The sequence below is a fragment of the Pteronotus mesoamericanus genome, unplaced genomic scaffold, assembly GCF_021234165.1.
Source record: "Pteronotus mesoamericanus isolate MK-2021 breed Mesoamerican mustached bat unplaced genomic scaffold, CSHL_Meso_final contig_1242, whole genome shotgun sequence".
NCBI classification, from domain to species: domain Eukaryota; kingdom Metazoa; phylum Chordata; class Mammalia; order Chiroptera; family Mormoopidae; genus Pteronotus; species Pteronotus mesoamericanus.
In genome coordinates, this window is record NW_026555053.1 from 2195095 (window position 1) to 2316031 (window position 120937).

The following is a 120937-nucleotide window of genomic DNA, read 5'->3' on the forward strand; positions in this document are numbered from 1 at the left end:
TTGCAGGTGTTTTTTGCATAAAAGCCAGAAGGGCAGATGTATCTGAAACGTGCTTCTAACCAAATGGGACATCTGCAATCCATTAGGGGTGTCCTGAGGAGAGAAAGTGAGAGAGGAGGTTCAGGCAGAAAGCCTGCTCTGCAGAAACGCAAGTGTGAGGCTGTGCGCGGACCCTTCTGTCAGGATCTGAGGACACCGAGGTTCTGAAAAAGGTTACCTTTCCAGGGGTAAACGTACAGCTCTGCCAAATACCCCAGTTCCTCTTTTTTCTTTCCTTCGGTCAAGTTATCTTTGAAATGTCAGGGCCTTCTCTTTACTCAAGTACACCTACATGTTTTACTGTTTAAGACTTGGCAGCCACCTCAGATAAAGAGAACATTCTCCTCTTTGAATGTGCGGACTTTCCTTTCCCAACACTCACGGAGAACCCTGAGTCGGCTTCTCTCTCCCGCAGAACAAAGCCAAGTTGTCACCTCGGGCCTGACTTGCAGGTCACTCGCTGGCTGTTACGCGCCCTGTTTCGGACTCCCCAGAAAACCACTCGCTTTTATGAAAGCGTGTTGCTGCAAAATACCCACAGCTGGGAAAGTAATTCAGAGGGGTGTGACCCCAGAAGGGAGACCAAGAAGGTCACCGGATTTTGTTAATACGTAGGGTCTGGGCCCAGGGCTTGCTTTCGGCCTTGCTTTGGCAGCTTAGGCTGAACTTCAGCGACCGGGCTCGAATTGAGCATAACATGGAACCATGAGGGTCCTTAACCAAGTTCCTTCTGGTCCGTTTCCTGTGTAACGTCTCTCACTTGCTTTTAACCATTAGTGCTGGGCATTTTGTTAATTGCTAAGCTGCCTGGTGACAGGCAAAACTGGCCTGTTAAAACTTGTGTTGTAATTTGAAGATGAAAAGCCACACCTCTGGAAACGTTAGTATCAAAACTGATTTGGTGTTGGGGAGAAGGTGTTAGAAGCCACCGTTTGACAAAGTGGATTTCCAAGTGCAGTTAGCAATTACATTTTTTGAAGTCTCCAATTATGCCATTTACAAGAAGGTACTTTTAAGAAGCTACAAGTCAAAAACGTGTTTTTAAATCTCTTCATTTATTCATTCGTGGGTCATGCCCATATTTATGAAATACCTACTGTGTACAGAGAAGCCTTGTGCTTACTTCAGTCAAAATCAACAGTCCCTTCCCTCCAAAAATCTCAAAAGGCAACGAAGAACATCTCTTCAAAAGTTAAAGTATGTGGTCAGTGCACTTGTGGCCATTATGCTACTTGAGATCAAGGAGAAAATCATGACTAAAGCATCAATGTGCTTTGGTTGGGAGAATCTCCGCACTCGGCCCAGGGTTTGTGGGCTGAGGGCCTGTCAGGGTCTCTCCTCATCTTTTGTCACCGGTGTCATCTAAAAGTGAGCCAAGGGTGTTAGGACGGAGGGCATGTGGCATTTCCTTTACCCTTCAACCCAGAATAATCCTCCAGGAAAACTGAACGGAGGTTTCTATATCTACGGAGACACTGTCTCTTGAAAATAACAAAAAACAAAATCTCAAACTGGTGTAAATGATAGAAGTGATTCCATCGTTTACAAATCTAACGTGGTCAAAGGCTTCGGGCCTGGTTTTCAGAGCTTCAGCTGAATCTCCCTACAGTTCTCGCAGCTCCACTCCTCCTGATGTGCCAGTTCTGTTCCCCTTCCCGCTTTCCTTTATTATTTACAAGCGGCTGCCAGCGGTTATATCTTTCCATCTTCACAACTATGGGAGAAGAACTTAACTTTTCATAACCATTGTTTTTGAGAAGCTAAACAATCAAACAAAAATCCTGAGCTTTGAGCTGATCAGAACACCCTGGAACTGATCCCTCTGGCCCCGAAAACACCTTGGTGCTGATTGGTCTGAGCACAGGCTGCCTGAGCCAATCACCGGTGGGATTGGGGCTGGTCCCCGACCCGGGAGAGGTGGCTGCTCCGTGCTCGGGAAGGACTGCACGGGAATGTGAGAAGACGGTCACAGCCCAGTGTCTGCCGTAACCCTTCTCCATGCATAAACTCCGGATTCCTAAGTCATTTTTATTCAATACCAGAGATAAGCTTTGAACGAGGACTCTATTTCCTCTGTGCCTCTAAATTTGCTAAGTCAGACAGTTAAAGATGGTTTTACTTACTCAAAAATGTAAAATGGGTAACTTTAAGTGTGTTTTCTCACAGCCCTCTTTTCTCCCAAGAATACAATGAACCCCCACCCCAGGAAATGCTTTTAAAGTTTGACACCAGTTATTAATGGAGAATGACTTAAAATTCATCCTATATCCCATTGTCCCTAACCCCTTCGTCCCACTTTCCAAAAGCAACATGATCTAACTCAGAATTACAGTAACCCAAACAGTTTCCCCCTCAACTCGGATTCATGGGTCATTAAACTTGCCGAAGACACCACGTTCCAAAGTACGAGCCTTCAAAGTTTTCTTCAGATGTGTGTTCACCCCCGTCTCCCAAATTTACCAAAGCAGAGCCTGTCCTGTCCTCACAACACGCAACTCCACACGCAAAGCACCACTCGGAGAGATTTTCAACCCCTAGGTATTTCTTCTATACTTTATTTAAAAAGATAGCTGCTTGGGTTCAGAGACGCAATTGTACTGCACGAAGTGTCCAGGTAGGCGTCCACCTGTAATCGTTTCCCCCCGCTGCCCTGGTGACGAGCGGCAGAGCTGTTAGGAAGGCAGCACACAGCCCTCGTGAGACAATCACCGCCGTTGATTGTTTACAGGCCACGCGGACAGGCTGCATGAGAAGCCAACTTCACGCACCTCAGACGTATCAAAACGAGAGCAGCCAAGCTTGCCTGCTGTCTCCAGGCACTGCCTTTGAAAGCACCATCCTAAGCTTTCAACTTGCCCACGTCGAAATACGTATTCTTTTCTGACTGCGGAGGGCACCTGCTGCTGATGCTCCCCGGTTACATCGCCGGCAGATGCATCCAGGGAAGATGTCTCAGATCGGCCCGGGTTTATTTTTGGTTGGGAATTTACAATTGTACCGACCACTCTTCCTCAGACATCCCCTCCTCGACTCGGGCGATCTTGGCCGCCAAAACCCAAAGTGCCAGGCACAGTGCGTTCCTGTCTGTGCAGCAGGCTTGGCAGGCATTTTTGTCTCTTTAAACCCTGGCTTTGCATCAGAGGTGGAAGAGTAGGAATGGTTTTCTGCCACCAAACCCTGTGCTCCCTTTGGAGTAGTGGCCTCTTCCCCTGGCTCTCAATAGGGAGCAGCCCTGGGGCTGGAGGGAAGAAGCCGGGACACCTGGGCCAGGCCCGGGGCAGGCCGGCCGGCCCCCACAGGCAGCTGTGTGTGGAGGGGGTGCAGCTTGGCCCAAATGCTGCTTAGTCAGGCTCCAATGCCTCGCTGAGCTGCAGATGTGCCCGGACCTGCCACCACCAGGTGTCTGTGTCTGGGCTGGGAGGTGACGGAGCAAATGTGACTCTTGTCTCCTGGTGTTTCCCGACATTGTCCTCGGAGGAATGTGGAGGACGCAGGCGAGGCCACCTCAGAAGGCCTCTGACAGGGCAGTGGCTCTCTACCCACCCTGTCCCATCCAAAGCCCTGCCCCGGCCCCGCAGGCTCTCACTCAGCCCTCCTGCCAACAGCGCCGGGGCAGGCTCCTCCCCAGGCCGCTGGCAGGCTCGGGGGAGAGGCAGCTGCCCACCTGCCCGGCTGTGAAACGCTGCTCCCACCATCAGCGCCCCAACCTCTGTAGCTAAAGGGGTCTTTTTCTTTTTAATACAGTGATGCCATGTTTAAAAATACCTTTAAAAAAAATTTTTTTTTTCCAAGCTCATTTGTCCACACTGGGGAAAAAAATTCTTGTGAGAGGGAGTTTCCCAAAGAGAGGCTCTTCTGTACTTAACAGAATTATTAACAACGCCAGGGAGTCTTATCAGGGTGCAAATACTGGAAAAGTTTACCAGTCCATTAGTGGACTCTGAATCTAACACAAAAAGTTTGTTACTGATTTCTGTGTGGCTTTTGAGAATTCATTTTATTTATTGTTTAATGTTTTTTATTTTTCAATTACAGTTTACATTCAGTATTATTCTGTATTAGTTTCAGACGTACAGCACAGTGGTTAGACAAGCATCTACTTAACCAAGCGTTCCCCCCACCCCGATATTTCAAGTACCCACCTGGCCGCACACATAGTTACTATGATACTATTGACTATATTCCCTGTACTATAATTTATATCTCTGTGAGTATTCTGTAAATTCACTGTAAAGCTCAAGAAGCCTATGAACCATTCTCCACCAAGAGATATTTACCCTACAAATATTTGTTGCGCACCTACTATGTACCATGAGCGCAGGTCTCAAGAAGACTTCGCTATGTATCGCAGATGGTACAAATGAACAGCACATTGGCCAGGTTCAGTTCATAAACATATTTCGTTTGACTCACACCATATTTATCAAAAATTTGAATTAGTTGCCAACATTTAAGCATCAGAATATTTCTAGCTTTTCTTGAAAACTCAGGAAACCTGGCAAAACTAAGCCCACATTCCCGGCTGATGACAAGCATAGTAACAACTGCCCACACCTCAGACAGGCACTGGCTCTCAGCTCACAGAGCACCCCCCCGCCCGGCCCCTCGGCAGATGCCGGGGCTCCGGGGCTGGGCGGTCACGGCACACCCGCCCCGGGAAGGGCCTCACTCAGGGACGCGGCCATCCGGCCAAGCCTCTCATCTCAGAAGGGCCGCTTCTTGCCTTCGTAAGAACCACTCACAGTGAATCTGATTGTGTCTTCTCAACTTTTCCCCTTTTTGATAAACTTTTTTTTTTTTAATCTTTGATATTATACAGTTAGAGAAGACATCCTGGTTTTAGTACTCACTCAAACGAGGAACTTGACACAAAAGGAACGTAGCAAGGCTGAAGTGCAGAAGCAAAAAGTGAGGGCTAGGGGGGCAGGGGGGCCTAGGGGGCCCCCCATTGGCCAGACTCAGCAGCTGAGGCCCAGGGGAGGGGAAGTCATGCCCCGGTCCCAGTACTGACCAGCAGGAGGACACACGTGAGCTCTGGATGGTCCGTACGCAGCAGGTAGCACGCTCTTTTCTACAGGCCGCGGTGGTTTCTCCGTCCCGTTTTTCGCTCACACGTGTCCAAGGAGCGACACAGAAGTCCATCGGATCTGGGAATAAACGTAAGGGCTAACTTTGGTAATATCAAGGACTAATCCTCAATGAACCTGCAGAAGATTAATTACTCATTTTCCTCTAAACTTACTGATTCCTCTATGTGGATCAAAACTGTCATGCCTGAAAAAATGTCCACCCCAATGGAGTGTGTTGGGAACGACAGCCTGTTTCCATGTTTTCAAATTACGTATTGCCGAAATCGTCCTCATGTTTGTAACCAGCAATAGAGTTAGTTAAACAGGGGGGTCCTGACATTTGTTGCTAGCGGAAAGCTTTACAGAAAAAACACAATTCGCTTGCAACAAATACAGATACTGACCAAAACCTTCATTGAGACAGATGAAAGGTACGTATGAGGACTTAGACATTTTTGGTGTATTTATAATAAGCGTATTGTGGCCATTCACTCATACTGTGACCAAAAACTCCTCTGGTAACAAATTTAAATTAATCCAAAATCGGCTTTATGCGCACCGGAAAGGAAGGGAGGACGGCAGTGTCAGCAGAACGGAGACTGTCTTATGGGGCCCCACCGACCTACTCTTGGGTCAGGGACAGAGTTTCACACCTACTCTCAAAGGCGAGGACAGTAAGGTCAAAACCCCCCGACTTCCTCAGCCAGCTTCCAATGGCTGGGAACTGGCTACACCCAGGTCACCCCAACTCCAACCCCTGAGCTTTGTCTGCTACAGCCCCGAGCACAGAAGGCACTCAGATGAGTGATGGCCAAAGAAGTTCGGATGAGGACACATCCGAACTAGGCTGGAGGATGCAAGAAGCACCGCAAGAGAGCCAGACGCAAGTGCCTGGCGGGTCGTCAGAGGGCAAAAGCACCTGGAGCGACCCAGACCGCGTGGCTCAGTTGGTTAGAGCGTCATCCGGATGCGCCAAGGTTGCAGGTTCCTTCCTGGTCGGGAAGGCAACCAGCGAATGCATGAGTGGGCGGAAATACAAATCAATGTTTCCCTTTCTCTCTCTCTCTCTCAAAAAAAATCAATAAACTTTTTTTTTTTTTTTTTAATTTACAGCACAAGGAGTGGAGAGTTGGTACGGGGTCAGGGAAGGCTTCAGGGAAGCGGTGACGTTTGAGAAAGACCTGGAAGGACGACACACTGTGATAACACAGGCCGAGAAAAGAGCAGGAGCAGAAGGGGGCTGGCGCCCGCCAAATGGAGGAGAAGCAGGTGGGGTTTGGCATTCACAAAGCCAGGCTTCAGCACTGCTTCAGCCATGTGAAAAAAATACCTCTTCCCAACACCTGGAAGGCAGGGCCGCGTCTCTCCCACGAGGCCTGCCCCATAGCCTCCGGCGCTGCAGACCCAAGACAGGCGCCTGGCCAGGATGCCCTGAGTGTGTCCCACCTGGGGAGAGACAGCGGGGGCTCTCCGGACCCCATGAAACCCCCGTGACACCCACGCTCTCCCACAGGCACCCTCTTGTCTCCTTTCCATCCTCTGCCTCTCGGAGGCCTGCACCTCCCAGAGCCAGAACCAGGCACTCTCTGCCTCTGGTTGCAACTCCCTTTTCTTCTTTCCATCGCCCATTTCCCCACAACCTCGGGGTGTATGCAGAAGGCTTTGCTTCCCCACTCAAGGAGCCCCACCAGCAGCGGGGCGGGGGGGGGGGGCGCTAAACCGGGGAGGAGGCAGCAGGAACCCCCCACCCCACTCCCCAACCCCCGCCCCAGTCCAGCCTCCAAGAGAGAAGCCCTTCAGGGAGCTGCGTCCTCCTGCGGGTCTGCGTGCGCGCCAGGGCCCTGCCAGCAGCTGCGGCCCATCTCTGTCGGCTCCCAGGGGTCAGGGAAGCCGCTTCTCGGGCAGGCCCTCCCCCGCTGTGCTCACAGGGCTCAGCTCCGGCTGCGTGTTTTAGGACATTTCAGTTCACTTCATCCTTCGCACCCCATAAGAGAGGTGCAAAGCGGATCCCATTTACAACCGAGGCGAGGGAGGTTGAGAGAGCGAGCCCCTTGTCCTGGGGACGCGGGACAGCTGGGGCTGTGCGTCCCGCGACCACAGCAGGGAAGTTTGGGTTCTTAGCAAAGGGGGCGACCCCTCGTCCACGTCAGGGACAGTCCCCGCGCGGCCCCTGGAAATAAGCTCCCGTTGGCGCGCGCCGCGGGACCCCGAGGGCGCCCCGGGGAAGGCGGGCGGCGGCCTCGCCGAGCGAGACGGGAGCCAGCGAACTTCAGAGCGTCTGGCCTCCCGGGGAGGCAGACGCGGACACGTCTGTGTCTCCCGACAAGTGCCTTCAAGCCCAGCGGGGCAGACACCTCCGCGCCGGCCGCCGGCGAGGTCTCCGCGGGCTCAGGGCGTCCGCAGGCGGCCCCGGCGGGCGGCGGGCTTCCCGGGCGGGGGACTGGCGGCCGGCGGAGGGGGAGGGGCGGGGAGGGGACAGCGCAGGAGGAGGCCCCCACCCGGGCGCAGGGGGCGGGCGTGCGGGGAGCCGCCCACTTCGCCGCGTCGCCCCGACGGCCGGAGTTTAGATGCGGCGGCGCCCGCCGAGCCGGGGCGGACGCGGGCCGGGGACACGCGCGGGGAGCCGGGCTCCGCGGCGGCCGCAGGATGGCTGAGGTAAGCGGGGCGCTCTGCGCGCGGGGCGGCCGGGGCACCGCTAGGACGTGGTCCCGTCCGTACCGGGTCGCGCCCTGGCAGCCTCCCCGGACCACCTGCGCGGTGGCGCGGGCCGAGGGGGTCCCCGCGGTCCCGGGACAGCGTCGCGCGTCGGGAGTGCGGGCCGGGCGGGCGCGCGTCAGGTCGCCTCCCGCCCTCAGCGCCGCGGCTGCGTCCGAGCGCGCCCGCCTCCCGTCCCGCCGCTTTCAGCCCGGGATCCACTCAGCCAGCAGCTCGCGTTCGGAACGGCCGCTTCTACCTGGGTTTGGTTTCTGTGGAGGACGGAGCGCGCGGTGGCCGTCGGCCCCTGTGGGAACCGCGGGGACAGGCGGGCGGCAGTGACCGGGTTCCCGGCCGCGAGCGGGGACGCATCTTTTGTGTAAAACCGCGGAGCAAGGTGCCGGCGGGCGGGGCAGGGGCGTCCGGAGCGGCGCTGACGGCGCAGGACCCGCGTGCTGTGTCGGGAACGGCGCGGCGCACGGCGTCTGCGGGGACGGAGACCCGGCCGCCGCGGGGCGCGGGAGGGGGCACGGAAAAGCCAGGCGCGCGTCTCCTGCGGCTTCACGACGGGACACCTGCAGGGACCGAGGGGACTGGGCGGTGCCTGGAAGCGCGGGGACCGCCAGCGCCGCGTCCCCGTGCCGACTCCCCTCTGGAGCGCCGCGTCGGTTCCCTGTGGCCGGCGGGCCCGGCAGCGCGGGCGGAGGGGGCCGCGGCGTGTCCCCGCGGCCCCCCGGCTTTGCCCCGAGAGGCTCGGGATTTGTCAGCCAGATGTGACAAGATCGCGGAGAGGCGAGGGAAGGAGGAGATCTGATATTAATCAGCGCATAGCTCGGAGCCAAACTTTCTCAAATGCGGTGTAGGAACATGTTCTTCTCATTTAAGGCATCTCTTTGTGGCTCTGCGGCTGCCACCGGCCCGACTTTGACAGTTCAATGGAATGCCAGCGAGCAGCCTTAATTGTGGGAGTGAAATTGTGTGTGTTGGGGCGGGGGAGGGGGGAGGATCAGACACTCTAAGGTTCCGTAATGTCCCCTGGTTTTATGGCCGCGCTCGCCGCGCTCCTCTGAAGACAGGCCCTTTAACTCGGGCCAGACGCCCGGTCGCAGCCAGGCCTCTGCTGTTAACACTTAAGGGGCCTGAAAGAGGCCCCGCTGGTGTCCTGGGAATCCCTGTCAGAGGGTGTGAGTGTGTGTGAGTGTGTGAGGGGGAAACATGTGTTACTCCAGCTCTGGGTCCACCGAGCACATCCAGCAACAATTTTTTTTTTTTTAATTGACTTCTCAGCAAAGCGACAAAGATTCTGGCTTGACCATAAGTGAATTGAAAAGCAGCGTTTGGCCCGTCGTTTCTCCCCCCCCCCTCCCCCCCGCCCCGTGCTTGCTCTCATATTCCTTGTTTATTGTTTTAAATCGCCGATGGATTTCCAGAGATCTTTTCGTGAGCTGTCTTGGGCTGTTAGTTTGCAAGTCCTTTGTACCTGTTAACATTTTGGCGCAGTGATAAGTATCCTGGCTTCTCCATGGGCTGTAATGGCGATGTTATTAAAACATCGTTAAAGCTGGATCTGTCAAAATGAAATTTTCGTCCACCGCGTAAAAGGAAATTCCTTCAGATGCCCTAAATGGCTTAGGATTTTGGTTTATGCTTTTTAAGTAAGAGCGGAAAGATGGCCCCCGGTTCTGTGATGAGGAATTTTGGTGCATACCTCGGTCCTTGTGGGCATAGCTGAAAGAAGAAGAATGTGAGTCATCATTTGATTTCTCATCCGATAAGTTTGCCAACTTTAATTTCACCAAGAACCGTATGGCCATTTCCACTGCGCTGTCGGTTGGACATGTTACTGCTCTAGGTAAATGCTGAAACGAGGCGGTGAAATCTTCACTCAGCCCAAGTGCTGCTCATGCTTAGGGAGCTCGTAAGGGTGTTCAGACACCTTAACAATTTAATTTGGCATCACCTCTGTACCTATGGATTCTTCAGAATAGAAAAGGATCCAGCAACATGCTCCTCCTTCAGTCAGGGAGAACGTGGTTGGTTTGAAGTGCGTCTTTGGCCACTGAGAGATAATAGGATGTGAAAAATGGTCTGTTTGCTCCGGTTAGAATTCACAGGAGCAATACGCGCCAACATGGAGTAATTGCCGTAGAATTGTGAGGTTTGCACGGAGGGCTGTTTTTATTTTTATTTTACATTTCTCGCATGCAGCAGTTAGTCCCGCAGCCCAGGCCCAGGCCCAGGCCCGCATTCTGTACCTTAGATTCATCAGCGTGGAAAGGAGGGTGACCCAGCCGCCTCCTGGGTGAGAAAAGCCACACAGATTCTCCTGGGGGATAACTAATGATTGTCCTGTAAGCATACACGTACCGTTTACGAATGCTTAGAGATAAATGTAAGTGGGGAAACAGTTTAAAAGTTCAGTTTGTCGGTAAAATTAAACTGCGGTGTCGGGGGTGCGGGGCCGAAGTGTCTTTTAGCTTTTGTGTACGGCTTTAGAAGTTATTTTGACAGTGGCCATTAAAGACTTGCCCCGAAGGTTCCACAAGGTAAATTACTTGCAGGAGGAGCATGTTTTACCCCAGGGTGAATTTTCACCTCTACAGATGTTATTGAGAGTGAGTTACTTTTCTCAGAAACAGCTCTGTCTGAAAAGAACTAGAAATACCCCAGCGAAGGTGAAAACTCGGCGCTGAGCCACACGCATCGCTCGGCATGCCAGGTCAGTGTTTACGGAGTCACAGGATTTTTTTAAATTACCGTATTGCAAGTGTTCTACAGATTTTCAATTCTCCTTATTTAGATACCCGGTTTCTCATGATTTATCTAAGAGATGTTAAAAAATAACTGGGTTCTTCACAGAACGGGCATCTGGAAAGGTTTTAGTTTTTTCCTCTTAAATCGGTTTCCACCTGAAAACCTTATTTCCTCTTATCTTGTCGTTGTTTTGAAGCCCTTTTTCCTAACTCTGGAAATTCCAAGATTCCAGCGTGGCCCCATATCTCTACTCAGACATAGGCCTGTTTTATCCAAAAAGGGTGGGTCTGAGGGGCAGTTTGGTATCGTGGTACCGCATAAAAAGGGTGGGTCTCAACGGAGAGCAGGCCGGGGTCACCAGGATCCAATTTGGTGCCCTCTCCGACTTCGCCGAGTGGGAAGCAAACGGGCTCTCGCCGCTGCTGTCTGCGCATGGACTCGTTACAAACCTGCCTGATGTAGCACAGGAGGCCCTTGCCTTGGGGGGGATGATACTTTCACTCAGCCAATGTGAGAGAAAAGAGCGGTGGAGAAATAAAATGTGAAGGCCAGGTCCAAGCAGCCTGTGCTGAGGGAAATGTGCTCAGGTACATTCTCCATCAGGCGGCCAGCTTGTTTTCCCTTATAGTTCTATTGATTAGTGTGCCTCCCCGTACAGATGATTTCTGTGATCTGTCAGTGCTCCCTGACGAACCCCCAAGTTACTTTCCAGCCCCTTCACCAGCGTGTAGAAGCGCCGGCCTTGTTCTGCAGCCCTCTGTGTCTTGCATCGCTCATCACGAAGGTGGCATTTTTATACCGGCAACGCTGATGTTTCATGAAACACCACGGGGAATTTTAAGACAGCAATCAGGGTGGCATCATTGACGGGCTGATTTTTCCTGTTTAAAAACTGTATTTTGAAAATCTAGGGTGTTTTTGTTTTTGTTTTTGTTTGTTTTACACTTTGTTTTTCAAATCCAGTTCTCATTAAGTCCCTAAAAGAAATGTTTGCTTGGGGTAATTGGCCACCTTTCCTAAAATTACCTTGAAGTGTAAATGTCTTTTTTTGTTTCTATTTTTGTTCCCCTCAACCCACCCCGACTGTTGTAGCCAGAAATTCCCCACACACGCACTTAACGTCCTTCTGTGTTTTCATTATCAGACGTCTCTGAAGATACCACTGAAGTCTCCCAAACTTAGGTTACAAGGGAAAACAATATTTTTGTGTCACTTAAATTCCTCTATAGTTTTCTCGTTCTTGCTCATTTTTTGAAAAAACACATAATTTAGTTTGGTTTCAAAGATAATGGTCGCATTTTTTTCTACTTTTTATATTTTTTTGTTTTTAGAACTAATAATTTTAGGAAAAAAGGCACAGCTGTTAAATTATTTTGGCACACAGTTCATACTTTGATTTATAGAGATCAAAGGATAAGTATTTTCCCCATCACCTTCTTTGAACTAAGCAGCAAGAGAACACACTGAGCGTGTCATGCATACCTCTCCTCACAGGTGGACTTGGCCCGACACCTGTCCCCCGAGTCCTGCCTCCCACCTGCCCTCACGCCACCGGACCCTTCTCCATGCTTTCAGTTGCTTGTGACTGGTCTCTTTTTTCATCCCCAGACGTGCAGCGAGAAACCAAAACCTGTCAGCTCTCCTTCCGTGTCATTTTCATGTTGCAAATGTTGCCTCCCTGGTTCCTGAGGCTTCCCACGTCCAGCCGCTGTGTCTCCCCCCCCACCCCCACCCCCCGTTCAGAACGCGGATGGCTTCATGAACCCGACAGAGAGACTCCCATTGACCCAGCCCGCGCCCCAGCCCCACCCTGTGCAGTCGGCTCTCGCTGCCCATGACCAATCTGTGCCCTGGGGCCCAGCTTCCTGGGCCTGACACACAGGTCCACGGTGAGTCTTCTTTACGCCCAGGCCCTTGGTGCTGCCCACACGCGCTGATGGGCCCACGCCTGCCGCCTCCTGCAGGACGTCTCCCGCCTCTCTGCCGTAGCATCCGTTTGTCCCTCCATGTTTGCCATCCCACGCGAAAGCAGGAAACGTTGGACGGATAGGGGATTTTGATTCAACTTTCTTTTTCACTTTTTACTATAAAGAATTTCATACAAAATCAGAATAGTTTACTGTAGCTTAGTGATGGGCGCTTGGGGATTCAACAGTGACCAACCCGGGGCCAGTCCCATCTCATCGGTATCCCTGCCTGCCCTTTCCCTTGACCATCAATAGCACTGGCGTACGTTCATGCAAATCCTGGACGTTGTAGATTTTCATGCATAAATGTTTTAATAGTAGCTTTAAAACAAAAGACTTGTAAAAAAAAGACAAAAGCGATATACCATGTAACACGTAAAAAAATGAACAACTCTAATGACATTAAATTTCAGTATTCCAATTTCCTTGATTGTCTTGTAAACTTCATATTGCCATTGGTTTGTTTAAATCAAGCCCAAATAAGGTCCGTATGTTGTCTCTCTTAATCAATAGGTTTACACTTTACTCTTTTCCTTGCAATTTACCTGTTGAAAAAGTTGGGCTGTTTGTCCTGTGGAATGCTCCCCAGTGCATTTTACTTCGCTGTGGTATCACTTAAACGTTCCTCTATCCCCTGTATTTTCTGTAAGTGGGATTTGACCGAGAGGCTTAATCTAATTCAGGTTTGAACTTTTTTGGCAAGAATACCCCATATGTAATAGTATATACCCTTCTGTCCAGAGACAAATGACCGGGTTGTCATCTTTTCAATTAGGAGGTGAGGAATATACTGACATTTTAATTCTTCATCTGGGATACGCATGTAAAGAGAACCTTGGACTCCTCAGTGATTTGGTAGCTCTAACATGCAGTCTGTATTAAAAAAAAGAATGCATGCTTGAGCCTTGCCTTTTGTTTCCCAGGGATGGGAATAATTAATTGGTTCCTTGGCCTCTTTAAAGATGGCTGATGAGTCTTGCATTTGCTTTCAGTATCTTTCAAATTGCTAGATTTGGATCAAGTTGCTAGATTTTGACACAGTGAATGAATGTCTCACACCGACGTTGGATGGACCGTCTTGCCTGTTCAGTCTGTTCAGCTGTGGACCAATCAGGTTGTGCGACTTTCCTGCCCACTCCGCCCCCGCCCCCCCCACCCCCGTTCTCCCCCGGGGCCGATGCCGGGAGCGCCTCACCTTTGTGGCCGAGTGGGCTCCTCGCGATTACCAGGGCGCAGCAGATGCCTTATAAACAAGCACACAACCACCACAAAAAACCCAATTTGTTAACTAAATCAGTATCATTTGGCTAAACTGCCAGGGGAAGAGGATGGCGCGGGTCGGGTCCCTGCAGCAGGTAAGCGCCTCACACAAAGGGACCTCCTGGGTGTCCGCTGTCTTCGTCCCAGTTGCCCTGAGACATCTGGCAAATGGTCACACTGTTTTCCGGGTCCTAGCTGTTCTTCCGTGGGTTTACATTTGTAAGAAAAACAGTAGAAACCTTAAAAAATAAAGCATGAAAGAAGCTAGAGGAAAATGAAAGGGAGGGAGGGAGGGAGGGAGCAAAAAAAAAAAAAAAATTGGTTCTAAAAAGAGACGTGAGAAGTACAAATTGTGTGAGAGAGGCAGACGAGCAGAGCGGCTGCAAAGAGCAGTTGGGTATAGACCTCGTACCCTTGAATGGTATGGTTTCCCAAACCGGAGAGGCTCGCTCTGCAGCCACAGAGGGTGGGCATAACAGCTTCATAGCAGGTGAAGAGAAACCAAGCCCTCTCCCCACGAGCTAAGGCGGACCAGCTGCTTTGGAAGATATCTTGCATTATACATTGGCAGTTTTTTTATTCCCCCAAGACTCAAAATATATTAACAGCCATTGTCTATGTTTAATATTTAAAAATACAACTTGAAAAAACCTGGAGCATTTTTATTCTAAAGCTTGGTGACTTTTAAAAAGTGATCTGTGATGTAGCAGACTGGTCCTTAGATTTCAGGTTGGGAAATTATGATTCTTAACAGCGAGAATCTGGCACGGCCTTAGAATCTCACACTTAAGAGAGGACCACACACTAAACTTGGTCTTAGTGATCTCTACTAGTTAGCCATTTTTCACCTGGTTTTTATGGGGCCCTCTCCACGGTCCCTAAGAAGATCAGTCAGTGTGTATCTTAGGAACTGCATCTGGCTGTGAGTGAAAGATACTCCTAAACCAGACACCATCCTCTCTGCTCAGCAATCCTTAATGTGTGATCTCACGGTTGCCTGGTGGTTGCAAAATGGCCTCTGAAGTCCAGCCATCACATTCTTGTTCCAGGAAGGAGGAAGGACAAAGAAGTCTCTCAGCTGAGCCACCTCCCATTTATAAGGCACTTTCTGTAAAGTTCCACCTAAGAACGTCTACTTCTATACCACTGATCAGTACTTAGTGACCTAGCCATTAAAGGAGATGCGAAAATTAAGATTCTTTTACCAAGGCAGACTAAGCAAAAGGCTGTTGGGTGGGCATCTGTAATTAGTAAGCATGGCCCAGCTCTCTCGTTGACCCATTCGTTATTTTCTTAAATAACACCAGCGAAAGGCTTCCCAAGTGTCAGGCCCGCGGTCAGCTGCTAGCTGTTGGTTTGGAGTTTCTGTTTTGTTGCCTCTGTCAGGAATGACTCATTGTGAAGCAACTTTTATGGAGGTCTCTATCATGAGTGTTTTGGGTAGCTCTGTCTGCACAGAGTCAGACCACCTGAGCCCAGAGGAGCTAAGAACGTACTTGCTGTAGGTCTGGCAGTAACAACAGTCGTACTGTGCTAATTGGTCTTTTCAACTCTCCATCTGTATTTTCTCATTAATGTGGCTAATAAGCCGCTGAGGTAGGCAAGAGCAGGTATCCAGCCCATTTTATAGTCAGAGGCTCCAAGTCATGGAGCTACCGCTTACACGGCTGAGCAGGAAGTAGGATGTAAGTTGCCCGAGGCCAGTCGCAGGTTTTACTGCCTCCCCCCAACACACGCTCAGTGTGCTGAAGGGGAAGGCGCTCAGGCTCCCCAGCTCCACATCCAGACGTGTCCTTGTAATAGGCAAATCGTAGTCGCTTTACACCTTTTTCCAAGGCTCATGGTTAGATGTGGAATACAATCCATACTCCTCGGCGCGTCCCCACAATCCTATGCAGAATAGCCTGTCACCTCCGTGACCCCCATTTCCTACCATTAACCATGCCTGCTCCACTCCAGCGATGCCGACCTGTTTTGGTGCCATAAAAACTCCTGCCTCCTTGGTGCCTTGGGGCCTTTGTGCTTGCTATGCCCGCAGCCTAAAACGTTTTTCCCTCTGCCTCCAGTTCTTCACTGGCTCCTTGCCATCCTTTGGGACTCAGGTTAGATGTCACCTCCTCAAAAGCCCTTGACAGTGACCCTCTCTACGGGGCACTTCCTCCTATCTCTCTCTATTCCTGCACGCCACCCAGTAACGTTGCTAGCAGAGATTTCTGCTTCGTTCTTTCAGAGCACTCACCTTGTTCTGAAAAGATACTGTTTGTTTACTTGTTTATTTTCCGTCTCTAGAATATACACGCCTTGAAGGCTGGGACCTCATTGGTCTGGTTCAGCACTTTAATCCTCAGAGTTTATAATGCCTGGCTTAGAACTGCTCAGGAAATATTTGGATGATAATGCCTAACTCCCAAAGTTGCTGTAGGGATTAAATAAACCCGTAAGGGTAAATGCGGTTAGCGCCAACTCTTGATATTTCAAGAAATAATCTACCCCCATATCCAAATTTGAGACCACCCTGATAGACTGTAAGTTCCTCAGTTTCCTTGTTTGTAAAATGAGGGCAGTGCTACCTGCCTCCTGGGTGGGTTTAAGAAACGGGGTAGCACACAGGCCCCATTTACTGCAGAGCTGCCTGTGATACCTGCTCAGTAAAGCTCACCGACTGCATGCCCTTGGGCATATTACAGCTCTTCCATACATTCTAGTTTCCCGAGAACAGTTTCTTCCTGGCAGCGATGTAGTGAGGATTACACGGGATCACCTAAATACGAACGCCACCATGTGGAAGGACAGATGCTGGAAGGGCAGCGAGTCTCACGGTCGGACTCAGAACCGTCCGGTCGATTTCTCGGTGACGATAGAAATGTTCTCATCTCCACTCTCCAGTATAGTAGCCACTGGCCACTGGCACGGGTAGCTGCTGAGCACTTCAAATGTGGCCGGTGTGAGCAAAGAATGGAAATTTTATTCGCTTTTAATTAATTTAAATAGCCACCTGTGAGTAAGTGGTCAGTGTATTGGACAGCGCAGGTGAAGTCGCTTGAACCCGCAGGGCTGTCTGGCTGGCACACAGTGGGTGCTGCTCCTGAGCCCGATCAAAAACAGCTCCTCTCTAGGGGCCGGTGCAATGACTCTGGAGACCCCAAAGGTCTTCTGTAATTTTTCCTCTCCCCTCTTCCATCTAGTCCCCCAAGAACACCTCCCCCAGGTTATCTTCCATGATAGGAATATATTTGCATGTCCTAAAGATGAAAACCTCTTTGAAGTAGCCAGTTTTTTTCTTTCCAGCTCAATAGTTCGCATCCGACAAAAGACATGCACTGCCCAGCAGTGGATGCCTGTGTGCCTGCCCCACTGAGGGCCTGGGCTGTGGCCACTGCTAGGAACTCAAGTCGGCATCTCCCCAAGCGCAAGGTAGCTCAGGGGTGCCTAGGAGAGGAAGTGGGACCCTCAAACCCATCGAAACACCAGCTCGTAACTTTCCGTCGCGAGAGTACAAATAACGGAATCATGCATCACATGCCGGGTGTGTTGGTAACGTCTGGATGAACAAACGAGCAAAGGGTAGTTACTGAAACAGCCAACCAGCATTTTGAATGCTGATTCGTAGCACGTCAAAGGGACTGATAACAATCCAGAAATAGCCTGATTCAGATGAGTGCACAAAAAGCGATACCCACGTCGTGAGGGGTTTGGAATGTCGTGAGCACCTGCTTTATGCTTCTGAAGGAAGGAACACCTATTAGGAGTCCAAAGGGAAGGATGTAAGTTTTAAGAGTTTTCCATTTGGATTTACATGAGCACTTTTTGTCTTGTAATGACAGTATTTTTTTTGTTTGATTTCATTTTAGAAGTTTTAATTTGTCTTTTGATAATAGTGCTATAGTTTGACTATGTTGGAGAATTCTGTGATGGGTGGAACAACCCAAGGGCCTTGTATTAGAAGTTTTCTAAGATACTGTAATTAGCCTTTTTGTTCATAAATAATTCCTCTGAGTTTAGTTCCATGGATGTCTAATGAGCTTTATTAAGCCTTATTCAAATACGTTCACGTAGAACCACATGGATGTTTCTTGTTAAGCAGCATTCAAACGTTGGAATTGTAGCTAAAACTGCCTAAAATGCTGTCCCCAACCTACAAACTGCTAAAACTAAGTAATCAGGTTAGGTCCATGGGTCCCACCTGGGGACAGTTTTGCCTCCAGGGGCACGTAGCAGTCCCTGGAGCCATTTTTGGTTTTCACACCTGGGGGAGGGAGGTGTGCCCGGGGCCTCTGGCGCCGAGAAGCTGGAGAGGCTACGGGACCCCCTCCCATGCACAGGACGGCCCCTGCCCCCACCAAGAACTCCCCGACTCGCGATGATTATAACGCTGAAGCTGAGAAACCCTGAGTCAGGAATCAAGAGATGCAGAAAGAAATGAATTTCCACCCGAGGCTGCGAAATGTGCTGGGAACGTGGTTCCCTCCTGCTGCGCTGGGCCCAGGCGGTGTCCCAGCGTGTCCCGGGGCTCTGCGTCATGGGGAGGGTCACCCGGTTTTTAGAGAGTGAGCGGCCTTTTCAGGGACATCATCCAAAGAAAGAACTTTTCTCCTTTTTAAAATGTTCTTTAAAGCCGTCATAGAGTGTAGGCAGTGAAATGTTGTTTCAGAGGCTTCGTACTGAGCGTGCTGGTAGCTCTTGTGGACATGGACGAGGTCGTCTGCAAGCCATCGTTCAGGGTCGCAGGGAAGTTTGAGAAGCTGGACACCTTAACAGGTGCACTGCCGACTAATGACAGTGCCCTTCACAATGTTTGCTTTGACAACGTGTAGGAAAAATTAAGTTGTTACCCGGTTTTATCCTTTAACTTCCAGTCAAGGTAGCTATGTAAGTTATGCATATAGGTGTATAGATGTATGAGTTCATGTATTTAACACATCAGTAAAATGTATATATAAGGAGAAACTGTATAACCACAAAGTAAAAAAAAAAAATAATTCCTGGTGTTAAAGCAGTGTTTCTCAATCTATTTTTCATTTCTCCCCACACCCCCATATCAAAGGAGACTTTAGAAGTGTTTTTTTCCTAACTGTGTTTCCTCCAGTGAAATTTTATTATACCACACACTGTATGCCTGTTGATGTATGTATACCCGCACTTTATACATAAAAAGAATATTTTTCACCCCCCATAACAAATTGCACCCCTTTGGGATGATACCACCCCCAGTGGGAATGCACGCATTATTGAGAGGAAGACAGTGTTGTGGTTATCTGGACTTCTTTATATTTTATCATAGGACTTTACAAAAAGTAAAACCGTTTCCCCCGTGTTTCCTGTCTTTTGGTAATTCAGTAGCACCGTTGCTCCCTGCCGCACGCCTCTGCGGTGAGTGGCCCTGTCCTCCACCTGAAAATCTCCTGTCTGATTGCTCTGGTCAGGCCGATTGTAATCCAGAAAGAATTGTAGGTGGCCGTTACATCGTGTAAACTTGAAGCTGTATTTAAGCAAGGCCACCAGTTTGTTTTTTTGACCTTACGTTTGTAGATTCGCAGCAACATTGAGTGTACAGACGCTTCCTGGACACCCCCTGCACGGCCCCCCGCGTTCTCAGCACCCCTCAAAGGCGGGGGGCGCATTTGTTGCAATGACGAACCTGCGCTGACTCCTTATAATGACCCACAGCCTATAGTTTACCTTAGTGTTCACACTGGGTGTTGTACATCCCATGGGTCTGGACAAATGTCTAACGACATGGATCCGTCCTTGTAGCATCACTGGGGATCTTTCCATTGCCAGAAAGTCACCTGCGGTCCGCCCGTGCGCGGCGTGGCAGCGAGGATGTGGGGAGGCCGGAACCTCATGCGTCGCTGGCGGGCGTGTGAAACGGTGCAGCCCCTTTGGACAACCGTTGGGCAGTTTCTCAGACGGTGAACGTTACTGCGTCACCCCGCGATTCCACTCCTAAGCACATTCCCCAAAGACGTGGAGACGCGTGTCCACCATAAGCTTGTACGCGGGCTCCTTTTGGGGATGATGAAAATTACACCGTGACGGTGACCGCACGACTCTGTGACTGTACTGAACACCATTCACTTGTGTGCTTTCCGTGGGTGAATTGTGTATGGGAATCATACCTCAGTGTAAAGCTGTTTTTTCTAAAGATGAAAGCACACAAAAAAGAAAACCACTCCCCCTCACCACCACCCATTAGCGGTCTCGGCCCCCTCCCCGCCGCCCCGGGGGACCCCTCCTCTGCTCACCTTGACCTTTCATGTAAGTGGAATCATACAACCTCTGACTTTTTATACTTCCTTCATTTTTGTGTACTTCCTTCCTTGCCAAATGTTTTCGAGATTCCTCCACACGGTAGCATGTATCAGGGCCTCGTTCTTTCTTATTGCCCAGTCGTGTTCCACTGTATGGATGTACCAGAGCTGGTTCATCCGTCTATCCGTCGAAGGCCATTGGGGTTGTTTCCACTTTGGAGAACGAGTTTTTGTGTGGACAGATGTTTTCCGTTGTCGTGGGCACATAACCAAGGAGGGAAATCTCTGGAGCCTAGGGCGACTCAGCCAGACTGTTGTCCAAACTGCTTGCCCCATTCACCATCCCGCCAGCAGCAGGTTTGTAAGTGAAGACTCGTTCCAGCCGCTCTTCCAGCGCGTTTCGCGAGTCCTAGGCCAGATTCTCCCCTTCCTGTCCCCACACAAGGCCACATAGTCCCTTAATGGGCAGGTGGAGGTTTAAACCCGTAATTGCGGGGTGTTTTCGTCCCCCACCCCCAAACACACACGCTGCCCGGTCTCACGGCTGCCTTGGATCCCGTGGACCCCCCCCCAGCGGCTCTCCCCGGGAGCCCTGCTGTGTCGGAGCTCTGTGGGAGCTTTTTCTCTTTAATAATAGATCACATTCTGCAGGCCTCTAGCCCCATCTGAGGAACTCATCTTAAAAATATCTGTGAAGATTTGCTGCTAATACTAGACTTTCGTTGGCACGTACATCTCTATTTTTTGTTTGTTTGTTTGTTCATTTCAGCCATATGTCCGCACTCCACACCCACGTACCGCACACAGCACTTTAACACGCAGCCGGGCACCCACGCACGGCTCGTCCAGCCTGTATCTGTCTCCCTCAGTCACACAGTCCGGTGGGCGGAGTCGGGGACCATCCTCAGGGCGCTGAAAGCTATTCTGGCGTTCAGCTTTTGCCGCATCTGCATGGGTGGCAGGCTCCGGTGTGGATGACTCTCCGCGCCGATCAACTCCCTTTCCCTTGTCTCAAGGAGGCCTCTGCATACATTTCAGCATTGCTGCTCTGCTCAGTGGAGAGATTCGTTGAAAATGTGACTCTTCACCCTTCTTAATAACAATAAGCAAGTTATTTCTTTCCAGCCCATGATCTTACGGAAAGCCCTGATGTTTGGGGCCTGCTCTCCCATGCAGAAGAACATCTGTGTTACGTGTTCTCCATCTCCAGGTCCTGGGCCAGCCGCTCCGCTTTCCGGGGTCCGGTGTGCGTGTCTGGGCGCAGCACGGAGTGGGCATGCATTGCTCAATGCGCAGGGCTGAACGGAGGTTTTGTTTTGTAAATTCAGTGTCTGTCCCACACACCGCGAACAGGCTACACATACCTGTGTTCTCTCTGGCAGGCTATTGGCTGTACCCTGAACTGCAGTTGCCAAAGTTTCAAACCAGGGAAAATAAACCACCGCCAGTGTGAGCAGTGCAGACACGGATGGGTGGCCCACGGTAACTGTATTTTTTCCCCTTCTCTTGGCTGGCAGAGCTCCCTCTAAGTAACTTAGAGCTATTCAGGAATGGATGTAATACCTAAGAAGGACAGCTAACATTTGCGAGTCATTACTGCATGCCAGGTAACAGGCTAAGAGCTTTATATGTGTTATTGCTTTGAATCTTAACGACTCCATATGATAAGTGTTTTGTTAGCCCCATTCTTTTTTTTTTTTTAAGATTTAATTTATTTATTTTTAGAAAGAGGGGAAGGGAGAGAGAAAGAGAGGGTGCGAAACATCAATGTGTGGCTGCCTCTCACACACCCCCTACTGGGGACCTGGCCTGCAACCCAGGCGTGTGCCCCGACTGGGAACTGAACCCGCGACCCTTTGGTTCGCAGGCTGGCGCTCAATCCACTGAGCCGCACCCACCAAGGCCGTCAGCCCCATTCTAAAGATGCTCAGTGCCATCATTTTCTGATGATACAATGCTCTGTGTAGCCTAATACAGTAACCCTAGCCCAGACAAAATACAGAATGCTCAGTTAAATTTGAATTTCAGGTAAACAATACATAATGTTTTAGCCCTAAGTCTATCCCACTTATGTGCCATTTATCTGAAGTTTATAGGCAGATTTAACTGGACATCCTGTACTTCTCTCTACAAAACCTGACCCTACGCTGGCCACATGTGGCTCCAAAGTACTTGACTTAGGGTTAGTATGAGTGCAGAATTGAATTTCTAATTCTTTTAAGGGTCAAGGAATTTAAATCCAAACTGAAGGGGCCATATGTGGCTGATGTCTGTTGCACCGGACAGCATAGAGTTCGGCGGCTTCGTTGGCCGAGCCTGACAAGTAGGAGGTGCCCGCCCAGGCTCAAACCCGGGCCTGCCGGCCTCCCAAGTCCAGGGTCTCCACCTGCTGCTCTGATTTTTCCATCCTCTTGACCGGGCACCTGCCACCTTTGTTTTTACCCCCGTTTTTGTGTACTTTTCCCCACGTGTGGCTCTTTTACACCTCAGGGGTGCCACAGGAAAGGGAGGAAAAAGAAAAGAGTTGTTGGGCCAGTCCTGTGATAGCTGTTAAGATAATTAATCGTTTGTATAAGCGTGTTTTCTCTGTCAGAACACATCACTGAGAGTTAGTGCTGTAGCTTATCTCCCCTGCAGTGTTTCTCTTGCAAGTAGACTCTTTAAAAAACGTTACTTCTTCCGTTTGGTTTTTCAGCTCTGAGTAAGCTGAGGGTCCCCCCTCTGTATCCAACAAGCCAGGTAGAGATTGTCCAGTCCAACGTGGTGTTTGACATTAGCAGCCTCATGCTGTACGGGACCCAGGCCATCCCCGTTCGCCTGAAAATCCTCCTGGACCGGCTCTTCAGCGTGCTGAAGCAAGACGAGGTTCTCCAGATCCTCCACGCCCTGGACTGGACCCTTCAGGACTACATCCGAGGCTACGTGCTGCAGGTAGGGCCCCCGGGACCCCCGGCCCCTCCAGTGTCTTCTCCCATCCCCGTCCGTGTGGCTGAGGTCACCTGCTTGCCCGTCCCTGTGACAGGCAGTGCAGTCACCCTGCCCTGTTCCACTTCTTCTAACGGCTGAAGCCCTGCCTCCTGTTCTGCGGGGAACCCAGTGCTTTCCTCCCGGTCCCTGTGGAAGTCAGGGTGTGGGAACGTCGCCTGCGGCTCTGACTTGGGTTTCGCTGAGCAGCTCTTCCCCATCCTGGGGGCTGCCTCTGTTTCTTTCAGTATCTGCAGACTGTGCCTGTTGACACAGGTGCTGCCTGCATCCGAGCTCACTGACGGTTTGGGGGTGAGAAGGGAACTTATCTGCAGGACCACAAGCGAACAACTGCAGCTTCTGTTCCCCAAAGCCGTCTGCTGCTGCTTTTCCTTCCTAGAATCTGTCGTCTTGGGATATCTTGGTGTTCGTGCCCTTGTGTTTTTTGCTCTCCCTCCAACTCTCTTGCAGCCTCCGCACATTTTGCCTCTGTCTCTGTAGGAAGGAGAGATGAAAGGAGCATCTCTCTGTATCTCTCACGCCTTCTCTCCCCTCCGTACATTTTACCTGTCTTTCTGTAACCAGCTAGGCCATCAAGGTGTTTTCACAAGCAAAGAATGTATTTCCTGATAGGAATGACATCATTTCCGTGACGTATGAAACAGCTAAAGCATTTTCTTGCCACTGCACTAGAAAATGTCAGCCAACTTAGGTAAAAATTTCAGCGAAATGGGGGTATGAATGTATTTCTAAGTCTAACGGACACGCCAGCTTTTCTCCAATGGGCCCTATCACGGAAATGAACACAAATAACCGTGTTTGACCTGGACCCCTCAGTCACCTTATGAAGTAGGTAGATTGTCTCCATTTTCCCGTTGAAAAATCAGAGTGCTTCTAAGTCTTGCTGAAGTCGCTCAGCTCCTCTGTGGCAGACCAGAATTTGAACCCGCGTCTTTCTGAGTCTAAAGGTCACACTCTTCCTCTGGAAACAGGTTTGCTCACCTCGAGAGCAGGACCCCCAACAGGCTAGAAACAACCTTTTATGTAGAGCAGCATTATGATCTTACATTATGACATAGATCAATATTTAATGATCCTAATAATCTTGCTTTCTAGCGTTGGGATTAAAAATATGGAATCAATTACCTTGAACCTCTAGTGCATGAAAAATTTATGATGTTACATTCTTCCTCATCTTCAAAACTCTTACGTGCACTGTGAAAAATCTCAGTAGGCCATCAAATACATGTTCTGTGATAAAATATTTATTGTAGTTTTGGGAAAAGTTAGGCCTTGCTAGAGTTTGAAAGATCTCCAACACGCCCGTGTAATTACAGCTCTGCTTTGTGAACTCGGGCCGTAGATCAATACAGGCTCATTTGTTTTCCAATGGTAGTTGCTTGGGCAGATTATTAAAATGCAGTGAATAAATACTCAGGCTATATCTAGGTCTGATTGCTCCATCTAGAGTCTTTAGAGAGGGAAGTGACTATTTTCAGAAGGCACGTATTTTAATTTTTGTGGGGAGGATTATAATGCCTCATGCAAGACGACTAATTGGTTTGAAATCAGATGGAAATGATCACCAAATTTCCGAGGCGTGAGTAATATAATTTCATGTCTCTCTTTCGGACGCCCGCTTATATTCGTGCAGCCTATATTCCGCACCGAGTTTCTGGCCTTGGAGGGGGGCGTGGGTGGGCGCTGAACCCAACGAGCCCCGTGCTCATCCAGAGGGGGCGTCATTTTCGAATGTGCACACAGGCGCCCCGGGGTGCGCGTGGGGGCCCTGACCGCAGGGCGCTTTCTGCGAGGAGAGGGTAAAGCGTGGGCAGCGAATTGTACGTTGACGTTCTGGTTTGGGTTTAGGACGCGTCGGGAAAGGTGTTGGATCACTGGAGCATCATGACCAGCGAGGAGGAGGTGGCCACGCTGCAGCAGTTCCTGCGTTTCGGGGAGACCAAGTCCATAGTGGAGCTGATGGCGATTCAGGAGAAGGAGGAGCCGTCCGTGCTCATCCCGCCCCCGACCGCGAACGTGGACATCAGGGCGTTCATCGAGAGCTGCGGCCACAGGAGCGCCAGCCTCCCCGCCGCCGGGGACAAGGGCAGCCCCCCCAGTGTGCACCCCTTTGAGAGCCTCATCAACAACATGACTTTCATGCTGCCTTTCCAGTTCTTCAACCCCATGCCTCCCGCCCTGCTAGGGTCGCTGCCCGAGCAGTATGTGCTGGAGCAGGGCCAGGACCCGAGTCCGGACCCCAGACAGGAAATCCACGGACCCTTCCCCGACAGCGGCTTCCTGACTTCAAGCTCCACACCGTTCCAGGTCGAGAAAGAGCCGTGTCTGAGCTGTCCTGATGCTGTTACTAGCAAGGAAGACAGCGCCCATTTAAGCGACTCCAGCTCCTACAACATCGTCACTAAGCTGGAAAGGACACAGTTGTCCCCCGAGGCCAAAGTGAAGCCCGAGAGGAACAGCCTCGGCACTAAGAAGGGCCGGGTGTTCTGCACGGCCTGCGAGAAGACCTTCTACGACAAAGGCACCCTCAAGATCCACTACAACGCCGTCCACCTGAAGATCAAGCACAAGTGCACCATCGAGGGGTGTAACATGGTGTTCAGCTCCCTGAGGAGCCGGAACCGCCACAGCGCCAACCCCAACCCCCGGCTGCACATGCCGATGAACAGGAACAACAGGGACAAGGACCTAAGGAACAGCCTGAGCCTGGCCACCTCTGAGAACTGCAAGCGGGCAGGGTACACGGCAACGTCTCCAGGCTGCAGGCCTCTCCCTGGCTGCCCGGGTTCAGGCGAGGATCCCAGGGGCCCAGCGGCCTTCCCGGGCGTCGGCCAGAACGGCGTGCTCTTTCCCAACCTCAAGACAGTCCAGCCGGTCCTCCCTTTCTACCGCAGTCCGGCCACTCCAGCGGAGCTGGCCAACACGCCGGGGCTGCTGCCGTCTCTCCCCCTGCTGTCTTCCTCGATCTCGGAACAGCTGGTTTCCAACGCAATGCCATTCGACGCCCTTCCCAAGAAGAAATCCCGGAAGTCCAGCATGCCTATCAAAATAGAGAAGGAAGCTGTGGAAATAGCGAACGAGAAGAGGCACGCACTCAGCTCGGATGAAGACATGCCCCTGCAGGTGGTCAGTGAGGATGAGCCGGAGGCCTGCAGTCCTCGGTCGGACAGGGCGCTGGAGGAGCAGCATGCACCGCCGGGGAGCCTAGGAAAGCCTCTCCCTGAAGGGCAGAGGCCCTGCCATCTCCCATCGGTGATCGAGCCCAGGGGGGCCGTCAGCCGAACCCCTGAGCAGGCCACGCACGACTCGGAGACGGAGCAGAAGCCAGACCTGACCGTGGTGCCAAGGGAGGCGGCGGATGGTGGCCGGGACCTCCGCCTCGCACCTGGGATGGAGCCCTGTGTCCCCTTCCCAGACTACATCAGCCTGCAGCAGCGCCTGCTGGCCGGGGGGCTGTTCAGCACTTTGTCCACCAGAGGAGTGGCCTTTCCTTGTTTCGAAGATTCTAAAGAACTGGAGCACCCGGGTCAGCACGCGGTGGCGAGGCAGAAGGAAGAGAGTCGCCACCAGTGTGACATCTGTCAGAAGACCTTCAAGAATGCTTGCGGCGTGAAAATGCACCACAAGAACATGCACGCCAAGGAAACACACGTCTGCACGGTGGAGGGCTGCACGGCCACCTTCCCCTCCCGCAGGAGCAGGGACAGGTAAGGCACCTGCTGGCGATGGCTTGTCCTAAGGTGGCGGTTCTTTATCACCTGGAGGGGTGTTGAAACGGGCTTCTGAGCCCTGCGCTTAGAACTCCTGCCTCAGGGGGGCAGCGTGGGGCCTGAGAGCTTGCATTTCTAAGGGCCCGGTGACACGATGTTGCTGGGCCGGGCACACACTGAGAAACCCTGTCCTATAGCTCCGCCCTCCTGGATGTTCAGTTCCAAAATCTAAGCCCTTTTGGCCACAGGATGTGACGTGAAATGATGGGAGACTATTTGTCGTCATTTTTTAAAATCACCTTCTGTGTGGATTTCTTGTGTCTGTTCAGGGCAGAAATATTCATGGATTTATTATGGGGGCTTTAACGTAGTATTACAGTACATGCATCATCCTGCTTTGTCTAAAGTCTGAGAAATTCTGAATTCAGAGGCACATCCGGGTCCAAGGGTGTGGCGTGAGGCACGGTGACCTCATCCTTGCAGTGGAGGAAGGAGGAAGGTGCTTTTAATCGCTGTAGCTCTCGATATTCACAGGACACTCGGGAGCTGAGCGTGCGGCCCAGAGCTTTGGTTTGTTGCTGCCGGGGCCTTTCTGTACGAGGTTCCAGTGAGTGTGTTTGTGTGTGTTTCTTGCAATCGCGTGTATGTACTGGAACCTGTATGTCAACCTTGCGTCTGATTTTCTGCTGACACATTCCTGCCCCTCCAACCCAGAACGCTGACATAATCACAGGTCAGAGCTGTAGTTAAGGAGACCTGCTGCAAAGTGGGTGATCTGGGAGCGCAATTCTGATGACGTCCGGGGAAAAAGAACGCGTAAGGGAGAGAAGTGGAATCGGAGATCTGAAGTTGGATTACACTCGCTCCCTCCTTGTGTGTCCTCGGAGATGTGGAAAAGAAAATTCAGTCCTTGTTTATTTCGGTGACGGTGTTTCTCCCAGTCTGAACCTGGTGTGCATTCTGAGGTGTCTGGAGTCACCTTCCTGTCCCCTTGAAGATCGTAGCCCTGGATACAGGCTGTGTTTGCTTGTCAGGGTAGCAGGGAATCTCTGAGCAAGGCCCCCATTGATTGACAAGTTACATCCAAATGATATTGTATGAGTCTAAGGCCTGTGTCATAATGGATACTCATTACCTGCCCCGCGGCGTAATCACCGGGTGGGAGGCTGGTGATTGGTGTGCGCTCACAGTGCTGCCTTGGCAGAACCGCTGTCTGGTATCCAGGGAAACGTGGCAAATGGGAACGGGACTTAGTGCGCGCTTCCTCTCGCACACCCTACTCTTTCCAGCCCATCAGACGTTCACACCCGCAGAACTGCTGGGGCGATGTGCGTGCAAACGCCCTCACCCCTGCTGCGCGAGCCACGCGGGAAACTTTAAGTTTCCTTGTAGCCACGGTAGAAAAAGCAGAGACGAGTGAAGTACATTTCAGTGACAGTGTGTTGCAGTCTATCCCAAACATTATCATTTCACTATGTGATGCAGCCACCCCTCAGGCACTCAGTACCGTGCAGGAGCGGCTATCGACTGGACCGTGCCGCTCGAGAAGGTACTGTCTCCGGGTGTCATTGAAATAGAGTCCTCTCTTTAGTTCCTTATGATGGGCGACCAGGTATTTCCTGGGACCCGCTGTTCCAACATCCCCGTCAAATTGGCCTAATTGAAATCGTCTAGCCATTCTCTTTAGATGAGGCCCAGGAAGTTAACGTGTCAGTTAGATAGTGGAAACAGAAGAGGAGCACACACCCCAGTCCCCAGACCCGCTGACTTCCCGGGAATGCTCATTTCTGGCGAGGGGCGAGCGTCAGCGGGCCAATGTCCACGAAACACGCATTGCACCCCACGCCCCTTTTCGTCACGCCGCACATGCCTCACGTTTTGTCTGGTCTCCGCTTCGGGTCTCCGCTCCGAACAATGACTCTGTTTTGAAAGCAGCCAGTGCAACCCGTTGCTAACCATCTTTTCACTCTTGTAGACACAGCTCAAACCTAAACCTCCACCAAAAGGCTTTGACCCAAGAGGCCGTGGAGAGCAGTGATGAGCATTTCCGGGCAGCTTACCTCCTCAAGGACGTGGCGAAGGACGCCTACCAGGATGTGGCTTTCACACAGCAAGCCTCCCAGACGTCTGTCATTTTCAAGGGAACCAGTCGGATGGGCAGCCTGGTTTACCCCCTGGCCCAAGTCCACGGCGCCGGCTTGGAGAGCTACCGCGCGGGCCCGCCCAGCGAGGGCACCGTCCTGGATCTGAGCGCTACCTCAAGCATGAAGTCGGAGAGCAGCAGCCACTCCTCGTGGGACTCGGACGGGGCCAGCGAGGAAGGCACCGTGCTCATGGAGGACAGTGACGGGACCTGCGACGGCCCGAGCCTTGGGCCCGGGGACGATGAGTTCCCCATCTGTGTCCTGATGGACAAGGCCGACCAGAGCCTCGCCGGCCTGCCTTCTGGGCTGCCCATAACGTGCCACCTCTGCCAAAAGACATACAGCAACAGAGGGACCTTCAGGGCCCACTACAAAACCGTGCACCTCCGCCAGCTGCACAAATGCAAAGTGCCGGGCTGCAACACCATGTTCTCGTCTGTTCGCAGTCGGAACAGACACAGCCAGAACCCTAACCTGCACAAGAGCCTGGTCACCTCTCCAAGTCACCTCCAGTGACGAGATCGGATGAGCCTGTATCACGTTGCAGGAGGAAGGTCATCCAAAGATACGTGTCTGACTTTGTTTGATACCATATGGGACAAGCCAAGCAAAAGGTACTGGTGCTGACTTTCTAGTCTTCCACAGCAGGATGGGCAACCAACACGCCTTGTGAGACATTGACCGTGGGGGCAGCTTTTCCAATTATTTTTCTTAACCCAAGGCATTTTTCAGTGACATGACCAAAATGTGCAGAAATGAGGCCGCCTCGCCCAGGTTTGTTTACACCCCCCCCGGGCGATGGCCAGGTCTGCGGGGCCCAGGCCTGGGGGGCAGTTTGGAGTGAGGCTGGCAGGAGGAAGGGTCAGCGGAGTGTCCCCGGGGAAGCAGGCTGTCCGCACGGGCGAGGAGCCCGTCCCAAAGGTCCCATTGTTGAGATCCTGCTTTAAGGACTCTGAAATCCAGACTTCAGTTTGGGAACGTGGCTGTTTGAGACAGTCCCCCCATTTGGAGTAGAAAATTGCTCGCGCCCCATGGGGGTCGCGTGCGGTGCCCCAGGGGGCCGTCGGAGGAAGCAGGTTGGCTTCCAACACCGTAGAAACCCGAACATCGCCAACGATGTAGTCCTCGCCCTGTAACACGCATTCAAGAAGCTGGGGCGGGGGGGCGGGGATACCGTGCACTTAAGAATAGTGGTTTTCGATTTAATTTAAAATAACTTGGGTAATATTTAATTTGTGTTTATATTATGTGAGTATTTGGGGTGAGTGCAGACAGGTCACCGTGTGACCTTCTGGGTCTTGTTCGAAAGCAGAACGAGCGACAACCTAAACTTGAAAACCGCTGCCCGTTTGCATCAGCAGTTCAGAGTCCGTCCCCCGTGGGCCCCGTGGAACGAACGCGGGTGTGACTCTGGAGGGGACCGTCTGTGTGACTCTGGCCCACGCGTGGAGAGGATGAGGTGGTTCTGACGGCTGTTGTCCACTCTCGGTATCACTGGGCCTCCCAAGTCTTCACCCTTTATCAGTGTGTAAGATGGGGGCAAGCCTCCAGATTTACTTGGTAGGAGGAAAACTAGGATGGTATTGCCGTGCCGTATGTCTTAGTATTTAACTTATTCTGAAATAGAGTCCACATAGTCGTGCACGTTTGCTGTGGTGGAAGGGAAGCCTACTCAGTCCTGTGGGAGGAGGCTGTCCCCCGAAATCTGGCATTTACAGTGCCCTGCAGGCCCGTGCTAGGGAAGAAGAAATTGATTTCATATTAAGACGTCAAGTGAACCATCTTTTAAAGTTATGGTTGGTTTAAGTAATGAAAAACATCCTTAAAGAGAATTGGGAGCCATAAGAGAGAGATTCCTATGGCTGAAAGGTGAAAGAAGCCAAGAACCTGTTACTGATTATTTCACCTTAAAAAAAAAAAAAGTGACAGCTTAAAACTTGTCTCTGCTTAAAGTGAGATGTATCATTCATCTGTTTTGTTACCCAGCTGTTCCATATCCCAGTTTTCCCCAAAGTGGAAGAAATTTGTGTACTGATGAGTTTTCCATGATTTAATAAAAGTGTATGGCATACTTTTTGTTTACGAAGGCCCACATTTTGTAAAACCGGTTTTTGTCACATGGAGTGCTTGTGGTCACACACACACAGACACACGGACAGACGCTCGCAGTGGATGGTGCAGAGCTGAAAACCCAGGGGGGCCTGGAGGGCTGAGACTGGGATCGGCGGCTGCTGTCACGGCAAGACGGGAACTGCCGCCGTCCGTCTGGCCCAAAGAAATGGAGCGGTAGCTTCCCGGGAGGAGGGACTAAGTGTCAACTTGTTACCAACATTAAGTGATTTCCAAAAACGACGATGCGTTCACAGGTAAGTCGGCCAGTGCTCACAACAGAGTGCAATGAAAGACCTCCGCCTCTTTTTTTTCACCCTTAAATATATAGTTTTTAAAAGCAGCTTTTGATAACATCTTTTAACTTTTTTAACTTCTTCACCTCTTTTTTTTTTTGTCTCCTTCCAATCTATAGATAAAGGCATGATCCCCTCCGCCCACCCAGGTCCCCTCTGAGGTGATGACCATGTGCAGTCCCTGCTCAGTGTGAAATCCAGAGACCCGCCCACAGCCTACAAGGCCCTAACCCGCCTTCCTGCCGCTGCGTCCTCTCCACCCTCTCCCCACTCGTCCTCCCTTACGATCTTCGTCAGCTTCTCTCTCGCTCCCCACGGCAAGGCAGCCTTCCCCGCCTCTGCAGGATCCCGCCAGTAGCTGCCCTCCCTTCCTGCTCTCAGAGAATTGGGTGGGAACCCCTTCAGCCTCTCCCCCGTGCCCCCCCATGCATTTGTCTGTATTCACACCCATCCCCAGGTGTCACATCTGCCTGGACCTACCTCGTGCCAGGTGGACAGTCATCGTGAGGAGGTGACCAGGAACCCCCTGCGTACCCCCCACCCGTTGTGCTGTCGCACTCAGACCCGTCACGATCTTAGTCTCAACGCCTCTCATCGAGGGGTCCGAGTTTCCCTGGCTCAGCCTTTCTGACTTTGTCCCTTGTGCCTACGGGTGGCTGTGTTAGCCTGGGTCCTCCGAGAAGACGATGCCCGTTGGACTCAGTGTGCAGGTGTTTTGAAGGGGAGAAAATGAGAAGGGAACGGGGCGGCGCCAGGGGGGTCTGACCCCCATGAAGGCCAGAAGGAGGGAAGGCTGCGTGAAATTGCCCGAGGCCGCCATGTCATCTAAGGAGGCTCCGCGAGGCCTCGGGGGAGTCCTCGAGCTCGGGTCCGCCCTCGGAGCAGCCCTGTGTCTCCGGGAGGGGTTCCCTGGGGACCGTCTCTGCCCCTCAGTCCTCGGCAGCACACGGCCCACGGAAGGGCGGCCTGTGCACAGCTGGGGCCGCGGGTCCAGAGCAGAGTCCCTGGGGTCCATGGCTAAACCTTCCTCTTCTAAAGCCCCCGCGGCCTCTTCAAAGCGGACTGAACCCCACTTCGTCACTGGGCCCTGAAGCATTCCTGTCCTTTTCAAAGGCTGGTGGTCTCGCCGCACCCCTCCAGCGGCCTAAAGGGTCACGGCACCCCTTGTCTCCTCTCCCGTTCATCATCAAACTCACCCTTTCTACTGGTTCCATCTCTCTGGCCTGTTATGCTTGTGCATCTTGCTCATCTTAATGATTAAAAGAACAAAAATTAGCTTTCTGGGCCCCTGATCCCTTGTAAGTGACTCTTCTTCCCTCCTCCTGGAACAGCCGAGGTGCTTAGAACAGTAGGTTTTGCCTGATGCCCCTCATCACTGCAGGCTTGTTTCTTCCTTCGCCCTGTTGAAGGCCCCGTCTCCCCACGGTTCCCCCTGACTCCCGGATGGCCGGGTCCAAGCGACAGGAGGTCCTTCGGTGCGCCCGGCCGCTTGTGCTCTAGGTTTTCTCATTTTGCTCCCACAGCCTTGACTGCTCCCTGTATTCTAGACTCCTCCTCCCATCTCCCTCCCAACAGGAGCACTCAGGTCCGAACCCCAGCACATTACGTACCAGAATGACGCCCTCAATCCTTCCCCTCCTTTTCACGCTCATCATCAATGTCAGTGCGACAAGCGGTCTTCTACTTCCCTTTCCTCCTCCTCTGAGATCCCTTCAGCAGCCTCCCCCCTTGTCTTTCTGTCTCACATCCATCCTCCGTGTAACGGCCTGAGGGAGCCACCCAGATCGGGCCGCAGGCCGACCCCGCTTCACGGCGCTTCACAGGTTCCACATTTCCATCCACGTCGAGGCAGAAACCTCTCCCAGCAAAAAGACGGCGACTCCCCGAAGACTCAGGTGACGGTTAGCATTTTCTTAGCAACAAAGTGTTTTTTAATTGAGGTATGTACATTGTTTTTCAGACGTAGTTATTGCATACGTAATAGACTACAGGGCAGTGTAAACAGTCTTTATATGCACTGGGAAACTGAACAAGTCGGTTTATTATGAGATTCAATGGGGTCACTTGGAACCAAACCCACAGCATCTCCCAGGTGTGCCTGCAGGTGCTTCCACTGCCCTTGGGGTAGGAGCCCCACACACAAGGCGGCCGCTGCCAGTCTGACCTGCCGCGAGTGCCCCGCAGTCCCAGGGTGGGTCGGCCCCGGTGGCCCGCATGTTGCTTTCTCATAGGCTCTGCCCTCCCAGCCTCTGACCCGGGAGCCCTTGCCGTCTTGAGATGCAACTCGGGCGCGTCACTTCCTGGTCACCGCTCCCTCCTTCCCTCTCGGCAGTGAATGGAGCAGGCAGTTCTTGGCACCTGCGTGTTAGCGAGATTTGCTCCCACGTTCACCTTGCCCCACTCCTGCGCCTCGGGCAGTGCCGACGTCAGCATTCACCCCTCACCTAGGGACTTTCCTGGTGGCCTTGGCTGTCAGTCCACAGACACATATTGAAACCCCACCTACTGTGGACCAAGCACTGCTGAGTAAACTGGTGAATTCAAGACGCACGCCCCCACTTCTGTGGAATTGAGAGACCCTCCGGGGAGATGGATAGGAAACCAATACATAAAAGTAAATTATGCCTGCTGAAATTTCCAGAAGTGAGGTCTCCAACTTCAGCTCGCTAGCGCCTGGCTAGGCCCATCTGCCTGAGGGCAGGGGTTTGTGACTTCTCGCCCTCAAAGTTGGCCACTTGCTCAGTCTCCCCTCCCAGGCACTGGTTGCAACATGGAACCTAAATGCCAGTCCCTAAACCTTCAGCCGGAAGGGTCATCCTTCTGTTTATATTCAAATTAGGCTGGGCCTCGCCCTCCCCTTTAAGAAAACTGATCTCTTGGGTGACTTTCAGCCTTTGAACGGGAGAAAAACGGGAGCCTCCCAGGTCCTGGGAGCAGCTTTCAAACCAGCAGACCTTCAACTAACAAATGAAAACTAGCTTTTTTGCCCTTGCACATAGGGATCTGATAATATCTACTTCTCTGATGACACTCTCAAAAACTGTTCACCTCCCACCCTAACCCTCAGATTTTGCCTAATTACTTAGAACCTACCTTTATTAGGAAGGTTTGTTGGGTTTTTTTTTTCTTTATTGAAATAAAGTTCACATAAAGTTTACCATTTTCACCATTTTGAAGAGTATAATGCAGTGGTATTCAGTACATTGACAAGGTTGTGCAACCTCTCTCGAGTCTGGAAACATTTTTGCCTCCCCCAGATAAACCCTGTACCCACTTAGCAGTCACTCTCCACTCTGCCCTCCCACCAGCCCCACCCCCCCAACCACACACCGACTTCCTGCCTCTATGGATTTGCTTGTTGTCACAGAAATGGAATTGTACAATACGTGGCCTTTTGCATCTGGCTTCCTTTACTTAGTGTACTGTTTTCAAGGTTCATCCATACCGTGACATATATCATTTCTTCTTAGGGCTAAATAATAGTCCATTGTACAGATATACTACTACTGCTTTATTTTGCTTTCCCACTCAGCAGTCGGACATTTGAGCGGTTTCCACTTTTTTAGCTGTTAAGGCTCCAGTGAACATTTGTGTACAAGTCTTTGTGTGGACAACATATTTTCACTTCACTTGTGTACATACCTAGGAGTGGAAATGCTGGGTGATTGGGTAACTAGACTCTTTGAGGAACCGCTAGTCCGTTTTCTGAGATCGCTGATTCTTAAACATGGTCGCAGATTCGCATTTCAGATTGTTGGTGAATGGTGCCCTCTGCTGGAATGTCTTGGTTATTGCAACTGATGTGCATTTGTCTTATGTCAGACCTAAGAAATGCGTTTGGAAATCCCCCTTGCCACCCAAGGCTAGCTAAAAAAAAAACCCAACAAAAAACATTTCTTGAGTGTTCTTAAGCCCATTCCCTGGAGGTATAATATCTCATTGTGATTTTTAGTTGCACTTCCCTGGTAATTAGGCATATTGAGCACCTTTTCATATAAGTGCTGGCCATTTGCGTATCTTCTTAGGAAAAGTAGCCCTCGACAATGTTTGACTTTACGTATATAATACATTATTTATATAAAACCAAATGTTTTCATTTTAACTTTAAACTTTATAAAATAGTCTCATGAAAAACATTTTCCATTCAAACATAAAATGTCCATTTTTTCCCCCAAGGGAAAGAATTGGTACATCTAGACAAGTGTAGACGTATATACAATAAAATTAGTTTTAAGTGTTTAGTACGGTGAAATGTTCTTCAGCCACCCTGTGCTACTGTTGGCTGGGACCTTGTTAATTCGTGCCAGAATGATGAGTTGGAATACAAAAATTGGCCTTACCTGGAAAAAATATTTTGTTACGCAAAAATGTGTTGTGTTCAAGCTGTCCGAGGAAGACCAAAGTAATTGTTCTTTCCTCTTCCCGAAGTATGTCTCCCACTCTGACCGCCAGCCTCCCAGCCCCCACTGATCGCCTTCCTGGCAACAGGGTCACCCCCAAACCTTCACGGTGTTTTGACACCGTCGCCTTTGGTTCTGGGGTCCTGGGCGGCGTTTTCAATACGCAGGGCCCGGGCCGGGATGCCTCTGGCCTGGACTGTGACTGGCACCGTCGGAAGTGTAAGACAAAAACATTTCAGCAGCAAGTAAGTTGAGCAAATGCTAGGTTGAAGCACAGTTAGGCCATCCTGCCTGGGGGGATTCTTAGAGCCTCTGCTGTGTTAGAGAACCTTACAAAAGGGGGACAGAGCGGACAAAATTCTTTCCAGCCCTTACCTCGTTTCACAGGCTAACAATCTCACACAATCTCAACTAGAAGAAGTCACAGTACATACCCTTGCCTTCTTCATAATCCTAGGAAAAATTTTCAGTGTTTCACCACTAACTATGTTTGTTGGTAGACTTTTTTGTAGATACCCTTTATTCTATTTAAGAAAATACCTCTCTCTTCCTAGTTTACTGTTTTTTTTAATTACATCAGTTTTTCTGTATTTTTTAAAGGACTATGTGATTTTTTTTCCCCTTTAATATATTAATGGTATGAATGGCATTGATTGATTTTCAAATGTTAATCAACATGCACTTTGGATGAGATTCAAATTTCTTGTGCTGTTATTCTTTTTACGTTCCCAGGATTTGGTTTGCTGGCATTTTGGTGGATTTTTTAAATTCAATGTTAGAGAGAGGTTGGCATGTGGTTTTCCTCTCTGGTGTTGCACTTGTCAGGTTTTGGTACGAAGACTGTGCTTCTCTCGCTAGCGCACGCTTGGCATGACTTCTCCCTAAAATACTTGATCTGATGCGCCAGTGAGGCATCTGGGCCTGAAATTTTCTTTGGGGGAAGATTTCAATTATAGATGAAGTTTCTTTCTTTAGTAGATTTAGGACTAGTCACATTTCTTCTTGTGTCACTTTTGGGAAGATGTGTTTTCCTACAACACTGTCAGTTTCATCTAAATTTTCAAATATAATGGCATTAAGTTGTACACAGTGCCCTTTTCGTTGCTCTAAGGATCTGCAGAACGTGACAGGCCTCTTTCAAATTCCCCCTTACCATTCCTCTTATTTGTGATCTCTGCTTTTTCTCTTTCTTTATATAGATTTTGGCTTTCTCGATCCTCTCTGTGACATATTTCTATAGCTTAATAATTTCTGCTCTTTGCTATTTCCTTCCTTCTCCTTGTCTGGATTGACCTTTCTGTTCTTTTTCTATGTCTTTGAGGTGGGATGCACGGATCTTTGCTTTCCATTCTTTTCCCCCAGTATGTATTCTTAAGACACACTAAACAGCTTTAGCTTCACCTTGCAAGTTTAAATCTGTTGTGTTCCCAATATTATCCCGTTCAAAATATAGTTTGATTTCCATTGTGATTTCTTCTTTGATGCCTGGGTTATTTAAAATTAGGCCATAAAAATATTCCCAAATATTTGGGAATTTCCTAGTTTTATGTTGTTATTGGTTTCAGAGCCTAATTCCACTGTGGTCAGAGAATGTACAGTGCCTAATTTTAGTCCTTGGGAGGCTGTTGGGACTAACTCTATAGCCAACATAGGGTCAATTTTGGTAAACATTCCATGTATATTTAAAAATACTATGTGTATTCTACAGAAATTTGGTGCTGTGTTCTAAAGATATCAATAAGATTATGTTTATTGCTTGTTCTATTCAAATCCTCTATATCCTTACTGATTTTTTTGTCTACTTGTTCTTCTAGCCCCAAAGAGAACTGTGTTGAAATCTACTGTAATTGTGAATTTGTCTCTTCTTTAGCTTTGTCAATGTTTTGCTTTATACATTGTGACGCAATGTTTTTAGTGTCCAAACATTAAGCATTTTCTTTCTTTTTGGTGAATGGACTCTTTTACATTTATGTCATGCCTGTTTACAGCAGAATTTCTGCAGCACTATCGACGTGCTGGGAGGGATCGTTCTTTGTCGGGGGTGCGGGGGTGCTGTGCTGGCCACCGCGCCGTGTTTACCGGCATCCCCGGTCTCTGCCCACTAGAGGCAGTGACGTCCCCACCCCCAGTCATGACCATCAAAAATATCCCCAGCTATTGCCAAATGTCCACTGGGGGGCAAAAGTGCTCCTGGCTGAGAGGCTCTCATCCGTAAGTAACGCTTTGTGCCTTCCACTCCGCTTTGTCTGATTTTTGGGTTATGTGCTATTTATGTCCTTTGTCATTTCCATTAGCTGAGCATTCTTTTATTAACCTTTTAGTTATTGTAGAGATCATATGTATCCTTAACTTATTAAAATGTAAGGTCAGTAGTTTTGCCACTTTATTATCTTAGGACTTGAGACCTTTTTACTCCATTTACCTCATTCTTACTTTTGTGAATTTTTATTTCTCCATTATATAACCCGAGTAATTTCTCAGTGCTTAATTTTAAACAGTCAATGGTTTTGCCCTGGCTGGTGTGGCTCAGTTGATTGTACGTCGTCCTGCAAACTGGAAAGTTGCAAGATTGATCCTTGGTTGGGCCACATGCCTGGCTTGCGGGTTTCGTCCCACTCACGGCGCCTACGGAAGGCAAGGCAACCAATCCATGTTTCTCTCCCAGATCAATGTTTCTCTCCCTCTCCCCCTCCCCTTCCCCTCTCTAAAATCAATAAGCATGTCTTTTGGGGAGGATAAAAATAATAATAAAAATAAACAAACAGCCAATGTTTTTTCAGTTCACTCAAACATTTATTTTTTCCCATTGTTCTTCGTTTCTTCCTGCATGTCCCTGCTTCCATCTGGGATCGTGTTCCTTCAGTGTCTCATATAGCGCAGGCCTACTGTAGGCGAATTCCACATTAGGTTTATGTTTAACAATTGTCTTCCTTTTTCTCTCTTATTTGAAAGATAGTTTGCTTGGTTTAGAATTTTAGGTGGCTGATTATTTTCTTCCTGTTGGTACATCAGTTGTCAGTCTTTTTGCTGCACCTTTGACAATAATGACAATAATGTGTTTCTGCCTTTGTCTTGTCTTTGTCTATGAGTTTCAACATTTTTACTATAATGTGCTTTTCTTTAAGTTTTTAATTTTGATACATTCCAACTCATCTATTTTTTTTTTTGTTGCCTGTGCTTTTTTTTAATTGATTTTTTTTTTTTTTAAGAGAGAGAGGGAGCCAGAGCAAGAGAGAAACATTGATTTGTTGTTCCACTTATTGACGCACTCATTGGTTGATTCTTGTATGTGCTCTGACCTGGCATCAAACCCTCAACCTTGGTAGGACAACATTCTAATTAACTGAACACCCAGCCAGTGCTGGCTTTTCTTTTTTATCATGACCGGGATTCAAAATACTTTTTAATCCATGCCTTGAGAGAGTTCATCGATTTTAGTCATCAGTTGAGACTCCAGGTTAGACTTTTCATTGTACCTCATGGGCAGAAAATACCTTACAAATACTAACAGAAAGCAGGTGTGTTTATACTAGGTTCCTTTCTGGTTTTGCCTTCCTTTTCTGTCTCTGGGTGTCAGTCTGAACATTTTTTCTTTTGGTCCATCTTCCAGATCAGTAGCCCTCGTTGGCTGTTTCGCATCTGCTGTTAAACCCTACTGCAGTTATCTGTTGCTACATAACAACCCACCCTAAAATTCTGTGGCTTAAAACAACTGCCACCATTTAACTTGCACATGGTTCCGCGATTTCGGCAAGTCTCAGTGGGGACAGTATGTCATGCCGTGTTGGTTTCACTGGGGTTGGAGGATCCAACGTGACGTCACTGACACATCTAGCACCTCAGCTAGGGGGTTCGGAAATGCTGGGGAGTGGGGGGTCCTCGCTCTCTTTCTCTCAAGTCTTTCATTCTCTAGGGCCTGTCTCCCCATGCACCAGTGCCCCCGCCTCCCAGCAGGGCGTTTAACGTTATTTCCATGGTGGGTCAGGACTCACAGGAGGAGGAAACAGAAGCTGGTGTGCGTCTTAACGCCCGGGCCCAGGGCTAGCAAGGCGTCCTGTCTCCCACGTCCTTCACGGAGGAGCCCTGCGAGGGCTGACGTTTGATCCCCCCGCCTCCCGGGATGCCTGCAGCACGACACTGTCCAGCATGGCTTTGGTTCCCTCTCCATCTCCACAGCTCCTAGACCTAGGACAATGACAGATGCCTAAAAATGCTCAACAAATTTTTGTTGAAAATGAAGGACAGACAGAATGCCACCTGTTCAATGCAAAGCTCCCTTCAGCGGCATACACACTAATGCTGGAAGAGTACTAACAAATATGGTGGCCAAATTTGCCAATCCTTCAAGCTTTTAATATCTCTACATCTTGGATCACCTCCCCGCAAACAGCTGGGACCTCATTACAGTTCTCCAGTTTGCTGCTTGGCCTGGGATCGGACAGGGAAGGGGTGAGAACATGAACGATCTCAACGGAATTGGCCTTTGGACTCTGATTTTCAGGTAGAATTCCCAAGACCTGAAACAATCCCCCTTTTCCTCCCAAATAAGATCCCTGGGGGCTCACGTAACACCTTCGGAGACCATGAACGCGCTCCTGAGGTCCCTGTTCGGGTGCCTTCTGCCTCTCTGGTTGGCGGCCTGAGCACCGTTGCTGCTACCCCGCCCCTCACCGCAGCCATGCCGGCTCCAGCCTTTGCACCCTGCCCTGTCCGCCGTGGTGCGTGTTGACTGCCCAGCACCTTCTGCCAACCTGGAACAGTCCCGGTGCCCGCGCGGAGGTGGGACTTCTCTCTCATCACAAGTAGTATATTAGAGTTCTTTTATTCGAGTTTCAAGAGGGTGCCAATAGCTTATAGCCCTTTCTCTTTCAAGGAATGGGAGTCCACGTAGCCCGGGACTGGGTCAAAGGATATTTGAGAGACACGTCTAGCGGCAACGGTAGTGGGAATGAGCTCCAAGGCAAAGTCGAGGGAGCTCCCTCTGACGTGCTCTGTGTGTGTGTGTGTGTGTGTGTGAGATTAAGACCAAATTTTCCTGATTCCCTTTCCACAACTCTTTTCATTGCACCATGTGAACACCACCAACAAAGATACTACTACCAACTGACATTTAATGAGGACCTACTATGTGCCAGGCACTGTTGTAGGTGTTTTTTGTGTCCTACATAATTTGGGGTGAAGGAATAGATGTCGGGCACTCAACGCGCCATGGAATGGGCGAACTGTCGGGGCGGGGGGTTCTCAGGGCCTGTTAGTGTTTTATTAAGAAGCTGCGTGAAGATGATATGAAAGGGGAAGGGGAGAAGAGAACAGGGTCAACAAAGCATGTGGGTGTATGTGGATGGGACGAAGACTGGCCAAAAATAGATCAGACAGCCCAGGGAGACAGACGTAATAGCCTGGAGGGATTTGAGGACGTGGAAATCAAAGGTGATCAAAGGAAGTTGAAATTATCTCCGTTTGTGAATGGTGTTCCTTCCAAGTTTCAGAAGTAAAATCAATGTGTTCTATTTTGACACAGCAAGGAGACCAGCTCTTGGGGGCATGGTGACTAAAATGAAATACATCAGACTCTCAACGGGCTTCGGGCTTCGCGGTATCTCTAACGGGTTACTTGTTATTTGTTAAATATTTGAATAGACCATTGTTGTGGAATAGCCACAGGAATAGTCCTTTGCATAAAAGCAGGGGAGCCAATCTGGAAGCTCAGTCTGCCCTGAAGGCCGCAGGGCAACGCTCCGTCCCTGGCCAAACTGTGTCATCAAGGTGGCCTGGCGCTGCGGGACAGATGGTCTCATACCACACAGATTAGGTTCCCTCGGACCTAATGACCAGCCAGAGGGAGCCTAATAAGAGGATCCTCTGTGTGTGTGCACAGAAGTCAGACTTGCTAGGGCACGAGAGGCAGGCAAACGATGTGTGCTGAGCAGTCAGACCAGGCTCAACCGAAAACCTCTGCACCAAAGCCTAGGCTGCGAGAAACCTCCCCGTACCCAAAATAACCAAACCCCATCAGCGATCCCCTTTGGGCCTCTATCTTCAATCGCTCTACTGGCTCCTTCTCCTCATTGCAAGCTCATATTTCTCCGATCTTTAACAACCACCTAAACCATCGAACCACTCTTCCTTCGTGCTTTCGTGCTGCTCCTTCTCCACCGCTGGGAGTGAGCTGTCCACCCCTCCTGCCTCCACATTTTCACCTCTCGGTCACGACTCTGGCTCTTCCCGACACCATTTCAGTACACTGGTTCCAACAGAGCCACCGATGACTTCTCAGCCGCCAGCTTCGGTGGGCCCATCTTCTCCCTTATCTTACTTGACCTCTCTGTGGCATCTATCTGGGCACATCCCTCCTCCTGGAAATTCTTTAATCCTTGGTTCCTACAGAAGGAGGACGACATTCTTTCTTTTTCTGCCTGACCCTTAAATGTTGGTGTTACCTGGTTCTGTCCTCAGCAACTTCTTTTCTCATTCTGCAGTCTCCCGGGAACTTCCCTCCTGGGTTCAGCCACCACTTATGTATACAGATGTCACTCAGATCTCTACATTCTGTCTTCACCACTTTCTCCAAGCTCTATGTTCAACTGTCCACGAAATACCTCTCTGGGTGCTCCGTGGAAATCTTAACATGCAAAACCATGCATGATCTCATCCCCAAGTTGCCCATTCTTCGTGGCTTCCTCACCTAGGTGTGGGTCAAGAGGAACCATCCAGCTGCGTAAGCCAGAAACCAGGGAATGGGTTTTGACTCTTCCTTTTTCCTACCCACGTGCCACCAAGGGAGTGGGCAAGCCCCATGCAAGCCCTTGTCATCTGGCGAGAGCTGCCGACGTGAGCCCCAGCCTCGCCCTCAAATCCACCTCCACGCTGGCTGCCAGAGTAATCTGTCTAGAACAGGTCATGATTGCGTCCCTCCCCTGCTTAAAGCCGTTCCAGGGCTTCCAGTCAGGAGGCCAGACCACAGGGGACAAGCTACCAACAGCTAGGACTTTGGCAGCTAGTCAGCGAGGCATTTGGGTGTGATGTAAGAGGATGTAGGGACCATTCACAGGTACATGGGCAGGTCCTGCAAGTAGGAGACACAGTAGCAGACCGCTCAGACTGAATGTTTGTGTTCTCCGAAAATTCGTATGTTCAACTCTAATGCCCAATGTATTTGGAAATGGGGACCTTAGGAGTTGATTCATGAGGACTGGGCCCCCATGAGTGGAATTAATGTCCTCGTAAAAGAGACCCCAGAGTTTCCAGGCCCTCCCCCCTCCACCCCACTGTGGGAAACTACTGCTGAAAAGACGGTCATCTATGAACCAGGAAGCCAACCCATGTCAGGTAACAGAATCGCCTGTGCCTTGTTCTTGGACCTCCGAGCCTCCAGAACTGTGAGAAATAAAGTTCCATTGTTTACATGTCACCCAGTCTCTGGTGTTTCATTATAGCAACCTGAAGGGACTGGTAAAAAAGAGAAAATAGGCCCAAAATGCAGTCGCATGTGCTAAGCTATGTCACCAAACTGAGACTTAGAACATCTAACGTAATTACAGTTGCAGCTGCTCCCAGGAGTGAAATCTTAGGCCGGTCGACCTAGAATTACCTGGTTAGCACTAGGGAGGCCATCTGCCGGACAGACCCCTGAGGTTGCCCAAAGAAACCCGACCTTGCCTGAAACAATCTACTCTTGTCTATGAACTTCCTGTCCTGCCCCCTTCTACTTCGAGGTCTTTCATTGAGTATAGCTCCTTTCTCTTTGATGGGATGCTGCCCATTCACCAATCGATGGGAAAAAAGCCAATAAGATCTTTAAAATTTACTCAGTTGCATTTTGTTGTCTATCAGGACTAAGGCACGAGCTATTCCAACTGAGGCAGAAGGACCTAGGACCACTCTTCCACGGTGAGGAAAGAAGGAACGGGGAACCTGTAGGATTGGTGAGAAGCATAAATGCTTACAAAGGAAAATCACCAGATCAAGCAATAAGGAAATGCACCAGGAGGTCATGTCAAGCCCTATTCACAAAGCAAACAGTCCACAGGAAGTCTAGGGACTTTAAAGTCCCATTCCTGGGAGTCCGGCATCAAGGCACAGGAAGCAGGGTTACACACGTACACAACAGTACAGGGCAAGCGAGGAAGGCAGGTGCTGGCACAAACGTCTACAAAGGGAGAGAGGGCAGGCGAGCCTAGAGGAGGGAACAGACACGAAGGAGCACAGTCCCAGTAGCGAGATGAAGGCCACAAAGTCAGATACACTGAGCTGCGCCAGCGGCCCTTTTCAAGGTGGGCTCCGGGATGATGAAAGAGGCAGCATGCATTCATTGGACAGATCCAAACACATCTTGTCCAAAAGGTTGCCAGGATTGGAAACAAGTGACCTGCCAGAGGAAGTCCCTTTCGCAAAACGACCGGCTTCTAAGCCCCAGAAATAAGGACGCACAAGCACTAACGGGCTTTGGAGCCCCAGGGATCCAAGTTCCAATCCCGACTGCCCCCTGGGTGGGTCACACTGCCTCGTCAAGGGCAGACCTGGGGCGAGAGCCCAACAAGGTCGCCGCCGAGTCGCGAGCGGTGGCCTCTCCAGCGGCCTGACGATTCCCGGGCCTGCGGGGCCTCTGTTGCCTGTCCGCGGGGAGCCGGGCGGGGGTCGTGGGGCTGGGGGCGCCCCGCGGGGCGCGGACGCGAGGAGGGGTGGCCGGGTGGTGATTGGCTGGGCCGTGCGGGCAGCTCGGGGCCGAGAACAAAAGAGCGCGGCGGCGGGCGGCCCCGGAGTCGGCGCTCCCGCCCGCCCGGCGCGGGCTCGGTGCTGGGGAGGACGCGCCCACCGCCTGCCCGTTCTCCGCGCAGCGGCCGGCGCGCTCCGTTTCTGGGCGGAAGCCGGCCGTGCACCTAGGAATTAAGCGGCCGGCGCGGGAAGGGGGTGGGGGCTGAGCGTGCGAGAACAATAATCGGATCGCGGCTGCGGTTGCTGCCCGAGGAGGGGTTCGGGGGAGGCGCGAGGCCCGGCCCGCCGCGCCCGGAACCGGGAGAGAGGCCGGCAGCGGCATGAGGCAGGCTGCGCGGCGTCCGTGAGCGCGCGGCGGGCCGAGCCGAGGCCGGGCGCCCCTCCCCGCCGCCGGGCCGTGATTTGCAGGCCCGCTGCGCCCCCCGCCCACCCCGCGCCCCCGCCGCCGTTCGCCGCTTCCCCTCGTCGGAGCGGTCGCCCGTCCGTCCGAGGCCGCGGGGAGCGCGGCACAGTCCGTCGGCCCGTGGCGGGGCGGCCTGCCGGCGTCTTCGCGGCGACCAAGGACGACCGGGAAGGGGAGCGGCCGGGATGGCGCGTCCGCGGCCCCGCGAGTACAAGGCGGGCGACCTGGTGTTCGCCAAGATGAAGGGCTACCCGCACTGGCCGGCCCGGGTGAGTACGGCGGCCGCGCGCGGGCCCGCCCGCCCACCATTTTCCCTTCATGATGGCGCGCCCGCCCCCTTCCCTTCGCCTCACCGGCCCCGCAGGCCGCCGCCGCCGCCCCGGGAGCTCTGCGCTGACGGAACTCGCGGCCTGGGGCGGCGGCGGCGGCCGGGCAGGGTCGTCGGGGCGCGCGCTGCAAATGGCCGTCCGCGAGCGGGCGGGCGGCGGCGGCGCATCCTGGCAAGGCCGGGTGGTGTCACTGAGAGGCCAGCAGGAGCCCGCTGGCACTCGTTCATCCATCGCTCGGAGCATCCTCCGCCATCCAGACTTGTTGAGTCTTCCCTGAGCGCGATTCCGGGGCCCCCGCCTGCCCATCCTTGTCCCGGGTACGTGCCTCCCTGTTCGCCTCGTTCCCGTGAACCGACGCCCGAGAGAGCGGGCTGGTGGCACCGGGACGCCCCTCGTGCCTCTTCACCTCCATGTTTGTTTTAGGTCGATCCCAGACCTACCTGATCCTTGGCCTCCGCTCCAGCCCACAAGGGCTCTCCCGTCCTCGGGAGCATCAGCCTGTCACACCGACATGGCATTGACATCTTTGTAGGAAGCCCTTTGAGTGAGGAGGAGCCGCAACACGACCGTGTGCGCTTTGTGTTTTAAACTAAAATCCCTTTTAATTTCATAATAGTTGGCAGTTCGTGGCTTGAAATAAGACGCGGAGTGGAAAGGAGGGTGCGGGCACCCCGGAGGCCGTGTCGGTGCCCTTGAGGAGCAGAGCTGGGCATGGGGACTGTTGGCATACATGGGACGGGGCGCCCCGAAACCTTGTCTTGTAGTCGAAGGATGAGAGCAAAACAAAACAAAACCAAAAAAAAAAAACAACAAAAAAAAAAAACCCAACCAAAAAAAAAAAAAAGACACCCATTCAAAAAAGGAAGTGACATCATGGGTGACCAGACTGCCGTTTAGTGAAGTCGAAGTCATGGATGGACATAGTCACATTTTGGGGGGCGGGGGGGTTGGGTTTTTTGTTTGTTTGTTTGTTTTTGTACTTAGTTTGGTCTGATGGTAAAACGGAAAGGGCACTGGGGCGGGACTTGGAAGACCTGGTGGCCTCTGATCTGGGCTCCTCATCTCGACTGTCTGAATGCCCGTTTCCGCACAGAGAGAAGCATCACCTCTAGGATCCCGTGCGCCTCGAACAGCCTCGGATTTCAAGTGCGAAAATGTCTTATTCCCGGTCCGTTAGGCTGTGCCAGTAACTTTTCTCCGCATCCGAACTGTAGGTTGTGCTTAAATAAGGCACAGTCTTTAGGGTGGACTAACTCGTTATTTGCATACTATACAGCCATACTGCTTAAAGGTCCAGCTTTGGGACTTGAGGCGTTTTTTTTAGGGAATCCCTGAATATATCTGTCACGTAAGACATAAACAGCTCGCAGGGTGCCTGTGTTTATAAATAGTCAAAAGTGAATTCGAGGTTATCAGAAGTTGGTCATTTCCGTGTAACACAATGGCTTTTCTTTAATCTTAGAGAAATATTCTCAAGAGTCAACAAAGAAAATAGTCTTAAAATTTCATTAACGGGTTGCTTGCATAGCTTGACCACTTGTAGTAAGTTTGAAACAAAAAAGTGCAACCGAAGGGGTCCTCGTTGTATATCTAACCGAACGTACAATTGCCAGAAGTTGTAATTCCAAACCAAGACAAACTGGAAAAGAAAATGAGGAAATCGATTAGGTTGTTAGATAAGATGCAATAAATACAGGAAAGAAAAACCAGTATCTGTACACATCTAACAAGAGCCCCTCAAAGGAGAAGAGCAAAGTTTTCCTGCAGTGTATTATTTTAGAGTGAGTGGCATGTTGCAATTTCCAAGGAAAGGTCAAGTTTAGAAAGAGAAAATGGCATTGGAGTCCCTCCTCTTAGTTAGTTACAGTGCTGTGTGCTTTTCATACATGGTCTGATTTTCTTTTCATCCCAACCCTATGAGACATTTCCCTGTTTCACACCTAGCTATAGCTTTGTAGACAATGTTATAAAATACTCACGTGGTGGCGGGGGGTCGGGGGGACCTGTTCGTTCAAATTTCAAATGCTATCACTTGTTACGAAGGCCAGTCATGTAGGGATTCTCTGTGGCCCCAAGAAGTCAAACCTGGGAGGGAAACCCCGGGCCCGGTGCTGCTCTCTCTGCGGGAGTGGAGACGGGACTTCCCTGCCGCGGGGAAGGCGTTCGGTCCTCGGCGGCCCCTTAGGCTGGACTCAGCTTTTAGCTGGACTTCGGGCTCCGTGGCCTCAGGCGTGGTGTGTAATCCTGCTGAGTTTCTGTTTACTCTCAAATGGGGATCATTCTTACCTCACAGACTTATTAGTGGATGTAAAAGCAGCAAGCAGGACTTGAGTGTTCCTACCTTATTTCCTTCTGAGTTTCTAACTTACCTCCTATATCCCTGGACTTTTTACACTTTTTAAAATTTTCAGTTCTTTTTTTTTTAATAGCTTATTTTTTATTGTAGTTTTTCTCATTACCATTTATATACCTTCGGCTAGCTCCACTCATAAAGTTTTCAGCTCTTGAGTAGGTTTATTTTTTTTCTAACATCGTATCATGAGACATTTCAAACATATAGAAAAGTTAACTGTACAGTGAACACCCATATATCTGCCACCTAGATTCTGTGATCAATGTTGTATTTTACTTGCTCTGTCACATCTGTCCCTCTATCCATGTAGCAGTCCATCAGTGCATTTCAAAGTAAGTTGCAGACATCACTGTAACTGATTCCTAGACATTTCAGAACGTATACTGTTAACTAATGGTCAGTATTTTTATAGGTCCTTTTTTTTCCCCCCTTTGGGAGGTCGGATTTACAGAGACTGAAACACACCTTAAATGTACCATCCACTGAGCTTAACAAATGTGTACACCCGGGACGGTAAGCCCCTGCCGGAAATCCCCTCATGCCTCTTCCCCGCGGGTCCCTCTGCTCCTCTCTAGTCACACGTTCTCGTTTTAACATTGAGTAGCAGCTAGCTATTTTGAGTAGAGTATACTTTATTGTGTATGACTTTAAAAATTAGAAGTTCATGGATGCGTAAGGACTGCCTAGCTAAGTAGTTATGCTAAAACAAGAGTCTGAACCCTCTTGATGGTACGTCCTGTTGCCAAAAAAAAAAAAAAGCATGCATCCCAAATATGCGTAATGTTACTTTAAAATTACATATACTGGTATTTGGTACTGTTATATGCACTATAAAATACTGCAAGGGATGACATGGTACAAATAATATTTAATGTTTTAAAATTCTTACTGGCAAACTATCATGAATGTAATAGATTAAGTCCATATTTCTGAAAGTATTGATTTTTGGAATATTTTTTGCCTGCTTCCTGTGAGACCTGACGGGCATGGTCACAGTTTTTCTTTCCCAAAGAGATTTTCTGCGCTAGAACTGTCAGCGTGGCCATTTCCTTGTTTGCTTGTGCTCACGTGGTCAGAGTTACATGGGTAGGACTCCTTTTAGCCACTTGCTCATTTGGTGAGAGTTCAGTGGGAGTAAAAGTCCCTAATTCTGTTCAACAGCCACACACAGAATGGCAGTAAATCACAGTAGGCCCCAAGTGAATAAATATAACCGTCTGAATAAGGACAGGAGTGTCAGTTTATGCTGTAAATGTTAGTAAAATTTACTTTTTAGGCAAAAGAAGAAGCAGCTAACACAGAAGCTGTACTGTTCTCTTCTGTCTTGTGTACCCATGAGGTGGGAGGCTCTGCTTTTATTACCCCCACTTTAAAAGATGGAAAAGCCAAAGTCTCAGAACCCTGGTGTTTTCAGCTGAAGAGCTTTTTTAAATTTAAAAACTTTTATGAGAATCCTCAGAATGATACAGTCACTTTAGAAAAATGGCCCAGTCTACTGTAGTTAAACCCATGCCTACTTTGTGGCTTAAACCCAGGCCACCCTAAGCCTATACCCGTGAGAAGGGAGTGCTGTTATCCGCTCAAAGGCGTGCACAAGGATGCGTATACGTAGCAGCTTCCTCTGTAATAAGTGACTGAGAGCAACCCAGATGTCTGCCAGAGGAGCAGATACACGCATTTGAAGTATATTAATGCAATGGCATGTTACTCAGTAATAAAAAGGATCAACCACATAAGGTGGAGTGAAAAAAGCCAGACACAAAACAGTACATTCTGTATGATTCCATGACATTCAGAAACAGGCCCAACGGGTCGGGGGTGACCAGGGCGTGGGAGGCGGCTGAGGGACGGGGTCCCGACGGGGCACCGAGGGCGAAGGGCACCAGGCGTGTTCTGTGTCTTGATCTGGGTGGCGATTACATAGATGTGTGAATATGTGAAAATGTATCAAGCTGCACATTTAAGACTTGTGTGCTGCACTGTATTGAGTTCAAGTGCGAAAATGTAACTTAGTGCCTTAATTTTAAAAACACACTCTGTATGAGGTGGGGGAGAAGAAGAATCGAATACCCCAAGCTTCTTCACGTATCGAATTTCACCGTCCTTAGCTTTCGGCGAGATTTTTTTTTTTTCTTTAAGGCCTCAGTCCTGCGAGGTTGCTGCTCATATGTTTATTTATTTTAGAAAGCAGGAAGACAGGGGCTGAGAAACATCAATTGGTTGCCTTCGAGGAATCGAACCTGCAACCTTTTGATGTACAGGATGATGCTCCAGCCAGCTGAGCCACCCGGCCAGGGCTCACCCTGGTTTTGATCCCGCTTCACCCTCTCACTGGGTAAAACAAGAATAAAGCATTTAGCTTCCTATTCTGTGACAGCTGAAGAGCTGAACTCTTACTGGACTTTCATTGAGCACCTACTGTGTGTTAGGCACTGTGCTAGGTATAGTGTTTCATGTTCTACCAACTTTAAATTTCAGCACTTCTAAATGACATGATTAAAGTGTTTTCATATCCTTTATTAATATAAATACTAGTTGGGAATCCTCAAGTTATGATCCTTAGCACTATGACTTTATTTTATTTTTTTTGCATTTGATAATAAACTACTAGACTGTGAGACTTTGTTTCTGGAAATCAGGCTACATATTCCCGGGAAATCGCTTGGGACTTAAATTCTTTATAATCTTAACATAAAGTAAGATGTTTGTACTCTTCATTACTTTGGCCTGAGTCCAGGGAAGTCCGTCCGCGGTTCATTCCTCAGGTAGAGTGACAGAGGCTCACTCAGCCTGTGCCCCAGGGACTACGAATTTAGTCACGTTGCCAAGGAACTGGCAGAGTGTCTCATTTTCTTCTGCTTAATCCTGGGAGCAAACAGGCAGCGTAAGCTCTTCATGCCAGTGGTACTTCCTCCATGGCTCCCGTGTCAGCCGGAGGAATCTGCGGTCTGGTGCTCCCCGCCCCCCCGGGGGCCCGAATGATGACTGTTTCCCTGGGGTGTGGAAAATAAAGAGTTCTCTGAAGTCAGGTGTCTGCTTTATGAGACTTTGATTGTTTTGGAAAATGACTGATGGTTTAAAATTATATGTGACTTTATTGAAAATGTCTTACAAGCCTTAGAAAACCATCATTATAAACTAGTAGGCCTAGTAAATATAATAAGGGAAGAACCCAAATATTACTATTTGTTGGAGAAAGTTGTCTTCTATTGCAGAAGAGTCTCCAGATGTTAGGTCAGAATCTAGCCCGCTTGATGCAGTGATTAGTCCACTGCAAAAAGGCTTTTTTAATTATCATTTCAAGCAGTGCTCCTGACAGCCAGGTTTGTGGGTGACTGTTATCTGTTAGTGACAGGACAGGTACAAAAATTGAGAAGAGTTTAGACTTTTTTTTCCAGCAATTTGGTAGAGTAGCTTTATGTTTGTGAGCCTAATAATTTTTTTAAAAATGAGGCTTGAATTTTGTATGTCTTTTTAGTTTTCTAATAATTCATCTTTAATATATTTTTTAAATGGCAGTCTATAACAAATTAGAGATTTCTAAATAAAAACCGGACCTAACCCTGGCTGGTGTGGTTCAGTGGGTTGGGCGCTGGCCTGTGAACCAGAGGGTCGCCGGTTTGATTCCTAGTCAGGACACAGGCCTGGGTTACAGGCCAGGTCCCCAGTGGGGGGCACTCGAGAGGCAACCACACATTGATGTTTCTCTCCGTCTCTAAAAATAAATAAGTAAAATCTTTAAAAAACAAACAAACAATCCAAAAAAACCCAGTCCTTTGCCACAGGGAAGTTCTGAGGTCAGTAGTGGTCCTTGCACTTAGAAGTCATTTGCTTATACTGAAAGGTACTTAAACTATCTTTATTTAAGAGAAAATGGAATGATCTTCATGTTGTAAATATTAATTTTCACCTGTGTTAAAAATTTATTATACAAATAATAATGTTCTTTGTTGAAAGATTAATATCCCTAAACCTAGTTCTTAGCATCATGAATATGTACCTACATATGCAGGTACATAATTTTTGTAGTATATACAATTTTGCATCATTCTCTCCCCAATTAAACACTATCTTAGATGTCTCACTATCAGTGAATATATTGCTTTGACATTATTTGTAATAACCATCTGGTAATTTATGATATAGACCTATTATAAATAATAACCACTTCCTGTTATAGGACACTTAGGTTATTTCCAATTTTTTCTATAAAATAGTACTCTGAAAAATATTTATTTTAGCTAAATCAGCGATTTTCAGCTCATGTGCCACAAGAATTTTTTAAACATACAGTACCCGACCCTGTAGTCAGGGGAACTGACCTCTTCTTTCTTAGATTGTCAAATAAAAAAATGACAGCAACCAACACAACAATAGCTGTGCCATGTGAATGAATGAAAAATTGTACCTTTTTTTTTTTTTGTCAGATTGGTAAAAAATGTATTTTTTGGTGTGCTGTAGAATTTAAGTAATTAGTTTATGTGTGCCATGAGATGAAAAAGTTTGAAGATCACTGGGCTGAATCATTAATTAATTGTTTCCTTAAGACAAATCCCTGGAAATTACATTTTTGAGTCAGGAGGTATGCATATATTTTGAAGCTTTGGATTTATATTGTTACCATAGTCCTCCAGAAAAGTTTTGACTTTTAAAAAGAAAATTTTGTTTATTGATTATTTTTTCTTTAGAGAAAGAGACATCGATTTTTTTTTATTCCACTTATTTGTGCCTTCATTGGTTGCTTCTTGTATGTGCCCTGACCAGAGATTGAACCCGCAACCTTGGCGTACCGGGATGATGCTCAATCAACTGAGCTACCCAGCCAAGGAAAGTTTTGACTGTCTTTACCCATTAGCAGAAAAAGAAAATGTCTGTTTTCTTACATGTTCATTAAAAAAAGGTGATTGAATTTTAAAAAGTCTTTGTCATTTTAATAAACAAATAATTAATGTTTTACTTACAAGTTAGGCTGAGTATGTATCATATAGGATATATAAAAAATCAAATTACTATATGTCTTGATTACAGGTTTGAATATATATAGCAGTACTGTGAGGTATACCTATCCCCATAAGAGAACCAAGATGTAGCTTAAGACCTTCACCTAAGGTCACACTTAATCAGTGTCTTAATCCCCGACTATTAAAAACGCCGCAAGAACATATGAAATGCGGTATTGGATTAAGTGAAAGGGCTGGAAAAGCATTTGGCAGCGGTGTGCAAGTAACATCTCTCTACACAGGCACACTTTGCGAGTGGCTGTGAATCTAGCCATCTTATTTCTCCAGTGTCTATCTCTTTGAAAGCTCCTTGACACAAGGCAATTTCACAATGAATAAGTTACGCATAGAGAGAAAGCAGAGGCCAGTCTGGATGAATAGCGTGCTGCTGACCAGAAACAGGCAGCCGAAACCTCTGGTGAGAGAGCACGGGCTGGGAACGGCAGTCAGTGGGGACGGGGATGGCTGGGTCAGCAGAGCCAGGGATTCGGTAGCTTTTCACCAGTTCGCTGCATTCTCAGTTCCTGTAGCAGCATTTTCCTGTGTTATTTCAGTGCCGCTCACATACATAATCTCCTGGCTGATTAAAACAGATAGAAGTAGTGACTGAATTTTTGTTCTATATTATTCTTACCTAGATGAGGATTTGCTGCTGTTAGTCAGGTGGGTGACCGTTCATGTGATCCCAGAGAGCCACGGAGAGGCAAGGAGAATGAAGTGGAGTGACGACAAGGAGCCCAAGCCTTCAGAGGGGCGCTCTCCAGGTTTCCGCCCCCTGTGCCCCGCGCTGCAGGGAGAGGCAGCTGGCTGGACAGGGGCTGAGACTCAGCCTCTCATTCCGCCGCTGCCTTGGTTTGTTAAGGGCTGAGCTTTTGTTTCTAGTACAGCCTCTGTAAAATAAGGAGGAGGAGGATCATTCTTATTTTCTTTTTCTTTTTCCCTAAGAGGTACATGAAAGAAGTGTTTGCTAATTGAGTACCTAATAATTGCCTCCCAGGAACACCAAGCTCCTTATTATAAAATGCTAAGAAACATATAACGTCTCAGTAAATGCATCTGTGGTTTGGCTGCTCTGCCTCCAGCTGCTTCCTGTGGCTTCATAGTGGTGAGCTGGCCTTAGAGTCCGGGAGTTGTGGGGACTTCCTGTTGTGACCCCTCGGAAATGAGTCGTCGTTGCCGATGGACGGATTCTAATACGATCTGGATTCGTGGCTTCCAGACTTTTTTTGACTTAAATCCCCAGTGAGAAATAAATATTAATTTCAGATGCACGCACCAGAAAAGTCTTTTCACGAAATCATAGGTGATTCCTTCTTATATGTTTATGTTGCATTTTGCATAAAATCAGGTTGCCACCGACTACAGTTTCACGACCTAAGGCTGAAACGCACTGGCTGCTCGGTTAGGCCAGAGGGGAGCTGTGTATGCGTTAGACCCATTAGCACAGAACAGGCGTTGGTGTGGGGGTGAACTGACAGTCCTGAGCTTACTCTGCTGTCGTCACGGTCTTACGTGAGATCACAGGAACCTGAAAAGACGAAAACTGCACGATGTGAGGTCATTTAACCATCCACGTCGGTGTTTCTCTTGAGCTCAAAAGGCTCGGTATACAGAGCAAGTCTTTCTGCTCTCATCTTCCTTTTCATCTTTGAGCTGCAAATGTATCTCCAGCTTTGTTTGTATAAAATTGTAGTTTTTTACATATGGCTTTGGAAGGGCGATGGCCCCATGCATTCAGTAACTAACTGCTGCACTGCCGACTACGCCGCGCTCCCTGGCCGACAGCACCGAGGCGCGGGGTTCCCCCCGTGTGCGAGGCCAGAGGTTAAGGGGTCTGCGTGATGGGGGTGCGGGGCTTTTCACCCCGGGGGGGGCAGGCTCCTGGTGCCCTCGGACGTGGTGTCCGCTCACGGGCCTAACACATTTCTTCTGATGGTTGTGTGTTTCCTTTTAAATCACTTTTTGTCCAACCAAAAAGAGGTTTCTGGGAGAAAAATACAATAAAGATTAAATTTTAAAAAAAAGAAAAAAAATTAAAACAGAGATTTCCTTGCTATTATTAGAAGCAGTGATCTCAGTAGAGAGAACCTAATACTGATGATAGTAAGGGATTCTTCAGTTTCTGAAAAAGATACATTTCTGAAAAGCTATACTAAGCACAATTTTATATCTCACATCTGGCTGATTGACTCACACAAAGTAAGTACACTCGTATTAGAAAATAACCTCATTATACTAACCTGAAATGCCTGGGAACAAAGGGATAATAATATTAGATTAACCTCAGTGTAATGCTAGGTATTCAAGACCTCTGGCTGGCCTGCAGCCCGGGCGTTTGTTCGCCAGCCCTGGCCTGTGTTTGCAGGTGGTGGGGGCAGGACAAAGCATGTGGTAGAGCTATGAAACGCAGTGGCCTCCATTGCTCATTTTTAATAAGCTCCTTGTCTGGGGCAAAGCAAGAACACGTGTGTCCCTTGTTTTTGTATTGCTGTAGAAGCAAATTACGGAAAGAGAGCAGTTCGACAGGAGCGGGCAGCCGGCGAAGTGTGTTGGCGTGAAATGGAGATTGCGGTCGCTGCAGACCCCCTTCGCCCCACTGAAGCGGCCTCCCCTCGGCGGTCGCGGCAGACCCCCTTCGCCACACTGAGCAGGCCCGTGGCCGCCTTGCTGCTTCCCTTGGCACCCCCGCCCCACTGCTTCCTTGCCCAGCTAGGCCCGTGAGCGCGCTTGAAACGCTCTCCTAGTCTCCTTTTCAGTTTGATACGTTCATCCCACAAACCCCTTCCTGGGTCATCCTTATACTCTGTATTCTCTGCCCCAGCAGCTGGTCTACTGAGACCCGCTGGACGGAGTCCCCGAGACACGCAGCCTGGGCGCTGCCCCAGGCCTTCCTCCTGCCCTGGGTCGGCCCCTGCCAGGGCTCCTCCGGTGTTAACACATGCTTCCACTCCTCCCTTCCTACTCATTTTCTCTGTCGTATTCAGAAAATTGTTTTGCCTTCATATTTCATTGATTTCGTTTGAAGATGTAGTGGAGGAGCAAGAGCTTGTGGGCAGAGCAGGCCACGTCCGCACAGAGCCTGTGGCCTCACGGTCAGGGGCACGAAACGGCCTCCCCTGCGTGGGGCTGGCGCCGGGCTGAGCGGCAGGAGCGTGGGGCCCCGGGCGAAGCGGGAGAGCGAGGTGTGTGTGGAGAGCGACAGCGAGATCCTCCTGTCAGTGAGGCAGCTGGACGGGTGGAACCGGCAGTAACTGACGTGGGCCGCCCGGGAGGGGCAGGATGGCCGCACAACGACGTGCACGCTCTTGGTTCTCCCGCACTGGGCTCGTAGACGTGCCTGGACAGTCGGTGTTGTGTTGTGTGTCTTTGACCTCAAGCAAAAAAGGAAAAAAACTTACAATGAGCACGTGAGTCGCTCATCCCAAGAGCAGTTTAGGCCCTCTTCTTACCTGAGCTTTAACGTCTCCAAATTAAATCGGGACGCCTGTCTGATAGGCCGAGGGGTTAGCGGGAGCTCCGAGTCTCCGTTCCCTGCGCCCTCGTCCCGCGGAGGGGAGCAGGCCGGGCGCGGGGTTCAGTGTGGCTCCTTCTGATTTGCTCTCTGATGCTGAAGGCCACATGGTCAAAAAATCCGTGCATTTTAGTTTTCTCATCCATGTGCCCAAAATAATACCAGCACTGGACTTTATGTTACAGTCTCGGGTGGTACTGCCGTTTAACTTCCCTCAAAGGTCTCAGGATTGTCTGTGGGGAGGGAAGAGACAGTGGCATCCTGCTCAGAATGGCTCGCGATTTAAAACTTCTCCGTTGTCTCTTTCTGGAGTCTCACAATGTAATATTTTTGGACTGAGGTTCACTGCAGGGAACTGAAAGCGCGCAAAGCAAAACCGCGGATAGAGAGGGACTGCAGTATATGCCCAGAGGTGGAATTGCTGGACCATGTAATTGTGTTTTTAATTTTCTGAGGAAACGCTGTACTGTTTCTTATAAGGACTGCACCATTTTACATTCCCACCAACTGTGCGCAAGAGTTCCAGTTTCTCTATATCATTTTCAGTAGTCATTATTTTCTGGATTTTGTTTTTTTTTTTCATTTTTGCTTTTGTTTTTTAATATATAATAGCCATCCTAATGGGTGTGGTTTTGATCTGCATTTCCCTAATGATTAGTGATGTTGAGCATCTTTTCTGTGCTTATTAGCCATTTGTATATCTTTGGAGAAATATCTGTTCAAGTCCTTTGTCCATTTTTAAATTGGATTGTTGGTTTTTTGTTATTGAGTTGTAAGAGTTTTTGACATATTATGGATATTAACTCATCTTCAGATACATGATTTGCAAATATTTTCTCCTGTTGTATGGGTTGCTTTTTCACTCTGTTGATTGTTGTGCTCCTTATAATTATTTAAATAAGCAAAGAACGGGACACCAAAGAGGTATCCTGGGACAGTCGGTTTTTATGGAAGTCCATCGGCAGCGTATGTGGGGAGGGCAAGAACAAGGAAACAGCGCGCCCTGAGGGGTCTTTGCCATGTTATCAAATACCTGGAGTAGCTCCAGAGAGGAAGCTGCTGAACGATGACACGGTGAGACTGAGGACAAACCTCATGGGTTTGCCTGGGCCTGGCCCGCCGGCAGCTGGGCAGCGCTGGGGACGCGGGGACGGGGCCACTTCGGGGGCGGCGTGAGTTTTGCACAGACAAGGCAGCCGGTGTGGTTTGGCTAAGCTACCGGCTTTATCTGTCAAAAGTAGGCCTCGTTTAAGACTAAATATGGTTTAATTTTGTTTTATGTCTAGAATTATTCAAATGTTCATGTGATGTATTGCATCCTTGAGACAAACAGAATAAAGCAATCTCTGAGAAAATTATCCAAAAGGGGGATGCGTTTGCTGGGTGCTGTTGATTGTGCCAGGACGCAAGTCCTGTGCCCTGCTGGCGGGCTGCTGCAGCCAGCGCGCTGCGCTTTGCTTTTTTCTTACTGTATTGACAACGACATTGAAACAGCGAAAGTTAACATTAGTTCCCCCGTCGGAATAATCGCCATTGTCTGCTCTCTTAACTGTGGCACACGTTGGTGTTTTCTTCCTACCCTCGACTTTCTATTTTTAAATATTTGTTTAGTAATCCTGTCAGGAACACAAGTTTTTTGGTTTTGTTCTTTTCTTTTTTATCTTCAAATTGTTGCTTTGGGCAGAAAGACAAAGCTATCACCACATCTTTATCCTTAAAAAGAGACACATACAATAGGCTGCGTTCAGCAGATGGTTATAGCGCTGCTGTGAGTTACACTTTGAGGCATTTGAAGTGCGGCCGCGCTAGCACTTGGAGTCGGCGCTCTTCGCCTGGGCCTAGGTCCCTCTGTCAGCGGCCTGGGTCAGCGCTGCTGTCCTCAGTGTGAGCTGCCGCCGGCCGGCCATGTCTCCCTCCCCCGCTGGCTGGCACAGAACTAGCTGGGACTGCGGGGGGAGAGAGGCAGGTGGCGAGTTCAAGGAGCGAGACAAAATTCATACCATTCAGGGTCTTACATGAATGAGTTCAAGATTTGTAAAACTGTGGAAAGTCATTGGAGAGCTTTGATGAGAAGGGTAGGATCTGCCCTGTATTCAGGGTCTGAAGAATTGGTCGTTGGGGGGCGGGAGGCCAGCGAGGGGGTGCCAAGGACCCAGTCAGGAGGCTTTTGTAGAAGTTGGGGCATGAGGTGATGGCAGAGTAGACCAGAGGGGAAGGCGGTGGGGGGAGAAAGAACTGGTTAGCTGATGTTTGGGAGCATAACTGAGAGGGCTTAGTGCTAGGACTCCGTGTCCTGGAACTCGAGAGGAGCATGTTCTGGTGGACATGCTGTGTAATGGAGAGAGAGACACGCAATGGAAATTACAGGCACCAGGTTAATATATTACAAACGAAAAGTAAAAAGAGAGAACCCTGTAGAGAAATGCAAAAATGATATGAATAGGCAGTTCCCTTACGGGCGAATCCTAATGGCCAATAAACCTATGAAAAGATGTTTAATCTCATCATTAATCAGGGAAATGCAAATCTGGAAGAGCAGTAACGCCGAATGCTGTCAAAGATCCGAACAGAGGTCGTTTTCATACCTTGGTGGAAATGCAAATTATTATAGGCTTTTTGAAAGCAGCCTGGCAATATCTGTTAAAATGAAAAACACCTCTGATCTATGATCCAACAGTCTCACCCCGGGAAATCTATCTTGTGGAAATAGAAGCTCTCCAGTATATAAAAATCTAAATATGTTTCCTATAGCCTTTTTAAGGGGCAAAAACACTAAAAGTAAGGTAAATATCCATGCCTCAGGGAAATAAACTATAGGTTATCAAATCACTGGATTATTATGCATCCATTAAAAGTTAATGAGTTAGATCTATGCCAATGGACTTTAAGGACTCTTCATAGTGCACAGAATTTGATAAAATATGATTTATTTTGTGTGTATATATAAAATATAAGTCCCGTCCCCCCCCCAAAGCACTTCTGCCTGTGTGTAAAACATTTCCCTCTGCGTGATTATGTATATGAACGGGGAGAAGCGCTTCGTTACCGATACCGATTGCCTGGGGATAAGTGAGTCTGAGGGAGGTTGCGGAGGTGAACCTCCACTCAGCGGCTCCCTCGGTAACTGCCTCCCCAAGAAAAATGGTCTCCATGATAAAGCAGTGCCTGTGCCTTATCCCATATACGTAAAATGTGCACATATAGAGATATATATAAAGTATAATTTGTTTTTAAAAATAAAATGCTAGGCAGGGTATGCATGTCACATATTTGTTATCTCACGATTTCTGTGGGCCAGGAACCCAGGTGTGGCTTACCTGGACCTCTGCCTCTGGGTCTCTCCCGGGACCATCTTAAGGGTGTGGATTTGCTTCCAGGCTCACTCCGGTTGCTGTTGGCAGGATTTGCTTCCTCGTGGGTTACTGGCGTAAAGGCCTCGCTTGTCCATGAGCCGTGGGTCAGAGCCCTTCCTGGGTTCCTAGCCACGGGCCTTCTCTGGGGGCAGCTCGTACACAGAAGCGGGCGAGAGCCAGCGAGAGGGTGACGCCCCTCCCCCTTTGCCGTGTTCCAGTCCCTAGAACTGAGTAGATAGACAGGCCCACAGTCAGGAAGAGGGGAGGATACAGGCAGCGGGCACCGTTGGGCACCATTTTAACAGCAGCCCAACCCTGCCCCAGTGTTCCTGGGTTTATCTCGTTTTCGCTTGTCTTGATCAAGGCTAATGAACCTTTCTTGAATAGTCACCTAAAACGGCATCCTCCCTGAACATCTCAGGGTACATTGCCACCCAGTTTTCTGCTGTGGTCTGCTTACCTCCGGGTGGCCTTCTATGACAGATTTTAAGACAGCCCTATACTATCTGTAGCTAATGGTTCAGGGAAGGCCTGCATCTTTACCATGGAAGCTCTGGGGGTGCAAGCCAGCCCCAGGCAGCGCCCCCTTCACAGCCATCGGAGCAGCTTACCAGAAAGTCCTGTGTTCTTTCTCGGGATTCCTCAGGCTGGAGTCAGACTCCGGGTGTCTGACCACGTTCTTTGCAAGTCAGACATGATGGTCACCGCCTCCTTTCGGCACGGCATGTCTCCTCCTGCCCCTTTGGAGGCGTCTGCCCTGGGTCGTGTTAATCCAAACAGCAAAGCACAGTAGAGGAAAGATAGGGAAGGTGAATGAGGCAGAGAGGGGGGGAGCACCAAACCCCTTTTGTTTCAGGTTAGAATAGGTTAGTACTGTCTTAAGGTTATCACCCAAATGCTCTTTGAATAGTGTTCTTGAAATATTTGAAGTACTTGTACAATTAAAAATGGGGTATTTGAGTTATAATTCACAGAATAAAGGAAAGCACGAAGAGGGGAAAAGCAGGTAAAAAGAGACAGGCAGGGTATTACAAACATAAACGGCCTCCATTTGGACTGATAATATCCAACAGCAGGATGTTTATAACAGACCAACCGAACAGAAAGGAGAGGCAGAAATCACCCCTGAGCTGGAAATACCTGTTTATCACACTTGAGTAAAACAAACAGAGAGATGGCAGTGATTTAGATCAGACACAATAGAATTTAAGGGGGGAAAGTAGATGTTACATATCATTTTATGCTGACAACATAAAACCAATGAAACTGACATTAAAAATTAAGAGAGATGCCTAAGTTGACACAAGTCTTATGAATTGGTTTCACAAATATCTGAATTTAGTTTTACATGATTATCTTTCTTTAAAGTTTGTTGGTGTGGGAGGCAGAGTTTGAAAGATCTGAGTAAAGCAGTGAAAGCTTCCCCACAATTAAGATAGGAAACAAAAGAGTCAAAGGAGAGATCAGTTCAGTTTTAGACAAGCCTCGGAATTCCAGGACCTGAAGGAAGCCCAGAGGTTACCTGGTATGGCCAGCTCCTTTTACAGATGTAAAAGTCAAGGCCCCAAGAGATTAAGTGACTAAGTGATACCTCTGGTATCACGATGCCGATCCGAAGCAGGCTGTAACTGCAAATTTCTGGGCTCAGAGGCCGCGTGTTCTCAGCACACCCAGGCATCCGTCCTGGGGCCTGGGGCCCCTCCAGTGCAGAGACGCGCGTGGGGTGGCAAGTGCGCCGCAAGTGGGTGCTGCGTGTGAGCGAGCGAGGCCACAGGTGTCTTCAGGAGACTGGTCCCCACGGCGAGTGCGGGCCTCTTCCCCAGTGTCAGCTGCCCCTAGGAGCGGCATGGGGACACGGTTTATAGAGATCTGTGATTTCGTGCCTGGAACCCAGATGAAAGGTGGGAGCCACAGATGGAGATTTGGGAGTCAAGGACCATTTCTTGAAATATTCTAAGGTATAATACATATATATAACTAGATAACATTCTAAGGAATTTGGACTGAATCCTATCGAGGTTCTCAGCCTCAGCTGCATGTAGGAGTTGGTAGGTTTGGGGAAAGGCTGGAGTATTTTGGTTTTTCAGAGCTTCACAGGTTTTAGGTGTCCAGCTAGGGATGCTGTCCTCAGTGAGGAGCTGTGGACGAGTTGAAGCAAGACCTGGCATAATCAGATGTGCGTTTTCAAAGGTCACTTGAGCTGACCTAGGTGGGGAGAGACTGCAGACGCAAGAGGTAGTATCTTTCAGTGTCTGCATACTACTTCATCCAGTGCGTTTTCTGTACCTCTCCTGTCTTGCAACAATTACATTTGTAGGGGTGTGTGTAAATTTGCTATTATCCCCCCAAAATGCCTCCTTGGGGGGGAGTTGGAGCTGGTGGCGGTTTTAGCTACTTCACTGGGATGGAGTCCCAGGAGTAGCGCTACTGAGGGGAAGGGAGCGAGGTGCTGCCGCTGCGGCTGAGGGCGGCGCGTTTCCGTGACGGCTGCGATCGGCTCACTCGCCCTGCGTGGGCTGCGCGGGCTGCGCACGGCATTCAGAATCGTCTTGCAAGGTTCAAGAGAAGAAAAACTATCGGGATTTTGATTAGAGTAATTTTATTTTGAAATTAGCAATACATTCTCATAACAATGTTTGTATTGCATTTATGGTATTTTACATGACTTAACTGCATGTCGACTAACTTCACTTTGTCTCTGGCAGATCGATGAACTCCCAGAGGGAGCAGTGAAGCCGCCGGCAAACAAGTACCCTATCTTCTTTTTTGGCACCCACGAAACGTAAGTCAGCAAAGCAACCTCAGGTTCCAAATGCTCTGATTTGACGCTGCTAGACTACATTGTTATGGACGATCTATAGCATTTTATACCTTGTGGAAATCATTACAATCAATTATGTAAAGCTACCAACCTTAATCATATATCCTTTCTTAAGGTAAAGATGTTCAGTTACTTTGCTTTTGCGTGTCCCCTTTGTTTCTGCTTTAATGTTGGGCATCACCCAGAATTCCCCGTGGGCACTTCGGTCCCAGGGTGGCCCCTCCACCACTCCCGGTGAGTTCCTTTGTCGCTCTCTCGCATTTTCCTTCCAGAGGAATTTCTTTCCATTCATACTTCACGTTGTAAATTGAGCCTGTCGTCTCAGGCTTCCCCAATTTGTTGGATCCAGAAGCAAACATACCACAAACTTTTTAAGGTTTTCTAATTGTATGGTTAGAGTACAGGCTAAACAGTTGAATAATGGAATCTGAAGAGACAGGTATTTCCAATGGTATAGACGTTTACATCTGTCTTTTGAAACAACCCAGAGACAGGCAGAGAGAACAAGATGGGTAGAAAGCTTTGTTCTAGGGATCCGGGTTCCTTTGTTATGCATCCTGCCATTCTCTGGGGTGTCGACCTTGTCTGCTTATTTCTTAAAAAAAAAAAAAGTTTTAATCAAAAAAAATTGGCTAAGCAGCACCCATGCATTTTGTAGGTAAAGGGACGGGGGAAAGAGAAGAGGTGAAGAACAAATAACTTCTTGTACAGGAACGACCGGGTGGCCGGGACTTGGCTGTGTGGCCCAGCTGTGAGGGAAGCTGGAAAACGGGCTCCAGGCGGGGCGGATGGGCAGGGTGGCCCGTGCGCTGAGGAAAGGAGAAGGGAAGGGACACTAGGGGACACTCAGAGAATGTCTGGTTAATTGTCGCACACAAATGGAAAATAGGAGTTACAAACGTGAGGGAAGCCCAAACTACCACAAAACCTTACACGTCTTCAAATGCAGGGCCATCCCCGGGTCCCCCTGAGTGTTAGGGGAACCAGGCGCACCTGGGCCTCGGCCCGCGGCCCCGGTCCTGGACATCGCCCTCATTCTCGCTGGGAAGGCGAGCTCGCCAGGGAAGGGCCCCGAAGCCGTCTTTCTGTTCTTCATAGGCAAGAGAGTTGTGTTTCTTTCTGGAAGTTAGTTTTATTTTGCTTTGTCCAGTAGACATTGTGGACTTTGCAACTTACATTTTCCTAGAGAGGCTGCCAGAAAGTAGAACAGGGTCGCCGGCTTGTATGCCCAGCTGTCCACGTTTTCTGCCTTGGAACACGTGTGTAAAACTTCTTGTGATACGTGCCGAACTCAAGATTTCTACTTATTTTTAATTTGTTTACCAAAATATGCTCTGGCATCTTAGTAGATATTGCTGTTAAAAATACCCTACATTTGAAGGTCCGAATATCCATTCTATTTCTAATATGTCTCCGCAGCGCATTTCTAGGTCCCAAAGACCTTTTCCCCTATAAGGAATACAAAGACAAGTTTGGGAAGTCAAACAAACGGAAAGGATTTAATGAAGGACTGTGGGAAATAGAAAATAACCCAGGAGTAAAGTTCACTGGATACCAGGTAACGGTTTACTTCATTGTCACTTGCCATAGCTCGTTTCTTCGGTTTTAACTCCTCTTTGGATCTTCCTGATATGCCCTTTGTACTAGTAGTTGCCCTCCCTCCATGTGAAGCCAGGATGCTCTTGGGCTCTGGTAGCATTTTGGATGAAGTTGTAATTCTGTTACCCAAGCAGGTGCAAGTGAAGTGGTCACGGGAAAATTGAGGTTGACAGCCCTTTATTTTGAGACTCTTAAGAGTAAACTGAACCCTTTCAAAATAAAACAGAATAAACAGAATGCTTTTCACAGTCTACATTCTATGCTGCTTTTCAGAAATGTCATAGGCTAATATTTTATTTCTTAGGCAATTCAGCAGCAGAGCTCCTCAGAAACGGAGGGAGAGGGTGGCAATACCGCAGATGCGAGCAGCGAGGAGGAAGGGGACAGAGTTGAAGAGGACGGAAAAGGCAAAAGGAAGAATGAGAAAGCCGGCTCGAAGCGGAAAAAGTCCTACACCTCGAAGGTTGCTGAGACCCTGTGCCCCCTGCCGTGACGTTGTGTGCATGTTCAGGGAAGGCTTTCGGTCGTTTGTGATTCATTCGGTGGGCACTTAGGGACGCAGTAGCTCTGTGGAGCCTCTTCCCTAGCTCGGTATAGCCGAGGGGGGTCAGACAGGTAGCCTCTGGTAAGGGGGGACTGGCTGCTGCTGACTGTGGGGCTGATTCAGCCCCCAAATAACTGCTGTGTCCGCCAGCGGAGGACTGTCCCCTTAGTCAAGGGTGCGAGACAGGTGTGCGTGCTGCGGTCACCTCCAGGTGAGTGTACGCAAGAGTTCGGAGCGTGGGAGGCTCAGTGCGGTGCCGGGCCATCTCAGCGCGCCCTAGGCGTAAACGTAAAGCTGTGTTCTTACTTGCCTTCCTGCTTCGAAGGATGTGCTGTAGCTCTTTTTTGTTCAGTTCTCCTATTTCCTGGTCACGGATTCTGTGTCCAGCACTTGCACCACGCGTCCCGTGGTGAGCCAATCCAGTTCCTTCCCTGCCCTCGTGTGACTAGGGACTCAGTGGAATAGAGAGGGGACAGAGTAAACAAGCAAGTAATATATAAACTATGAAGGGAAGGAATGAGAGCAGGGAGTGACGGAGAACCTACTGTAGACGGGAGGGCCAGGCCTTTGTGAGAAGGTGAGGGGGTGCTGAGGCGGGGGGAGGTGAGAGGAGGGGCCCCGCGCCCGGAGCGGTGGGCGCTGGCGGGGGCTGAACTGAAAGAGGGCGGGTGGCTGGGGCGTGGCGGGGGGAGGGACAGGCAGAGGCTAAGCCAGGGAGGGCTGTTTGTCCCATTAACGACTTTGGATTTTATTCCAGATGTAACAGTAATTTATTGAAAGCTTTAAACGGGTGAAGTGATTCTACATTTACGAATTGAAAGTGTAGGTTTTTCATATAGTGATTCAGAGATGTAATTGAAAAAACCATGAGATTGTGAAAACTGTTCACCTTTTAGAAACTGAAGGCAAGATAAATGGACCTTTGAAGACCAAAGACTGGTCCAGGTTTTACTGCAATTGGTCTGTCGCACGAGTGAATACTTGGATAAATTACTTCCATTTAGATTCTGGTGTTTAGTGTCTGGAAATACTTAAGGAAACCCCTTAAAACAAGTGCCAAGAGTTTATCAGACTATAAACACTTTATTTTATGGTCGGTAAAGTCTCCCAAACTTGCGTACAGGTAAAATTGTATAAAAACATACTACTTCCCCTGCACCTCCTGAAAACCATGATATTTGCTTTGGGTGGAGATAAAGTTTGCAAATAACAAAATGATTAGAATTGCCCCCATCAAACTTATTTTCCATTGCAGTGATTTTTTTTTAGCCGAGTATCCTTTAGTTTTTTGGACATCACTTAAATATCCAATTGAGTTGATTTTTTTAAATCTGTGATTACCTGCTGAGCTGCTGTGTCATGTGTTGTATCTCCCTCAATTGTCTAAGTAGCCTGGCATTTGGAAGTGTGGCTGTGTGGCTTTTGAATGGCATTATTCATTTCCCGTTGTGAAGACCAGAAGTAATGGAACTCATGTATTTGTTTACCTCTGTTTCTTAAAGTTGAATGGTGTTCCTTTGCTACTAAAAATCAGTGATTCACAGACTTTTTGACTGCATCCCAGTTTGAAGGGGTAAAGGTCCCGCACTCCCTCTACCTAATGCCACTTTTTCTGTGAAAAAACAAAGCTCAGTCAATGATCAGAGTGAAAAGCCATAGCACAAAACAGACTGGAGGGAGCGGTGTGTGTACCCTGTGGCGGAGTGCGGGTGACTCAGACCTGAGCCGTGGGAGAGACTGGGAAGCGAGGGCAACAGCACGGCGCATGCGAGCCACTGGTAATTTAGTTAAAAACAAAGATGAAAACAGCTAGACCCACAGCCACTTCAGGACCACACTGAGGAAACAAAGGGTCCTTCCCTGACATTCAGGGATTGCAAAGAATATGCCCCGTAGGAGCGTAGCCATATTACCAAGTACGGCTCAGCAGCCGGGTGTCTCAGGAGAACTCTGAGCCCCGGGCGCTTCGGCCCAGCTTTCACAGCGCCCCGATCCGGTCTGTGCGCGCCCGGTTGGAATGCCTGTAAACCACTCGTGGCCTTTGTGAGCGTTACAGGTTTTAGGGAGCTGTGCACTGTTATCTAGCAGAAAAGAACCGCAGGTCAAGGACTACTATTTGAGAATTACTGTATAAAGCAGTCGCTGCATTTTAGTGCTCGTACCCTGTTTCCTAGGGAATTCCACTTTCGTGTTGTCGTACTAGATCTTAACCCTTGCTCCGGACACTCCACCTTTGGGTTATTAAATCCCTGCTTTCCCTCCATGTAAAAAGTAAAAGCGGCCTCATTTAAACTGTCATTTTGGACTGGGTTGGTAGTGTCGGTTAGGTAAAGTAGAAGCAATGTAATTAGTATCTATATCACGTAGCCAGAAGATATTTTCTCTCTGGAAGTTGCATTTTAAAATATTGTTTGTCCAAGGAAACTCCCGTTTGCTCATTCACTTCTGGAAGACCAAAGTGTTGGCCGAATCACTTCTGCCTTAGCCCTTATTTGTCATGTGCTTAATGATTCTTAAATTCCTCAAAGAGGAAATGATAAAATGCTACATTTTATTTTCTTAAAGGTGTCCAGCAGGACCCGTCTTTGGTCATTTTAATGCTGTTCTGCGAAGTAATTCTGGCTGTGAACTGTAACTGTATTTTGTTCTTCCTCTAGAATTCATCTTGATTTCAAATGCAAGATGATGAGGGGGAAAAAGGGCTAGGTCACCAGGACGGCCTTGGGTTCTTAAATAGCTACCTGTAATTTAAAAGATCAATTATTTTGCATCATGTGGTGATATGTGGTTCCGCGTACGCCACTCCGCAGGCAGCCTCAGCAGGTGCCCCCGCGCCGAGGTCCGTCTCTTAACCCGGGATGGTTCACCTCGCCTCCCTGGACCTCGGCGTCTGCTGTAAAAAGACGGGGAAGGACGAGGTGACCTGTAGGGCGCCTTCTAGCTCGGGAGCCTCCCAAAGGCGTCCGTCCAGCTCTGTTTATTCATTGACTCCTCTGGGTACGTGAGTCTCTATTTTCTGCTTTTAACACCTCACTGCTGGACATAACTGTTAAAAGAAAGGTCACCTAGCCCACCTCTCCTTGCTTCCAGCTGGTTAGACTGAGGGAGGCCCAGTGAGGTGACATGATGGGTCCAGGGCCACCGCGCCCGGCACCCTGTGGGCTGCGGCCGCAGAGCCTGTGTCATGCCAGGGGGCCGGGTGTGGGCGGCCCCTGCTGCATTTCTTACGCTTGTGCGTTTGGGATTCTCCTTTTGACTATGCTTTTTAACTTGTCTAAACATTTAGAAATCCTCTAAACAGTCCCGGAAATCTCCAGGAGATGAAGATGACAAGGACTGCAAAGAAGAGGAAAACAAAAGTGGCTCGGAGGGTGGGGACGCCGGCAATGACACAAGAAACACAAGTTCAGACTCGCAAAAAACCAGCGAAGGGGTAAGAGCACCATTTGACTTGGTAAAAAAAAAAATGACGACGATAAATATGGTTCGTCAGACTTGGGTATGTGGCACTTTGTCAAAAATAAGTGAAATGAGCCCCGACTGGTGTGGCTCAGTGGCTTGGACATTGTCCAGCAAACTGAAAGGTCACTGGTTGGATTCCCAGACGGGGCAACTCCTGGGCTGCGGGCCAGGTCCCCAGGTGGGTGTGCGAGAGGCGGCGGGTCGGCGTTCCTCTCACGCCTCAGTCACTGTTTCTCTCTCCCCCTTCCCCCGCCCCTTCCCCTCTCTCTAAAAATTAAATAAGTAAAATATTTTAAAAAATAAAAATAAAAAAAAATTTTTTTCAATAAATGAACTTATTACTTCAAGGAAAGGAACTGGCAGTATTTGTTGCCAGTGATACAGTTTTAGCTTTTAAGTGAAAATTAGAACTCTGAAAAACTTAAATCCTCCATGACCGACAGCTTCCCAAAAGATTTTTCTGACAAGATTGGTAGTGATATTAAAAATGTGGTTAAAATTATTTTATAAGAAAATGGGTATATTTATAATGAAATATTTGGAAGACATAAATAACTTTAAAAAAAAAAAAGCAAGCATGTCCTTGAGGTTGTGGTCACATTCTAGTGCCACCTGCACTTTGTTTGGGGCGATAATAATTTTCTGAGGCTGCGGTGGGACCACCTGTTCCAAAAATATTCTTCGTTTGGGTTGAATTATTGCTATGAGTTTTCTACTAGTGTGGACATAGAATTTATTGCCTTTCACGTTAATTTTAACAAAAAGACATTCTTCAAGAAGTTTTTTGGTTGATTAACAGTTTTTTACTGTTTAAATGAGCATGTTCCTCCTTCACAAAGGAGGAAAATCCTCCGAAGTCTGTGAGTATAATCTTATATCCAGTGCTTTTATTTGTTAATAGTTAGGAGTCACTAGGCACTGCATTTTGCAAGTTCACAGATTTTAAATGTGGTGTTCCTGTTCGTTTATTTTTAAGATTGTCTTTCTCCTTTTGGCAGAACCAGAGGCTGAGAAATGTACTTCTGCCACTTGCGGGGACGGGGGGCTTCGCGCTTGCTGTCTCTGGAGGTCCGGGCATCCCGGGGTGCGGCACCGAGGCTGCCTGGGGGGGAGCACCCGCCCGCACACGGGCCACATGTGCTCACAGGCACATCCACCCGCTCGGGAAGGAAAGGGCTGAAGCAGGCTGTTTCAGAGAAAATATTTGGGGCCTCAGTTCCCTCTTTCATTCATCCCATGAGAGCATTACTAGGCGCTTGAATGTATTTGGGTTAATGATGAAGGAAAAAAAAAACAGGGTCCCTGTGGGGAAATGTAGCCTGACACAGTTTAAAGTGAGACCCACATGGAAACACCGTTCTTTTAGGAAATGGAAACATTTTATCTTTGTATCACACGGATGCCATGTGAATTCTGGAAGGAAGCTGGCCTTCCTTTCTTTTAGTCCATCTTGATTTTGTCAACTCTAGTACTTCTATAAGCCATATATCACAATAATTAAGTTGTAAATATTACATGGAATAATTTGCATACACTTTCATTCGCTTTTTTTTTCCAATCCTCATCCAAGGACATGCTTTTATTGATTTGAGAAACAGACACCCATGTGAGAGAGAAACATTCGATTGGTTGCCTCTGGCATGTGCCCCAAATAGGGCCGAACCTGCAACCTTTTTGGTGTATGGGGACGATGCTCCAACCGAGTCACCACTCATTCCACTGAGCCAGGCCAGCCAGGGCCCAAATGCTTTTTCAATGTTAAGCAGCTTACCTTCCTTTCGGGCACCACTGCCCTCAGAAAGACAGATTACCTCAGTTTCTCCATTGACCTTGTGTCCCAGCACCACACTGTGCTAGACTTGCACAGAGCACACAGCGCTGCGCTCCATGCCCTGCCAGACAGCAGGCAACATTTGTTGGTTTTATTTTTCTTTCCTTTTTCCCTAGTGGAACACTAAAGATGCCCTACTCGTTCTCTTGGCTTTTTGCACTGGCAGGTACAAAGCAGAGCCTCAGGTGGTTCTTGGTGAGAGTGGTCCGTGCTGCCATGCAGGTGAAAATCCCAGGAGACCCGGTTGTCCGCTGTGTATGTGTGGGCAGCTTGTTTTAATATCCTCACTTGCCTAAAGGTTTGTTTTCTTTTTTCTTTTACAGACCTAACTACCGTAATGAATGCTGCATATTCAGAGAAACCGCAGAAAGGTTGTGCGTTTGGTTGTCTACTATTCTTGGATTTGATATGAACCAACACGGTCCTTGTTGTCATCGACAGAACCCCAGTTTGTATGCACATTATTCACAGTCCTCTCTGTTTGTGTTTAGAGAAAGGAAGAAAAAAGACATTTTAGCCTTTTTTAAGGTTATTGATTTAATTTCATGTTATTTGGTTGCATGAAGTTGCCCTTAACCACTAAGGATTATCAAGATTTTTGCACAAACTTATACATGTCCAGGATCCTTTAATCAAGGCAGTTGTGTTCTCCACACCCTGCCTGTACTCCGCCAGCACCAAACACTCAGTTAGATATAAATTTGCATTTAAAAAAAATGACCACTCAACATGATGTGTATTTCCTCTAACCCAGGAGCCAGTTCCTAGATAGATGACGTTGGCATATTGAAGATGGAATTAAAATTGTTCTTCATTTTTGAGGCCATGTGTAAAGTTGAATCATACTGTAAAATATCTATTCCGTATTAGAAATAGCCAGTTGACAGCTTATACTTCTCAAAACTCATGCTGTTATGCACACACACCCAGTTTCTACATGTGAAGTCAGTGAGTCTTTCTGTGTCACTCCCGAATAAAGGCGACACTTTATCCTCCCGCCGCCAGGGCGGGGGGCGGGGGAGGGGGGGGACTCACTCAAGGGAGGCACTTGGCCTTTCAGAGCTGGAGTCCGCGGCGGCCCCATGGGAAGCCAGACAGCGCGGTGACTTTTAAGTACAGACTTTCCAAACAGCCTTGTTTTCTTTCGGAACTAGAATTAGAATAGTTACTACCCATCCACAAACCATTATTATGTGTACATTATTGTTGCTATTGTGATAATAGAGAATTTTATTTATTTTTATGCCAGCTTATATTGTGAGAACACATTTAGTCAGTTTGGGTTTTTCCTCAATCCTGTTATGCTTGTCCTTGGAACATATTTCGCGTATTCGAGGTTTGTAGTTGAAAAGTTTACTGTAAAAAAAAAATCAAAAACAAAAAAAATGTATTGTTTTTACAGAATAAATTTATTGGAATGTGTACTGGGAGTAAGATTTGAGGTTGTAAACAGCTGAGTTAGTGTAATTTGGCTTCATATATGTAATGTGAGGTATTAATGTAATTCATATATTAAAGCAAAATTGGTTAACAGCAAGTTAACAATAGAGTCAAGTGCAGGTGAGGGTTTTCTTTTTCTTTTTGAACACCCTGGGCTTTAGGGGGTTTTTTATGAACACGTTGGGTGGGGGAGAGGAACGGCTCTGGTTGCTCGTCTACCTAAGCCATTTACCAGCTCACTGGGCCCTAAATTCAGACCTTATCCGTGTGTGGATCCGGACCCCATTTTTTTCTGTTCTTTCTGTGGGGAAGAGCTGGTGACAGGCGGCGGTTCGCGCCCGCCGAGGGCCTGCCCCGCCCCGCCCCCGCCGGGCACCGCACCCGCGCGCCCCGGGCTGCTCGTTCCGCGCGCACCGGCTCTTCTGAATTACGCTCCGCTCGCACAGCTCCAGGTGTGGGAATCCGCTACAGGAGAGTAGGAGTGACAGTCCAGTTCCTTTCCTTGAAAGGTCGTCTTTAATTTTGAGTATTTTAATAATGTTAGTGAACTGTAATTCCTCAAAAGGCCTCTTCACAAGGGACACGGCTACGGGAGGAGAACGCAGGTGACGTTTGGAATTGGAACACAGAAATGACAGCCTTTTAAAATAACTACCGAACCTTCTGGAAAACGCTTCAAATTTAATAAGATTTGTCATCATAAAAAGACAAACAATTTTATTAAAAATATACACAGAAATACAGTAGAAATACCTGCAGTCACCAGTAAAACAAGTATTCCATTAAGGATAATGATCAAGTTATCAATCCCTCCTTAGCTAGTTAAACTGAAAAAGTTTTAGTAAAAACAGTTTTTAAAACAGCAGTGAATAATAATACACTTTCCTTGGGAAAACATTTTTCAAATAACATTTTAAAATACTCTAATAATTTGCCTTTTCTATCAATGTTGATAATGGAGCATATACATCTAATATGCAAAACTACCCAATCTATTTGCTTTTTTGAACTTTCAATACACATGAACCATATTCACTTTTGAATGGCTTCACTTCCACGCTCACTGTTACAAGAGCTAAACTGTAATTTTTCACACTTACATTTAATATGTGCAAACAATATTGACATAGATGGTCAAGTTTATTCACAAAAAAATTTTGAAGGTATTCTTTAAACAGTGTCTCAACACTTTGAGCTTTCCTTCAAACATTTTTTTTAAAAAGACAATTTACCCACACAATCCCATATGCAGCTCACATACACGGCGGAGGACAAGCGGCCGGCAGCCTCACGTGTCCCTGTGTGGGCAGGGAGTGGAATGGGGCGGAGCATCAGTACCAGGGGAGCCCGAGTCGGTCCTCCAGAGAAGAGCCACGTGACATCGTGCTTTAGTCAGCTTTCTCCTCCGCCTTTGTTTTCATGAAGAATTCTGGTTTGTAGATACAGCGGTAGGCCAGGAGCTGAGGAAGAACGCCGTATGCTATGTTTAAGGCTAGAAAGAGGACTTTCGCGTCTTCGGGGACTCTGTAGACATAAGCAGTTCTAGCGTGAAGAGAAGCACCGATGTGCGAAAACTGAGCCTGTTGCATTTAAAAACAAAAAACAAAAGGGTAGACATGACTGTTGTGTTCCGTTGGAGGCGTAACGAGTTCTGAATGATTCATCCAGACCGTGTTCCTGGGCCCTAAAAAACCAGTACTTTTGAACAATTCCTACTCTTGAATATTTCATTGAATTTAGGGCTGGTCTTGGCATAACTGTTTGAATAAAGTATACTTTCTCTAGAGTGGCTTTATCATACCCGCTGTTTTATAGCCCATCCAGTGCCCCGTACCAAACGTTAGTAGTTCAATTCAACAGAAAAACCTGAATAAAACCTCAGGTTTTGTTTCTGATTTGCATGCTGGGGATTCTGTAAAAAAACTCGACCTGTGGCTCACAGTGTTCCCATAAAAATAAAGCAAGTACGGGAATTGAGAAAGTTAAAATATTTTTAGCTTAACTATTTAAAAAGAAGTACTGAGGGTCTCTGTTTTGTTTATCAGCCCTTTTGCCTTTTCCCTGGAGCAGAACCTCAAGGCCCTTGGTTATATGTTTTTATTTGTTTGTTTGTTTCATCGCGTATTTGTTTCTTACACAACTTAAAAAATGCTAAGGATGGTTTTGTAAGAGAAGATTGTGGCCAGCCTGGCTGGGGTGGGGTTACGGTTGCTTGCGATAAAGTGGCTCCCGCACATGTAGGCTCCCTGTGCAGGTCCAGCTACAGCTCAGGGAGCACAGCCGGTCAGCCTGCAAAATGGAAAAGCAAGCGCTTCCCGATGGTGCCTCTGTGCTAGTTCAGAGCGCACATCAGAATGTGCTGGTTGGTCTTTTTTGATCCTTTCCATAAGGACAGGGGGAAACTATTAGAAAAGGCTTCTGCGAGAAGATTTCCTCAGGATCCTTGTATCGTTACAAAAAGCAGTCCCAGAGTCTTCATTTTCTTATCTTGCTGAAATTCAAGATATCCATGAATAAAGAACTGGGAATTTAAATGTCATAAGTGGTGAGTTACTCATCAGGATCAAAGAGAAGAGACAAAAGATGTTACAATCTAAAGAAGTCACAGAAGTAACAATGAAAAACTAGCTTTCTTTGAGTACATACTAGCTGTCTCCCATTTCCTGCCATATGAAATCAGGTTATTCTGCTAAGTGGTTAATAGAAATCGGTGGTACTGGGCACTTGACTTTATTTACAATAAAAGGGCACACTTCCATAAGCAGCATGTGTTTGGGTGTGTATCAGTGACAGCTGTTTTGCCAGGCTACGTTTTTACAAATTACTGATACCTTCTGGGGACCTCTGGGACAGTTTTGCTCCTCTCTGGAGACAGAAATTAAATCGGCTGATGTGTGGCCCGGGACACCTCCGCATCGCGGCCCACGAGACGCTGGGAGGGCTCTGCTCGCACACCTCCCCAGGGCGGACGCCCAAACAGAACCCAGGCGACGGGAGGCATTTCACCTCTGGGCCGTGAAGACAAGAGACCTCGGGAGCAGAGGGCCTTCTAGAGGCTGCCCTGAGCCGGCCCCGGCCCTGATCTCCCCCAGAGCCTATTCTGGGTAACAGCACGTGTCTGAATATGGAACCAAAATGTGTCTTCTGCACTAGGGGCCAGATTTGAACCTTGATTTCAGGAATGTGGGTCTCGTGTCTTTATAGACACTTGTCCTGTACACATCACAAACCAGCAAACATGGGGAAACGCCAGCCCTGCTTGGGGAGAGTGGGTACCGGGAGCGGGGGTGCCTGCCCGCGCCGGGAGGCCTGCGGCGAGCGCCTCATCCCCGACAGCACACCTGGCAGCGGGAAAAAGCGATCGTGTCCTTAGATTAGATTGTGAGCCCGCCGGGCAGGTACTGTGTCTAATGTTCTGTGTGGCACCTGTCGCATTGTTACAGCTCAATAAACGTTCTACAATCATGGCCTCGTGACTGTCAAAATACATACAGCTTCCACAAAGCATTTCCCTTATCCTTACACCTGTTTCAGTCGGCCCTTTCCTTCAGCGTTACTTAACGAGGGGCAAATACGATGATATTTCTAATCAAGAGGTGTCTGCCTGTGAGAGAAGAAGCCTGAGGCCAGTGTCCTGCGGTTTCCAGTTCTGTGCAGTTTTGACGGTGTGATGGCGGCGGGTGCCACTCAGCCCAGTGGGCCCCCGACCTCTGCTTCCCCGCAGCACCTACGGAGTCTGCGCGCAGGGTTCGAAGCTCCATGGGAACCCCCGCCTCGCTCCAGGAGGGGTTCCTTCCCAAGTGTGAGCGGATACGGGGCTGCGCGGTATCTCCTGGGTAACGCTCCCTCCCCACAGGGCCCAGGGAGCTCAGCCTGAGGCCAGCCTGGGGTCGGGCAGCTCGGTGACGTCCCTACTGCACAAGGGCACTTGGCCCAGGGCTACCGGTACAAGTTACGGGTCCCAGACATTTCTCCAAAATTCAGTGGCATGAGGTTGAGTGCCAAGTAACCTGTTTTCTACTTCATTCAAAGTCATTTTTAGCTTAATTTTAATTTATATCTATATACGTGTGTGTGTGTATACACACATTTTTTAAGAATGGATGGTTGGGATAGAAAGAGAATAAAGGCAAAAAAGGTTAAATCTTAAAAGCCTTGTTTTCTTATAAAGACAACCTGGAAGGGGTGACTGAAAAATCACTTTCCTGGTTCCAGAAAGAACTGAAAGTTTCATGTGTCTGCATAAATGCAGGCAAAAACTAATGAGAACATTGGGATGATAGCCGGGCAGTTTGGGCAATAACAGTACAAGTAGCTCATCCAGAACCATGTTGTCATTTTGTAGGGCTTTCTGAGCAGCATAGGCTAGTGGTTAAGAGCCCTGAATCGGGAAGCAGACTGAGCAGCCAGTCCCAGCTCCACACACCAGCAGCCTGACCTTGCGTTGGGTACGTAACCCCTTGGCTTCCTCACCCATCCAGGGTAATGACGGAGCCAGCCCCCTCCTTGTCCTGTGGGCTCCATGGGTTGGTTTTTCTGAGGAGTGTGGGACCGTGCCAAGCACATGGTGCTCTCCTGCAGACACGGGTACAAAACTCCACGCGCATACCTGCTCAAGGTCCTGTACTCTGTTAAAAACCTGGGCTTGGTTTTTTGTTCCCCTTGCTGCCCTTTTGACAATACCAAGACTGTCCTTCTCCACTAAAGGATAAGTATATAAAGTAGCGACACTAAACCCAAAGTCTACATTTAATAATGAAAGGCGTTCAGTGGTGAGTCACCCCCTTAGCATCTGATTAGGATGGGATTTGCATTAGTTTCCCAGTTACCTGTGTTCTTGAACCCTTACCATCGGGTATTTCTTAACGGTTTCCATAAAGGAAGAAGCTTATAAAATTCACCTCCAGTAGAGTCACCTCTTCAATCAAATAGTCCACAGATTGGCCTCAGGCCCTTTTGTGAGAAAGTGCTCAGGGGGTGCGAGCCCGAGGCCTCTGACCGAAGGGGTGCGTTCCTGCCTCGTGGCCATGAGGGGGCAGCGTGGCAGCTCCCTGCCAGACCCACTGTGAGGCTGTCCCAAAGCTCGCTCCCAGTTTCTCTGGTGTTTTCGGCAATCGCCCACTCTGCACAAACACAGATTAATAACAGAGTCTTCTGAGAAGCACAAGGCATTTCCCCTCCAGACTCACTGGGAAGCTTCCAACGAGAACAGCAGTAGCAAAGAGGTCTGCGGCTGATGATGCGCCCAACACGGTACCCTGCGTCATCCTCACGGCAGCTCCGTGAGGGAGGCATCATCGCCACCCTAACTCCACTGAACAGGGAACCGAGGAACCGAGAGCTGACGTAGCAGGGACCCTCTGTGGCCTGAACCGGTCTGCCTCCAGAGCTCATGCTCTTGCCATTTTGACTGTTGGCTCTGTTTTTTGTTGTTGTTTCTAGTAATATTTTAGCAGAAAAATTCTTCAGTTGACAGAAAATGCCAATGAGCAGATCTCATGCTTTTCAAATTAGACTTGTAACTTTAACCTTATGGTGAGAGTTTTGTACGAGGGGGCACTTGGGCCATGAGGAAGTCCCCCAGGGAACTTGGGTGTGAAATGTGTCCCGGCTGGGTTGGATGGGTGGGGTTTACCTTCTGATTGCCCTCTTGATTTGTGAAGGCAGCAGATTTGTGCGACTCCTACATGGATGGAAATCAGGCCCTATAACTAACGTCTTCCATTGATGTGTACTAATCTAGAAGGGTTTCAGATATTTATTTTTCCTCATTAAAGCACATTGGCTCTTGGGAGTTCACTGGGTCTTTCAGTAAAGGCCGGTTTTGATCAAGTTTGTGGAATCACGGACACGTAACGTTTCTGAATGAGGAATGGCGGCTTCAACACACCAGGGGTGCTCGGCCAGGGAACGGAGCATGTTTCCATGGTGACTGTATCAGATACCCTCCCAAGGGGAGGACTCCTTTCTTCAGAAGCATCCACTGGGACTGTAAGTCAGCATTCTTTTACCCTCTGCACTTTGCTGCGGTATGATTTGTAACTTTTCCTTAGGCTACATGCTCCCAAGAGGCCGACAGACGCTGAAGCCCAGCCAAGAACTATAGGAGTGTCACACATGGAATTCTCGAATATACCCTTGTGCTGGGGCGGGAGAAATGGCCTTCTGGCTTGACAGGGCCTAGTCCGTAGGCTCATGGGCAATGTATGAGCCCAAGGATTCCTTCAAGGCCAGGGGCCTGGCTGAAGGTGCCGCTGCTGGCGACATTTGCTTTACTGCCCACCCTACCGTTCCCAGAACCACCTGGCTGAGGTAGGTGCCCATCCATAAGCTCAGCCTCCCCAGCAGGTATAGTTGGGTTAGTCTCATTGTGATAGGTTCGAGCCCCCCTCTGCCCCAAGCTGTGGCCTTCCCAAGCCTCCTGACTGCTGCCCTGCCCACATGACCAGGCCTTCACAGTTGTCTTCTGAGACGTGACCAGGTCCAATACCTGGCTTCAGTCTTACCAGCCTTCCAGCTGAAAGCACACAGGTGCCAAGTAGCCGTGGAACTCTGAGCAATCTAATGCTCTCAAGAAAAAGGGCGTGGTAAGAGTGGGAGGCCCTTTGTCCCAGAGGACACAGGAGAAGCAGCCAGGGGGAACCAGGGCGAGGGAACAGAAGTCAAGGCTAACTATCCTCTGACCCGCCGCACAGTACACAAATGGAACCTCGCCCAGCGTCCTCTGTATAACTGGCGGAGCGCCTGCCAGGTAGTTACTGTGAGAGTTCAGTAAAATAGGGGTGAAGTGGCTGCTCAAGGACACAACAAAAGGGGACATGTCCAGTTAGCATGTCCTACCCTCAGACACCGAGCACAGATGTTTTTCCAGATACTCCCCCACGACAGCCCGTCCCCAGCGAGCTTTGGTAGCGGGGCAGCTCGGTACCTGAGCCAGGCCTCCAGCGTGGATCAGCGTCACGTCAGCCATCCAGGAGCAGCCTGGCACCACCAGCCCATACAGCGCCACCAGGAAATACGGGACGGAGTAGAACAGGTACACCAGCATCTGCAGGAGACACAAACGGCAGCAGTTACGCCAAACACATTTTCAGTGGTGGAACCACATTTTCCCTTTTTTTTTTTTAAATCCTCACCCAAGGACATGGTTACTGAATTTTAGGGAGAGAGGGAGAGAAACTACCCCTTACACGTGCCCAGACTGGGCATTGAACCCTCACCCCAGGCATGGGCCCTGACTGGGAATCAAACCCACAACCTTTCAGTTTATGAGACGATGCCCCAACCAACTGAGCCACACCGGCCAGGGCCGCATTTTCCCATTCTTAAAGAGAGAAAATTAATTTTAGAAAAATCTTAGGCTTTGTAACTACTTGACCTGGATTTTAGGATAAGCAGCAGGATCCTTTAGGTAGGGCTCTTGAAATTGTGTATAAAGTCGGCAGACCTCCGCTGGGCAATCCAGCGCAATCTGGGAATAGAAATCATTTCATTACCGAGATGCGGTCACAGCTGGTTCCGCTGTTTGCTGATGAGGCTCACGGTGCCAGGTTTAGTCCCAGGCGGCTTTACCATGTGACAGAAACTATTGTACAGTAGAAGCTCCTCAGTAAAAGAGGAGGGGGAGTGCGTTGCAGATTCACTGTGAGGAGATGAAGCAGGGGTAGCTGGGGACCGCACTGCCGCCGTGCTTCCGGGCACCTGACGAGCACGCAAGTTAAGTGCCCAGGTTGCGCCAGCAGAGCGCGGCCGCCTCCGGCCAGCCGCTCCCCTTCTCTGGGGAGGAGCTGGCCAGCCGCTCCCAGCAGGGGGACGAGTACCCTTCTGGACCCAGTGCAGCCCGGTGTGCTTTCCCAAGATTGAAAGATAGCGTCCTCTGTCCGGTGCCTCACAGAGTGTGTGGCCTTAGGGGGCAGTAAAGGACAAGGATTTGAAAGCAGGGCCCTGTCTTCTGAAGCCACCTCCTGTGTCCACTTGGAGCGCAGGTTTGGTCACAGCACAGCAGACTCAAGGCCCCAGAGGAGACAAAGTGCCCCGCTAGCACATTACCAGGTCACCTCCCTCGGGCGTCATCATGTCCTTGGACATAGGTGTCCCACCTAGATGACACACGTGAACACGAGCCAGGGGCAGAGCTGGTAAGTGGGGCCCCACCCACCGAGCGTGCACACACCCACAGGCGCGCGTCCTCCGGTGCCCAGGGCAGTGGCTACAGCTGTGCGGGCCTCTCTGGGTGGGGCTCGTTTTTGTTGCTCTCCTTTTAAGCGGGCACCACAGCAAACTACCCGAAGAAGGGCTTCCCTGCTCTGGTCTGAGTAAAGCCCATGGCCCAGCTTCCTGCTTTACTTCCCTTCCCTGAGCCTCTTCTATTAGCCAGCTTCCGACCACACAGCTCAAGGCAGCTGAGACCTCACCCTGAACCCAGCCAGCTGACCCCAAAGCCATGAACGCACTGCATCAGTTTACACTTGCCGCTCCGCACCCCACCTGCTAGGCAACGCCAGCAGCCTGGGAACCGTGAGTAACTGCCGTTGAAGCCGAACGTAATGTACCGTACAATTCTGGCTGCTCAAGGTGGTTCTCACCAAGAATAGATGGTGAAACTGGGGCGTTGTGAAGGATCTTTGCTCAAAGCCAACAATATCGGTCGTTTATCGAGCACCTACAATGTATTAGGCCCTCGCCATGTGTCTGATGTTCAGTATTTAATCTTCAAAATGATACTATGAACTAGCTTTTTATAGAAGAAGAAACTGAGGGTCAAAGAAGTTGGGCGATTTTTCCAAGGCCACAGAGCTATTTGCGTGGCCAGGATCCTAACTCCTTGCCCTGGTTGCCCTTCCCCAGTCCCGCTGCCCTGCTTCTGAGAACACGTGAAAGCCCGGGCCGTGGTTTTGCTGCAGTCTTAACTTAGCACCCTTTCCCAAGATATTTAAATCAGACACATCAAGGCACCAAAAGAAGGAGAATCTAATGGCTAATTCTTCAGGTGCCCCAAAATAAGGGAGGGAAGATGCTTCTGGGTCAAACTTGATCTAAGGACCGGAAGGAGGTGGCAAGAAGCAGCCAGTCCCACCCATTGACAAGGGGACGTCTGGTGCTCACCCAGGTAGGAGAGCGGCTGGCAGCAGGCTCAGCCCTGCATGATGCCTCTGAAGGGGAGGAATGGCCGTTAGCCTGCTGTATGTGCCTGCGATCTGCTATGCTTACCAGGCCTCTAAACAGGCTAAATCCAGTTGCCAGGAGGAGACAGACGGCCAACATGAAATCCAATGGTCTTCTCAGCAGGTCCTTCGCTTGGACTTCCTGAACGACCTAAAACAGAGTCCGTCACTAACGAGCAGGCCCGCAGTGCCAGAGACGCTGGGGTCCGCTTGGAACAGAAGCCCCGTGGCGAGAGGTGAGGGACTTCTGAAGGCACGCGCTGCGCATCGTAAACCGCCAGCCACATAACTTTGGGAACATCATCTTCCCCTCCAAGTTTCAATGTCCTCGTCTGCCAAATGAGCAGACTGGGCCACGTGGTCTTGAAGGGCCCTTCAGGCTCTGAGTCTGTATTTTTTCTTGAAATAGCATTTTTGTGCTTATACACGTAAGGCACACTCACTTAAAAAATAAACCGTGAACCCACCACCCTACTACTAGCAGTTTTATTTTCCACGAAATGGGGACTTAACATAAAAACAATTTTGTTTTCTTTTGACACTCAACATCTACCTACTTTCCCACATTAGTAAAAACTCCTCTAAAACTTAATATCATATGGAAGCACCATATTTTAGCTATTCTCCCATTGCTGGACATGGAGGCATTTTCACTGTTACAGTTTAGGTGGTGACAGGCAACTTTGCGCCTAAATCTCGGATGGCATCTCTCCCATGATTTTCTTAGGAAAGGGCCCTAGACACGGAATTACTGGGTTACAGGGTTCAGTTTGTTAGGCTGAGAATGTGGCCAGATGGCTTTGCAGAGGGATTCTGAATTTCCGTTCCTGTCAGCACTGCATGACAATGTCCCTTTCTCCCTGGCCATCTCTGTGTTTGAACATTTTAAAAGTCTTTTTATTTATTTATTTTTTTAGAGAGAGGAAGGGAGGGGGGAGAGAGAGGAAGGGAGCGGGGAGAGAGAGAAAGCGAGGGGCTGTGGGGGGCGGGCACTGCTGCACTCGCTGACGCGTTCGTTGGTCGATGCTTGTGTGCGCCCTGACCGGCGGGGATCAATCCCGAAACCTTCGCGTATTGGGATGACGTTCTAACCAACTGAGCTACCTGGGCAGGGCCCTGTTGTAAATCTTTTTGCAAAATGAACAGTCATGTTCTGATTATCTCTAGTAATGCCTGTTTTCATATGTCAGTTTTGCTCAAGGGTCTAATACCTATAAAAGGAAGAGAAACTTAGGAAGATGTCACTGGCTTAGAAAAGACCTTACTGTTTGACCTTGACCGCGTGGCTGCGAACAGAAGGGAGTTGTCTCTGAGGCGTCCTGCGCAGGTTCCCACGGGCCAGGGTCTCTGGGTAATCAGGCCCTATGGCTGCGTGTGCTGCCTTGCACGCAGCATCCCTCCTGCCTCCCCTCGGGGCAGTAAATGCACAGGCACCTCAGAAAGGGGCGCCCAGGCGCTCCAGCCCCAGGCCCCAGACAAAGCGCACATCGGCACACATGCGCAATGTGAGGGGAAGAGCCGAGGTGGCCGCTGGCACCGGGAGCAGGTGTATTCAGACAGACGGCCTCGGCCCCCAGAACCCACACTGCAGAAGCGACACAGCTCCCCGCTCGCTGGCGACCTGAACGCTCCTGTCCGTGAGCCAGTGGCTGTGAGTGACCCCCAGGAGCGTGAAGACAGGTTACAGTTAACTTAATGAAAATCACCTTTGCGGGATAGTGGTAATTTTCTGATGGCTGATGATAGATTCTGAAACCAGCCCAGAGAGGAAGACAAGTGTATGGTATGCTCAAGAAGAAGGCAGGGCAAATGCGCGTTCCGTACTTCCCTTTTTAAAGAGAGAAGGAGAGTCAGTTTACCAAAAGCAGATACGAACACAAGTAACATTCAGGATACCATCTCAAGTCATCTAAATGTCGCTATGGACAAGACCATTTTTAACAACGACAAAAAGATCAACTCAAAACTCTGTTAGGTGTTTCATAGGCATGTCCTATCTATAGTGCTTTGAAAGCATATTTACTATAATATCTTGGTTTCTCGCGTGCATGAATAACCTCATTTACATTAGTTTTAAAGAGTCTTTAATTTCCAAGTATATTTATTGAGTTCCCATAGTGTGCCGGAGTTATTGACCGAGAGGGGACAACAGTGGGTCTCTGGATGTTCGTATAGAATAACACAAGAATAAACTCTTCCATGTACTCACTACAGTAAGCCTACTTTTGACCCACCTGGTATATTACCACAGTTGTAAGAAGTACTTGCACACTGAATGTAGCCTCAAACGCAGTACTTAGCCTGTTCAGATCCCTCTAAAAGTCAGGAACCAGGTATTAAATTGGCTAGTTGTTCAACGCACACTTCTAAAAACTGGTCAAAACCATTCCAAGGAGGAAAAGAGAAATAATTCTGCAAAACAGCTCCTTGGGTCTATTACAACCAAAATAGCTTCTATATTTAAAAACAATCCCCATTGTTTCAGAAAAGGAAAGAGAATTTTAAGATGAAGTTTCTTACCCACAATGTTTCCTGGCACAAAAACAACCATGCTCATCATAATAGACCCGACCCAGTATAGGCCAATGGTTCTATAGCTTTCCCTGGAAGGAAAAAATCTTGGCTTAGAATGTTATTTGCAAAAGACGACCCACAATAGTATCTGTATTCTAACTAGTAAAGTACGTGAAGCGAAGGTGACTAGAGAGCAATAAAGCAAACAGAAGGAACCCGGGCGACCGGCCACCATTGTCACCTGTGATACACCACGGAACCCTCTTTGCGTCCTTTTGTACAGGAATTATGCCTGTTAACTACAACACGCTCGTCACTCTGAAAGGAGTCCTGCCTTGCGCTCTCACGCATGAAACAAAAAGGAAGGCTCAACCAAAGAAGGGAAACTGGATCCACACCTTAAACCATTGTAAGGATGCGTCATGGGATGCTAAGTGGACGTCCCCTGATGTCTCAGAGTTTTGGCCAAAGCCCCGGAGGTGAAGACACTAAGTGACACATACCCCTGATCTTAATTCGGCACCGCTGACAAAAAGCTCTTTCAACCAATGTCCCCATTACCCACCTCCATAAGGGACTCTGAGACGCTGAGACATTGAGAGTCTCAGCCTGCAACAGAGTGGAGCAAACTGGGTGCTTCCAGCCCTGCCCTCCTCCCCACGCCAAACCCGTGGATCCCCAGAGGCCCAGTCACAGTGACGGGCGGTCTGCAGGAGGACGGGCGAGGACCTTCTTTCCCCGTGGGTATTCCCAGAGCTGCAGAAACTCAGACCCACCCCTGCGAGCATCCAGGCAGGGCCTGGGCATCCTCAGAAGCACCTGACGTGTGGCCTAGAGCCTGGGAACATTTGTGAAGAGAGAGACGGGTCCCTAGAAAAGTCCAGAACTGGGCTGCAGCCGTCCTGGAGTTCACGCCTGGAGGGGGCGGGGGCGCAGGACATGCATTTGGTCACAGGGAAGGTCAGCCTTGTGGGGGGGCAAGACTAGCGTGCATGGCTTTCTCTAACCAGCAGCCAAGGAGGGGTCTGGGAAGATAGCCGGACTTGAGCTGCCCTGGCTCCAAGACCCCCAGAAAGAAGCTGCGGGCGTGCCAGTTCACGGGCAGGGACATCGCCAGTTCAGCCAGAGAGCACGGCTCACTGCCAGGACCAGGGCCGCGCAGAGCGTGCTGCGGGGTGGGGGTCTCCAGAGAACCCACGCGTGTGCGCCGCGACACAGACCAGCGCAGGACATGTCTTCTAAGACCCTGCCCTGCTTCCTTTGAACCCCACATAGATACATTCCCAGAGAAGCCGGTGCCAACTGCCCTGAGACGGAACAAAAGGCCAGGCCCCTAAGCGTCGGGGCTACATCCGAAGTGGGGGAAGAGCAGCTTTGGATAAAAATGTGCTGGGCGAAAATTCCTGGAAAGACTGCTCTCCAGAGAGAGCGTAACTGGAAAGCTAAGGGGTCCCCCTGAGCTGTCGGCATGGCGGGGGTAATCCCGAGGGACGCGTTCCAAAGGCAGGGGAGCACACAGAGCCGCACCGGGCTGTCTCCGCCCAGCTCCGGCCTTCCCATCTGCGGATGTCTGTTGGCGTGTTTGCCTCTGTGTACGTTTTCCTTACCTACCCGCGTACCGGTTGCTAAGGTGGCAAAGGCACACACATACCAGGCGAAGTGACTTACTCCCAGGCTATGGCCGCCACCATCACCAGATACATGAGATAATGAGCAGAGCCGTCCCAGTAGCAGATCATGTGCCCGTAGGCCGTGTTCAGGTACGGTTCGCCCTAAGGGGAGCAGTAAAAGGAAGTCCGCTTTACGCCGGGTTCAGACACCAGCGCAGAACACCAGACCTGCATCGCAGGCAAAACCACACGGAGCTCACTGGCGTTAGCCCGCTGCGACGGTGAAACCCTTCCCCACCCTGCAAGGGTGCGGAGCTGGTGGGAAGGCGAAAATGCCACCTGACCCGGCAGCCGCCAACATCTCGGTTCCTGACGGGTCCCAGCGCAAGGCTCTGATGCTTCTCTTGAAACCCTTCCTTCCAGGCTGACTCTTTGTCCCCTGACTTCAAACCTCCTTCCATCCACAAGGTAAAATCCAAACTCCCTTCACTTGCATGCAAAGCTGCCCGTGATCTGAAACATGAAGACTCTCGGCTCCGCTCCTTACGTCCTGTGCGACCCTGAGTGAGCTGCCGCACCTCTCTACGGCTGGCTCCATCGCACCATAAAAGAGGAAAATGGGACCAACTCTCAGGTCCCAGGAAGCGCTGTAACGCTGCGGTGGGGAGCAGGGGTCCTCGCAATCAAACGTCTTCATTAAATGCCTCAGCGTCTGGTACTTTCCAGGCGTGAGACTAACTTGGGCTTTCAGATGTAGTCATGTTTTAATAACATTACACAAATCCTCAATTCATTTGAAGTACCTCACTTATGTTAAACACAAGCAGGAATTAGTGGGTTGGGGTGAGATGGGAGAGGGTCGCATCCCACGACCTCATCCCCACTTTCCGAGTGAAGAAACGGCCTCTGTCCACGGCCGTAAATGACATGCCGTGTACCGTGCCTGCTTACACCAAGCGAAAGGAGTCGGTCTCGAGCCAAGTGGCTCAGGCGGCCGGCCCTGGGGCGCAAGGCTTCCCGGCGGAACGGAGCCTACCTCTCGCAGGTAGTGTGCCATGAAGCCGTCAATGACGCCGTCCTGCTCCAGTCCTGTGATGAGGTTCACCACGCTGGTAAAGCCGAACACTGCGTACACTGAGGGCAGAGGGCAGCGGTTTACAGCGAGCAGCTGGGAGACGGTGGCGAAGAGCTGGCATTGGCCGGCAGCGCCGGGTTGTTTTTATTGTCCTCCAGAAGACCCCATGGGCACCGTCAACATGGACTAACAGGACGTACCTCCGGCACACACCGCAGGGTCTCTGCCCATGTTGCGGCTCTGATCTCACTGCCCGGGGCTCCCAGCGAAGGGACACCCACCGGGGGTAAGAGTGACAAACTCACCCACTAACTCCTTCCCTATGAGGGGCTACCCAGGGCCACACCTGCGCCCCACCTGGACAACACCTGGAAGCAGTGGCCAAAGCAGAGAGGTGGCCACCAGGTGGGTTTAAAACGACGACTCAGAAGAGTCCGCGCATCTCAGTGATTCCCAAGCAGGCCAGCTCACCGTGTGCCTGGCGCGCTTGCCTGCACCGCACTGCGCCTCACCCACTGTCCCCAGCGCACTCTGACCTCCGACCTGGACTGTGTCCCGGCTCCTTGGGCTTCCCGCTGGGAGAGGGCGGGGCCCACAGCCCGGGACAGGCAGGGGCTTGGAGGAGAGGGCCCTGTCGTCCTGGAGTGCTCCTCCGCTTCCTGCCACTCTGCCCACGGCTCGGTGTACCCACAGCCACGGGGGCAAAGGGAGGCTGTCCTGCGGAGCTATTCAGGGGGCACAACCATTTCCCTGCTGTGGGGACAGACGTACCATAGAACAACGGGTCCCGGGGTGGCTTTCTTTTGACGAGGAATCGAGCCAACAGGGCTACCAGGAGCAGGATGAGGGCAGCAACCCCGACAATTGTCCAGAAGCTGCAAGGACCAGAAGAGGGAGGTGGTCACTTCTCGAAACAAACACATTGGTGCCGGGAATTTCCTGGTGGTTGGAGACAGTCACTGCCAGCTCTGCGTCTGCCCGCAGCCCCAGCACTGGGGAGCCAGTGACATTCATGTACAGCGCTTCGGCCCCTCTGGGCGGCCCGCTGTGACTTTTAGGGACCAGAGCCACCAGGTCCTCACTCTCTTGCCAGCCAGCCCCCCGAACGGATGCTGTGTGTGAGCGGCTGCTGCTTCTGCTCCTCCCGCCGCTGCTGCGCTGTGGCTGACGGGCCGCCTCCCTCAGCACCAGCCAGAGCTCCAGGAAACAGGCTGGCGTCACAGCCACGCGCGCCTTCCAGGGGGGCGAGGAAGAAGAGCCAGAGGCCGTGTGGGACATCAAACGGACCAGGGGACGAGGCTGGGCCAAGGAAGGAAGAGGCCGGGCCACGCCTGAGGCTGGAATGACGGCAGCCACCCACACCCAGAAAGCCGAGGCGAGGCCAGGCTGGGCAGCGCCCCGGGCCCGCTCCCTGGAGGAGGCGGAGCGCCAAGCAGACCAGGGGCCACCGCCCCACCTCCGCGGGCAGCAGTGGCCACGGCGCTTGGTGGACGTGGCCGCCGAGAGGTCTGGATGCTCGTCACTACTCTGCCACTGCCTACCTCCGCGACCTTAGGAACACCATGGCACTCATTTTAGTCTGTCTGTTAGTTAATTTGAAAACACATTGAGGAAAACACATTCTGCACCCCCACGTGCCAGGCACTGCGGATGAGCAGGAGCAGTCCCTGTCTGCGTGGGGGACCGATCTCAGTGGGCTCTGAGCTCGCCCGCCCGCCCTGGGCATCACCTCTGGTCCCGCAGAGGGACTCTCCCCCCGCCCTCCCGCCCCACGCCTCTAGCACCAGCGGGCACCAGTTCTAGGTGAAGCACAGCCTGGCCCCTCGGACGGCCCGCTGCACACACCAGAGCCTCCTCAACAGCCCTGGGAGCAGCCAAAGCACCGCCTCAGCCGAGACGCCTCCACACCCCCGCAGCTCAACATGAGCACCTTGGATAACCTTCACTCAATGTCCCTGGGCTTCTAGAAAGTTCCCTTCTTGGCCACAGGTTCCGTAGCCCACCGACCCCTACTTATAACTGAGGGACAGACTCATGCTGAAGTCATTCCATGCACCTCCAGCTGGGATGCGGGCCAGGCACCAGTCAGAGCTCTGTCCCCAATGTCACCGCTGGGAAATGACCCATCCAGCCTGCCGCTAATGGGCCGCAAGGAGACGGGCTCCAGGTGCAGGAACGCCATCTCCCCAGCACGCAGAGACTAGGGGAGCGGGCCTGGGTGTCGGCTGCACCCTAGCCTTGCAGGAGCGGGGCTTGGGAACGTACACATCTTTTCAAGGGACCTGGATGCGTGGTGCTGGAAGTCTGCCTGGGACCTCTGTTAGGGCGTAAAAAATTGATGGATGAAGAAGGAAAGGAGGGGAGCAGGAAATGAGGAAGGAGACATGGACAGATGCACGGTGGGAGGGTGGACAGACGGATGGATGGATGGACGATGGATGGCGGGTGGAGGATGGTAGACGGACGGGTGTAAGGACGACAATTTTATGATAAGAACAAGCGTGACCGCGGAGTCCAGGTAGGGGACTGAAGCAGCAAGTTCCTCGTGGCGCACCTCAGTGGCTGCTCGGGGGCCCCCCCGGTCGGAGTGAGACAGCGGAGGCGCGGATGGCACTGCCGCTGATGCAGGGCGGGACGTGGCGCCGCGCCGAAGCGCCCGTGAAGAGGGCAATGGCCAGGCGTGCAGTCTGAGCTGACAGGCGTATTAACCCCAGCCTGAGGCAGGCGGTGGCCAGGGACAGCCGCCGTCCCTGCCGCCCCTGCTCCCCTGAGGAGGTCAGCTGACAGCGGCAGCGTCACAGAGCGGGCACGTGGAGCACGGAGCGCAGGGGCACCGGGCCACAGTGTCCTGCCACGCTCTCCCCTCTAGGGGAAGGGGCAGAGATGGGAGAGAAACGGGGGCAGCAGTCCGTCTTGGAGTGGGCGGCGGGGTGAGCAGAGGCTGCTCATGCCCTTGTGCGAACGGAGACACCTGAGAGGGGACGTGTGTGGGTGAGAGAGAGAGAGAGAGAGAGAGAGAGAGAGAGAGAGAGACAGATCCTGACCCTTTCCTGGCTCCTCAACCTCTGTTTTTCCTGTTCTTCAGGCTTTTGTGAAAGGTCTGATGGGAAGGAATTAACTTCAACTAATTTCAACTTAACTGAGTGCCTACTGTGCACAAGGCCTTGTGCCAAGCAGGACGCTACAAAGGTGAGCCGTGGCTGCGGAGGAAAGTCCTGGCCAAGGAAGTCACACTTGTGGGAGAGGCACAATGTGGGGGGCGGGGGTGGTGCTGAAGGAGGCAGGGATGCCATCTGCTTGGAGGGCGGGTCTGGAAAAGGAAGAGGTGGCATTTTACTCTGGGTCATCAAGTCCAAGTGTGGCTCCCACAGGCAGGGACAGGGAGGAAGGGAGACCAGCGTGTGCAATGGAAAGGAGGCAGGGTGGGGAAGGAGGGTCCAAGGGGCACAGGACACCCTGGCGTGGCAGAGGCTCTAGTGTGAGGCCCGGCGCACTGGGGCAGGGGAGCCCCCGAGGGAGGGTCTGCCGTGGTCCGGTTCAGAGAGGGCCAGAGCCGGGGAGGCTGGGAGGAGGGAGTTGTGGGGAAGGGGACAGTGGAAGGGAGTGAGCGGAGAAACAAGAGGGATAGGTCCAAGGCAGCTGGGATTCGAACAGCAGGAGGAGGGGAAGAATGGATGGAACCTATTCACAACCGCAGGGTTCAGCCGTGTGCTCCGTGATGCATGTACTCACTAAATGACGTCACTCTCCTCCCAGTGGCTGAAAGCAAAACCTCAGGGTCATCCTGAAACCCTCTCCTTGTCATGCAATCCCTCAGGAACCTGGGCTCCTCCGTTTAAAACATCCCTGCCACCAGCCACGCCCCTGTCCCTACACCGCTCCTGGCTCCCCTGCCTGGACGGCTCTGTCCCCAGATGTTCCTGTGGCCACCTTCTGCAGCTGAAGGGTCACCTCCTCCAAGAAGCCTCTCCTGACTACCAGTTCCCTTCCCAGTCACCCTGCCGTGTTGCCCCATTTTATTTGTCGATGTCTGTCTGAACGTGTGCCTCCCCCGTCTTCTCTGACTTGTTCACAGCTACATCTCCAACAGATAGAGCAGTGCCAAGCATACTGTAGGTACTCAATAAATGTTTGTTGAATTGCTCAAAACCCCATTTGAGGAGGGAAGGGTCCCCCCTGCACTCCAGCCACAGGCATGTGACATTCCCTGCCCAGAGGTGTGTGTTCCAGGAGGTGTGCCTGAGGCTGGGTCAGACCAAGGGCAGTCACTGGCCGTGCCCAGCGATCACACATGATCGGTGGCTGCCATCTGGATAAAGGAGGCAGCGAGTGAGCGGTAGCCCTAGTAGCAATAGAGGAGGAAGTCGCAGCCCCGTGGGCAGACACTTCTCCACAGCCTGAAGGCCTGGGGGGGATTTGCTGCCTCCAGTCTGATGCAATTTCCTTAGCACCAGCTGCTGCGGATAACAGAGCAGGTTACTTCCTCCTCCTGCAGACAGCGAGGAACAGGAAGCCCGGCACCCTGCCCACAAGCCCGGCAGGCCTGTGGCTGCTGGTGCAGGGTCCCTTAGGCAGGGACCCCTCACTGAGGACTAAGGGGCAGGGCTCTGAACCAAGCCCGTGCCTGCAGCCACCTTCAGCCCCACCCACTTCCTCAGCAGGCTGGCGCAGCCCAGCCTCCCGCCCTCCCTGCTCCCATCCCACCCAGCTGCGTGGCCCCCGACACAGGATGCAAGCACAGGCCATTCATTGGACAGACCAGCAGACTGAGGCCAGGCCTCACCGTCAGGGCCAAAGCCCAGAACCCAGGTCTTCGCCCCTCGTTCGGGGCTATTTCTGCTGGCCATTCTGAACAGTTTCTAAAATTAATAAGAAATGATAAGTATGTGTGTGTCCATAGATGGCAACACTCCTGCAAAACTCCAAACAAGGCAGGAGCACACCAACACGCCCCGCTCAGAGCTGTGAGTGGCTAACTGCCCCCAGCCTTGCCCCTGCGCGCCTCAAGGGCAGGGGCATCGCCTTACAGACCTCTGTAACCTGGGTACCTGGCACAGCCCTGGCACCCAGCAGGTACCCAGCATTTGGCCCAGAATTGCGCTGAATGGCAAGTGTGCCAGCCTGAGCGAATACCCCCGCTGGTGCCATCCCTGGGGCGTCTCCCCTCCCGTCCCTGGCCGGGCACTGCTCCCTGGAGGCCAGCGACCCAGGGCTCTTCGGTGACGGTGACAGCTCAGCCCCATCTGAAAAGTTGCCGAGGCTCCTGGTGTCCCTCGGCGCTGCCCTCCCCCACCCCGCCCCCAGTCCCGTGCGCCTACTCACTGCTGCTGGGCGGCCAGGTGGTTGAAGACATAGGTGACCGGGATGGCCGAGAGGGACAGCACGAAGACCCCGGTGGCCGCAGAGGCGCTCATCGCTGCCGACCCGCTCGCCCTTCACAGCATCCCGTGCGGGCGCACCCCGCCCCTGCTTCCGGCAGCGCCCGTGCCCCGCGGCCGAATCCTCTGAGCAACCGGCCAGCGCGCCCCACGCGCGGTCGCAGTGCCCGCAGCCGCCGGGTGCGCAGGGCCGCCCTGCAGACCGGGGTGGCGCTCTCGCCGTTCTCCAGCCCAGGGACGCCAGGGCTCAGAGCGAGCTCGGGGCGCGCTGAGGGGCGGCGACAGCAGCAGCGACAGCCCCTGCTTGGGGACAGGTGCCCCAGCCGCGCGCTCTCTGCGGGAAGGCGGCTGCCCAGCCCGTAGCTTGTCGGGGACAACCTGGGGAGGCTCCCTGCTGAGGTGCCGGCCAGGGTGGGGGTGGAGCCAGGCCCGGGGGTGGGGGCGGGGTGTGGCCGGAAGGGCCCTGGAGAGCATCCATGTGGCCAATCTTCCCCCAGAGTAGGGAAAGGACAGATGACCCCGAAGCCTAGGAACCGGTCCGCGGAGCAGCCAACAGGGGCCAGCAAGCACAGCTCCTGAATGAGTCCCATTCCCCATTTAAACCCAAGGTCGCCAGCTGTTGATCTTGGTCCAGTTACTTAAAGCCTCTGTCTTTTCTTTCTCTATGAAATGGGGATGACCCAGGTCAACGCGACTGTGGACCCGCTGGGTCACAGTGCTTACCCTGCACGTGTACTGTATTGTCACCTGCGATTTCCATTCTCTGGATTGAAACGGGCACTGGGAGGAACGCCGTGACCTAAGAGCTCCCGGTGCCCTTCAGGTCTATCCCAGGTAACCTTCCCCCCAGGCCCTACAGGGTTCAAGGACTGCAAGGCAAGGCTCCGCACACAGAATGTGATCAGACCGATGCCTACTGATTATCAAGAGAAAAAAGTGCCAGTATTGTTCTGGCTGCTTGAGCGTGTTGGGGAGCAGGTCTCAGAAGGCCCCATGGGTCTGAGCCTGGATCGGTCTCCCGGTTGGGAAAGACACAGGAAGTGAGCTGAAGACAGAGAACAAACTGCTCAAACAACCGAGGGAGACACCACACGTACCCAGCGTCCTTAACAACTGCCATGAGCTGAAGGGACCACGAGTAAAATCAGCCGAAAAGGGGCTGTGACCTGCTCCAGAGTCAGCCAGCCTCTCTCAAGCCCACTCTCCGACCTTGAGGCCCAGGGCTGGTTGGGGAGGACTTGCCTGAGGTCAAAGGGCAGAGAAGAGAGAGGGTGAATTTGAATTCAGGATTTTTGCTATGTGACTATACCCCCGATGCCACAGCCAACCAGCCGCGAAGCACCAGGTTTTGGCCCCCAGAAATGGCAGAAGGACGCACTGCAGATTCGGCCCCTTGACTCATTCCGCGCCCCGTGGGCCATGGTCTCTCTGGTGAACTGCTCCACGCAGATCAGCAGTTATTAAGCCCTCGCTTAATAACTTAATAACTCGCTGGGAAAAAAGACTGGATATGACTTAAAATAGGAGGCAATGCAGACAGTAAAGTTGTTTGCTTTTTCAGGAGCCGCGATCTTGCAAACCATGAAGGCTAACAGAGCTGTGAAATTTGACTCCCAGCTTCCTGGAAGCAAAAATAGCACCATGGACGTCCACACACCGCCCAGTCCCTGAAGAGACAGACACGGTTCTTTGTCCTGTCCGTTCAAAAATAATTGACCTAATCAGGAATTAAACAGAGGAGCCCATCACCATGCCTCTTCCTGCCCTGGAGAGGAAGTGGGAGCAGACCTTGAGGGAACTGCCCGCAAGGACATGGGCGCTAAGACGGAATGCCAGCGGCAGCGCAGCCGCACGCAGGAGTCGGCCCGCTTCGCTCTTCAGCCCCCACTCCCATGGCGCGCGCTCTTTCCCTCTGCACAGGTCGTAATCCTTCCGACGCAAGTTGTGTCTGTGCTCTTTTGAAAGGCCACAGACACGAGATCAGCAATTTTCACCCGGTGGGCCACAAGAATTTTTAAAACATGCAATACCTGATTACTTCATCAGGGGCATTGGCCTCTTTTCCCTTAGGTTGTCGAATTTAAAACAAAAAACAAAACAAAACAAAACAAAAACCCCCAGGCAACCGCCAACTCGGTGATTGCTAGCTGCCCAGTGTGAATGTGTCAAAGTTAAACCTATTTTTTGGTCAGGTTGGCAAAAAATATATTTTCTGGTGTGCCTTAGAAGTTTAGTAATTATTATGTGTCATGCATTGACAAAGGTTGAAAATCGCTGCTCTAGATAAATGTGCAAGGGACAAGCAAACTGATCGATCTGTGGGGTGTGCAGGGACGGAACAAAGGACCAGACAGTGACCAGGAGAAGGACGGCACGCCTTGGTGGGTAGATCACTAGGGTCCTGTCCAGCGAAGGGACCACAGAGTGACCCGTGCGCTCAGAGGGTCATAAGCGACTTTAAACACTACGTGGCATGAAGCACCAGGTTTCTCTCCTGGAACCGTGAGTGCTCTGACCGGGGCTGCAGTTACCGCCGCGGGTATTTTTGGGCGGTGATGGCTGTGGACCCAGCGCTTAGCACGGTGCCAGGCATGGTCGCTGGATGGTAACCGAAGAGGAAAAAAAAGAGAGGAAGCAAGGAAGGTGGGGTTAAAAAAAATAAAGGAGGGAAGTAGAAAGAGGGAGAAAGAGGAAGTCTGCAAGAAAGTGATAAGGAAATGAAAGGGAGAGGTAAAGTTAGAATATAAGACATTTGTCAAAAGGTCTTGTGCAGTTGCTGCAGAAGGCCTGCACCATTGTCCTGGGTCTCCTAGCAACCAAAGCAAGAAGGGAAACACAATCAGTGATCATGTCACGCTCACTGCACCCATAAGATAAAAACAGGTCAGACGCTCCAAAGAATTCTCCCCTGGGTCCTCTCAAAAGGGACACTGTGTCATATAGTATGTCCTCTGCAACATTCCCTACAATAAATATAGAATCTGATTCCGGACAGGTGGTTCTTGGTACAGCCTCAATGCAAGTGACTGGCTAGTTGCCAGGAACCCCTCAGTCCGCTCAGGAAGTCAAAAGAATATCACACAAATGAGCATCTTTCTGAGGCTGTAGCTTGGTTCAGAGATAAATGTTAACAATACCTGGGAGCAGGGGTGGAAAATACCATCCTGGCATGCACACCGTCACCTCCACTTCAAGCCCAGGACAGGCATCACCAGCGACCTCTGAAGTCCCTCCCGTGGAGACTGCACGCCACCTCGGAGCCCTTCCTCACGGGGCACGCCCGGGCTCTTCTCACAGGCCGGCTTGAGCTCATCTGCCTGCTCTGATCGCAGCGTGTTGATGAATATCCTTCAGGCAATGCTCTGTTCGACATAATAATTGTTTGAATACGATTCAAACAATTTCACATAGTAATGTTTGAATACAAAGGAGGCAAGAGGGAGCTTAACATTACAGTGTCTGGCAAGAGAAGAAATGTTCTATGATGATAAGGACAGGCAAAAAAATGGGGGGTAAGCTCACGTTCCTGCACAAAAAGGCTGAGCACCGAGACAAGGGCTCTGGTCAAACCCAAGTTAGATGCGATGTTCAGACTGCGCCTGAGTTTGAACAGAAAGACCTCGAATGTTAAGGTCTGGATTAGACAGCTGCCTGGAGTGGAGACCAAGCGGCTTCCTTGACGATTCCCTTTCCCAGATGCGTTTCAAGTCTCTCGTTCAAGAGTTAGCTATAAGAATTGTTAGCATAAATAACTGACCCAAAAATCAAGAAATGTATTTTTTTAAAAAAATAGGACAGTGCTTGAAACAGGAATAGGTCCTCCTGGTACACCAGATTTTTTTCTTTTAGAGATTTTATTTATTTGCTTTTAGAGGGAGGGAGGGAGGAAGGAGGGAGGAGAGGGAGAGAAACATTGATGTGCGGTTGCCTCTCACATGCCCTCAACTGGGAACCTGGCCCGCAACCCAGGCATGAGCTCTGACCAGGAATCCACCCGGCAACCCTTCGATTCGCAGGCCAGTACTCAACCCACTGAGCCACACCAGCCCGAGCTAGACCAGGAATTGGAAGGATACATAGAAGACGGGTGGCGGTTCCTCTGGGGGCACCCTGAACCCCACTGCGCATCCCACCCCAACTCCAGGAGGCTGGCTTTGGCCAGTGGGACGTTAGAATGTGTAATGTAAACAGGCTGATAAGAGCTTGCACATTAGAGCTGGTCCTCTCCTGATGATCTCTCTTTCCCATGCTGTTGGGAGACCCCAGCAGCCATGCAGAGAGGTCAACAGGGAGAAGAACCAGGCCCCCCCCCGACGGCCTGGGTTGAGACCCCAGCCAGGAACCAGCACTCACACAGAAGAAGGTCAGTGGACCTGCTAACCGTCCCAGCATCAACCCCACACAAAGCAAAAGGACTGCCTGGTCAACCCACAGAACCAGGAAAAATGACATTTTGTTGATATTTTAAAGACTTAGGTGGCTTGTTGTGAAGCAGGGGATAATGGAAAAATCAAAAGGAGTGATGGAGAAAGGGCAGAGGACATTTAAACTTGAGATCAACATTTTTTCCAAGGGAGACAGGAGCAGGGAATTTTTGGGGGGTGGGGGAGTTAGGTAGCAGCAATTTCATAAGGCGCTGAAGGAGATTCCAGGGAAGGAGACATGGTCAGCTCAGTCTGATGAGGCTGAGGGAGCCCAGGAGATTTCTAGGTGACAGGTGGATCTCCCAAACAACGGTTACGCATAGGAGAATGACCGAGGCTGGAGAGAGAGAGTTGGTGATCACAAACATTTGCTGAAATCACGGAACAGAGGAGGTCATGGAGGAAAAAAATTAAGAAGAAGGAAGCCAAGAATGGAGCCCTGAGGGATACCAGTGCTAAAGGTAAGAAGCTGAAAAGGGGAGGGTAGGGAAGGCTGAAAAATTACAAAACCGAGTCACAAAACCCAGGCGAAGAGGGTGTCAAAGAGTAAGCGGTCAACCATCACACCCAACGGAGCCAAGTAGAAAGACAGAGAAGGGCAGTTAGGAGAACCCCGGCCCTCACAGGGTCAGTGCGGTGGTGGCCGGAGCCAGACGATTGGCGCGAGGATGTTTTCTTGGTCAGGGGAAATAGTTACATATGTGTGGGTCCCAGGAAAAGTTGCCAGTGGAAAAGGAGAGGTTGAAATCACCGAGAGAGAGAGAGAGAGAGAGAGAGAGAGAGAGAGAGAGAGAGACCAGTAAAACAGTGCGGAGATGAACTCAGGACCGTAGGTGGAAAAAATTTGCCTTGAAAAGGAGGGAATTTTCTGAGGTGGATAGGAGACGAGCAAGCTGACCTACTTATAACTGGGTTGATCCAATTTCTGTTGCTAGGAAAGGAGCAGAAATGGACAAAATGAACTGAAACATGTTCACATAACCAGCCTGGTCTATATTTACTTCCCTGTAACTGGAGAGGTAGCATATTCTCATGGGCTCTGAAACCTGGTCTGCTGCTTTGAATTTCTTTCTGGCCATGACATGCTTTTTCGTGGAAGGTCATATTTATATCACAGCAACTGTGCTCGGGCCCCGTGGCTTATTTCAAAGATTCAGAACACGTGGGACAGATAATTCCAGCTCAATGTCCTTGGAACCCTAGTAAGATTTTTTTGAACACGACACCAGTCTTGATAATGTGTTGGAAAGTGGACTAATTATAGTTATGTATCTTAAACTTGATGGCATCAGAATAGGAGGTGAGGTGACTAATAATAAAAGTTCAACTGGACAGTTAGAATAGATTAAAAAGGAAAAATCTCTGTGACAAAAATTTGAAAACTATTCAGCCTCCATAGTAATTTCAGAAATGTAGATTTGAAAAATGAGGCACGATCTATGAAACAATCCAAAGCAAAGTCATATTATTAAGTCTATGCAGGGTAGACGTTGGGAAAACAGTAATACAGAATGGCCAGGGAATATTTAAATTGGCTCAGTTCTTTGAATAACTGTGAACATTTATCGAGCATTTACTCCATATCAAGCCCTGTCTCAGTGTGTGTTCATACAATCTTCGATTAATCCTCTTAGGTCTATGGAGTCACTATTATCATCCCCATTTTCCAGATAAGGAAATTGCTGCGCTCCGAGGCAAAGAAAATTGCTCAAGGTCATGAAGAGAGTTAAGTGGCCAAGCTGTGATTCAAAACCAGATAAACCGATTGCAAAGCCCTGCTCTTAATTAATACTGCGACCAGCAAATTTTCCAACTTCTTCCCCCTGGGGCAGGGTGGTTAGGGCCTTTACCTGCTTGCATTTTAATTTCCGGAGCCATGCCTTTAGGAAAAACTCCTCAGAAACTGGACCCTAATGAGGGAGGGGGATGTTGGTTTTCAGGGTTTAGGTGAATCACACCTCTTTGAAGAGTTGTTAATGCTCAGCTGGAAACAGGTCAAGTGTTGGGAGAAAAAGATACCCTGTGGGCTCAGACATCTCCAAGAGAAGACTGCTGCGTGCTAGTATTATCACAGCGAAATTTGCCGAAGGCGTGGACTGGTCTGAGATTTGCGAGAAGGGAAATATTGGTTTCTCCTGACTTTTCCTTCCCTTCTTCCCTGGAGCTCAAACTTGGCTCACGGGCATCATTGCAGCCTTCAGAGGAGAGGGTATTATTTCACATGCTTATCAGTCTCTGCTGGACACGTGAGTCTTTTTCTGCCTTTAGCATCTATTTATACCTTCAATACTCATCCTTTCAAACAGAGGGTAACTCATTAGCAGCTACATTGTCAGGCACTGCTGAAATACAGAAAATCCTAAGGACATGATAATTGCTTTTTGTCTGTTCTAAATGTCTTCTCTTTCTACGGCATTAAAATAATTTCCAAAGTAGAGCTCTTCCTCCTTCTTTCTCCTGACTGCCTTTTCAAGAGTTTTACTAAATTTTTACTTATTTATTTTTGCCAGTGGGTCTGTTTCTTCTAAGTCCTCACATTTGTTCTACTTACACACCAACACACGGTGACATATACAACTTTCTTAGGCTGAATTCCGAAGAGCAATGACAAGCACAAGAAGGAGAGCTCCGTAAGTCAGCTGAGCTTTGTCTAGGGTATTGCAAATTGCCTTGGCTGATGCATATATATATATATATTTTAACCCAAGAAAGAAGTTTTATTTCTGGCTGCACAGGTCATAATGGGTTTCCCCCTCCTTATTTCGCTTCTTTGGTGCGAGAACTGTGTTCTAGTCTTCTTTGTTATCGCACGCCTTGTGCCTTGTGCAGAATGTGCATGTGTGTGGAACCGAGTTAAATTGCATGGAGTCAAAGGAGAGGTGCCACCTCACAGCATTTCAGAGGCAGTCAAAGGAATAAACTGCACTTTAGGGTGTAGACGTGCTGGCGTCCTTGCTAGAGCTTACAAGGGAGTCCGTTCAAAATTCATGTATAGGCCAATCTCACAATATTTTTCCTTGAAAAAAACCCTGGAAAACTGCTCACAACATTTTCCCTTGAAAAGAACCCTGAAAAACCTCTCTTCCACCCTCAGATAAGAAAAGTAATAAAAAGTGGGAAGAATCACAATCCCATCACCTTGCAATATACCAAATTAATAACTGTGGTTATTAATGTTCGGCCTTTTGTACACATCATACAGACACTTAAACAAAATGGGGTAGTCTGAGCCCATATGTCAGAAGGGTAATGTATGCATCTTGTTCTGTATCCTGCTCTTTCACTCAGCGTTATTGATCCTTTCTCATATCGAAAAACGTTCTTCCAAAGATCTTTATTGTTCCCTCCTGTGATTGATTGGCTGATAGTTTCCTTTGAGCTCTCTTGGTCAGGTTTTGCTGTCAGAGTTAAGCCAGCTGCATAATATGAATTCGGAAGTTCATCATCTAGACTCTCAATAGCTTATGTAGCGTCTATTCTTGGAACACTTAAAAGCATTCCACTCCCAAACCCTTGGTGCGGAAGGATTTCCACAATGTACTAAGTGAAGGAAAAAAAAGAAAGTTTCAGAAAAATGTGTGTAGTATGACACCATTTTTATTTCTTTAAAAATGATATTTAGGGGTATATTTGTTTAGGTAGATAGATACTGGTTTTCAGGGTACAGGAAAAAGTTTAAAAGATTATCAAACAGATAAATGAGGTGACTCCTGTGGAGAGGTTCTAAGGAGAAGGGAGGGCCAGAATGATCAGTCTACTTTCCACATTTATCTCTGTGTATTCCTCTACAAGTTTTTCACATTTCATTTACTTTTCTACTGAGGCATAACTTATGCATAGTAAAGGACATGTATCTCAAGTATAAAGCTAAAACATTTATATGTATGTAAACACCTACAGCCAGTTGCCTTTTCCAAAGGTGACTCAACAATAGGCCCAACTTCATGTGGCTTTCTCACAATGACATAGAGTCTATGTCCCGCCTTTAGAAATCTGGCAGGCCTTTGTGAACACCTCAGCAAATAAAGTGCGGCAGTAACGGGCTGTGTGGCCACCAAGGCTAGGTCATAAAAGGAGATAAAGCCTCCTCCTGGCTCTCTGTCTCTCCTGCCACTTGCCCTTGAAGCCACCATGCTGGGAGGAACCCCATTACATAGAGAGGTTCGTGTGGAGAGCAGCCAAGGGCCTGGGCCCTCGATGCCCACTGAGCTCCCAGCCAACAGCCAGCACAGACTTGCTAGCAGTGGGAGTGAGCTTTCTGGGAAGTGGATTCTCCAGCCCTCAGTCAAGCCGCCCCAGATGGCCCTGGGTGGGACAGAGCCTTCCCCGCCAGCCCTGCCCACGTTGTAGATGCATGAGAAAAACAAATCATTGTTGTTTTAAGTCATCAAGTTTTGGGCTGGTTTATTACACAGTAATAAATAACCAGAACTACACCCACTAGTTCTAGATATAGAACATTTCTGTTATCCTAGAGGGTCCCCTTATATAGCCTCCTAGCTGACAAGCTCCCGAAAGGTAACTGCTACCCTGACCTCCAGCACCACGCATCAGTTTTGCCTATTGTGTGGTTTCATACAAATGGAGTCATGATGTTTTCTTTGTGTTTGGTTTCTTTGGCTCCACAAATTTATGAAATTCATATTGTTGCATTATTAGGGTTTGTTCTTTTTTATCCATTGCGTGAATACACACCACCATTTATCCATTCTACTATTGATAATCATTGGGTCATTTCTTATGGATAAAGCTGCTATGCACATGTGTGGACTGCCCTTTGGTGTGGGCATACGTACTGGTTTCTGTTGGATACGTACCCAGGAGCGGAATGGCTGGGTCATAGAATACGGCTGTATTTCGATCTAGTAGTGCAGCGGTTTTAAAACATGTTCACAAATTCTCTGATACTACGCCACTGAGAGGTGGGGTCTATATGCCCCCCACACCCATGCTTTGAACCTGGGTTGGTCTTAGTAACTCATTTGTAGCCGATAGAATTCAGTGCCTATGACCTTAACATGACTTCCGAGGCTAGGTCTGAAAAAAACTATGCAGCTCCCCCTGGTTTTCTTGGGACACTTGCTCTGGGGACTTTCTAGCCAGTGTTTCCTTAGATACTGTTTTCCTCACTGTCTAGTACTCCATTACACACATGCTGGTTCTTTTAATTTTGTCTCATATGATTAACAGACATACATTCTTTTCTGTATTTTCTGCCCTTTGTTCCTCTCTGTGTTTCAATCTGGGCATAGTCTACTGACCTGTCTTCTAGTTATACTGTGTCATGTTTCTAGGAATTTGTCCATTTCATCTAGGTTATCCAAATTTTTTGGCATATAATTGTTCATAGTACTCTCTTATAACCCTTTTATTTCTGTTGCATAGGTGGTAATATCCCCACTCTCCTTTCTGATGTTAGTAATTTGAGTCTTCTCTCTTTTTTTTCTTAGTCTATCTAGGTAAAGATTGATCAATTTTGTTGACCTTTTGGAAGAACCACCTTTTGGTCATCAATTTTATGTATTGTTTTTCTGTTCTCTATTTTGTTTATCAGTGCTCTAATATTTATTCCTTCCTTCCTTCAGCTAGCTTTGGGTTCAGTTTATTCTTTTTTCTAGTACCTTAGGTTGTGAAATTAGGTTGTTGATTTGAGATCTATCATGTTTTTTTAATGTTAGCATCTGTAGCTGTAAATTCACCCCTTAGCTCTGCTATCATTGCATTTGGTCCGCTGTGATTTTGTTTTTGTTTATCTCTATGTTTTATCTAATTTTCCTTGTGATTTCTTCTTTGATCCCTTGGTTGTTTAAAAATATGTTGTTCAATTTCCACCATTTTGTGAATTTCCCAGTTTACCTTTTTTAAAAAAAATTGATGTCTAACTTCATCCCATTATGGTCAGAGAAGATGCTTTACATAATATCTTTTAAAATCTCTGGCGTCTCCAGTTTGTCTCCTCACACGTGGTCCACCCTGGGGAATGTTCCGTGTGCCACGCGTGGGCCCTGCATGCAGCTGCTGCTGCAGAGTGGGCTCTACCTGTCTGTTAGGTCTAGGTGGTTACGCCAGGTACCGAGGGGCCTGTATTGTTGTTTTGGTAAATTTAGGATTTCTTTTGAGATCTGAAATACGATTAGCTTTGGGTGATGGATTACAACACATTACACAAAGAGAAAAAAAGAGTCTAGGAGTCCACTCGGATACTCAAAAACACAGCGGAAGAAAGCAAGAGGAAAAGGCAAGGCGCTAGGTTGTAGAGGGTCAGCTCATGTTTCCCTCCCTCCCATCGGCTCCCTTGGCCATGCCATCGGCTCTCTCGCCGTCGAGGTGAGAAACTCCTCGAGGGACAGCCCAGGGACCTGTCCCAGGCACACGGGGCGCAGGAGCTGTTGAGGAGGACCCGGAGGGATGGAAAAGGCAGGAGCAGCGAGCGCCTCTGACGTGCGGCAGCGTTAGGGCGGGGCCTGGCCGCGCGCGCGCACGCTCCCCAGCGGCGGGGGCGCGCGGCAGCTCCGAGCGGGCGGGGGCGCGCGGCTGCCGGAAGCGCATTTCCCGGAAGACTGGGGGGCGGAGCGGCGATGGCGGCCGGGCGGCGGGCGCGCTCTCCGTAGCCCGAGCAGCGGCGCCGCAGGAGGATGGCATCGCTCGGGCCGGCGGATTCGGGCGAGCAGAGCCCAGGGTCCGAGGCGGAGGCGGGCGCCGCGGGCCCGCCACCGCCGCCGTCCCCTCTGGGGCCCCTGCTCCCCCTGCAGCGGGAGCCGCTGTACAACTGGCAAGCAACCAAGGCATCGCTGAAGGAGCGCTTCGCCTTCCTGTTCAACTCGGAGCTGCTGAGCGATGTGCGCTTCGTGTTGGGCAAGGGCCGCGCCGCCTCCGCCGCTGCCGGGGGCCCGCAGCGGATCCCCGCGCACCGCTTCGTGCTGGCGGCCGGCAGCGCCGTCTTCGACGCCATGTTCAACGGCGGCATGGCCACCACGTCCGCCGAGATCGAGCTGCCCGACGTGGAGCCCGCCGCCTTTCTGGCGCTGCTGAGGTGAGCGGCCCGCGGCCTCAGGGTGACCTTGGCTGGGGCTCCCGCTCGCCTCGGCGACGCTCGGGAAGGGCGACGTCCGACCGGGCGGCGGCATCAGGGCCCCTGGGTGCCCACATCCCGTCCGTCCCGTCAGGGGGGTCTTGCCGTTGAAAGACGCCCTTATCTCGCGTTCCAACAGCGGGTCGACCCGGTGGCTCGTTGGCCAAGTTCTGTGTTTTGGTTGAGGGAGGGGACCTCTTTTTCCTTTCAAAACACTCGCACCCCTTTTTCATCGGCGTCAAGTGCCCGGAGTCAGGACCCGGGAGAGGCAGGGCCGGCATAGTACGCCTGGCCTCACCTGCCTTGCGTTTCTGCGGACGCGGTCCCATCGGCCTGGAAACGAACGGCTGCCGTGCGTGCTGGTTTTGCGTCTTGACTGTTTGGGTTCGACCGACTCCTGATTAATTTTGTTTTACGGAAGGGAATGACCAGTCTGGCATTATTATTAACAAAGTCCACTTAGGGAAGTATAGGGATTGTGTTCCACAATTTTGCAAAGGGGACCGAGGCCCAGAAAAGGCAAGTAACTGGCCGGAGGGAGTGGAGCCCACGCCCCTCCCAGGCCGGCTGGTGGGAGCTGCCCAAGCCCACTGCGTTGCTATGACAGCAGCGCCGTCTTGGGCGGTACCCAGGCCAAGACGAGACAGGTAGGTCGGTGGAACAGGTCGATAGTCCGGACAGCCCACAGCTCAATCAGATCAATAGGGAATCGAATACAGATTCACACCAAGTAGGAAAGATGGTTTGGGGAAAGGAAGGAAATTACAGCTAATTAACAGAATATTTAACCTCATTACTAATTAAAGAAGCGCAAATTAGGAGGGAGGTCCTTTTCCTCTTCACTTTCCTCTGTCAGACGGGGAGGCTGCCTTCCTCTCCGGATCGGGCTCTGGGATCAGGTGAGAACACAATGAGACGATGTGTGGGCAAGGGCCCTGGAGTCCCGGTGCACGTTTCAGGTTTTCAGGTTGCTCGTTGTCTCTTAAAACTATTCCCCAGAGGTTGAACGTTGATGGATTGCTTGCTTATCTGAACCGTTACCGACCAGCTCTGCAATTCCCAATTGCTTTCCAGATTTCTGTATTCAGATGAAGTTCAAATCGGCCCAGAGACAGTTATGACCACTCTTTATACTGCTAAGAAATACGCAGTCCCAGCCTTGGAAGCACACTGTGTGGAGTTTCTGACCAAACATCTTCGGGCAGATAATGCCTTTATGTTACTTACCCAGGTAAGTCAATGTACCTAAGGAACGTACCATTGTAGCTTGAAAAATTGAATGCAACTGTATATGAATGTTTAATATTTCTTGTTGAATTAGTTCTAGATCATTATTTTAAAGTAAATGTAATTACTTTTACAGTTCCGTTCAGGGAAATATATCAGATTGAAATGGTTTTAGAACAGAAAAGGAATTAGAGTTAATACATTGTCATACAAGTAGAGAAATATGATGAGTAGGGTGCTCTGACTCAAAGTTACGCAGTTATTTAGGACTGGAGTTGGGATTAGGGTCCAGCGTGGTTCCAGCTATGATTGAGAGAATGGTAGCATGAAGTTTTCTGACCATTTTTGTTCTCAGTTTTTGTTGGATCTGGAATAGGTACTGAGTATTACCAGTCTCGAAAAGTTCAAGAATTTACTGTCTTTGGACTTGTATCTGTAAGCTTGCTGACCCACTCTTCGGGGAGTTAAAATTGAAGGCTTATATGAAATAGTCTTCCTCTGACATTTAAAAAAGTTTTCACTAAGTACAGGAAAAGTACACATATTGTAAGTGGTACCATCTGATGAATTTTTACAAGTGGAACACATCTGTGGAACCGTTAAGCAGTCCTTAACATACACTATTTAGCATTTGTTAAATGCCTGTAAGCTGAGCTATATATGTTAGAGATAAATAAATTGATTTTTTAAGGTTATAATACCCTTGTATGAATTTTTAAAAAAAATTCTAAGCTAGCCTCTGGCCATGTGTTACGGGTTCCGTTGTATCCTCCAAAATCGATGGGCTGAACTCCTCGTCCCCAGTACCTCAAATGTGACCTTGTTTACAGAAGTAAGCAAGTTAAAAGGAGGGGGAGAAAACGAGGCCGATAACACACAATCCTTTCGGATATTATTACTGGAAATAATCACGATGCCCCCTAGCTCAACGCTTTCATTTTCCAAATGGAAAAAGTAAAACCTGGGCTAATCAATCACCTGCTGAAAATCTCACCACCGGCCAGTCTCTGCGCCGGGGCCCAGAGCCGACGTTGCCCTGTTCTGCGGCCATCCTGCCGTGTAGGGAATGTCCGACGGCCCCTTTTTAAAAAGTCTAATTGTCCAGAAGTATTCGTAGTTACAGAATAAAGAACATGCTGATGTCACCTTCCTGGACGTAATCACTGAACTCCGTGTCTATATATAGAGTGTGCCAGACGCCAAGCCGGTCCCTTTGTGTGTATTATCACCTTTACTCCTAATTACAGCTGTTACATTGCTGCCTATTATTATCCCGATTTCAAAGATGAAAAAATGGAAGCTTAGAGAGGTACAGCCTTGAACCAGTAGTTCTTATTGCTAATAACAACAGTGTCAGCTGAGTGGTTATTGTGTGTCAGGCACCATTCTTAGTAGTTCACATGCATGAACTAGTTACTCAGTTGTCACAAGAACTTCAGAAGGGGTAAGTGTTCTAGGTAAAGGTTTTCTTATTGCTCCCATTGTATAGATGAAGCATGTGAGGCGCAGAGAGGTGGCATAACTTGACCAAGATCATACAACTAATAACTGATCTTCCTGCATGTTTTCCTTTTTTGAAATTGTGATGAAAATCTATTAATAAAGTTGATATTCATAAAATTCTTTATGGTCCAAGGGGTTTTATTATGTATAGAGACGACCACGTAACTACTTTATTTTAAAAGTTCAGTCTTCAAATTCAGAAACCAATAAATTAAACTTTGACAATTAAAATACACTTGCTAGTTCAGTAGGTGAGCGGTAGGGCCTGAGAGTGCATTTCTAACAGGCTTCCGGATGGTGTTTCTGGACCACACTTGGCCTAACGGGGGTTAACAAAGATCGCCGTGGGACAGAAAAGGACCTTCTCAGTGCCTTGTTGGTCTGAGAGCCTAACAGGACTCCAGAGTTTTCATTGGTGGTGTCCTGTGAATTAGTTAACAAACTGTCATGTGAACTTCCTGTTCCTGCCAAGGGAGTCACTTGAAATGAGCCTGTTCATTCCCTGGAGAGGACCCAGCGCCCCTCTGACACAAAGGGCCGGGGCACCGCGCCCGCCGATTTACACGGGAAGAACACTCGGTGTGAGGTGGTGCGGCCAGAGGGCTGTTTTGTCAGAGCTGATGCCAGACTCTGGGCGGTGGCGGCAGATTGCACAGGAAGCTCGATACTGCCTGTGTAACCTGCGTGACGGGGCTCGGACTGCCCTGAATACGGCAGTTCTTACACAAAGTTATTTTTCCTCGAGTGAAAGGTGAATTTTTGCGTGAACACTAAAAACATAGTTGAGTTGGCCGTTAATATATTTGCGCATATTAGAATTTCACTTGTTAAAAATGTACTATTTGTCACATTTTAAAAATGTATGAACTATGATCCTACACGTGATCCTATGCTAGAAGGATAAGTGTTATAAAAACATTATTGGGTCAACTGACAAAACTGTACAGGTAGTAGATAAAAATACTGTATTGTCATTTACCAAAATTAACACTAATAAGAGAATGTTCTTACTCTTAGGAATACATATTGAAATATTTAAGGGTAAATGTTATAAATGTATGTAATTTATTCTCAAATGGTTCAGGCCCCTCCATATATATATATATATATATATATATATATATATATACACACTCACACACACACACACACACACACGTAATATAAAATATACATAGCCCACTTTCCAATACATTACTTATGAACCCTGTAGGTTATATAAGGCAGACATTATTATCCCACTTATATATACCTATATACGTAATTTATTCTATTATACAGATATGTATTTCTATTTACGGCTAAAATTTATTAAAAATTTGACTAAACAAATTAACATAAACAAGCTTGGTATATAATCTAAGAAGAGCATTTACAAACATTTTTGAGCATTTTGTAATTTTAAGAGATGTTCTACTGATTAAAATATATATGTGTTTTTATATGTATAAATATAATTATGAATCATATGTTAGATCTGTGTACCTAAAATATAAGCCAGTGTGTTTAATGTATTCATCTCTTCCCTATAAAACAGATAACTTTTAAAAATTTTTAAAAAATTTTTTAAAAAGTTTAAGTATGTTTATCTTTTGTTCAGTAGCATCTGAGTTATCGAGTCCTTTGAAAATGAGTTACACTTTAAAATTAAATGAAGAGTCCTCAGCCGCACGGAATACTGGCGACATGTATGGTGCAGTCAACCAATAGGCAGTATTCTCGGCAGGTTTCCGCACCGCCCAGCACGGATAGCGCTGTGCATGCGCTGTTCATGCCTGCTGCTGGATTAAACAGCTGATGCCAGGCTGGAATGAAAGATTGGCACACCTATCATCACATGTCCTTTTTCAGTGTTATGGTTTTTTAAAATCTCATTTGCATTTAGATTCCACTCCCAGCCCCTTCAGCTTTTTAACTTAAAAAAATCATAATATGCGTTCTGATAAAGTGCATATAACCTTGATTTCTTAAGGCCTACACTAGCTTTGCTGGAATCATATAGCCTGTATTGTTTTGTCCAGTATATACTTGACTTCTTTGGCTTACCATTATGTTTGTGGGATTTGTTCATATTGCTGTGAATAGTTGTAGATTTTCATTCTTGTTGTATAATATTCCATCATGAAATCACATGAATTTATTTATTTGCTTTTCTGTCGTTAGGCCTAGTTTTTGGTTAGCTTCCCAGAGCCTTGATACTCTAAAAGTCTTGTACTTTATTTTCTCCCATCAATTAAAACAGGAAATGGGGCGGGGGGGGGAATCTGTTTGTACCAGTATACTGAACAATTGATTGTGTTTAGTGAAATGATCGTAAGGCTTGGCTTTACATAGTGGCTTTGCAACATAACTAGCATGATATTAGGCAAGTCACAACACCTCTCTGAGTCTCTGTCCTCATCTGGCAAATTGGATAGGAATGTCTCCCTTATCTAACATAGGGTGTTGGTTAATGATTAAAATAAGTAATGCATTAGAAAGTGGTCAATGTATAGATAAGCAGATGACAGGCTTGGTAGTGATGATGTGAACTTGGTATCATAGCAGAACATTTGTGCTGTTAGCTTTTTATTTCTGATTGTGGAGTGAAAAGTTTTAAGACTGTCTAGATGTTATACTATATTTTAAGTAGGTGGTTTTACATAATTAGCCATTATTACTGTTTGCAGTATGAACTTTGAATATACACAGCCTGAAGATAAAATAACTATGACAACAAAATCACGGTCTTTCCCTGTGTTCAGGCTCGGCTCTTTGATGAGCCTCAGCTCGCCAGCCTCTGCCTGGACACCATAGACAAAAGCACAACGGACGCGATCAGCGCCGAGGGGTTCACCGACATCGACATCGGTGAGTCCGCCGCGGGCTCGGGCGCCGCCTGCGCGCACAGGGAGGCCCGGCCTGCCCGTCTTGGTGGGCCGGTGGGTTTCCCGTTCGGGCTTTTTCCCCAAATGATCTAAGTCTACCCCTTTTAGATTTTGGCTTTTTTTTTATTTTGGTGATACGTTCCTGAAAATCTTTACCTACCTCATTGCTTTTTAAAAGATGTCAAATCTTAGAATATTCGTTGACTGCTCACATATGCACAGCATTATATATACAAGGGTCCTGTAAAAAAAGAAAAAGAAATAAAAGAAATCCAAAGAAAGATAAGATGTAATTTTTTTAAGGAAACTATCATCTCTTTGGAGAATCAAGGAACAAATATGTGAGAGTTAAGATTTAAGACATTAGTAGGAGAGATGGCATAGAATAAAATGTGATTTTTGCCTTTTCTGCATTAGATATATAGAAAATAACTACTATGCAAATGGAAAATAAGAAGAGGTCACCTCAGATTGGAGTAGTGTTAGGAAAATCTTGGCAGAGGAGGTTCCGATGATGAATAGTTGGATAAGGAAGCGGGGGCATTAGAGGCAAGGGAACCACATGAAGACGTGTATGTAGAGGAAGGGAAAGGCAAGGCAAGGAAATGTGTGGTTTTACTCTGAATGTGTGGACCATTGCGGAACAGAATTTTTAAAAAATAAAGTATGGTCTGTAGTTTTACGTATCTAACCTTTTTTTTTTGAGATTTGAAAACTTAATATAAGCAAGTTTGTCAGTATTGTTTCATGAAAGAGCGAGACATTTCTAATTTATTTATTGTATTTTACCTGTAGACACACTCTGCGCAGTTCTAGAAAGAGACACACTTAGTATTAGAGAGAGCCGACTTTTTGGAGCTATTGTACGATGGGCAGAAGCAGAATGTCAAAGACAACAATTGCCTGTGACTTTTGGAAACAAACAGAAAGTTCTAGGAAAAGCACTGTCCTTGATCCGGTTCCCACTGATGACCATCGAGGAGTTTGCAGCGGGTAAGGCTCTAACTTGACCAAAATCTTTTAGCAACTGTTTGAGTGGTCAGTCCCCTGCCCAAGAGAGGAAAAGAAGCCGTTACTTACTGAGGACTTGTCACTCTTCTGGTTACATGATATATGTATGTGCATTTGTATGTATAATTTTATTTAATTCTAACAGTCCTTCAAGATAAGAATATAGGTCATATAATATATTTTAAAATTTAAATACATAGAAAGTAGATATTTTATGGGTTAGAGAACTGAACCTGAGAGTGGTTAAGTGCCTTGCCTAAGGTAATAGTGTTTATAAAACACCTAGAATTTCTGTTTAACGCTTTAGTCTCTTAGCTCCTTTCTGCTTGGTTCTTTGGTCTCAGCTTCCTGCTTGTGCATAACTTAGGAATCAGCAAACGCAGAAATTGTGCACTAAATGCTGGTCGTATTTTTCACCCTTGCTGGGGGATTGCCATCCGGCTGCCTTGGTGGCTTTGAATTCCAGTTTGGCCTCAGTCCAGTGAGAACCCCACAGTTTGCGGCTGCCAGTTTCTGCTGGGCAGCTGTGCCCCATGAAGCAGAGCCGCGCCTGTCCCACGTGGGGGCGGGTGGCGGCAGACGCAGGGCTTCGCCTCCACGCCTGTCCCTTCTCGGGCACTGATGCCTCCCTTCTCTGTTCACTTGCAACAGCTGTGCTATTACGCATTTCCTCCATGGCTGTTCTGTGACACAGGCTGTTCTGTCCTATGGACAGCTTGCCTTACTATTTTTATAGTCAAATAATCCTTTTCTCCAAATTATCTTTCTAAAAATGTCTTAATGGAGAGTTCCCTTTATTTTCTCTGTTTTGCTATTGTGTGTTTGCTTTATTTTCAATCTAGAGATTTGGAAATTATTAATTTTGCATTTACTTTCCCCCCCTCCATTTTCTTAAGTCTCCATTTCATAGTAAAATAATACTATTGACCTTCCCTGTTTAAGCGGGAATGTTAGGATGGGATGTCTTTCTTTCAGCCGTTCAGACCACTTCGTGGTCCCTGATGGCGCGCACACATTCTGTACCCCAATAGTACAGTTCCTGCAGTGGGCGCAGCTCTAGGTTGTATTGCTTCCAGTGCTCACTGCCAGTTCTTTTATGACAGACCCTCTTGAATTCTTTATTTTGACTCACTCCTCTGTTAACTGGAATGTGTCTCTGATTGCTTTCTTCAAGTAGGTATCTGGTGCATATCTGAGAATGTTTTTCATGACCTCAAGACTTTTTTTCAACAAGGGATATTTTATGATAGTCTTGAATTATGGCATTATATTATTTCTTACTGTTTGTTCTTCAGGAACACTAGTAATGTTTAAAAATCAGGGTTTTTCATTAAAATCTGACTTTATGACTTCCTAACCCCAGTTTCTACTTTATCAGCTATTTATTTTTGCAGTTTTTTAATTTTTTATTTAGTTTTGCAGTCTCTTTTTCTGGATAGTCTTTAACCAGCCTGGGGAGGGTTCTCCCAGCCCCTTCTGTGAGGAACAGCCTTTATTCCTGGATAAGCTAAGTGGGTTGCAATATTTCTTTCCTCAGAGACAGCGGATGGGGGACTCGAGATATGTATGCGGCCTTCACGGCTCTTCCAGTGTTAGCTCCTCGCCTCTGCTGATTTCTGAACCCCAAGGGGAAGCCCCATTCTGTCCATTTCCACCTCTAATTATATTGCATTGTTCACACCATGAGCTCAGACAGGTGTGAGGTAGGGGGAGAGCGAACAGTAGTTGTGGCTGCCGTTGGAAGCCCAGTCCCGCCGTAGGGAAGGAGCCCTCCTCTTTCTGGTGCCAAAAGTCTATGGTACTCAGGGTAAGCGAGGGGGTAGAAAAATCCAGGCTTTCATCCAAGCTTTGATTAATTCATGATTTTATTTATTTATTTATATTTATTAACAATTTTAACACATTTTATTAGATTAACCCCAAATGGATTTAGAAAAACTTGAAATACTGGGTCTGGCACAAATAATGCCCCTTTTTTCATTACAAAATCTTATATTACAGAATCATAAGCATGTAGTTCGGTAACAACAATAACACACTCACGCACACCATATGACATTTTAGGTGACATGTTCAAATTGAAACTATAAATTATTACACCCATATTATTACCCCATCAACCACCCTGAAGCAGGCGTTACTTTGGCCGGACCCTGTATATGCTAAAATTGTATGTGCTAAGATTTGTCTGTCTCATTGCTGCTTTACATCTTCCAGATTTGAACTCACATTATTACGTGGAGTATTACAAAATCAGGAATTATGGTGCTTTTATTGAGGTTTACATTTTAATTTCTACAGGTCCTGCTCAGTCTGGAATTTTGTCAGACCGTGAAGTGGTAAATCTCTTCCTTCATTTTACCGTCAACCCTAAACCCCGAGTCGACTACATCGATCGGCCGAGGTGCTGCCTCCGGGGGAAGGAATGCTGCATCAACCGGTTCCAGCAAGTCGAGAGCCGTTGGGGTTACAGCGGCACGAGTGACCGAATCAGGTACCTGACGAAGTGTGACTCGGCAGTGGGCTGGGGCGGCTTCTGTCCTCCTGTCGGGGGAGGTAATTAACCCACATTTTATTTTACCCTCTGTTTAACACGCTTATCCCTTAAAACAAGAATCAAAAGCCCGTGAGGCACACCAGCCTCCTCGCTGAATTAGGAGGCGACAAGTGAAGGAAGAAGGGATTGGACTGGGCCTTCTGTCACAGGGACTCTGTTTGCATTGTGAGCTGAGGTTGCGACCGTAATGGGTCAAAGGCTGTTTTTGGCGTTTTAAGGCTGCAATTCACTTAATGCATTTAGTTTTACTCTGTTCAGTGTGAGCTGTTTCTTTACGCAGACATTGCATGGAAAATATCTCAGTATATACATTTATAAAAGCTTTGAAAGAAGAAAAAACATCTTAAAAGATGCATTTGTATAATCTTGTTAGGAATTTATCTTTGTTCTGTTGTGTTTCTTCAGGTTAAATGTCAAAATAGAATAAGAACCAGTTTTTATAAAGCCAGTTTTCACTTAACAGCACTTTTGTAAAAGCTAGAAACTAATAACAAATTTGTCAAAAATGGGACTCCTAGGGGATAAGGAGCCTTATAAATATTGGAATAAAATGGAAATTAAAAATGCATTTGTGGATTATTCAGTAATCATTCACAATGAGAATACTATATCTGAAACCCATGAAGGACAAAGTAAACAGTGTCGCACACAAAAAATAATAATAGACTACTTTTACTAAATAAATTAGAGTACAAATAATTTAAGCATTCAACTGAAGTAGCTAGAAAGTGAAGAGCTAAAAAAAGAGAGAGAAAGGAAATAGGTAAGTTTAGAAATTAATGATTTAAAAATAATAGAATCAATAAACCCATAAGCTGGTTCCTTAAACAGACCAATAAAATAAATAAACCTCCGGGAAAGGTAACAAAGAAAACAAACTTACATTTAGAAATAATGGGAGTATAACCATATACTAAGGAGATTTTTATTTTAATTCTACTTTACTCTGTGTTAATAAATTGAACATCTTGATGGAATGGATCATTTTATAGGCAAATATAAATTATCAAAATTGACTGAAGAAGAAAGCCTGAATAGACCCATTACCATGGAAGGAATTAAAAGTTATCAAAGAACTGTCCCTTCACAAAGTGGTTTTTACAGGTGAGTCTTATCAAACCTTCAAGGAACAGATCATTTCCTTGATCATTAAAAGAAGAAAATGCTTATTGGTTAATTATTGAAAGAACTGTAACCCTTAACACAGGAATCTGACAAGATAAAAAATTTGTAGATCAGTTGCACTTACACAGAGGAAGAAGTTCTTTGTAAAATGTTAGCATACTGACTCTTGGCAGTTCCGTGGAAAAGTAATACTGTATGAACAAATAGAATTTGTTTGTAGATTGAAAGAATGTCTCAGTATTAGGAAATATATTGATATAATTTACCACAGTAGCAGATCAAAGAAGAAAAACAATTTGATTATTTTAGTAGAAATCAAAATGACTTCTGATGGAATGTCACCTTCGTTCCACGTACAGTCATTAATAGACGAGGCCTGGAACACCGCTGTGCGGCGACGGACCAGTGACCCTCGGGAAAGGGCGGCCTGCTCGCCTTGCTGCTCTTGGCAGTGTCCGGCCTCGTCGCTGTAAGCAGGTGTTCGCCACGCGAATTCTGACAGGACACCTGAAAGCTGGGACTCTCTTTTTGGGGACCTGTCCCAAGCACTGCAGTGGATCTGGTGTCCCTGGGCCCGCTCGCAGTGGCCACCCCGGGGCCTTTGAAAGACAAGCCTCCTGTGGCTTTTGAGAACAGCCGGTCTACCTGAGCATCCTTAGACTCAGTAAAAATGTGTTAGAACCAATAAGAGAGTAGTGACCACTTATAAAATACATATGCAGAAACCAGCGATGTCCCTCTATGTCATCAAAATTGATTTCAGAGATGGGTGGTCGTGATGGCCACTGAACCCTACGCTTAAAATGTTTAAGATGGTACATTTTGTTATGTTTTGCAGCAACACAAAAATAAAAACGTTTAAATTTTCAGTTACACTATTGAGTAAAAATAGATTCTACTTAGAATAGTAACAAGTAACATAAAATAAGTGGGATTAAATCCTGTCAGAAAGGTACAATATGGTGCTGTTACAAAGAACGGAGAGCTGGGACGGGAATCAGACGGTGTCGTTCCAAACCGACCAGCGGACGTCACCAGTTCCTCTCTGAGGTCACGTGTTTTGAGGGGGGAGGGTGGCTTAGCAAAACTATTCTAAGGGTTATCTGGAAGAGTAAATGTTTATTTTTTTAAAAGCGTGATTTGGGTCAAACATAGTAAATATTGTAAAGCTATGAACAATAGTATCATGGGGAAGAATCTACAGAGTTCAGAAACTTAACATAAATGAGCTTTTAGATTGTAAGGGAAAGGTTAGCTACTGGGAACATAAAAAATCCTTACTTTTTCCATCTACCAATAATTATATAAATTAAAATTTTAACATAAAAAAACAAAACCATGGAAGTGCTGGAACAAGAGACTCTATTATGAGGATGAGATAGACCTCTTTAAACTTGGCATAGATCATAAATCAACTACAAAGAATTCAAAATTTTTATGCCCAAAACCACCGTAAAGTTAGATAAATGGCAAACAGGAAGCCCTTTGTAATGGATATTATTGACAAAGCACAAATAACTACATAAAACATCGTCTTTCAGAGAAAAATGGGACAACATGAGCGGGTATATCATTAAGGAGAAAATCCAGTAGACAGGAAACATGGACAAATGCATCAACTCATTAATAATGAGAGGAATATAAATAGAATTTGTTAATCATCTGCTTCTCAGCAGCACAAAGAAATGAAGATACTCATGTTTGCTGAGAGTGAGGTAGAAATGATTTTCATTTCTTGTGTGTGTAGAGTGTTGTGATCAATTTGGTGTTTAGCTAAAGCCTTAAGAATATGCCTTTCATTTTCCCCAGCAATTCTACTTCCAGGAATTTATTCTCAGGAAATAATTAAGACCTGCAACATGATTTAGTTGTAAGATCGTTCGTCATGATACTGTTATGTAATAACAAAAACTGCAGGTCACCTAGATTGTCTGACAAGCAGGGGTTAGTTAAATATAATGCATTGGTGCTGATCTTTTACCTTTTTACATGAAAAAATATATAAAAATATATTCTGACAGAATTTTAAAAATAATATATGTTCATAGGAAAAAAAAGTCTCTCTTCCATTGTTAAAAGCTAGAATAAAAAGTCTGAAAAGGAAATGTACCAACAGGTAGATGGGGGTTATTTCTGGATGGTGGATTCAGAGGTCCTTTAAATTTTTCCTCGCTTGTTTAGTTGCACTTTCTATTTGTTTAAAAGAGACTTTCTTGTTTTTTTATAATAAGAAGAACATAGAAATCCTACATTAAAAATTGGGCAAGGGAGCCCTCACACTGTCCCGGGAGTTGAGCACCGCAGGGAGAGCAGGCGTCCGGCCCGGGGCGGCTTGGTGTCGCGTCCCAGCTCTGCCGCAGTTCTCGGTCGGATGCGTCGGTTTCTCCAAACCTCGGTTTCTTCAACTATAAAAACTGCGGATAATAAAAATAATACCACGTTACTTAATTGATAGAGCTGTTACGATGATTAAGGAAGGAATTCATGTAAAGAAGTGCAGCTCCGTGCCTGGCGCGGGAAGCGCTCTGAAGTGGTGGTTTTAACTGTCAGCGCCCAGCTAGACCTGCCGGGTGTTCCAGCGCGAAGGCTCCGTCTGTTTCACCTCTGTTACCGAGGTCCTGTCCCCAGGCCTCCAGCACAGGCGTCCTGTGACCACAGCCTGCTCCCCTCACAGCTCATCCCGATTCACACCGATTTAGTCCTTTATTTGTTGATTGCCGGTGCCCTCCATTAGGCCGTCCGTGCAGGAGGGGCAGAGCCTGCCATTTCCCCGGGCCGGGCCCAGGCCCTCAGTGTGACAGGCCCTCAGTAAGTCCTTGTGCAGCTAAAGGCCTGTCCCAGTTTGGGACGCTGTGCGTCAGGCCTGGTGGCTGACACGTCTGTGTTCATGCAGGAGATACACAAGCAGATTAGACAGGAATCATCGTTACGACAAGACTAGGTATTTAGCTTAAATAAATTCCTTTGACTCAAAAGTGTGTAGTACAGAGAACAGGTTCTGCTTTAGTTCCCATTAAGTTAAAAGTTTATTCTAGAAAGAATTGTTTTGTTTTGTTTTTTGATAAGCAGGTGGTACTTCTAAGGATGCCTAATTTGTGATAGTGTCCCTTCTTATGAGCAAAGTCAGACACTCTGGGTAACACTTTAAAAACTTTATAAGCCTTTAGAATATGAATGCTTACTGAATTATGTATGTTATTTTATATTTGATTCATTCTCTCAGGTTCACAGTTAACAGAAGAATCTCTATAGTCGGATTTGGTTTATACGGATCTATTCACGGTCCCATGGATTATCAAGTGAATATACAGGTACACTTTTTCCCCTACTATATATCATCTTGAAATATAACAAACCTGTAATTTTACCATAAGATTGTTTTGACAAAATCCAAATTTCAGTATAATTATCAAAGGAATCAGAATGCCTTAGTGGCATTTTAAGCCTAGAGAGTTCTGTTTTACAAATGATTTAAAAATCAGGTTTCAGAAAACTGGAGTCCTGGCATCCTTCATGGAAGCACTAACAGACAGGGAGCCTCTCTCTCTCCAGGAAGGGCCCCCCTGCCCCGCCTCCCGCCCCATTAGCCCTTTCGTGGTGCATTAACTGTCCTAAAACACCGCTGCATTTCTCACGGCACTTTGAACTCTGTGGCTTAACACTCTCCCTCCTCAGGGCTCCTCTGAACACCCTCTGCTCTCCGACTGCCTGACCGTGCCCTGCTCTGCTCCCCGGGTCTGCTCCCCTCCCTTCGTTCCGATAGACACTGTTCCCTCATCCAGAAGAAAATTGAATGCCCCTCCCTTCCCCCCCAGTCAGCCAGTGTTCCCCATGTTTTTGAGTGCACAGCCCAGCTGTTTTTGAAACATAACCAACATTGTACTTTTATTTACAAACTACACATATGCAATACTGTACTTACATATTACACATAAATTAGAACACAAAAATTAGGAATGAGAAAACTTTTATCAGCAGGAAAAACTGCCCTCTCTAAAATCTTACTGATGTAGTATTTTGAATAGTAAATACTTTGGTGAACCTTGTGATCAGAATGCATTGCTAGTTTTCAAAATACACAACTCAAAGACCTGGTTCAATGACAGCTGAAAAAGATACCTCACTACCTCAGAAATCCCTTGTTCCAAAAGGAGGAATCGCATTATTACCTGTGCTAATGAAATCTTGCTCACTTTTCAATCTTCTCTGCTGAGGTTTATAGTGAAATTCATTAATGTCACTTACGCCACTTTGTCGCTCTTGCCAATTAGAAAGTTACTTTTTAAATATTTTTAACAAATAGGTTCAAAACCCACTGGAATTGTTTATTTGAAAGATTTTTAAAGCAGGTTAGAAAATTTTGTTTCCATGTTTTTTAAGTACAGAAAAACCAGAGCAAGTCTCTGAGGGGTATAAAAGATTTTCATGATCACCCCCTACTTAACTTAATTTTCTTTATAAATATTACTAAGTTCCTATCCAGTAGGATCAGCAAGCCCACGCCAGCAGGCTGGGAACGCGCGACGGCCCCATTGCCGGCCTCCGGTTGTGGAACCCCATCTGCCTCCACTGTCCCTCCTGTTCTGCGTGTGGGGCCAGCGTCACCAGACGCCTTGCGGACAGGCTTGGGTGGAGGGCATCAGGGTTAAATGATAAAATGAAAACACTCTGAGTAAAATAGATAAAAACAGGACTTTTTACTTTCTTCCCCCGATGTCTAGTCTCATGCACCATCCGATGTGCTGCCAGGTAGGCCTGCTTGGGTTCGAGCCTGAGCTGCGTCCCTGCAAGGCCTGGCTGTGTGCAGGCTGCGTGAAGCCGCCAGCTGGGGCCTCGTCCCCAGGACGGTGGGGACACCTACCCGACGGGGCTGTGGGCACCGGTTCAGAGGAGGCACACGAAGAGTTTGCAGCGTAGTCTGGTGCTGTCATTGTTGTTGGAGCTTTAGAATTTGATTCTCATGCCAGCCTGAAGGAGAAGGCAAAGCAGGTTCCCTCCCACGTTAAAAGGTGAAGCCGGCCCAGGGGAGTGAAGTGGTTTGCCGTGGGCTGCGCTGCTGCAGCCAAGTTCTGGTCTTACTGCTTTATGCGGGGACGCTGTCGGGTCCTTAAAATTCCTTACTGAACTGGGATACACACAGAGAAGAGTGCACGTATTATAAATGGTACACATGGCTCACTTTCATTAAATGAACACTCTTGAGTAACCGGCAGCCAGACCCAGGAGCAGGACAGGCCGCATCCCAGGAGCGCCCCCGTGGAGGTCCTTGCCAGTCGCTGTCTCTGCAGAGCTGGCCGTTGCCCTCATCTTACGGCACACGTGGGTTTGGGCTGCCTTGCTGTTCCTGGTTTTATCTGACGTGTGCAGAAGGACGGGTTTGTGACCCGGGCCTCAGCGCATGTTGTCCCCTTGCACGGGAGACCTTTCTCCTGTAACCCAGCGAGCTCTGACTTGAGTTTTTAAAGCTCAATTCTGGGGCTCCATTCCTTCCTCACAAAATCAGTTCTTCCTGTGTTCTGCCACCAGGCCCTACGCGTACCCCGACTGCAGGGACTGTGCCGAAGTGTCATTGTTTACGTGTCTTTTCTAGCAACTGGGAGCTTCTTGAAGGTGTCCCTTAGAGCCTGGCACAGATGTGGAACTGAAGTGAAGACAGAATTTTCACATTTTTTTATCTACATGTCTGAATACTGCACTTAAGATCATTTTAATTTCAGTAAAATAACATTTAGAATGTCCTAGTAATGAGACATAAGCTAGCAAGGAGTGAAGGCTCATTTCCCTCAGGCGTCAGACCCGTGCATTCTACGAACCCGTTCCCAAGCCGTGCACCTGTAACGGAAGCGCCTTTCTCCTGCAGCCCAGCCCCAGCTGTCGACGTCGCCCGGTCCTTACTGCCAGGAGTGACGGCCGCTTTCCGGCAGCGTGATTAAAGCCGTCTTTCTGGTGGTTAGAGAGAAGGAGACAAGAATGATCTCTACTACTACACACAGAGACGTAGTAGTTCTATTTTGCCTTTCCTAAGGGCTTTATATTTTCTATGAAACTTTGTTTCAGTTGGTTTAACTTTAAACTTAACCTTCTCTTTTAAAAATTATAGATAATTGAATATGAAAAAAAACAAACCCTGGGACAGAATGATACTGGATTTAGTTGTGATGGGAGCGCCGGCACATTCAGGGTCATGTTCAAAGAACCCATAGAGATCCTGCCCAACGTGTGCTACACAGCGTGCGCGACCCTCAAAGTAAGTCGTCCTGAATGCGCCCGGTGCTGACGGCGGGGCTCGTGGTTCCCCCCGCCCCCCGCCACTGAGAGCGTGTGGTCAGCAGAGGCTGAGAGTCAGGGACAGGAAGCCTCGGAGGAGGAGGGGAAGGCAGCCCGGGGAGAGATGTGTCGCTCGGCCCGGCTGTGCTCTGAAGAAAGTGGTTCTTCATGAAGAAGTAGCTCTTCGAGCAGGAGATTGTTTGACAGAGATAAAATAACTTCTTAATTGTTTTTATTTAATGATTTTTGAGAGAGAGAGACAGCGGCTTATTTATGCATTCATTGGTGGATTCTCGTATGTGCTCTCACCAGACATCGAACCCACAGCCGCCGAGTATCGGGGTGACGCTCCACCCGCCGAGCCACCCGGCCAGGGCACGACTCTTTCCTTAAACCGCCGCTGTCCTCCGATAGCTGAGCCCTCTATTCAGTCGTTTTAATCACTAATTAGCTGTGCAGCAGAAGTGTCATTTTTCATTAAATGACTTGGCATAAAATTTTATAGAGGGCCTACAAGGCAACATACTAGATCATTAATCAAAATAAACCACCATCTTAAATTGAGTGTTTATTAAAGGAAAATGACTAATGAACCTTTTATTCTCATTTAGGGTCCAGATTCCCACTATGGCACAAAAGGATTGAAGAAAGTAGTGCATGAGACACCTGCTAGCAAGACTGTTTTTTTCTTTTTTAGTTCCCCTGGCAATAATAATGGCACTTCAATAGAAGATGGACAGATACCAGAAATAATATTTTATACATAATGTAGCATTATAATGCATCTTGGCTAAATGGTGTCATACAGTCTAGTTGGAAAGGCATAAAAAAACGGCCACAGAAAAAAGTTCAAATGTTATATTTATAATTTTAAGATAAGAAACATTTTAGTTTCTTAGATGAGATAGATAAATGCTTATTTAAATCTCTGCATAATTTAAAGGCAGATTTTCCATTTTCTTATAACCTTAGGGGAAAAGAAAACTGGGTTTAATTGTTTGAAAAAACACAGCTATTTCAGCTTTATCTTGTATCATTTTGTAGATCACCCGACTTGTGATCTTTCAGCAGTTTTATAATGGAAAGATTTTTGTGTTATTTGGCTGGTTTGGTTTGTTTGAACTATTTTAATGGTTAGGTGAGATGGGCATATCGGTTTACCTGTTTCAAAGCTTCCATGAGATGACATGGTCAGTACTCCTATAGAATTCCTATTAACTCAAGTAACTAATTTCAGACAATTAAGAAAACTGACCTTATATTTGGAGTTCTGAAAATCTGGTGGTTAGCATTTGGAATATCACTAGAAACAGGCCTCATAAAATGCCTGAGAAAATTTTCAGTGCATTTACAGAAAAGGGTATTTTGTAGTAGTATAGTAGAGTGTTACACAGTACAGCTTTAACTATAAATGGCGTTTGTACAATTTTGCAATAATGTGATATAAACAAAGGCTCTAAAGGTATAGTCTAAGACCAGATTCCGTATCACAGAAGCGCATCGCTACGCCTGCCTGCCCGGGTGGCGGCGCCGCTGCGCACCCCTGGGGTTCAGATGAGGGTGACGATGCAGGCGGTGACTGGGGGACACAGAAACCAGAAACAATAAAATAGTACCGTTTCCAACAACTGCTTTGAAATTTTAAAGATACCCAACAGAATCGCTTCTGCTGAAGTGACACCATACTTTGTCACCTACACATTTCTATCCAAGAAGTAAAATATGTTTAATATTTATGGCCTAACAAATATCATAAGAACAGCTGTGTTAGGAAGGGGTAGGAAGTATATGTGGTGGAAAGACATTTATACACTTTTTATAAAGCAACATTTTTATATAACATTCTTTTTTCTTTTGAAAGCGACTATAAAAATGTATGTGTAAGGTGGATCAACTAGTTGTGGAAGATGGTTAAAAATCACAATTCTTTTAACTATCAAATAGAATTAATTTTTTTCTAAATAACAGTAACTTAGGATATCAAGTTTTTTTCATTTAAAGTAGTATTTCGTTTTATATTTCAAAGGAGGTAGTGTGATATGCTTGTGGCAGAGGTCTCTGGAACTGAAGAAAAGGGACTTTTTTCCTATCCCTGGTACCATGG

At 48.5% G+C, this 120937-nt stretch overlaps 4 protein-coding genes across 6 annotated transcripts; 3 read left to right on the forward strand and 1 right to left on the reverse strand.

Moving 5' to 3' along the window:
• The first annotated feature begins 8654 nt into the window (after positions 1-8654).
• Positions 8655-29757, forward strand: BNC1 (basonuclin zinc finger protein 1). The gene is made up of 5 exons (XM_054588496.1): positions 8655-8732; positions 21417-21516; positions 22730-22965; positions 24868-26726; positions 28705-29757. Exons 1-5 carry the CDS (start codon positions 8655-8657, stop codon positions 29387-29389), a joined length of 2958 nt encoding a protein of 985 aa, XP_054444471.1. The 3' UTR covers positions 29390-29757.
• A 15087-nt stretch (positions 29758-44844) lies between these two features.
• HDGFL3 (HDGF like 3) lies at positions 44845-71372 on the forward strand. The gene is made up of 6 exons (XM_054589104.1): positions 44845-45065; positions 62048-62124; positions 63583-63721; positions 64067-64225; positions 67593-67739; positions 69923-71372. Exons 1-6 carry the CDS (start codon positions 44982-44984, stop codon positions 69926-69928), a joined length of 612 nt encoding a protein of 203 aa, XP_054445079.1. The 5' UTR covers positions 44845-44981; the 3' UTR covers positions 69929-71372.
• A 278-nt stretch (positions 71373-71650) lies between these two features.
• TM6SF1 (transmembrane 6 superfamily member 1) lies at positions 71651-90926 on the reverse strand. Of its 3 annotated transcripts, none has more exons than XM_054589122.1 (10): positions 90725-90926; positions 86174-86277; positions 85364-85461; positions 84386-84489; positions 82724-82806; positions 81910-82031; positions 80250-80345; positions 78418-78510; positions 77968-78087; positions 71651-72619 (listed from the first exon to the last, which is right to left on the reverse strand). In XM_054589122.1, the coding sequence occupies exons 1-10, from the start codon at positions 90814-90816 to the stop codon at positions 72428-72430; spliced, it is 1104 nt and encodes a 367-aa protein (XP_054445097.1). In that variant the 5' UTR covers positions 90817-90926; the 3' UTR covers positions 71651-72427. The 3 variants fall into 3 exon arrangements, with proteins under 3 accessions (XP_054445097.1, XP_054445098.1, XP_054445093.1); XM_054589123.1 differs by having other exon boundaries at positions 71651-72499; positions 80250-80354; XM_054589118.1 differs by having other exon boundaries at positions 80250-80354.
• A 10817-nt stretch (positions 90927-101743) lies between these two features.
• Positions 101744-119964, forward strand: BTBD1 (BTB domain containing 1). The gene is made up of 8 exons (XM_054589124.1): positions 101744-102237; positions 103351-103507; positions 107751-107856; positions 108669-108866; positions 111186-111378; positions 115790-115877; positions 118667-118813; positions 119445-119964. Exons 1-8 carry the CDS (start codon positions 101840-101842, stop codon positions 119598-119600), a joined length of 1443 nt encoding a protein of 480 aa, XP_054445099.1. The 5' UTR covers positions 101744-101839; the 3' UTR covers positions 119601-119964.
• Positions 119965-120937: the final 973 nt, after the last annotated feature.

Bases quoted from the DNA above. Each gene is read 5' to 3' on its own strand.
- BNC1 (XM_054588496.1), top strand. From the start codon at position 8,655: ATGCGGTGTAGGAACATGTTCTTCTCATTTAAGGCATCTCTTTGTGGC. The intron at 22,966-24,867 runs GTAGGGCCCCCG...GTTTGGGTTTAG, and splicing joins TCCGAGGCTACGTGCTGCAG to GACGCGTCGGGAAAGGTGTT. The intron at 26,727-28,704 runs GTAAGGCACCTG...TCACTCTTGTAG, and splicing joins TCCCGCAGGAGCAGGGACAG to ACACAGCTCAAACCTAAACC.
- HDGFL3 (XM_054589104.1), top strand. From the start codon at position 44,982: ATGGCGCGTCCGCGGCCCCGCGAGTACAAGGCGGGCGACCTGGTGTTC. The intron at 45,066-62,047 runs GTGAGTACGGCG...TGTCTCTGGCAG, and splicing joins ACCCGCACTGGCCGGCCCGG to ATCGATGAACTCCCAGAGGG. The intron at 63,722-64,066 runs GTAACGGTTTAC...TTTATTTCTTAG, and splicing joins TAAAGTTCACTGGATACCAG to GCAATTCAGCAGCAGAGCTC.
- TM6SF1 (XM_054589118.1), bottom strand. From the start codon at position 90,816: ATGAGCGCCTCTGCGGCCACCGGGGTCTTCGTGCTGTCCCTCTCGGCC. The intron at 86,278-90,724 runs GTGAGTAGGCGC...TGGTCCTTGCAG, and splicing joins CACCTGGCCGCCCAGCAGCA to CTTCTGGACAATTGTCGGGG. The intron at 72,620-77,967 runs GTACCGAGCTGC...TAAATGCAACAG, and splicing joins ACGCTGGAGGCCTGGCTCAG to GCTCAGTTTTCGCACATCGG.
- BTBD1 (XM_054589124.1), top strand. From the start codon at position 101,840: ATGGCATCGCTCGGGCCGGCGGATTCGGGCGAGCAGAGCCCAGGGTCC. The intron at 103,508-107,750 runs GTAAGTCAATGT...CCCTGTGTTCAG, and splicing joins CCTTTATGTTACTTACCCAG to GCTCGGCTCTTTGATGAGCC. The intron at 108,867-111,185 runs GTAAGGCTCTAA...TAATTTCTACAG, and splicing joins CATCGAGGAGTTTGCAGCGG to GTCCTGCTCAGTCTGGAATT.